Raw genomic sequence first — 140355 nt, forward strand, 5'->3', positions numbered from 1 at the left:
TTCTTGATGCAGAGCTATTAGTTTTTAAACATCATGCTTCTATATTTTTTTCGAATTTTCTAATTTTTCAAAATATTTTAAACAAAATTCAGGCCCTAAATCGAAATTCTGCTTCCAACAGACACTAGAATTTACCTTCCTCTCTTAATGTAACAAATTTCAATAAAAGCGATCCAGGGGTTATCTCAGAAAAGCGTTTCTGCTTTTTACATGTATTTGAATAGGCCGCGTCGGAGTTGGGCCCGTGCTAAAGCTTCCTCTTAAATAGTTTGTCTAGGGATCAAATACATGAATAATAACTGCATTGCCATTGCCAAATATGCTGCAAATGAATTCTTTAACGCTACGCACTGTCAATACAAGTAAAATATGTATTTTTTCATAAAAGAATGTACTCGTATGTGCCAAAAATTGTGCCCAACATAACTGATATCAACGCTTCCATGTTTTTTTGTCGGTTTAATAAGTAAAGAAAATATCACACGATCTTTAGAACTACGTCAATTCGAAACCAGCAAAGCAGTGCATTCCGCTGAAATGGAAAATGTAAAGGCCATGAAATGAACAAGTTGAGGACAAACTTGTTAATGAAACTTTGTCATTCAAGATCTTTGTTTACATTCTTGTACATGTGCAATGGCCAGTGAAAAATCTCAATGACGCTGTCATGTGGTCCAGTGTATTACGCAGGAGAAGCTGTCACCGGTCTTGTATCGTGAGTAATTGCACGGAAATTATAGTCGCAACAGAGAGCACGTATAAAAAGCTAGAGTTCTGCAAAATATACGAGGGCGAGTCAAATGAAAGTGAGCCAATGGGAATATATGACAAAGAGGGTACTTTTTTTAAAGGTAGTCTCCATGTGCATCTATACATTTGTCTCATTGACTAACGAGTCGCGCGATTCCCGTCTCATAAAGCTCCTTGGGTTGCTGCTTCAAAAAGCCTGCAACTGACTATTTCACGTCATCGTCCCTGGTTCCCTTGAGCTGTTTTTCGCTAGCCCCAAAATGTGGAAGTCGCGAGGGGAAAGGTCTGAGCTGTATGGCGGATGTTGCAGCGTTTCCCGCTTGAACTTTGCCAGTTTTGTATTAACCACATTAGTGACGTGGGGACGGGTATTGACGTCCCCACGTCAATATGATGACCCCATTCGACAATTTTCCACGTAGTTTGTTCTTGATTGCGACACGCAGCCGATCCGGCGTTTCACAATATCGAAAACAATTGATTGTCTCTCAAGATTTACCAAATTCTATCAGTAATGACCCCTGACGATCGAAAAAAAAAAAAGTCAACATCTTTCCGGCGGAAATGACGGCCTTTGCTTTCTTTAGGGGTGGTGAATTCGAATGTTTCCACTGTAAGCTTTGCCGTCGTGTTTCAGGCTCGTAATAGTGGCACCATGGTTCGGCCCCGATCACAATTGCAGACAAGAAGGCGTCGCCCTCATTGTCATACCAGATCAGATAAGTCAAGGCAGCGCCGAAATTCTCCGTCTTCTGGCGGTGGTTCAAAATCTTGGGCATCCATTGCGCACACAAGAGCCGATAACCGAGATGTTTATGAATTATGGTGTGAACCGGGCCGTGACTGATGTTCACACGCTCTGCCAGTTCATTGATGCTTATCCTCCGTTCTTGTCTCATCAGCTCATCAACCTTTGCAATTTTGTTAGGGGTGATTGCACGATGGCTTTGGCCTGGTCTTGGACCGTCTTTGTAACTGTCATGTCCTTCTTTGAACCGTTTCCTCCAACGCTTCACAGTGGCCAATGAAATGCAATGTCAATGTACACGGCAGCCATGCGGCGACTGATTTCTTTTTGGGAAACACCTTCAGCTGTCAAAAATCTCACGGCACCATGCTGCTCAACTTCTGGAGCGCCCATTACGTCACGCAACCATGTTCAACCCAGTGTATTAGAGCATTAAAGAACATTTATCCTCACACCTCCGTGTCGCTTTTATAAATGAGAGAGAGAGAGAGAATGAAGAGGAAAGGCAGGGAGGTTGACCAGGTATCAGTCTCCGGTTTGCTACCCTACACTGGGGGTGGGAGATAGGGGTTAGAAAGATGACAGAGAGGAAGACGCTAAAAAACAAAAAGAAACACGCACGCATGGAGACACACACACATAAAAGGCGTTCCAGTTAAAGACGTTCGCAAGGGCCAGTAGATCGCAAGAAGCGCAATAGCGCCTGCACGGCCTTCTTCTGTGACGTTAGGTCCCTTCGATGGTGTAGAATACTTTCTTCCGATAGCGGTTGGTCGTCCAGGTGGTCAAGTTCGTGGCGAAAGCATTCCCTCTGTTAACTGTACTGCAGGCAGGCGCACAAAATATGGTCAATTGATTCTTCATGGCCGCAGTGGTCACAGGTTGGGGTGTCGGTCATCTCTATGCGGAACGCATAGGCTCTGGTAAAGCCAACGCCCAACCACAGTCGATGCAAAAGCGTGGCGTCTCCACGGCGAAGCTGTGATGGCGCTCGAAGCCTTTTAGAATAGAGGCCCCAATATTTTGGGGCCCCAAAGAGCTTTGCGGGTGCTAGCGTTGGGGCACGCAGGAGTGAAGAGTTTTAGAATAGGGCTTTGCGTTTGCAGATAGCGTCTTGCGCTGACAGCGCCACTACGGCGTCTAAGAAAAACGATTAAACATAAGTAAATAAAATATACCATCTTATGATATGAATAGTAATTTTGACTTGCGTGTATTCGCGTTTAATTACAATTTAGAGGTTATTCTTCAAGCAGCAAACAATTAGTTGTGCTTAGTTTGGAGCAACAGAACCAACTTTACGTGCCTTCACCAGCCAAGCTTAGCCGTGTTAGGCCTACGAGCCATAAAATCCACACTCGAATTCGGAATCAGCGGCGTCTAATGAATCAATCTTCATAACACACGCTAGTTGAGAGAAAGCGATAACTGCAGTCACTTCTCCTAGCTTGCGAACTTCACGCATTACCGCGAATCGAACCCAGTTTGGTGCTAGGTTAGAGCCGTCGCTTCGATGGGTGCCGCCATTTTTGTTGACGCAAAGCTTTTGGGAACGCTATTTGAGCTCCCGCTAAATCGGTGAAATAGCGTTCCCAACGCAAAACCCAAACGCAGTTTGCGTCTCGCGCATGCGCAGTGGCCTCGACGCTATTTCTTTGGGGCCCCAAAACGTTTGGGGCCCCTATTCTAAAACTCTCTAATGTTGGATCAAGTGAGTGTGCTAGGCGGATGCCTCGCAGATAACGAACCGAACCATTATTGCGAGGGGTGGGTAGGTTCACTTTTATTTGACTCGCCCTCATACATTAGAAATGCGAAGATACAATGGAATATACCAATGCGAAGATACAGCTTGATAAAGAAAAAAAAAAAACGTGCCACTGGAAGCAGTGGCACGTACCACTGCAGGTATACACAAAAACTCGCAACAAGATATTTAAACATACTTATTAGTCTCCAATAAATCTACGTATCTGAGAAAAAGTCACGGTATATAATGCGTCAAACAAGGCAAATAAACATTTTGCGCAATCACAGATTCACAGAATCCTAGATTTCGCCCCGATTCCATCCACTCCTTCCGATGTATCGCACGTGACGGAAGGCGGCGCGCTTGCTCCTCACTTTTCACCCTTGCGCACACAAGACTGGGTCACCATCGTCGGCTCAGCCATCCCCCCCCCCCCCCCCCCACACACACACACGTTTTCACTGGCACATACAGCCTGCGAAGCGCGGTCACGATGTTATCACCTTTGGACTTTATACGAAACATGAGGGCGATGACAGGAATGCGCTGGAGTGCCCATATAATTGCTATCGCAATAATATAATAAGAGTATCGGGCAAATGAAGCGTTCCATGGCCCATTACTTTCCGCAAAAGAAGTAACAAAATCGAACTTTCACCATGCGACAATTCGCTGCGCCGCAACAATTTTTTTTTTCTTCCCGACAGGACAGCATTCCCGACAGGAAAGTAGCGAGCGCGGCGTTTTCACACTCATTCGCGCGTCGGAGTCGGCGGAACTCTCGCACCACAATGCATTGAGCGCGAAGAAAAAGGCGCCAACACAACTCCGCAGACTGCTTTTGCGGACGGCGCGCGACTTGGCGAACGTTCTGCGCATGCTCCGAAGATAGTAGCCGACGGCGCGCGCGTTGAAGTATAGAGGGGATGGCATCTCGGCTGGCGCAGCGCAACCGACGCAGCGTGACTGACCGCGAACGACGCCCGCCCGCGCACCGATAACGTCGGCCTATAGATGTGCCTTAAGAACAGTTTACACCCTTTGGAGTGCCCCTTCTGCCACACAACGATAATCGTCATCTGCCTTGATGCGTTTCCTTTCAAAACGCTGCGAGCCCGGAAGTACCAGTACCGAACGGCATGCGCGTTATCAGCATGATAGCATTTCCTGTCGGCAATGCTATCATGCTGATAACGCGCGTGCCGTTCGTTACTGGAAAGTACCGGGCTCGCAGCGTTGAAGAAAGGAAACGCTTCAAGGCAGATGACTATCGTTGTGTGGAAGATATACACCCCAAAGAGTGCAAACTTTTTTTAGAGTGCAATAATCGTCATCTGCCTCGCTTGCGTTTCCTTTCTTGAAAACGCCGCGCCCGCTACTTTCCTGTCGGGAATGCTACGTCATGCTGATAACGCGCATGCCGTTCGTTACTGGGAAGTACCAGGCTCGCCGCGTCAAAAAAAAAAAAAAGGGAAATGCGGACAAGGCAGATGACGATTATCGTTGTGTGACAAATATACACCCCAAAGGGTGCAACTGTTTTTAGAGTGTACACTCTCAGAAAAATTTACACCCTTTGGGGCTTATATTAATTGTCCCACAACGATAATCGTCATCTGTCTTGCCCGCGTTTCCTTTCTTTAACGCTGCGAGCCCGGTACTTCCCAGTCACGAACGGCATGCGCGTTATCAGCATGACGTAGCATTCCATACAGGAAAGTAGCGAGCGCCGAGTTTTCAAGAAAGGAAACGCAAGCAACTGCAGATGACGGTTATCGTTGTGGGACAAATATACACCCCAAAGGGTGCAACCGTTTTGAGAGCGTAAGAGTGATAGAAACAAACAAACAGGAAAAGGATGTACATCAGTCGAGTCCTGCTGGTTTTCGCACGGAACGGCCGAATTTTGATGCGTGAAAAAAAAAAAATATTTAGAAGAAAAACTACTGAAAGACCTTCAGAAATATTTTATGCTGCTGTGTGCAGTAAAACAAATCAATTTAAATTATTAAAGCATGCATGCAGCCACTTTCGGTGCGTATTTCCTGCCCCGCCGGTTACCCCGAGGAGTCGTCGCTTGCGTGTAGCCAACGAATGGACGCGAGAGCCATGTCGATCGCGTCGCTTGTCGCCGTTCCGCGCCACATCGCTCACATGGGTTTTACACTTTAATAGAGAGCTTTAGTTTAGGGGACGCAAGCGGCTTGCGTACGCAAGAACTAGGGGCGACGGTACTGCGCATGCTCAGGCTCCTGCGTCTGCGCATGCGCAGTACCGGCGCGCCTAGTTCGTGCGTGCGCAAGCCATTTGCGTCCCCTAAACTGTAGTGTTTCGTTTGAGGAGGCCTAGCGAGCGGTTGGCTGATACTAGCATAAGTCTAGATGGGATGGCGCCATGTTAGATAGGGCAGTAAACGAACACCAATGCATAGGCGTATCCTCCGGAGGGGGATACGCCCCCCCCCCCCCCCCACTTTTGAAAGCGAGCACTGGTACTTTCGGCTGCATGCTGGAAAGTCCATTAAAACTACAGTTGAAGCTAACTTTTCGTTCTTAAGTAGAGCGACCACATAAGTAATGCTTTGCTTGACTGTGCATATCCCTGCTTGGACTACGACGATTGTATTTTGTGCCTTCAGGGGATACCTGTGGCGGACGACGCGTGGGATTCGTCATACACGTACGCTCTGGTTGCGGATGGCGCCTGGCGCTGGGCAGTTCCAGCACTAACAATTCTGTCAGCTTGCGCAACTTGCATCATGCCCAGTTTGTTTTTGTTTTTTTGAGGGGGAGGGGGGGGACCGCTATTTCCGTATTCTAAAACACAATCAGCTTGTTACATTTGATCTGCGGGTGAGGTGCGGATAAAGTATTATATAATCAGCCGCGCCCAACAACGAAATCGTCACATTATCAAATGCTGGAACTATTTCATATCTGTCCGTTGCTGCATTGCACTCTCGGTATCTTATCATGACAAGAATTCTAATGAAGCATCTTACAGGCATAACTGTCGAATTTCATCGTGTAACCACCACTTATCGTATGCTCGTCAATTAAGATGACCTTGGTCAAACTCGCAGCGCCATTTCAAAATCTGGAGGACGCTTAAGCTTCGCCTTTTAAGAGTGGAACGCGATAGCATCCAAAGATCCCTGATTACTTCTCACACTTTCTGGCAACTGCAGCGTACATAAGCGTAATGCTTACCGGAAAACGCTGGCGGCGAACACTATGCACGAAGGCGGGCTTTCTAGTCGAAAAACGGCAGGGGTTCTGTGACGCGGATTCTTGCAGGGGCCACGATGTGGCGGAGGCGAGCGCCATCTGGAAGTCTTTGAAGGAAGCTGGCACGCTGCATCGTGGACTCTAAGATATTTACGTGCCGGCGTGCGCAAATGGCGGACGCCGTCTCCGGTCTGTGTATTGTAGAAACGCTGGAAAAGGGGTTTGTTTGAGTTTTCGCGTAAAAGAATTATGTTTTCTCGTATATTCAGATTGCAATCTGAGAGCTATCATGTCTGCAGGTTGTGTTTAAGTCGTAGTTTACGATTTTTCCACGTATTTTAGCATGAAAAATTCAATTAGTTCAGTGAATTTCTTGTGTCACTTGAATGGCCTGGGTATGTGAGACTCGAAAATAATTTTGGCGACGCGACGTCGGACGCGGGACCGGGACGCCGGATTTTCTGGAACACAATACCAATATCATACTAAATTCATCTTTTCGGGCTGTTTCTAAGTGAGAGCTACACTATTACTTGTTTCCCGGCAGGAGCAAGCACAGGCCACCTTTCGGTGGTGCGTACCGAAAATTTGCACTGTGTAGGTAATTGCTTATGTACTATGGAAACATTAACTGACTGGTCGCTTTATCCCAATATTTATGCGTTATACGCGGCATTTGGTTGTTTTTCTCCGGTATCCTCGCTATAATAGGCGGGGCGTGGTGTTTATATTTATTCGATGTACAAAACAATGTTCCGAGTGACTAGCGATATATGTTTATTCTGTACGTGTAGGTTCATTACAGCCTTCGTAGAAAGTTAGTCATTGAAGCGTTCCAATGTGTCATACTGCCGCTAGTCTAAATGTTTCCTAGATTCCTAAAACCTACGAGATACGGACGTGAAATTCCCTAAAAATAGGGAAATTTTAAGCGCCATGCGTTGTGAAAGTTTCACTTTCCTTCTTTAAATGCAAGTGTCGCGGATAATTACTAAACTATCCTTTTTTCATGTATTTTCGGGAAATGCCTTCAGTCACGAATTACGATCGAATGTCGATAAATGTGTGAAATTTACATAATTTTATCCCAAGCTGCTGGAGGCTCCATATAGAAAACAGGTGGGAGAATGACTCTGTTCATTTTATAGTGACCCATCATAAGTACATAGTAAATTAATATTCATTTATTGTACAGCCAGTCATGCTACGTTTCTTCATTAGAGATATCCAATCACATGCACAGGTTAATTATTGGGCACAAGCATTACAACAAGGGAAGAAATAATCTTTAGCGATTACTAACGAAACTCCCCACTTCAAATGTCCCGTCAAAGGCGGTAGTGCCTTCATGTAAGCGGTCGTGTGAAGCGGTACCAGTAATGGCAAAAATAAGTCGCATTCACAAACGTGTACGCCTTGACTGAAGGAGATATTACGAGATTCATAGTTTGTTTCTCCGGTGTCCTCGGCGAGCTAAACAAGGCATCTGGTTTATATCTGAGAAAAATTACGGCCCTGTTACATGGATAAGGTGTAGGCAATCTTTCAAATGGGTGGGTTAAATGGGCATTTTCCAGTAGAGTACGTATGCAAGTGGTCCATAGCGTTATTAGTCTATTTTACGAGCGATGCAAGACTTAGACGGCTGCGCTGGCATAATTATACAGCAACAACTGAGGTCAAATTTTGCGAACATAAGGAGAACAATACGCCAAGCTTATGTGTGATGGTAAATACGTGTTGATCAAATACAGCGTTGAAAAATGTAAGCAAATGTTCGAAAGTGTCACGCTATGCTGCTATTGGCTTGATTTCGCAATGTCTTAAGAGAACGCTGCGTTTCAGATATTTTATAGTTTGAAGGAATAGGAAGCATTTTAAGTGCAATGTGTCGCGTTGTTTTAACGTTTCTGCCTTATTTAGAAGCGTTACGAATAATAATTGAACCCTCATATTTTTCATTCTAACTTTTTCATGCATGATATATTAGTTTCGCCTACTCTCGATCCTCACTTAACTAACGCAGGCAGCTTTGTTATGTTTGGACTGAAGGACGATTTGTGATGTGGAGCGGAATTTCAAAATATATGGGTAATTGGGGCTTTCGCAATTACGTATGCAAGCACTAGCTCCGGAGTGTTTGAGCGTCTCTAACGAGCGGAGAAGAATTGAGCTCGCTGCCCTGTGTTACGAACGGCCTGCAAAGGTACCGACCTACAAAATTTTCCCAGCCAGCCGCAGCTGCGAGGGTGGCGAGCTTCCCAGAAGCGACATTGGAACACTTCCCCACCTGCTGCGGCGACTCGTTTTGTAGGGACGACGATGTGCCGCATCAACAACCCCTCGGCTCCGCTATGACTAAACGCGGTCGGCGGACCAAGTATTGCTAGTGGATTTGCCGTCGCCGTCACGGGTTGCTTGGAGCGGGGGAATTCCTGGAAAGAGATATTTTGCAGCTGCGGTCTCACGGTCGCAAGGAGTTGTCGGTCAATGGACAGACACGGCGACCACTGACTACGGGGTCAGTTCTTGGATCAAGAGGCGCCTGCTCGGCTCAAGAACCCTGTCTGCAAGAAACCCACACACCTCGGTGTGTTCAGCGAAACCTGTGTGGAAGTGAGTGTGGAAACCCTCCCCTCAAAAGAGGGTCGACGACGATCGATGACTTTGGACGCTCCCCTTGGTCGAAGGTGGAACGGCCGTTTTCCCTCAACTAGGGATCTAGGGAGGACAGAGTGTAATTAAGGAGCCGTTGGCGGCTCCTCAGGGTTCATTCCTCTTTCAGTCATGCTAGGCTGATGAACTGTAACGTTCTCATGTAGATACTGTAAATAAACCCATATTCCTCGTTCTCGATGAGAACAAGTCTCTCCTTCCAACAACGTCCTCGGCGTGGATAAGTTGGACGACGGCATGGGCCAGCTACCATCTATTTCATGCCCGACCCCAACCATTACACCTAGCAGAACTATATAAGCCACCAAGACTAAATTTAGCGAAAATTGGTGTACACTATGGAAACGCACTGTGCGCAGTTAGATGCGGTTGGATCAAACACAGCCTTTGTAAAAAAATATTATTAAAGTGTTAAAGCGTGTGATATGGCCGCTATCAGCTATGCTTCCCACTGTCCCTACATAGCTGTAGTTTACAACAGGTTTATAATTTGTGGAAAGGTGAGGGGGGCATGGTAACTGGCAATATGCGACAAAATTTTCACGTTCTTGGTCCGGTTAGAAGCGTTGCAAATAATTAATGAGCCATCGTTTTTCTTTCCCTATTTCCAGGCGTCATAGTTCCAGGCGTCTTAGTTTCACCGACGTCCTCGGTGAACTTAACAACACATTTTGTTTATATTTGGCGAAAATAAAGGGCGTGTTGAGGGCAATGTGTAGGTAAACTTCGAAGATAGGGGACTAATTATGACATTTGTAATAAACACGCATGTAAGCTATCCGGAGTTTTATGAATGTGTTTTGCGGACAAATAATTTATCCCCATGCCCTGTATGAACTGTGAACTCAACAGATATCAAATCTAGCGGAAATTGAGTGTGTGTGGGGGGGGAGGCGGGGGGGGGGGGGGCGTTATAAAGCAGTAAAGCATTACATACCACACTCAGCAGTTGTAGTGAAGGTTTTCAGCAGATTCGCTGAACACCCACTGTTGCAGAAGCGAGATGGCGAGTGAATTTTTTTTTTGTGTTAATATTGAAAGTAATTTATGTTGATTGTACTTCGTTGCGTATAATTTCGACAACACTATTACCTCGACTAGTGATACATTTATGCAGTATTCTTAAACAGTGAGTACAATTATTTGTTGAATGATTCAAATTCTGTGTAGCAAATGCGTTATCCGGGACCACTGTGGGGTACTCATTGTCTTTTGTCCCTGTATCATCTTGAGATTTTATATAGTTGCAAGAGATACATGCAAATTCAGATCATTTTTTGGGTCCCCTTGGTTCACTATGTGTTATTTATAAATAGGTCGCCGTCTGTTAAATACAACTGACAGAGAAGCATTTCGCAATATATATATATATATATATATATATATATATATATATATATATATATATATATATATATATAGAGAGAGAGAGAGAGAGAGAGAGAGAGAGAGAGAGAGAGAGAGAGGGGTCAGATCGTCTACGCTTGAAATCTGTAATGTGTGTTTGCTTCTCGTTGGGTTACTTGGTAACAAATACCTATTATATAGACGAAGGGCGTAAATTAAGCGCTCAGTTAGGCAACCCAAGCAGCACATGTGCCGAATTGCGGCGGCATGTTTAAACGCTGCCTCAGCGTTTTACTGAAAAGTTTCGCAGAATTGAGCCCGGCCTCCAACAGTTGCACTCGGTGGCTTCAGCGGAGCGCTGTCGCCAACGTCCATCTCGTCACTGCATTCTGCTTGGCCGGCATGTCCATTTGGCGACGATGTCGTCGTTTGCACGCAGTTTCTTCTCCCTTCAAGTTTTTTTTTTTTTATCGCTGCTTGACTGGGCCATCGTCAAGGATCGAATTCATTCGAAGTGGCATGATTTTGCTTTCGATCTGAGCGTGTTTTTCTTCCCTAGCAACCTGCATAAATTTTCGCTAGGACATTCCAGTACGTGCGTTATCGAATTAAGCGAGAAGTCGAATTAATGGAGGTCCAACTAACGGGAGTCGACTGTACTCGATCGGACACGCCTAGGGATGCGCTAGAAAATCCTTAAATTTTCTTTTTTTTCCGTTTCCGTTTTAGCACAGCTTCGGGGAGGCACGTTCCACGGGTGCCCGTGAAGATCGCCACGTGCGTGTCTTGGATAGTCAGCTCCATTCGTTCAGATGCCGAGTGAAAGCAGATGGATTACTGCGACGGCTCGGCGGGGTCGCGCTTCGTGCCCAGAGATGTTCCATGTGTTGTGAAAAGCGCACATACGCGCACTCTCAACAACAATAAGTACACGTCGGACGAACGACGCGCTGCGTTCGTTACATATTTTAAAACACGTTGCTCCAGACGCGGACGTAGATTAAGGCATACCGGAAAGACAAAACGCCGATATCGACATACTCTCGTTTATTTGCAATATGTGACGCGCGTGTCGGCAGGTGTGAACAAAAGCGCTCGAAGCTGCTGCTTTTGCAAATGGGAAAAGGGAATTCTGCCACATCAGACAGTGGACTGATCCCACAGAATAGTGGAACGCAATTAAAGCACAGCTACCCGAAACAAATGCATCGATTTCTGTCAACAGCAGCTAATAAGACTGACGGCGGTTTATTTCGTCCGTTCCTTTTTTTTTCCTCAGTGCTCTTTAGCTTTCCAAGAACAGTCTCTAGCACGCGCGTCAGGCATGACGCCATAAACTCTACGCGTGACGCACTCAATGCGGCAGCTTTCTTATTTTTTTCACTGCGCGAAGCGGAATGGTAAGTCGCGACCCGCGCCTCGCACGGCGGCCGCTAGGGCTGCGCGGGCTAAAAAAAAATTAAAATAAAAAAAACAACCGAGATGTCCATGCGCGCGCCGCGCGCGGCGGTGCGCAGCGGACTCAAAACAAACATGGCGCTCGGTGCTGGCGTGAAGCGTCATTTTCCGATGCGCAAAGTGGACGATGTTGTCGAGTTCTTTCGAGCGCAGCTCGAGAGCGACAACGAGCCGGACCTGGCGTTGCTGTCCATCGTGATCGGGTACATCGAGAACCTGCTGACATTCCACCGCAACGTCGGCGTCGAACCGGCGTCAGGCGGCGATCAGCGGCAGCCGTGCTTCCCCGTCGTCGAGATCGGTCCCATTGAAGCGCTGCATGCCAAGTTCGCCTGTCAGATCAAGGGATCGCTCGACCTGAGCGCCATCGAAACGGACTCTCCGGCCGGTCTGCGTGATCTCATCAAGCGAGTGTCGGACGCGATCTGGTCGTCTCTTACGAGGAGTTACTACAAGGATCGGCCTCACCTCCAGTCTCTCTACAGTTATCTCACCGGTGAGTCGGTTGTGCGTTTTCCCCTCGCCTACTCGCGCGTAATCGATGGAGATTTGGCTGTTTATTTACGGTGGAGTGTCGAGCTCCTCTCTCTCCTACGCTGACGTAAGTGGGAGCACAACGGGGCCGGCGACGTTCCGGGAAAAAACCCCGTCGCACCGTTACGTAACTCTCTGGCGACCGCTCGTGTCGAGAGGGGAGTGCGTGCCCGCTTCTCTTCGCCTCCTTTTTTTCGACGACTGCTGGTAAAGCGTGGTGATCGATTGATTCGTGTATAGCAGTGGCCAGCAAAGCAGTGCGCGATCTTCGCTTTCGTTTTGAAAACAGATGGCGAGGGAGAAGGCGCAGGAGGGCGGGAAAGAAAAAAAAAAAAAAATATCGGCCGAGGTTCATGAGCGTTTGTGAAGATGTCGCCTCGGAGGCACGTTGGCCCAGTGGACAGACACAGCAGGCTACAGTGGCCGGTCGCTTATTGCGTAGTTGACACCTCCAGCCATGAGGCGTCACGCAAGCTAACCACGTCTGACAGCGCGTTTCAGTTCCTGTGAACGTAGCTCGATCCGTCGCCTTCCCGCGCTCATCGCAGCGCCGAGGCGGATTGTCTTCGATTTGGCCTTTCGTAAACCGCCGAGGATCATAGAAACGTCAGCGACGCGGTTGCTCGAAGCGTTTTGAAACGAAGTCAGTTATAGAAAAGACGCGAAATAAATAAATAAACTGCTGAGGCTGCCGGTGAGCACTTGTGTGGAGCTCGGTTGCTTTTGTTCTGCAGATCGTGCCGGGTGTATTACAAGCTCCGACACCCGCACGGCGGTTGGAATGAAACACAGCTACTTCGTAATAAACGGAGTGACATGTTGCGTGTTGTGCTTACGGCTCGGCGCTTGCTTTTGCACGCCGAAGCGGCAATTATAGTCGCTAAAGTAGCAGTCCTCCGTTGGTGAGGACACTGACTTTTTTCGCGTTAAAACGCGCGCGAGGGCACACACAGCCACTTTATTCATGCATTAAGTTTCTGTCTTCAGCGCCGCGTCTTTTGCTTCTCTGCGAGCACGTGTGCGCATTCCGTGTCAGTGACCGAACGCAGACATTCAAAAAATCCGCTTATTATAAAGTCAAGGAGGAATTCTTTTGTGCCGCCAGAACCGTCTGCATCCGTCGTGACAGCTCGTGAACCGCTGTGCAGCTGGGTTGCCGACAAATAGATATATAGCCTTCCTATTGCTGGCACGGTATCACAGCAGTCCATTTAATTTTTTTTTCTTCACAGCTGTTTATGTGCGTGTGTGCTTTATGCTGCCACTGAGCGGTTTGATTAACCTTTAGCAACAGGCCACCGTTACTAAGTCTAGGGCACGTTTGTATTCATTATCTCCCTCTGCCGCGAGTTATGATTGAATGTTCCTGCAAGTTTAGACATTTTTCTAACACGCCGAAACCTCTCGAAATTTTTTTGTCAGGCCAGTCATCATAATTACCAGAAATTATTTGATCAAGTATGATGCGTTATATCACGAAAAGAACCGAAGCCTCAGTTACAAGTAGATGTGCCAATTATTTTTTATTTTGGGGCCTTCTCAAGCAGGACAGAAGAGGGATTAGTGGCAGTGATGCAGAGTACACCTCCTAAAATTCCATTCTACTGCATTACTCCCATATTCATCCTGTGACTGATGACCACACATGTATTTAGTGAATTATGTGTAATCATTTGTAATCAAATTTTACAATAGTTTTGTAATTCAATTACTTCTTTTACTCACACTCACTTAGTAACTTTAACTAGTAACTGTAAATTAGTTACTGTAATCAATTATATTTATGGATGACGTAATTGTAATTGCAGATGGTTTCTTTTTTTTTTTTTCTGTAACGTGTACAAGTCTGTTTGTGACATTTGTTTTTCATGAGCAGATATACGTTTATATTCGGTGCCATGTTGGAGCCTTTTCTTCCTTATAGTCACTAGTCTGAACATTAAAAAGTATTAAGTTGCATTTCAATACAAGGATGCACAATGTGGCTGAAAAGGTTATTCAGGAACAAGTACTTTTTTCTTTTTTTTTTCGCTCTGAACGAGCATCTACAATAGCATGTACCCCCCCCCCCTTCTCTTTTTCCCAGCACCATTCACTTTGTTTTCTTTTCATTATGTGCTGAAGCGCTTGTGTTCCTGATTTTTATCAGAGCAATATTGCCACATTTGTGGGCAATTGAGGAAGTGCTGGTGCGTACAGCATTGTTGGCAAGGGCGAGGACATGCATTAATGCTGGAATTGGGGTCCGGACTTATTCCAGGTTCAAGCTAAATATGAAAGGCCAGAAATTTAAAATTTTTCACAGACTTCATAAATGTGCATTTCTTTTGCAAATAATTGTTTATTTGGGTTGGCCTACGACCGGCCATATTAAATACCTGGGAACTGAAGGTACTACAATGATGAATTTGGCATCTTGTGGCGCAAGGGCCATTTATGGCCAAGAAGCGCCATACTGTAGAAAGCCCTGTTGTTACGAAAATTAATGGGGAAGGCATTGGTGCAGAGAACAGTGTGCATCTCTTGTCATGCTTAACTTTATAGAAGATAGTTTAACATGATACATCTAATAAAGGAGTGCCGATAGTTCTCACATAGCTTAGAGAAGACGTGCATGTGAACTAGAATGAGGAACGAAATATTCGTCTCGCGATTTCGTAATAGTCTTTCAAACATCCATGCAGTGCTCATCAGGCATTCATCCTGAACTTTAGTGCAGTACAGTGAATTGAATGCCTGATGGCCTAGAGGTTAAGCCAGCAACTGGCTATGTACATTAGAACTGATCGGTGCCTCCTTTACTGCATACCTGCTGCATGAGCCGCAAGGAGCTGGTCAAGGCCCCTCACCTCTTTCCTCCTCTCTACCTAGTCTACCTCTCTACCTTCCCTCCTCTCTCTCCTCTCTAGGGTGAAATTGCTGGTTGTGGCGACCGCTGCAAACTTTGAATCACGTAACCCTGCCACCGGGATTGTAGCGGCGTCTGTTGCAATCCCGGAGGCAGGAATTGCAGGCTCTCATCGATCCATTGGCCGAGCGCGCCTGCCTTGTAGTCAATTTCGCAGTGACAGGAAGTGCTGTAGGCCGTGAGTGCCATCTCTCTGTGATTATGCTGAACTAGAGGAACCTCCGCTCCAATGGCAAAATGAGTGACACGGCAAGCATCTAGTAAAGGAAGCATTCTGACTAAGCCGATTTAATACCCATGCTACCCAAGGGAGGTTAAGGCCAATAAACACAGGTGTGTGAATACTTGAAACCTAATAAGAAATCAAATAATGCCTTCTTACCATTAATACCAAATAATTTTCACCTCTCAGTATACCTGACATTAGAAAATTGCTAATGTTATACTGCACATTATAAATCATGCTTTATTCAATGCACAAAGGGAGCATTAGGAACAACTAATCAATTTGTTTGCAAACCCAGGACTCTTCAAAGCATAAGTGGTCATGCGTTATCAGATAAAGCTTAGAACGGCAGCCTTGTTGACCTAGTTGATATCTGGGTATACCTTTGCGACCAAATCACAAATGTGTGCCGTCTGTTGCATCTATAAATAGCACCAAAAAAGAATAGAAGGTTCTCATCAAGCCATTGGCTAGGCATGCCGGCCTTGTAGTGATTTGGTCCTTGAATGAAATGTCAGTTATTTGAAAATCAAAATATTTTTTGTTATAGTTTTTGAAATCCTCACATTGTTGACTGCACATGATCAAGCATGAAATCGTAAAAAAAATGCTACTTTCATCCCATCCACAGTGGATATCACGTACTAGAGCAAGCTGCATGGCTCAAACAGCCAAACTTTTTCGACTTGTCACAATCACTTGCAATAAATGTTGCTTTCAGCAGTATATACTGTTGGTGCTATTTATAGATGCAAAGACCGCACACATTTCTGATGTGGTCGCAAAGGTAGACACAGGTATTAACTAGGTCAACGAGGCTGCCTTTCTAAGCTTTATCTGATAACGCATGGCCACTTAAGCTTTGAAGAGCTCAGAGTTCGCAAACAAATTGGTTAGTTATCCCTAATGGTCCCTTTGTGCTTTGAATAAAGCATGATTTATAATGTGCAGTATAAGGATGGAAACTTTGTAATGTCATGAATACCCAGATGGCAAAATTATTTGGTATTAACGGTGAGAAGGCTTTGAATTACTCAGAAATTGTTAGGAAAAAGTAAAGTGTGTGTGTATATATATATATATATATATATATATATATATATATATATATATATATATATATATATATATATATATATATAAAGGGAAATTCTTCAGGCTATCTTTCCAATGTAAAGAACTTGAGCAATGCTACAGGGTAAACAGAACAAGTACCTAATTTCAACAGTTTCGACCAGTGGACCGATCTTCATCAAGGTTCACTGATGAAAATCAGTCCACCGGTCGAAACTGTTGAAATTATGTACTTGTTCTGTTTACCTTGCAGCATCACTCAAGTTCTACACACACACACACACACACACACACACACATATATATATATATATATATATATATATATATATATATATATATATATATATATATATATATATATATATATATATATATATATATATATATATATATATATATATAGTGGGTAATAGCTTAAGTAACACTAAAAACATAAATAGGCATATTTTATGTACAATTATTTCAATGTACTTCAGAAATGTATCTTTCATGTACAGCTGTAACTGCTAACATTGCTAGTGAGAATGCATTTGACAGCTGAGTGAGTTGTAAAATCACACTACACACCAAAAATAGCGTTAAGGTATGTTGCCACCTATATAGAAATTTTTAGATTTTGCTCCTAAACTGATTCCTTTGTGTTTGCCTTAAGAAGAGCTGTTTAAAAAGACCCTTCAAGTATGTTAGGCAATAAAATCACAATTTAATTACTGAAATTACCCAAAATATGCCCATCATGTTAACAGTCATAAGTACCGATCCTGTGATACAAAACAAAAATAGCTTGGCAGCAATGTAGCTGTACATGCAAGCTGTGCAATGAACTAGAATCTTTGCCCTGTCATCAATATTAAGTATGGTATAGCCTTTTAAAAAACCAAAAATTGCGTAATTTCATGTGGTTGCATTTCTGTAGAAATCTTATAACATCAAAAGTTATTCATGGTTTTCAATTGGTCCTAATTTATTGCGCAGAGTAATGTTCCAGAAAGAAGCATGGGAAGCTTCATCAGAAAATATTGGTTTATTCAAAAGTTATGACCGCCTGTGCAACAAAAAAGAACTGAAAATGAAGTTTTGAAAGAAAAAAAAAGACAGCAAGAAATAGGTATTCCAAACATGTCATATACATCATTGGAAGATCGTGGGAGGCTAAAAGCCACCAAGCTCATAGCTGGGCCCTTCCTTAACTGCCACGAGTTCACCGTGAGATCGTTTAGCAGCTCGTCATTTTTTTCGGGCTTGTTTTTGGTCCACTGTTGACTGGCGCTTGGCATTCTTCAAGCGTCTTCGGTCCCAGCTGTGGCGAGCTATTGTGGTGTACTAGCCGGGATCGACACCAGCCCGCCTCGAGATGTCCAGCATGCCACTATTTCCATTGTTGAAGTGACATATACAATCGTATTTCGCAAACCAAACAGTACACAGGCCTACATAGACATCTTTAGGAAGACGCTGCCAGAGCATCCCATTGAAGCATTCATTCACTTTCTGCGTTTTTCCATGAAGACATTTCATCAAAGTTCATCAGAACAGAGGTCTGCATACACAGGTTTCACTTTGTTCAGGATATCGTTGAAAAAACCCCCCCTGTGCTTCTAGCGTCCTGTGCCCAGAGCTTTCACTCGGTTGTAGGCACACCAACTTTTCACACTCAAAGGACACAGGCCACGTCTAGGAGTTCCATCGGTCGAACATCAGTGAAACAGACTTGCTAGTGTGGCCTGCTTCATAGCTTGTAGGTTCCCCACATTTGCTCTTATTGTGATACCGTAATAATTTTGCAATTTATCGATCATAACATCCGTCAACTTCCCTTTACCTCCAAGTCCACGAGTTGTCCTTGAATAAAAAAAAATATCGCAATCACCATTGCTCAATGTTATCAACCTTTAAAATACTTCACCACAAACTAATCTAAATGTATCCTGCGTATTGGAGCACAAACAAAAGTTTGTCTTAATGATTGAAGTGTAGGTTTCGTTTTCACAACATGTCAGTTTCGGTTTCAGAGAGGTCTGCCGGTAGTTGTATAAAACATCATAACTTTTGAACATAACCATATAGAGACATAATTTTTGCAGCAGCACAATTCTGAATGTCTGTAGATTCTTAAAATATATATATATAAAAATGAAAGTTGCTATTTTTGAAAAAAACGTCGTTTCCAATAGTGGCAACATACCTTAAGCTTTAATGCCATTGCTGCAGTATCTGTAAATAAATTAATGGCAATAACCTTTAAGGCATAAAGCAGATAATGTCAAATTGTTTGTGTCCAGCTGGCTTGTTTGTGTCCAGCTGGCATGAGTGTAAAAACAACTATATGCTGGCAGCTAATCTTGCTTTTCTGCATATTAGCATATGAGGATCATTTCTTTATTTATTTGTTTATTGAAGAGAAGCTTTCTTTGCGACACCTCCCAAACTTTCCTGGCCATAGCTCGGAAAGAGACATTTAACAGATTTAAGCTGAACAGATCAAATCAACAGAGGTCAGCAATCTGCGATAGTGACGTGACAGGAGAAATTAAAACTGAGACATCTCAAAAGCTGCTAACAGAAATAAACATACTGCAATAAGTCTGTATTGCACACAAACAACAGTCTGAAGAACATTCCAGAAGTAAAATGTCCACGAGCACAAACAAAAGTATCAAAGACGGTGAAGAAAGAAAGCCGTCGTGGCCACGGAAATGGTGCGAAATACACAAGTCTGACTAATATAACAGCAGAGGCTTGAGTGTTTCTAATTACCACAAAGCGTGTTGGCCAACGCCGAAGGAACTCTTCCTGCTGGAGGGCCACAAGTTTGCGTTCAAATATATATATATATATATATATGTATATATATATATATATATATATATATATATATATATAATCTGTTCATATAATGGCAAATTATATGTATGAACTCTTTCAATGCCATCAGAAATGTGCTCATTTTCGATGCTTTTATGTTTTAACATTTTATTTAGAGAAGTAGTAGTTGCAATGTATACTGCGACACATAATTATAGCCTCATCACTGGCATTTTGAATAGATTTAAAGCAGTAACAATTGCTCAGACAGTTCTTATGAATTGTTACATAAGAAAGTTCAAAGAAGCACATCAAGGAACATGAAAGAATAATAATTTGCTATTTTTAGTATGAGTACTGAGAGTAAAAAAATCTCAGATATACAAAATATGTGCCTGGCTCCTAGTCGCCAACTTTTGAAAGTCAGATCACGAAAAAAAAAAAAAAATAAGAATATTACGCACATTTATTCGCATCAATACTAGCCGTAGTGTTGCCCGTGCTAGGTGGGGAAGCAGTAGCTTCGCAAACATGAATACGAGCAAGTTCCTATTCTACAGGGAGCATTTGTTTTTACTCATTGTAGCAGACACCTAGTTCGTCTTTTACTGCATTCTAAAAGCTCTCGATGCATCGGTTGTCGGATCAGGGAGCATGTGAAATCCTTCTCGGGCATAATTATTGCATTCAATCAGTTTTGTGTGCGAGGAAGGCGAGCTTGTGTGTGTCAACTGGTGCTGATATTGCCACATGCTTTGTTCAATTCCTGTACAGTGCCATGCAGTAATGAATAAAGGTACTTACACATTTGGTGTTCAAAATGTAAGATATTAGACTGCTAGTCAAACTTTGGACCAAGGTCGGTCTGAAATTGACTATGTGCTTTCATGTAAGCGAAAACCCAACATGATGGGTAGGATTGCTCGTAATATTTTGTACAAGTGCTGTCGAAACGTTCACGGACAAAAGCAATCCTGCAAACCTCGGTGGGTAAAATAAAGATGCACTTGATATTAGTCGGAACACAATTATCAAAGTATGTACCGTTATTTGATACGTCGTTGAAACGACCTAGACGTCAGATCAGGAAATCGGACAACCTGATAGGAGCTTCTTTGTCTTCAGTGCTGCTGTCATTTAAAAATTATGTTGCCTAGTCGACCAAAGCGCAAATTTCGCTTTGTTGGGTTGGGGAAGTGCTAAGAGCACTGGAGGCTAGTTTCGATGATACCTGCAGTCAAAGTTTTATGTTTCCAGACTCCACCATCTGCCAAAAATTGTCAGATGTGACAAATTGTTAAAGTTCAGTCATCATTTCAGATGGTGCATGGCATTGTTGGTAGAAGAATTCCAGTGAAAATGCTTAACAGTGCATAGAAGAACTGTCAATCAAGTTGATGGATTTCTGTAGACGCCATAACAAGAGTGAATGGATTCTTTGATTTAACGTCTCAGTATTTCTTGCCGGGTTTTTGACCACTCCTCCAGAATGGGCATGTCTCACTTCATACGATTCCTACCTAAAACATGAAGATACAATGTCGGCTCACAGATACATCTAGAGCATACTGATCTGTTAATAGAATGGTTAATTATATTGCATGAATTCTTTGATTTACTTTCTTTGATTTCGCCATTCGGTATTTGCCATGGCGGTGTACCCATTCTTGATCAATCCTCCATCATGGGTATGTCCCACTTGTACAAGAGGTACAGAAACCCTTTATGTTGCTTGATATGTGTCATACTTTTCTGTGAAATCAACCAATTAGTCAATCAATTGATGAATCGATCAGTCAATTTATTTATTTCAGTATCAAAGATGCTTGGCAGCTACAGGCTAAAAGTCTGATGGCTTTTAGCCTGTACCTGCCAGACCCTGTCAAGCCTGATGGCTTGACAGGGTCTGCACCCTTGAGCATTGGCAAACGAGGCACATGATAAATACTGAACTCGAACAGAATAAACCGAAAAGTGTACAGAAGCCAGGTGTATTAATTGAAAGGTCCTAAATCAGTTTCTAATATCATAAATACCAGCAAAGAAAATGAACGTAAAATAACAAGTTATTGTGTAAAGAAATGCTTGTACACAGAAACAGGTTCACATGAATATGTGAATACAACATGAAATTTCATGGGGTCTTGCCAAGGGAAAATGTTTAGAAAATAGGAGCATCACAGAAAAGCACATAAGATGAATAAGTGTGTTATTGTATAACATGTGGAGCTCTGAATTATTAAGCAGCATAGGTATCTGATATTTTAACATTTGAGTGCGTAGTTAAGTATTCTAGACAAGTTCTAGAGCTCGTGTATCCTCAGTGTACGGACATGCTCAATCTGGCTTAATCGAGACAATTCAGTAAGAAATGAATTGTTTTGCAATTCCAATTTGTAGCATTCATTTAACATTGAATGGCAGAGTTCGTTTGCTGTTGATGCATTTAGAGCCTGAAAGATAGTTTCCATGTGTGGTTGTTTGCAGCATTAACGATGTTGCGAAGGGCTTTCTTTTGAATTTTCTGTTGGCTGAAATACACTTGTTATCACCAAATTGTATGCATCTCTGTTGCCTGCGAAGCAATTAATTAACCACTTTACTTAAGCACAGATTCCAACATGTGCATTGAATAAGCATGAGTTTTTAATTTATTTATTATACATACTTACATTGCCTATAAAGCATTATTGTAAGAGGGTTTAGTTACAACATAAAATTGCCATATTATTTATATAGTAATACAAACAACAATATAACCATCAAATAAACATTCAACCTTCGTAAATAAAATGAAATATATGATCACTCCTAAAAGGAAACATTTGTTGCATAAAGGTTTGTTTGCTACAAGCAACAGCAAATGGTGCGCAGTCAAGAAAAATGTAGTGTCCAAACCTGAAAACAAAGCTTGTGAATTTTTTTACTTAAGCACCCATATCTCACATAATGAGCAGTTTTATTGTTGTTTTCACCAAACCTTAGTTTTTTTTTTTTTTTCAACTGTATTTCTTAGATCTTAAAGCTAGCTGGCAGTTCTGGCATTACTAAGCACTACGTCTAAATCAACACTGGATCCTGCAGGAAACAAGCTGGACTGCTTTGGTGTGGCCTTTGCTGTAGTAGCTGCTTGCCAGGCAATGGGGTTCCCGGATGTCCACCTGGCCCTGTCGGAGGACCACGCATGGGTCATATTTGAAGAGCGTGAAGAGACAGCTGAGGTCACTTGGCACGGTATGTGTGTTGAGCCGCTTCTCACAAGTTTGGAAGAAGCTGTCACTGTACTCTCCGTTTAACACTTAGCAGAAAAGGTTGCAGAAGCTGCACGGGTGGTGGGGTCATAGAAGTCGCCCTCCTTGCACCTCGCAGTGAAGTTGTTTCTTAATATGCTGCGCTTTCTAGGGAATAGTTACCCCATATGTTGCAACTAGAACTCATGGACTTAAAACTGCATCAACTCGAGTACTAGCTGTGTGTCTTCGTGCTTTCACTGTGCGAATTACTACGTTTTCATCAAAAGCGGTACACTGTGGCCACTGTTCATAGAAACACGTCAGTCTGCTCATTTGGGGGTGAGTGGGTTCCGTGTAATTATTACGTGATAATTTATTTTGATTGTAATTATCAGATGGTACTAGCCTTGAAAAAAATTGCACCGTCTGTCATTGTAGCGATGCAACTATGACAAGAACTCCCATGATCACTTGCATGACATATGCGGAGGCCGAATATCAGGGCACCTGAGAGTTATGCATCTCCAGTACTCGAAAAAAAATTTCCTCTGTGCCTCTCACAAACACAGAGACAAGTCTCAGATGTGAATTTTCATCAGTAAACACCCCGGCCACGGTCAGACGTACAAAGTCGTGACAGGTTGGAAGAAAAGCAACGGGCAAGCATGGATGCTAAGAAGACCTGTTGTACAGATACATGCATAAAGCATAAAGAATTGTTGTAGTGGCAAGTAGAGTGCACAAAGATGTGTGAGCCAGGACAGGGTGCCAGAACAGTGCAGGTATTTAGCATGGGGTGACAAGCAAAATTGGGTGCATTTAGGAGCAAACTGCACGCTCGAAACGTGGCATGGTCCTGCGTGCTATGCTTTATATGTGTGCCACCAAGAAAAGGGCAACCGAGTCAATGTCGCAACAAGGGAGTCAGGCTGTGTACAGTGCTCACGGAATGAAACGCGTCAATTTAGGGCTAACTAATGCCCATACTTTCGTTTCCACCGGCCGCAGTTCGTGTCACATCGACGTAATTTCGGTGCGTACACTTAGAGCGGAGTCCGAGTCACCTTTAGTGACCAGATTCCTAGCGACATGACATGGTACTCTCGAGTTCTCCGCACATATGCAGGGTTCTACCAAATACTCGCTGTCGCGTTTCATTCCATGAGCACTGTACACATGCTAGGAGGTAGACAGTGAGTGACTGTGACCTTCTGGCATGTCACTGCAAGTCACTGCGTCAGTGTAATTGCATGTCACTGCACCAATGTGACAAGCAAGCGCAAACTTACACAATTTACGGGAGAATGAATAAAGAATGGTTTTCTGGTGAAGGAATACCATTTATGTTTCAAGGGGCTCTGCAACACTTGTTTAGCATGGTAAGAAAATTTTCATAATCTGTAGACAATGCTGTCAGAATATGCAAGCCAGATATTGGAAACTTTAGCTTGTATGCAAGCTTCTTACCGTTTAATGATTACTGGATTATCGGAGCAATGGCAGTAGCAAGGCTGGTGGCCACATCTTGTGACACCAGCTACAATGTCCAGCTACAATGGGCCTGAAAAAAATTTGTGTAGCGTCAGTGTTATTATCAAAGGGAAATCATGAATGGACCACTTGTCAGCACTTACGTCAGCGCAAATGCTTTGCGCCAGGAGTTAAGTAGAATATCATAAGTCAATGCAATATTATCTCGGTGTGCTTTCCGGTTGAACTCTGTGCCAGAATATGTCACTACCAGTGTTGCGCGCGACCGCATACCTATCTGGTAACCTGGTATTCCACAAGTGCCAAAACTGCGGACACTAAAACAGAAACTCAGTCAAGTTAAAACACTCTATTCCCCTACATGCAGCAGGGAGCCCACAATCTCACATAAAATATGGCTTGATCTCTGCCACGGCTTTTGAGGACTCCTCTATTATGCCTTGTCCCTGATGTCATAGACACACGTGACAGCCCACAGACAATTGGACAATTGTTCGTGGCCATGAGCTACTCCAGTGTTAAAATGTGTGCATACGTGAACACCTCTCCAGCCTTCCAGCAAATGGGGATGCACTGGTTGTTGGAGGGGACTGACTGTACTGTTGCCGTCCTTTTGTCGCTCTTTGGCACCTCTGTCACACACCGACCTTCTGAGGTTAGGTGGCCATAAGTGTACTGCAGAAAGAATAAAAATTGTGACAGAAACCACCGAAGATGATGGTTAATGTCAATGATAGCTTTCTTTTGGGACCTGCTGCATATCCCCATGCCATCTGTGAATCACGAAACCTTGTGCGCACATCAGCAGGAACATCAAGTGGCACTCTTGCTGCCAACCACAATGCCTAATGATACCACGACTTGGTATATCAGCATCCCAGTTGAAACTTCGTATCAGTCCCCACTGTCCCTAGTATCCCTGCTACAAGTTCTTTGCAATCGCTATCAACCAAGACTGCTCTTGACTCCTGATGTCTGTTGTGGACCGGGCGTTTGCAGCTGGCGGGCATCGTCCTCACCTCCTCCTTCCCTTGTGCATGACATCACCCATGCACGTGCCAATAAATCAGGAGCCCTGCTTTCCTCTTCCTCTACACCTGCGCTTGCTCTCTCCACTGTTTAAGTTCAAAACCCATAAGAGTGATCTTGTGCTGCAGTGATGAGTGATGGCTACAAGTGACTAAACAGGCCGTCACGTGAACGGATTGTTCGTTCTCGTTGCTCGATCGCACAGTTTTGGGAATCTAAAATTAATCGCTAGTCGCGCGGAAGTGTTAGGAGCTACTAGTCAATTGCACAAAGCCATAAAAAGATGTACAACAGTGATACTACTGCTTGTCACGTGAAACGATCAAATGACTGAGTTTTGATACCTGCAAGGATAAAAGCACATGCTGCACTACCTTCAGAAGTACATTATGCTGGTTTGTACAGCAAAACCAATCAACTTAGATTATTAGAGCATGCATCACAACTGTTCCTGTGTGTATTTGCTGCCCTCATGCCGACAGCACCGGGGGGATGTCGCTCAACGTCGTTGCTCGGGTGGGGTTCGACTCGTAGGCGACGAGCGGACGGAACAGCCATCTCCGTCGCATTGCTTGTTGCCGTCATGCGCAAGATCGCTTGCATGGAGTTTATACCTTATTCTCCAATTTTTTTATTGTTTGAGATTGGCCGATGTCCATCCAAAGTGGGCTGTTAGTTTAACTGTATGAAGTGAGCAATAGGCAGGGCATTGCTATCGGCTGCCCCTGCTGCAAGAAACTGTGTCAAGCGGAGGTGTTGGGAAAGTAAACATTGTACTTTCTGTATCTGCATTATTATTATATGCTTCTCAAAATTCTTGTTTGGAAATATATTCACTGAAAGGCATCGCACTCGCTCCAGTGTGCTCTCACTTTCGAAGAAAAAGGTGTTATGGAGCCCCAATAAAAGCCATAGTACAGTCAGCTATCGATTATTTGGGCGCCAATAATTTGAGCATGCTTGACTATTCAGACAGCCCCACTGCCCTGCCACTAGCCCTAGACTTGATATATAAGGATGACTGAAGTTTCGTACACATTGTAGTGCATCATGCGGTAATTTGGACTCCGACTGCATGACCGTGTGCTAATATGGCCACCCAGTCCAGTAGAAATAGCGATATTTTAACACGACAGCGTTAAGGAGCTCGTGTCGCAGAAAAGCCGGTGTCGTCGGTGGCGTTGGCCGTGAGCAAAAAATTCTGGAAGGCAATTCATAAATAAAGAAAATTGCAGGATGGGCTGGGTGGGAATCGAACCAGGGTCTCCAGAGTGTGAGACGGAGACTCTACCACTCAGCCATGAGTTCGATGGTTCAAAGCGGGACAAAAGCGCCTCTAGTGAATGCGGTGTTGCCTTAGAAACATGCCGTAGAAAGTTATACTGCGGTGTATATCGCTAATTATGAGCACGTAAATTGCAGAAGTCGCAGTTAAACGAGTAGCGAAGTACGTTTCCGCTACATTTCTTCTTCGCTTGGCGCACATGCAGAACCATTTTGCGGCGAGCATAGAAGACCCCTCCTTGCAATGTACGGCGCTGCTCCGACAGGTGGCGCGCCACACGCCCGCTTCTCCCCTTTGTCTCGTCAAGAGCATGCCGAGCGAATGAGTGGGCGGTGCGAACGGGGTGTGATAACGCTATCACGTTCCACTCTTGAAGGCGAAGCTTAGGCGTCCTCCAATTTTTTTGTTTTGTCTGGTGCTCCACGAAACTGAAACTAGTGAAGCCTGCTCCATCTAGTATTTGCTGAAAAGAATTCGGTGCATGCATTGACTTTACTTTAGTCTATCTGTAGCAACAGCATGACAGTACTTTCATTTTCGTGACGATACTTCGCTTGGCTAGCACTGGACGCTTTGGCGAGCAGCAGTGTTTCCGCACAGTGATAAGATAGTGTCTTTGGCGTTCTGCTAAGAATGACATCACTCATGGACACCGACACATCTCGAGCTATAGTCACCGAAAGATAGCGTGCTTTGTACTGTGCCAAGAATGCTGTTGCTTCTAATATTGATGTGTCTTGAGCAGCAGTCACGCAAAATCGGAGGTATCTCGAAAGTGACGATTCGAGAATACAGCACACCTTTCTTGGCTACTTGTGGAATTAAGTCTCTTATCTTCAGTGAGTTGTCACTTCTCAGAGTCTGCGGCTCCCATTAGTGTTGCATGTCACTTGTTTTGTTTGCTATCACCGACTGATAATCAATACTCAATGAGGAACACCAAAACGTTAGAATAATCGGGAGTCCGAAATAATGGATTCGGCCATAAATAAGTGACTGTATTCCACAAATGCCCAAACAATGGTGTGCCTTATTCTCTCGAATCGTCACTTTCGGAGACACCTTGAACTTCGCATGACTCTAGTGCGAGACGCATTGGTGTCTGTGAGCGATGGAATTCGTGGCAGACTCGCGCAAGATGCATCAATGTCAAAGAGTGATGTTACTTTTGGCACGCTTTCTGATCACGATGCAGAAACGCCGCTGCCCATTGACATGTCCGGTGCTAGTCACGCGAAATGTCACGAAAATGAAAGTATCTTTTGAAGTGACCGTCCAAGAATATGGCCCAAGTTTGTCCATGCATGTGGCTGCGTGTATGTATGCTTCCCCTTGGCCTAGGCACCCTGTGGCCGGGATTTTCTAGCCAGGCCTGTTATACTATTTCTTTTCATATTTTGTCAGTGGTCATAGCAACGTTCAGCAGGTGTTACCAATGAGATCAGCTGGCCATGAACAGTGGACGATAAGAGTTGCATAGAATTGAGCGAAAAACAACGCTACAAAATTGCGGCCTATATCTTGACCCTTGTGATGTTGTCGCTACAGATAGACGAGCGTACAATCAATGCATGCATTGAATTTTTATTGGCGACTATTAGATCGGCTGGACTTCACTAGTTTTGGTTCCATGGAATGCCAATGACATGGCCAACCACCATGCTGTTGATGCCTCAAAACAAAAGTATTGCTATTTTGCTTGACACTCTGACAATATTAGCACATGGCTATGCAGTCGGAGTCCTTATTATTGCACGACTTGCTGTGATGTGTTCGAAATTTTGGTTATCTATGGTCGGTCACTCTATGGGGCTAGTGGTGGCACGTGGGGCTGTCCAAATAGTCAAGCATGTCTGAATAATCAATGTCTGAATAATCGGTTGTTGACTGTACACAGAGTAATGCGATGTCAGATTCCAACAAAACAAAAACGGAAAGGCTCAAGACAAGTTCCCATTAACGAAAACAAAACAAAGATCAAATGACCAAATGCGGCCACAAAAGTTAACTGTATGGTGATAAAAAACATCTATGCAAGAACCATCGAAGTTGATTGTCAAAGCAAGCGAAAAGCTTTCTAAATGCGCTTAGTTACCTGCGAAAGTCATTGGTGCTTCCTTTTTTTTCTTTTTTCTTGGTTGTCATGGCGACCTCCCATTGACACTGAGCCTCGCGTCGCTTTTCCAGCTTCTGTTCCTTTACCGCCATAGTCATCGCGCCAGCACGCTAAGATGCTGCTTCGCTGAACCACAACGTTCACCAACCTCTTTTGTGATGTCACAGCCTCTCCTTGGCCTTGTAACATTTAATTTCGTTCCATATCTCGACTACTGCTAAACCCTTCTCAAAACTTCTAGTAGAATTCTTTCTGAAGGGCAGTTTCTATAATAGCCCAAATTTCCGGTGCGTGGTGATGCACCCTTTAATGGCAGTAGCATCGGTGACTATGTTGAAATTGCCTGTGCGACACCAGTATTGGCCCTGCATTACAACAACCAGCACTTGAAAAACAATACTCTTAAATGCCACATTAAATTCTGAAACGTTGGCGAGAGAGATAAACATGTGGTTTCGTTTATTCGCTGTCTTTGAATTAGTGAAAGAAGAAAAAAAGTTCTTGTGGCAGAAAGGAGCAAAATGTGCCTTATTCATGGCGGTGCCGACTTTGGGATCATAAACGGCTTGCCAAGTAGTCCTTTTGGTTGGATGCATTGACTCCCTGTGGTTTTCATTGGATTGCAGATTACCCTCCTCTGAGATCGCTCACAGCAGGACGAGGAAGCGTTTCGTGCTTAAAGGCACTGCCGCATGAGTGTGGTCCCGCAACTGGAAAAGGATGCATGTCCTTGTGCAGGCAAAGGCAACGAGGACAGGCGAGGCCAGCCCATACCGCAGGACAAGAGCTGGTTGTACCTCAATGGCCACGCCATTCCGTGCACGCGGGCGACCGAGGTGGCCGCGCTCGTCTCCGCCATCAACCCCACCATCACGCCCACCACAGACAGCACCGAGCTTGTCAACCTCCAACAGGTGAAAAATGAAGTGTGAACGAGAATGCAGATTGAGAGCAATCGTTTTTTTTTTTTTTCCGTATTTGACACTCGGATTCCGGCTTCGATACTTATGTTGTCGTTCACGTTGTCTTTGCTGGCTGAATGTGTAGCGGTGGGAAATCACTCTCTTTAGTTATATAAACTGTAAGGTAGGCTTTGCTTTATGCTTTGCTGTTCATTTGTACACAATTGTACATAGGTTTCAAGCATGTCGAGAGTAGTATGCTGCTTGGGCTCTCTTGTCTTGTTGCATGCTTACTACCACAATGGCTCATTGGAGTTGTTTTGATTAGCACTATGCCATGGTTTTGATTTCTGCCCCCTGCAGCCGCTCACTGATGAGGGGAATGCAAAAATGCTCTTGTACCGAGCCTTGAGCTCATATCAAAGGGGACATCCAAGGAGGACTATTATGTTGAGCTATATTAGTAGATCATGCCTTTGCAAAAACGAAATGGCCACTCTTGCCACCGGAGGAGGCTTGGTAAGCTAGAGAAAAACATGAAAATAACAGACGGATGGCGACACCACTCTACAATTCCAACACCAGCTTAAATACTGTCTACTCAGAACTAGTTCACTTTCTTATAAGTGAAAGACAAAAGGATTACATTGCTTCGAAAAGAACAAAAGATGCTACTAGTTCTGGCAACATCTTCTGTGAAAAAGAAGTCATAGTACAAGAAAATACTTTGAAATCCTTGACATCACAGTGTCATAATGGTGCTGAGTTTGCTGCAAACTACTGAAAAATGGTTAACCTCTTTATGCCAAATGAACGAGAATAGAGTTTTGAAAGAATAGTACTTCAATAGTCTATACTGATTTACCTGCCGTGGTGGCTGCTTTTTGTTGGGCATGAAATGCAACAACGCTTGTTTGCCAAGATTTAGGTGCACATTATAGAACCCCAGGTTGTCATACTGGAACCCCTCCGCTACAGTGTAGTTCATATAGCCCCAGAGTGGCTTTGGGCCGTTGAGCACCATGAATGGAACCGTCGATCTAAACTGATTTAGCATTGCTTTTGGACTCCCTGTGGTGGTCAGAATTGACATTAAACCTATCACTCAATGCATCTCTTAATGCGCTTTATGCTGCTTTGGGGGCAGCATTGAACTGTGCATCGAGTCACTAATCCACACCTGCCAACTCTCCCGAATATTTTGCAAGGTTTACTAATTTGGGCCCTTTCTACAATTTCGCAGATGTTGCGTCGTTTTATGGAAAATTCTGTTCACGAAGTTTGCGACTTGTGAAGTTTTCCGATGCTGAAAAGACGCCAGAGCGGCACTCGCTTTGAGCAAGTTTCTTGTCTGTCAAGCAGCCAAGTTCTTGTGACTTGCAAAATCAGCAGGAGGAGGAATATCGCAGAGATTCCCTGTGATCTATAAACTACTTGTTGCATGTGGCTATCCAGACTTGCTGTGGCTTGGGTGCTTCGTCCGCGTCAAAGTCAATAAAGTGCACGTGCCCCACACAGGCGTGTGCTCAAGGCAGAACTTTAAAAAAAAAAAAGTAATTGTGCCATTCCTTTCCTCCTTGGTCCACTGGTGTTGTGTTGTGGGATTGCGCCAACCTTAATGTTGACAGCAGGTATGGTAACCCGCTTTTGGCATTTCTGCAGCAACTGCTATGGCTCCTGTACGACAAGGGCCACCTCCGGAATTACCCGATGGCGCTGGGGAACCTCGGAGAGCTGGAAGGTCTGTTTCCAACACCGGGTCGGCCTCCGCCACAGGACCTGTTTGCAGAAGCCGTTCATGCGTCGCGCACATACTACCAGAACCACCATGTTTACCCCTACACCTACCTGGGCGGCTTCCTGTTCCGCAGCGGGCGCCTCAAAGAGGCGTTGCGTGCGTGGGCAGATGCGGCTGATGTTATTCGAAAGTGAGTCGTCACCCACAGTTTCAGTTTGTCGCCTTGGCAGATGAAACACTTATTTCTCTTTGTGTGGATTACTTGAACAGGCAGATGTTATCTGTGGAGGCTCATTTGATGCGTAGCGAAGTTAGGCTAATTGTCTGTAACGAAGTTAGGTGAATTATCTGATTTATCACTTTAGAGCACGAAAGGAGAGATTGGCACCCACCTGGAAGTGCCACAAAGAAACGCCTAGTCTGGCATTCAGCAACTGTCGTAGCTAAAGAACTGTCGTCTGGCTGTGGTCAGGGATGCTGGATCCACCCCTGGATCGATTAGGTTTCACTGCTTTCGTTTTCAGGGAGGCTCCATATCCTAACAGGAACATCAATTTTCCCTATTTTCTCATTTCAGTGGCCAAATTAGCATGCGGTTGTGCATACACAGTCTCACAGTCATAGGCATTGTCATAGGCATAGTCGTCTTCATACATTACGTCTATAAGGCCAGTAGTAGTGCCACGAAGGTGTCCGACTAATTGAGCGTGTCTGAGTTATTGGTGCCTAAATTATTGACCTGTGACTTTATGTAAGTTTGTTAATTGCCTGAAGAACCTTTTGTTCAGTGCCTAAACAAACCTGTCTCTCCAATGTATCTGCAGGTTCAACTACGGCCGTGAGGACGAGGAAATCTACAAGGAGTTCATGGAGATTGCCAATGAGCTGGTGCCGCAGCTGGTCAAGCTCAGCAGCACGGGGGACGGCTCGCTTCTGCAGGATCCGAGCTGCTTCGCACACTTGCTGCGCTTCTACGACGGCCTGTGCGCCTGGGAAGAAGGTGTGTAGGCACAAATCCATTGTGTGGCCGGCTTGTCCGGTCAGAAGCAGTCTGACCTGCTCTGGCCAAATGTCCCGATTTTTATGCGAAGCATATTACGAGAGCTCAACCCAGCTCCTCAGGCGCGGCGGTGTCGCCTTCAATACCACGTGACACCGTGACGTCACGACAGAGGAGAAACGGGGCTCCAACTCGCGCCGTCGCTCGCGGCGTCGCGGCGGTATATAAGCAGCTGCGCTTGCCTCTGCTAGACACTCACGAGGTGAGATGCCTCCTGGAGACAGAGCTGCTCGTTGGAATGAGAAGCGAAGGTTGCGGCGTGCTGCAGAGACTGATTTTCTAGGTGGCTTTGGCTCAACTCTTGCAAGATGGTCTGGGTGGGAATCGAACCAGGGTCTCCGGAGTGTGAGACGGAGACGCTACCACTGAGCCACGAGTACGATGCTTCAAAGCGGTACAAAAGCGCCTCTAGTGAATGCGGTGTTGTCTAAGGCTCAGGCATGCGTCGCTTGCTCAGGCGCACATTTCGTTGCCGCGCCAAACGCTGCGTTGCTCAACGCTCACCGCGTCCAATGCTGGGCGCGTAGTCGCTGCGCCGTAGCCCATTGTCTTACACCCCTTGGCGGGTCGACGGGAACGCTGTCGCGTTCCACTCTTGAAGGCGAAGCAGAGTAACGCATGAGTTGTTTCTTCATCTAGCCGAACCAAATATGGCCAAGCAACAGCAGTTCACCAGGCTAAACAGTGGTTCAACAACTAAAATAAAGGCTAGTATGCTTCGCATCCTGGGCTTAACCTTAGCTAAGCCACAGCCATTTTTGAAGTACGAATTGCTAGCTCCTAAATTACGACTGGGATGCTTAGCCCTCACACTGCAACCCCAGAGATAACTGGATCACCCACCCTTGCTTTATGTTTGCTGCATACATCTTTCCTCTCCCAAAGCAACTCTGGCAAAAAGGAACATTGTGTAACCCTTACGGCATCTACGGACAGGTCATCTAAACACACAATGTTACCATAAAAACCCGCATACAATATGGACCCTAATATAAATACGAGGTCACATTTTTGGGCTGTGAAACAGGAAAAATGAGTTTTGTTCTAGTATAGTGAAACCTCGTTAAACCGTAGTTGGCCGGAGCTCGGGAAAGGTACGTACTAAATGGTAGTACTGTTTAACCAAATAGCATGAGATCGCCCACTTACCTGTCGAAAACAGAACTCAGAGAGTGTGCGATGAAAGGAGAAAAATATAAAGCACAATAAATATTGCCACAGAAAAGTATGAAGCCATTAGCACAAAGATTAGACAAATATATATTTACACTGCCGATTGTTCCTACGGCAGTTGAATAACCGCAGTGTCCAAGTTCCCTTAGTAACTTTTCTGGGAGCTCTATGCATTCAGCAGTCAACGTCAGTTGACCACAACAAACATTCACTTGTATGGGGCTCACAGAGTAATCTTATGCTTACAGTGCAAGAAAAAGGCATGAGAAATAAGGGGTTGCATCGACATTCTACTCTGCTCAGTAGAACAGGTAATCTTTATCGGAACAGTGAACCAAGTGCATAAGGTACAACCTGATGTAAGCTATCGAACAAAAAAAAAAGAACTTAAGGAAAAATTGCTTTGTGCGCTTGGTTCCTGCTCAGGTTCAGCCACGCCCGTGCTCCACATTGGCTGGGCGCGACCACTTGTCGGGACCATCGCCAAGTTTCCAGCGTCGGTGAGGGCAGCGGTGTCGGTGCACGCCTCGACAGGAGACGAGGGCGAGGAAGTGGAACACAAGAACCACAAGGATGCGCCGCCCTCGGTCTCTAAGGAAGACTCCAAAAAAGGCAGCGAGACGTCATCACAAGACAGCCTCGTGAGTGAGACCCTGTGTACTGCCTTGCTCCTGCTTTTGCTTGCACTAGTGTTGGCTGTCATACTCCCCTTTGCAAATGACAAGAAAAGAATTCGCAGATCTATGCCGATCAAAGGCACTCAAGCTGTGTAAGGGAGCTCTCACACTTCTCCGAAATACTGGAGGCCTGTTTGGCCACTGCCCGTAACCGGTGCGGCAATTCGCAAACAACATCATTATCTGGTGCAATTCCTTCGCTATACCCGAGCCTTCTCAAATGCTTCACTGTAACTGAACGTTGTACCTGTGTGTTTCTTTGAAATCATTAACAAATAGGTGATACTGTACGGCGTGAACATGCCTGCTAAAATTCATTTCAGCCAAAAGGCCGAGACGCGATTTGGGCCCCTCCTAGGTGACCTACAATGTGAAGCCAGTAAAATGCGATGTGAGCAACAGAAATTACGAATTACTGACTGAAACAAACCATGCAAATAAGTTGCGCATTCGAATGAGGATGTGACAGAGGCAGTAAAATCAGCGTTTTACTGCGCTATATCAAAATTTAGTTGCATTGAAATTCGATCTACGTGTAACCTGTCCTTTTAAACACGTTCCTTCCTTTGGAAACAAGGACGGGTGGATGGTCGGCTGCTTGGTTCGCTCGCAGATGGCTGATGGCAAGGAGCCGAAGGAGGAGGACTTCCTCAAGAGCCTGGAGAACCAGCTGGGACAGAGCAACGGCCCGCCTCACCCCGATATCGTCGCCCTGGCTGCGGCATGCGCCGAGAACATCCTCAACCCCGACTACCTCTTGGGCTGCGGGGAGCCCTTCTCAACCAAAAACGGCAACAACGGGGTGAGTGGTTGCAGTGCTTCATAGTCTCGAATTCCTGTGTGCATATATTTAAGCCCATTGGCTTCAGCAACGGTTATTTTTTTAACCTTAAAGTTCGAGATTGCTCTTTGAGCACAAGTTCTCGATAAATTGGCGGTAACGGGTGTGCCTGTGCCTACGAAGAACAGCAAGCATCTCCCTTCAAGCTTTATATTCAGTTGGTTATCAGCTGTGAATTTTGTTGTTGCTTATTTTTAGTGGGGTTCTTCTGGAGTGAAGTTGCACAATAGATGGAAGGAAACAATAACGTTACGGTGGCAGTTCAAGTGGGCAGGCCCTTACACCTGCAAGCTTAGGTTTTCCATGTATCAAAGGAGTTTGTCTTAGCCACTGTACAGTGAAATCTAGTTAATGTAGATTTCACAGGAGTGAAAAGAAATTGTCTGATTCATCTGAATGTTGGATTACTGAATGGTCCAAGAAAAGAGAAGTAATTATTATTATTATTTATTATTTATTTCATACTGCAGACCTAGTTCAGGTCCAAGCAGGGTGGTAAAACACAACAATAATACAATGCATAAATCAGTCAAGCAGGGTGATAAGACAGCAGTAATACCATGCATCAATCAATTGCAACCGGCAACAACGAGTTATTCCAGTCTGTAATAGTTCGGGGAAAAAAAGAATCCTTGAATACATCCATCCGTGCAAAATGAGGTGTTAGTGAATTCGGATGATGGTGTCGAGTAAGCCTAGACGTTGAACTAGAGAGATAGGATGCAGGATTAATTGATAAATCTCCATTAAAAAGCATAGAGAGAAACCAAATTCTTAAGTTTTCCCTTCGCTGCTCAAGGATTTCGATGCCATTATCACCCATTATTTGTGAGGGGGAGTCATATAGAGAGAATTTTGAATATACGAATTGCACTGCTTTCTTCTCTACCCTTTCACCGCATATTCACTGCATCAACATTACTTCGTTGAGTGAAAAAAAAAAAAAAAGAAATCGCTCCCTCAATTTCGATGCATTATAAGAAATGTCCAAACTGAAATTGCAAATGTCTTGTGTAAACGATAACCACTCTTGGTGGCAAGGCCCCTGTCACTTTCTTTGAAGTGTGGCAGGGATGCAGAATGTGCATTATTACCTTTCACTACTGCTTGCATCCCTTGGTTGTTTTGTTGCCAGTGAGCTAATCTCCCATTACGATCGAACTGGCGAGTCTTACACAAAAGGTAGTCACAGGTAGAAGTGCGTTTCAACCTTGGTGGACTCTGACATGCCCGTCACGTCGAATGGTTTCCTGCCGTATCAAAACGAGACTACCGCTTGCCACACGCGCCATCGCAACCGTGATGGATGAATCCACGGTCGCTATGATAGTGTACGTGGATAGCAGTTGGGGTGCCACACAAGGTGCCAGATGCAAGAAAGCCATCGTTGTGGTGACGCGTACGTTGCCACTCGGCGCCAGTCGGGCAACAGTGCCGCTTTTGTGCTGCAAATTTGCGGCATTCCAGGCCTTGTCTGAGTTGACCCGTGAATAGTCAAATACCACCAATGTAATAAGTGTTTGATGCCATATAATGATGTGTACATTTGCCACAACCAGGCGGTGGGTCCAAGTTCACGAGAGTCGAATTAACGTGTTGCTCGTTAATTCGTATTTTACGGTGCCGAAACAAATGTCCGGATTAACCGAATGTCGAATTATCGAGTGCATCGAGCCAGCAACAAACAAATGCTACAATGTCAAGACTTTTTTATTTACTGAAGGATTTGGCAAATCTTGTTTCTATTTTGTCCAAAAGCAGTGCAGAAGCTGCGATTCTCATTGTCTCGTGGCTGATTAGCCTTCGCAGCAGTGAAGCCCTCGCGACTTCATACACAGTGGGGTGCGACGTGCACCTTCATCCAAGATGCTTTTCACTCACGTGCACATCCGCATTATTTTTTTCATTAGTGAACTGGTTGCCAACAAATTGTCCGTCCATCGCGATATAGCCGGTGCTCTTCATCCTCGACAGCTTCGCCGTTTCACTCAGCCAAAGCAAAACTACCGTTTGCCGCAACCTCTCCGAACGAAACCGTGTTTGCTATCGACGCAATCATGAATGGCATCCTTGCAGTTCAGAATGCACGTGGCACTCGCATGCAGCGAGTCAAAACGAAACTACAGTAGACAATCGATTTTTCGGACCTTGCGTGGACTGAAAAATAGTCCGAAAAATTGAACAGTCCGAGAAATTGAACGGTCAGAAAGATGAAATTTATAAGGCTTAGAGCGGCTTAAAGAAATCTCTAATCATGCCCTGCCTCCGAGGGCAGGGCATCGCATGGAGGCGATCAGATTTGATTAGATTGACGAGATTGACGATTGACGATTTGATTAGATTGAAGAGTGACGTTGTCTCCTTATACAGTCGACAAGAGCGTTACCGCGTTGGTGATCTCCGTTGACGGAGATTGCCATGGAGGTCGAAGAAACGAGCCATGTTTCTTTGCACCACTTGGCTCTTGCGAAGGCACAGGAGGTGGTGCTGATCACACAAACGTGAGGCCGCACAAACACGCACAAAGGTGCGACAACGTGTATGAGACACGAAGAAACGAACCACGTTTCTTCGCGCCACTTGGTTCTAGCGAAGGCACAGGAGGTGGTGCCGATCACACAAATGCGAAGCCGCACAAACACGCGTGCCGGTAACACAGATGCAAAGCCGCACAAACACGCACAAAGATGCAATGTCTCAGAGACACACTGGTTCTCTAGACACCATGTGGAAAATAGCAACCGAAACTTAAAGAAGAAAGAAAGAAAGAAAAAACTGATCCCACATTAAGTGACTATGACAATAGTGCTGACCAGAAAAAAAAAAAAAAAATGTGGCATCCCCTGGGGTGTTTGTCTGCCGAGGAAGAGCGGTCATGGCCTCCGAGATGTGGGGATTGCATGTGCGTCCCAATCTTGAAGGCTGTAGAGCGGGCCACTCGAAGCCATGTCTGACCAAGCCAGCGTAAAATCCAACATGGCAGTCTCCAAGATCAGGATGAGACATTCATTTGAGGGGTCGGCCAGAAAATCTAGGGACTTTTGCTCCTTGAGTATATGACTCTGCCTAGGCACTGCAGAGGAGGTTTCTTTGCGTGTGTCGTAGGCGTATGTCCCTAGGCGTGCTGACATTGCGGAGTGGGGTCAAGTTTGTTTATGCTCGGACGCTGCTGAAAGGCCGTTGGTAACGATGACTGACTGAGCACCAGCGCCACAGGTGCGAGAAAGTCTGTGCGATGTACCTTCAGAGGCAAAGTTCTGACTTGTGTTGCAGAAGTCGCGGGGCATGGTAGTGCTGAACTTGCGTCACAAGTTGGTGGCTTGACGTAATTATATTTATTCAATCGTGTTTTTTACTAATTGAAACAACGTGTCATTATTTCACAATATTGGTGGTGCCTCCAGGACACCAAAGCGGCAACGGGGACACCAAAGCTAGAATCCGGACTGGTCCGTGGGTTGGGGCTCGCCGAGGCCTGCGCAGCCCCTACCCACGGACCAGTCCGGATTCTAGCTTTGATCCCCCTGCTGTTTCTTGGATGCCCTGGAGATCCTGCACTGCCTGCTTTACTATAACCTCAGGTGCTCTCCTGAGGCCCTCATTTGCTGGTTGCATGGGCCCTCCTGGAGCAGTGCTTGTAAAATATCAATAATCTATCGTCGTGATGAAAAAAAGCGACCCGCAACTTATGCAGCACCAGTCAGAACCTTGTCCCTTCAACACATAAGATTACCAAATGGGGCATTTGTGCCCACTGCCTCAACGCGAGGGCAGCCAGTGGCGGATCGTAAACAGACTCGACCGCACTCTGCAATGCCAGCATGTCTTAAACCTCCTCCGTTGTGCCTAGGCAGAGTCATGTATTGAAGGAGCAAAAGCCCCCACATTTTCTCTCTCGCGCCTGCTCTTACTCACTCCTGTGCACAAATGGCTGGCGATCCCTCGAACGAACATCTCGTCAAGATCAGGTAGCATGGCTTGGAACAAGCAATTTAGTCCGGAAAATCGAACTTCGGCTCCCAAATTCATCTGAAAAATCAGTTGCGAAGATGCATTAGCTCTATGGGAACCCTCACAGTGCATTCATAAAGCCCGGAGTATCCAACAAGTCTGCATTTTTGGAGTCAGAAAAATCCGCCGGTTACTTTATTGTTTACTGCAACTGCTGCAGACGAAACCATGGTTGCTATTGACGCGATCACGGATGGCAACTACACATTTATGAAAGAATGCGGCCAACGCGGTGTTATGCATGACGGTAAACGCAAGAATAAGGGCTGTAAAGGCACAAATAGGCATGACGTGTTCTGGCATCTTTATCGTTCACATACGACGTCTGCTGATGACTATGGCGACGCGGACTCCGCCATTTTGTTTTGGTTGCATGCTAGCAGCATTTGTGGCACTTGCCAGGCTCAGAGAGTTGTCCGAGTTAGCCGGTGTGCGCCTGAATATGTTCGAATTAATGAGAGGTTGATTCCATTAGATAATGCATACGCCTGCGAGGGTCAGAGGACGAGTCCGAATTATCCGATTTTCTGTTTAAAAAGGGTTGAATCAATGAGGCTTTTCTGTACTTTGCTGCTACTTCATCACTTTCATTCCCAGGGAAAGATGTATATTGCTTTTTAATAATTAAGCTTACTACAGTTAAACCTCAATATAGTAGTGAAGTGTTTAACTTTTCGTAACTTCTTGTCCTTAGAACACCTAGCATTTTGAACATCAATATAACAAAGCCTGTTTACACACAATTTCAGTATAACGAAATTGCACTACAGCCACGGAGGAAGGAAGCGAGGGGCAGGCTTCGTACTTTGTGCGACGCTTTGTTACCGAAATTTTATAGTTTGTTTTAGTTCGTTTTATGGGAACAGCGGTCTTGCATTTCGGCGAGTACACTCTATGACATGGCTCTATGACATGACTACACTATGACCTCAGAATTCATAATTAACTTATTGAGAAAAATAATACTATGTTTTTATTGTTACATTGCTTCGAAAATTTTTGCATGCAAACCAAAACCTTTATGAATCCTTACGAATCTTTTTTTTTTTTTGTTCCGGAGCAGAATCATGACGGAACATTTTTCAGTGGAACAAAACTAAAACCAAAATGAAAAACATTTAGTTCTTGAACTCTGGTTAAAGCATTCCTTTGAGATATTAGAAGCTTAGCATTTTTATTCAAGCACGGTTCCGAACTCTCATTTCCTGCTGAAATTTTTTCTGGGATGGTGACTGTTTTGTAATTTGGTTTAATTGCTGTAGAACAAGAGGTAGTGTTTGAACACAACCCATCCCCGAGCACAAACTGATGCCTGTGCGCACATGTGAGTTGCTGTACTAGCGGGCAGTTGCATTGGCCTACGTGTGCCGCTAATTCTGTGACACATGGGTGTACGAAGCCAGTAATTCGCAGTTAATTAGTTCGTTCTGACAGATTGCACCTGGGTCATAGTCGCTCTCCTGCTTGTTATGGATGGCTTTGTTACGTCAGTGTAGGACTTTGTCAATGTTGCCGCGAGCCAGCGTGCCAACATGATTTAGTTTTAGTTTAAGAGCAGCAGCCAGGCCTGTAGAATTCCTTTGAACAGAGTCTAAGATGCACATACCAGTGCGATGATACCTTACCTCTGTGTCACCTAGCAGTGCCGGTCGAAGGTGCGCGATTTCTGGTGCCTGTTTCCTTACTGTGCATGAAAAGCATGAGGTACCAAGGTTGATCAGCGCACACACATGGTGGTACCATACCATTGGTAGCAGTGCTACCCGAAGGCTGCAGCCTTTGGCTAGTGTGAGCACCCCGCTGTACTTTTTACACCACTAAGCCTCGGAGGCACAGAGTAGCTGGACCGATGACTGAACTTATCTCTCTAGAGAACCTGTTAAGAATATTGCAGCAAGGAGATGGAGAAATATGAGCCAAACAGATGCAGGTGTGGAGGCCTGGCAGAAGACAGGGCCCTTTGTGCCTGTTTCAGCTATGTGGTGGTGGCCGTCTGCGACTGCTTATAGGCCAACTGTCGCGTAACCAAGATTGCCAGGCGTAAATGACTCTTCCAGTGAAACCGCTGGTTTATTTGCACTCACATTTCACAATAGAGGTGACATTTTGCGGTGAATGGAGTTGAATGCCTTCCTTGGTTGCTTTGCCGGCCTGTTTCATATAGCAAAAACCAGAAGTATGCATTGCTTGTGGCAATGCCAGACAAGATATGTGCTATGTAAGCAACGGAACAATGGTGTCATCGGTCATTGTTTGGGCATACAGTGTTTAGTTGTTATGGTGAAGGATAAAGCCGCCATTTTGCTCCTGCAATAGTTACTGGTGTTACCACAGCTGATATGTACTTCGGGTTAATTCTGGACGAAGCATGCATGCAATGGCATGCAAATGTTTAACTATATTAACCTTTATTCACTGTAAAATGCAATCTCTGTGGGAAAATATATGCTTTATGCACTAGTTATTTGATCTTGTTATTCCCTGATTTTTGTAAACATTGTATTGCTTTTTTTTATTTTCTATATTCATGTAATTTTGCCCCTCCTGTTAGGCGCCTGTTTTGGGCCTGCACTATTGAATAAATAAATAAATAAATAAATAAATAAATAAATAAATAAATAAACAAATAATTGAATGAATGAATGAATGAATGAATGAAATATAAGTACAAACATGCCATTCAGCTAGAAGAGTCAAGTATATCTGGTCCTCCTATTTATGCATTGCATCATGCAGTATATGGATGACGTCTATTGCCCTATAGCTTTTTCAGAGCTACAAATCACACAACTTGAATCTTTCACTTTAACAGTTGTATCTGTTTAACATATTGCGTAGTAATTGGTAATGCCTGGGCCTTAGTTCTCTGGCGCACACTGGGTGAGGCACAGTGTCGGGTAGGTTAACCACTTTAATCGAAGTCCGAGAGAGGAGATTACATTGAGGTTGATCTGCTTTCAAGATAGAGATGCACCCTCTGTTCTTCTTCTCACATCCTTTGTCTGTTCCATAATGAACTGCAGTCTTGCACACTCTCTAATGTGTGCTGCTTCTTTTCCACTCTGTTTAACTGTGCCTTTTTTTTTTCTCTCTTTTTCTCTCTCTCGCATCCCATCTACCTGCCTCTTCCCTGAAATGTCACTTTCATCACAAACCAACCTTCTGTCCACATTGTGGCCCTGTCATCTGTAATGATCTGTCTTCCCCCTGCACACATTTCATTGACTGGGGACACATCCTGCTTGTCATGGTTTTGCTTTCACTCTTACCGTCACTCATTGCTCCATTATTACTTCTGTACTTGCGATCGGCTTGTTTCATTTCTCCTTTGGTCTTTGCCTATACTGTGCTTCTCATCGTGTGCTTGCTCATTCCTTTTCACATCTTCACTTGCCATTTCCATCTGTCCTTGTGGCCTATTGCATCCATCATTGACTTCTGGCTTTGTCGCCTGTTCTTGTTACGGATTGCATATGTCTTTGCATTCTGATTATGCATATTTATATTTTCATGTATCTTAACTCTCACATGCTTTTGCGCTTCTCAACTCTTTGCTGTTGCGATTCGTATCTGCCATTACATTATCTTCACTGCTTCCTGGTTGGCATCTTTCATTTGCATAAAATTCGCTCCTCCTGTTCACTTTGTGCGGCTGGCATTGGCACACTTTGTTATGTGGACTTCCTGGCATTGTCCTGTTACTGCTTCATCTTTCCTTCTTCCTCACCTTCTGCCTGTGCTTGCGAATCGCTTGCCTTTTCTTGTTGTGCCATTATGTTGACCTTCTTGTATTGCACTTTTGCCTGCTTTTTGGCATTGCCGCATTAACGCCTTTTTTCTCTCTCGTTTTGTTATTGCCTGGATTTTTATCTTATTTGAATGCCATATCTGTCTTCTGTTTACCTTTTTGTCCCTTCTTTTTCTACTATCACACGCTTTCCTGCACTCTCATTTGAATTTCCCTGTCCTCCTCATCCTTCTGACTTATTGTGACATCTTCCCTTTCTTTTCTCGATCTGTTATGATATACCTTTCCTCTGAACATTCGTGTTCTCGCTCTGCCATCCATGTTTTGTGTTTTGACACATTTCTCATTGTTGACCTACGTATTTCTGTGCTGATCTGCTTTCCTTTTTGATACCTCTTCTATTCTCACCTTTCGAAATATCTTTTTATCTTGCTCTTTTTCGCTTGTTTCTCATTTACTAATCTCTGCAATTTTTTGTTATGTATCTGTAATTGTCTGTGCATGTCTTTTCTCCACTTATACTTTTAAAACCTTATTTTATCTTGTAATGTTTCCTGTTCTTTTTGCGCACTTCACGTTCACTCATTTCTGCAACCCTTCATGCCATCCCTGGTACTATCTTCGGTTTGCGACCTCTACTTTACTTGCCTATGCTTGTGTGTCTCTGTCTTCTTGTCTTGCACTTGCAAACATTCTTTTGTGAATGTTCTTTGCCCACTCGTCTCTGCTGCATCCTGTGGCATGCCTCTCCCTTTCGTCCTTGTTTGTTTCACCCTCATTCGACCTTCACCCTACGTTCACTTCCTCCCATCTTGTCCTCGTCCACTCTCCCGACCTTGACCTCATCCCGACTACCTTCCCTGCCGGACACTCCGCTGTTGGCCTTGCCGCTCACCACATAACAGCTTTCCGCCCTGAAAGCCTCAGAGTCGGACTTTATGGTCGGCGACCTCTTTGACCCCAAGGTCAATGGCCACACGAGCACCGATGACCTCATTCGGGCTGTTCAGCAGGAGGCCAACAACAACAACAGCTTCAGCTTCGACGATGACGACCTAGATCTGGATGAGGCAAAGGCAGCGCTGACTGCGAAGCCGGAGGTATGCAGATGCTCCCTCACCACATCGCAAACTCCAAACAGGGCTGCCATAGTTGGTGTAGTCGGGACGGCGACCTTGCTGTCTCATATTGTTGCTTTACTTTTCTTGCATGTGTAAGGGCACATTCGCACAACATTCTCATATAGAATCTGGCTTGATTAAAATTTTGACATTACTTGAAAGGGCCTTAGGTTGTAACACTGCATTTCATTTTGTCTGTAACAGCACACTCAATGATAGTACTCTATTGGTTTGTTACTAATTACACTTAACTATTTGAAGTGTGAGTACTTATGATGTTCTGCAAGGCAGCTATGAACTGGGCTGCTAATCTCATAGTGCATAAATATCATTTTTTTAAAGTGAAAGCGTCCAGTGGCTCATTGAGTGACAAAGCCGGTGGTGTCTGTAACATTGAAAGTTCCCATTGGCTGCGACGCCACGTCACTCGCGGTCTCGTCACACTGGCTCGCACTTACTGGCTCGGGCCTTGACGGAGCAGAGTGAGCGAAAGGGTGCACCTGCATGGGGGGGGGGGGCACGGTATTGCGTGAGGGGAGAGGAAATCGCTGCGACGCCCCATCGCTCTCACTGTCGGAAGCCTGTCTTATCAGTGTGTCCCTTGCCTGCGCAAGCTCTTGCCTGTGTTTTAGCTGCGCCTCAGTCAGGCCAATTGAAAACCCACCAAGAGTTTCAGCGCACTTGCTTGCCCGCAAGGAGTTCATAGCTTGAAGGACCGCTCAGTGGCGTTCAATCGGACATTAATGCTTTTGCATGCACAACTCGTAAGAAGTGCTTAGATTCTTTCTTTTTAAGAAAACATTTTAATTGCACATAAAGGGGCTATCACATGGTCATTGAACTATTCTCTGTTATTGTAACTATGAATAGATGAGTTATACTGCTTATGAAGAAAAAAATGGCTTTCAGTGCAATTTTAACCGAAATCTTCAATTTGAGATTGCTGCCTCTAAGCTCATCCCACTGACAGCAACCGCCATTTTGGCATTGCTTGTGTGGAGCCATAAAGTGCTGGGCCACTGCTGTGTCGTCAGCTCCGAAAGATTCCGTAACCACATGTGTGCTTTGCCAGACTCTCTTTGCTCCGTACGCTTTGGCACCAAATGAAAGCAAGGGCGTCACTATTGCATTGTGCCTTCAATTGTTTTGCTGGTGCGATAAAACTGCACAAACCATAGAACACCTGCAGAAGCTCTTGGGCTGATCATTGAGACAATATGCGAAAATGATCTTGTATACTCACCCATTGACCATGCAGAACGCTCTTCATGGGCTCAGTGCAGTATAAAAAAATTGGACACTGAATTTCTGTTGCACCGAATGCACTCAAATTCTTCCAACTTGTGGGACACGTACAGTTTAACATGCAATGCATGATTCAAGATCAGTAGTTTGCTGTCATGGCCCTTTAATGCACTTAATATCACCTGTGTGTGAGATTAGAACCTACGAAATTGATTTGACATAGTTTGATACCTCTGACGTGAAATTTGGAGGCTTGCTATGAAAAATGGAAGTCAGTGTTTTGTGTAAAAGAATACCACTGTACGCCCTTCGACTTCAAAGCCGAACTGCCTTGCACGTTATGGCAGCCTGTGAAAAGGGAGGCATTACAGAGGCGACGGCCAAGTTGTACATCTGAATGGATGCAAATGGCCGGCTCTTTGGAACATTCAGCCTTGTTGGAAAACTTTGTGCAGAACATTGTTTATCAGAGAGGGAGGCAGGCCTACACGTCACTGCAGGACAGCTACATCTGGTGTCAGGATTTCATGTTTCCTCACTTAAGCATTTCATTCCGATATGTTGGACAGTAGCGACAACTGGCTTGGAGAGGCTAACAGAGAGTCATTTGCAGTTGACCCAAAGCATCCTGACAGACAAGTGATGAGTCGGTCTGGACTTCTTTAAGTTTGTTCTCATTTTCAGTGTCCGAGTATGCCAGTGACTCGTTGCTTCGTAGTGCTAACATCGCAGTGCCATACGTACAGTCAAACCCGGATGTATTGAACCCACATATAAATAATTGCTGTGTATAACAAACATCAGTAAAATCCCCTTGAAAATATTTGTATAAAGTTTAAATTTTATATATTGAATTACCTATATATCAAATCTGAAAGTGATCACAAAAAAGTATGGTATATAGGTAATTCGGATAAACTATTAATTGTATATATTGAACTACCTATATATCGAACCTTTTTTCTGATCCCTTTCAGATTCAACATATACGGGTTCGACTATACCACCATAATGTAATATGATCTATGCAGTGGTCCGTGCCAGAATTCTTCAATCATGCGTTTTGTGAAACCACATACTCCGAATATCAAGCTACAGGTATTAATTAACTGACGTGCCACAAGCAAGCAACAGAATGAAACTTTGCTTGAACGAGTTGTTGCCTATTGCCTGCTAAAATGTGCTCGTAATGGTAAACTGCAATTTTTCACAAGTTTCACAATTTATTTCAGAATTGCGTACATTATACAATAATGGGGACACAAGCAAAAAGCTGAAAATGACTTGACTAGATCTGTACTGGCTGAAAAAAAGATGGTGTGGATAAGAAATGCTGTTTATTTGGCTTTTGTTACTGGGCACTCTTTGTTTCTTCTTCAGGTGCATGTTTTATAAATTATAGTGATGTAACAATTAAGTCATGCAACAATCAGCAGACCTCCCACACTTTTTGTTGATTATCATGTCTAGATTCTGAAACACGGGACATTTGGGGAGTTTCGCAGTTGGAAGGGTAAGAAAGCTTTGGTTTGTCAATCAGTCCAAGAATGTTAGATGAATAAGTCTGGTGTATTTTAGCGTTTTGCCTGAAGGCTAAGAAGATCTAGAGTGCATTAGGAACTGTGATTGCAGCTAAAGAAGGGAAAGAAAATTGCAATGTTTTTTTTGCACTTTTGTAATACTGTGTCAGTTCCTGTGATGTCTTACACCATGTTGCAAAATGCACGTACGTGTATCTGTGGGTGGGTGGTGTATTCAATGAATGACTAAGTATTTTTTTTTAGTAGTTACGGTATTAAAGCAGTCCTGTCATGTGTGGCTTTAATGAATGCTTTTAGCCAAGCTCTGCTCAGGCTTATTCACATCTCGTTCCATGAGATGCTGTATTTACTTGTGCAAAGCCTGTACTTTAGTTTTTCTCGAAGGGGCCCTGAAACATGTTTTTCTAATTAATCGTAGCATGGCCTCGCTATTAAAGGATGTCGTCTCACAAATCTCATGCTGCGAAAATGTTTTGAATGCTTCAACGAGTTGTCCCATCGATATGCGGTTTTTTCTCTCATTTCGTCTCTGCTAGCGCCCTGGAAGCTATACAGCAGAGAATCCAAAAAGTCAAAGCCCCGCTCGAAAGTTGAGTGTCGCAGCAGCATGAGAGCTCGTCCCAACACCCTGTGGCAGCTGCAATAGCGTACGCTACACAACACGCCACTGCTGCCTCAGTGGCCACACACGGCAGACGCAGCTACATGCAATTGTGCGTAGACCGGCGGTGCAAATATGAAATGATTTTTCTGTCTTCTTGAGATTGCAGACTCACTTATTTAACTCAAAATTACCAATTATGTATTACTGAGAGGGCTTTCACAATCACGAAATCAGCCAATAGAGTTCGCGGTGCGAAAGCGAGAGCAAGCAATATTTCGCTGTTTTGATGCGAAAGTATCAAATGGCCCCATGAGCGAAAAAGCCGGTGTCTGTCATCTGTAGCAGTGAAACGACGCCTAAATAAAGGCAACTTAGAAGAAGCACTATATCAGCTGTTGCTGTGCTAGTCCATGGGCAAATTTCAAGATACTTTTTTCTTTGTTTCTTCTTTTATTATATTTTTGTGCAGAAGTCAGGAAGCCGGAGTAGTGGCGATGGTGGTGCGGCGACAGTCACGCTGTCGAGTCAAAAGATGGCAGGCCTCAAGGATCTCCTTCTTGCAGAGAAGCTGAACACCTCAGCGATCCAACTGCAGCTGACGGCTCAGTCACAGGTCCAAGTCGTCAAACGAGGCCAATCCAATCCAGCTGGCGGGCCCCACGAAGCCACAACACGACACTCCAAGAGGATGCGCCGGGAATAGAAAGCAGGGCCATCAAACTTCACCATCGCTGTTGAAACCCCGCTGTGCCGGTTCTGCACTGCTAAGTGATCGCTTGTCGTCTGCTTGCACTTAGCATCATTTGCAGACGTACGCAATCTCTGTTGGTTTTTAACGGCAGATTGCTATCCCCGAAATTGTAAAAATTCTTTGGCTTGGCGCTTTGTGCTGCGGCTTGCAGGTGGCCTTTGCTTGAAATGCTGCGAGTCTGTTTGAGTGCAGGGCGGAGTGCACCATTTTGTGAAAAGTGTTGTCGCGGCAATGTGTGAAATGTTTTAGATCGATTTGTTAGGTCAGAAAAGGTGTAGTTGTCGCTTCTTCATTTTCTTCTTTATTTTCTTCATTTCTTTTTCCTTTATTTTTTTTTGCCGGTGTTGACGCAGCCTTGAGTCACACTGCAAAGTTGTGTTATTGTTCGTCAGACCATCACTTTTTTTTATTGGTCAGTGTTGTTTAGAGGCTGGAGGGAGAAGTGTTTTCATTTACCTTCCGCCTTCCCCACCCCTCTTTCTTTTTTTGCATGTACAGACCACAGGTTCAACCAAAGTTGAACTTTGTCAGGGGCACCTTAAACGGCGTTGACGTGGCCATTAATTTATGCACTTTGATGCCCGGTCGAGGTTCACTTTATCACTGTCGTAGACATGTCCTTCTGTTGAACCAGGGCTGGGATGTCATTTAAGTGCTCTTGTGTAAATCGTGAATGCCCGGTATGAAGCTTTAAGACTTTTTTTTTATTACGTTTTTTTGTGTTGTGCGAATGTAGTCACCTGCATTTAAGAGAGCACTGCAGCAGCAGTGCTGCTCGGCGGCATTTGTTTCTCGCACATTACTTAGACATCCTTGGTCTCGCATTGTTTTGAATGTGGGACGCACAAGACTGGGGGGACCACACTTTCCATTATTCAGTGGCGCACAGCTTGTGTAACGCTTAGTCCAGTGTAATGCCTGTGCCAGATTGAAGTTCTTGATAGCGCAGAATGCTTATAGAGCGTTCAATGCTTTTATCTATGCCGTGTGGCTTGGGTTGATAGAAGCTTTATTACCTATCTAAAATTGAATGGCAAGCCCTAAGGTCGTACGGTGATGTGTGTTTTTATTCTTGCAACCTCAAAACAAGGTTTCGCACTTGCCACTACCTTGTGCTCACTGAAATTTTCAACAATGTTGCATTTCTTGATCCTCATCGATCAGTCACACCTTGTATCCTTGTTTGCTTCGTGCAAACTCTTAGCTGCTGACGCTTAGCAAAACCAATTAAAATCTCTGCAGCAGTTCGCTATTCTCATGGCGGAAAGCGTATACAACAGTGTTTTTCACTAATGCCACATAAACAAGATAAGCTAAGATGCCAAGTGCATATTATTGAACGATGCGTACCAAAGAAATGCAGTGTTGTCACAAAACTTGAGGTAGAACTAAGTAGCGATAACGCCCAAGTCTTTTTTTAAAGCTGTTCTAATGAATACACAGGTCACTGTAGCTACGCTTGTAGTTGAGATAGGGATGGTACTCACAGTAGGCACGCTTTTGGTGTGGTGGAATTGCCTTTGAGGAAAGAGATGGCTGTTTGCAACTTTATTCCTCATTAACCTTGCGGAGCTTAACTTTACGACAACATGCGCAGCGACAAGTCAAATGTCACAGTATACTTGTGAGGTTTATATGTGTATATATGTGTACATAACTTATGGTCTTATCTTTGGTTGACGTCTAGTCGAGCATGGTCATTTTGTGTACTTTAGTGTGGGTAATATAATTTCATTTTCTTCTTTCGGGAGCAAAAAAAAAAAAAAAAAAACATGAATTTCAGAATTTTACGCCTTGGAAAGTGGGTACAAAAAATCTTTTTCAAATTTCTGAATATGTTTGGCTTTGCTGGTCTGTCCAAGCATGGGGGCGTTTGTTTCATTGAGTTTTCGTTAATTCCTTAAGTTAATCGTAGCATTTCTGTTTTCTTTATTTGCATGGTTATGCAGGCACCCGTGGTACCTTTGGGGTTGGGAGCACTTTGACGCCATCTCTTTGATGTAGTTATATTGTGATTTTGCGCCAACACTCCACATATTTGCATGGCGTGGTATCTTTTAGAAGTGTTGATTCTCATTTTTCCAGTCTGTAATACCACAGTGCTAACTTATCTCTGTAGCTACCTCCCACGTTGGTGCATGATCTTCAGTGCACAGGTAATGCTCATGTTGCAGTTTATTTTCTGTCAGACAATGGTCATCAAGCCTTAGGAAGTCTGCAGCGCTTGTGGTGAAAAAGGCAAAGTGCACCGACCTGGTGTGTTCTTCTATATTTAAGTTCCAGTCACACAGGCACTTTAAGCATTTAGAGGATTTATATTGTTTCATTTCGCACACACAAGATGGAGGAAAAACGACACTAATGAATTCAGCAAAGCACGAGCCACCAACTAACTGTCTGTCTTGTTCTTTTTCAATATGTGCTTACTATAGGCGATAATTGAGCTTAAGCTTAAGTAAAAGGTTAAAAAAAGAAAGAAGATTTTTAAATGTGACAATTGAAGGAAAACTTAGGCCAGCAGAGCTGCCTTTCTTTTTACTAGGTTCTTGTCCAAATTGCACAGGAAGTAGTGGAACGTTATGAATGCACCTAAACCAAGTGATGGAAGGTGAACTTCGTGTGGGTGAGGGATAAACACTTGCTTTGTAGGAACGTTCGGGTCGATACAGGTAACTCAGGTTTGCAAACCCCTAAATTAGGGTTTCCACTTCTGTCACCACAGAAGTGTTGCTGCAAAAATCTGGCAGGCGACGGTGCTAGGCACCGCAATGCGAAAAGCAGATTCAAATGAAGCGATGAAGTTGTGAGTAACCTTATGCAGCTTCGAAGCCCGATAATGTAGGTGGCAATTATTTTATAATGACGAAGCAAAATAATCGTAGTACACCATATTCAGCATGCACCGCAGTTAAATACATTGGCCATGAAGAACGGTTAGCATAAGTGACCGGTGACCGGAGCGGCAGAGTCTCAAATCGTGCTGCTACTGCGAAGGAATAGACACACAGTGAGAGTACTGGGCCCTTCCTTGTATGTGAAGCGTGGGGAAGGTTGCCAGTTACCTACATCAGCATTCGAGCGACTGTGCATATATATATATATATGACAATCTTTTCATCTCACATTTGTTTGATGGCCAGCCATTATTTTTCCCAAACAGCATCAGGAGCAACTGCCTACCAAAATAGCCTTGTGCATGAGGAATGGGAATGGCCTGGTACTCTTCTTGCTCTATCCACGTGCCGTCATGCGGCATTCAGTATTGTAGTTTTGCCACGCCGATCGTCAGTCACTTGAGCGAATAATTTTTCGAGAAAGCATTGTGCGCCTTCACCGAAATTTCAGCCTAGAAGCTTGGAAATCAATACACTCAGTTTTCTAATTCACTCCATCTAGTTGGCAGGAGTTCTCTTGACACAATTTTTTCAATTGTTTATCCACCAAAGGCCAGAATGCTGTTAAATAGATGCCGCTGAAAAGGTTGAACCAGTAGCTGTCAACATCTGCAATAAACTGTCGCTTGCAAAACTCTACAGGTGGCAACCCTAACTGCGCTAGAAGTGGCGCAAAATGTGCACCCTGGCATAGTGGCGTTAGAGAGCCAGAAGAGTGTTGACTCATTTGAATTGGGAGATGCACACTCGAAGTGTCGAAGTTTATGGTACCGTGTGGAAGTACTCGGAAGTACTAACCTAAGCTTCCGGCCGACTTTTGCATTAATAGGGGCCAAGCACACTAACCAGTGCTACACCAAAGAGCTTACTTTCCTCCTTAGGGCCGATTTTTGTTTCATATCACTGTCTCTTGGAGAGCACTAAATGGATACATTAGGGCAAGCTAATTTCACTCCAAGGTATCTGCTGCCCCCCTTTTTTTCAGATGAATTATACACGCAAAGGGCATGGGGACTCGGGATATTACAGTACTTGTGTCCTCTCTATGGAGTAACATAGACAGGAATGCCGACTCTGCTTGTCTGGAAGGGACAGATCCTGAAGCGCTGGTTGCCTGTTCACAGCGCATTTGCCAGATGGCGCTACACGTGAGAGAAAAATGTGGAGGTGGGCGTGAGGGGGGGGGGGGGCTGCTCCAATCAACCAACGGAGTGGGTAGAGTGTGGGTGCGCGGCTGTGGCAAGCTCAGGCTACTCGGCCATTGCTATAGAAACGGCGTTAGGCCATGCTTAACCATGCTCCCGATCCTCTTTGCATATTCGTTGTGTCGTCTGCTCAGCGAATGCTGTAGCACCAGTAGCACGCATACGTATTGCAGTTCACGGAGAGGCGTTCGCAGGCGAAACATTCCTTCACTTTAATTAATTTACTCGAATTATACCTTACAGGCCCCATGTTGTGCCTTGATTAAATGGAATTGTGTTAGGTGCAGAAACAAAAATCATGGAAAAATGAAATATGAAGGCTATGCAAGAAAAAAGAAAGTAGAAAATGAGGGAGCGGCGGATACAACGGCCGTCTGTGGGGTGTCGAGCTATGTCAGGAGACAGTGTAAATAAACTTTTAGGGCAATGGTGCCTTTTATTACTGTTCTTGTTTTAGTGTTGTTCAAGTAGACAGATGCATCGCTTGCGTCTTTTCCTACGATGCTTTTTGTGTTGCCCGGTTCTCTCCGTATCTTGTGGTGGTTCATGAAGGCAGAAGCTTGACTCTTTCTGTATGCAGAAATTGCTCCGGCAAAAGTCAATATTGAGTTGCGCTTGAAGAGTTGGTGCTGTCGTCATTTCGTGCTGTGGGGCTGCTGGGGCCGCTTTCTTCAGCAAAAATCGTCGTTGCAAGGCATATTGAAACCATGCTCTTCACTGAACAGATCCCTGTAAACTCCGGGATGCAAATCTGAGAATTACCATTATGGCATGTGCCCGGATGGGAGAACGAACCTACAGTGTGTGCACTTGTAGACAAAGTGTTGTCCTTCTGCCTTTCTGCATTGATGTCTTGTGGTAGCTTTTGGCATTCAGCATCAGTGAGTTGCGCCTCGCTTTCTTCGAAAATTGTAGAAACTGCTTCCTTTCGAAGTTGACCAAAGGACTTTCTTTTCGTTGCCGCACTTGTAAAAAATAATGTGCTACTCGAAATTTGGCGCACGTTTTGTATTTTGCTTTAGGCAGTCGCATACTTCCAGGAATTTTCTGTCACCACTGCTGCAGCAGCTGCGGATCAGATGGTGCTGTGAAGAGAGAAAGCTTCTCTTGTTCCTTGCCATATCCGGATTTATAGCGGGGGCACAAAGCACTTTATCGGTTACTATTCTGTTGTTTTGCCTTTTCAAGGACGAGTATCAACACACCTTGTTCCATTGGACATGATTAAACATACTGCATGCATAGTAAACAAAGTGCTGAACACGAAAAGTATGTAGCAGACAACCTTCACTTCTGCACAGGTGTTCGGACGTAAAAAACGTGTACATCTGCTGCGCCTTTTCAAACAACTCTACTTTAGCGCTCACGTCTTAGGTGTCCGTTCCTGCGGTGAGCATTGGCGTAACCGAGCAGGCGAGCATAGCAAAAGAGCGAATGCGGATCACTGCGTGGCATGAAAGACAAGGAGGAAAGTGGAGGAGGAGGCTGCGGCGAAACCAGGAGGCGGAAAGCAGAGGAAGGAGGCATGGCGAAAGGGGGACAAGAAAAGCGTAGTGGGGCAACAATGGCTACGAGATGGCACCAGAGCAGCGAGCATCCCCACGCGCTGGCCCTCGCGATCTCCAGGTTAGCGAGGCAGTCACACTATGCTTCACTCCATTTGGAACCTGCTGCTCCGTTCGCAACGTGCTGCACGAGACAGATTGTCCATGCCAGCCAATATATAGAGAAATGAAAACATGCATAGAGCTGCGCTCAAATTTCGCATTATGGAGTATCGTATTCGTCGGTGAATTCCTTTAGTCTGCTTTCTGCAGGGACATGTACAAATGCTTTCTATATGTGCACAAAGAGCAGGGGGCATGTGTACATTTGCATCCTTTTTATTTGTGTGCACATAATCTTGAGTTTCATCGCTGTTGAATTGAGATGGCCAAAGGTCCGATTGTGCGGTGGTGGAGTCGGCACTACTGTCTGTCTTACTCCATAGTCCAGTCTTAAGGAAAAGGGCATTCAACCTGTACACTTCTGCTGCCTTATTGCAGTAGGAGGGCCTAAATCAGTGAAAGGAATAACAAATTTTGCATTGAAATCATAGTGTTGCTAAACCATTGTGTATTTTTAACTAACACCTGCTGAGACAGCTTTAAAAGAACAGTGTAGCAGTATAGCCTAATCTAGTGCTTGCCTTTAGTGTCGCTTAAAGCAGTACTGACACAACATTTTGGACTTGTAATTTTTCCACGTTTTCCATGCACACAAAACAAACTGGCAAGTGTCAAAGCACCCTGTATAACTTAAGCTTACTGTAATGCTTGTTTCTATAAACCAGTTTCAATTTGGGGACGCAGGAGGTGGTTGCGTCATGATGTGCTAGCCAGCTTCATTTCTGCAATTGCTGTAGCTGCCACACGCATGCGCAACCATCTTGTTCATTTGTTTTATGAGCAAAGCCATCACACCTTTATTTCTAAGTGATGTCAGCAATCTTTCTCTGCGCCCTGACATCACGATAATGTTGACGACGCTGGGTACAGAATTTTGAGACCAACGTTGATGGGAAATTCTAAAACGGGCAGAACTCATCAACAATGACTGCCCAGGCAGTGCAAATAGCAGTATATTGGGATAAAAATATATTTATTTTAAACAATCAGTGAGCGCAATGTATGTCCCCAGAACGTTCTGGGAGGAACCTGAACAGAATGGGACTGCACTAGAGTGGACCTTCGCTTCGACTAGTCTAGATATTTTTCTCCACATAAATAATCACTTCTGCATTCTGAAATTAAGTCCTACTTCAGCCAACTGACAGAAGTTTACAAGTTCGTTATTCAGAACTTGGATGCTATCGCATAGTTTTTGCAAAGCACCAGTGCTTCCGGCAGTTCTATGTGCTTTGTGAGAACGGCTTTTTGTGTGAGCAACGCATGGTAGAGTGCCCACGACTTCAAGGGTATGCGTTGGTACTCCTCTAAATGCTTCCCATGCAGGCAGACATTGCTAGCTGCAAAGTACTAGCAAGCTGTGCCAGGTTTCTTGAGCATGCCGTTGTTCCATACTGCGCTTGATTTTGATTTTTTTTAAACATGGTATTTCGACATCGCAGATGCGGTAGTACTAGCATTGAGCAGCATTAGCGTGCGTAGAAAAAAAAAAAGCATTTTGTACTGTTCGTGCCTGCCTGCTGCACAATTCAAAGCACCTGTTAACAGGCCACAGTTTTTTCACTTTGAAACACGTAGTTAGCACTACTCATGTATGAAGAAAACAAAACACTTTTTTTTCTTCATCACTACCATACCCGGATGTGGAATTTGTCATAAGACAAGTCACGAAGGCAGTAATGGCACTAGTGGCAAGTAATGTGAGAGCAGCAGTGACAGGATTTTCTGAGGTCACAGTAGCATGCTTACGAAGTAGTTATTAATAGGTTTTAGTTTATTGTTAAGCCTGCCTTTATGTTGGAAGAAAATTTATCATTGCTCATCAATTTTAATTGAGTTAATTGAAGATGAATTCATCAAATTGAATGGAACTAAGGCCTAGGACGTGAAATAAAGAAAGGGAAAAAATGCTACCCGATCAGCTTATGATAAAACATTCAGTTTAGCTATATTTATGTGTTTTATGTCTAAAACAACTTTTGTGCGATATCTATTGTCAGTGCTGCTTCATCACACTAGCTCTGGATGTGGGAGTAAGCACTAGACATGATGATTCAGTAAAGAAATGCTACAAGACGCGCATATTTAGAGAAACAGGGCGGCAGACCAGCTCACGAGCTCATGCGACTCGTAAGCTTGTGTCGTTTACTTACTTTTGTAATGACCATCTGTTGTTCTATTTCATTCTACTATGGGTATGCCTCTCGGCATTTCTTTGCAGAACCATTGTGTGCAGAGTGAACTCCCAAAACTGCAGCTTGTACAGCGCATGACACAAGCATTCGTGTCACCTGGCACTTGTGTGGAATGAAAAACACATGTTGTGTAGAGCCGTGAATTTCAGAGGTATTTCTGTCGGTCGTCAGTCTCTACAAGCAACAAATACTGACAAAACTAACGCAATCCTTCATACATGTATCGGTTTCACCACTTAACCAAGTTGTATCAGGCACTGTGTTGTTTTGGTTTTATCCTTTATGTACAGCAGATTCACCTTAAAACAAACTTTGTTATGATGTATTCTGTGATAACCTGGACCTATATTTGCGAAACTTATCTAAGAGTGTTTTCTCATTGGCTGTTGCTCGGTTGCCTGTCATTCATGGTAGGGATTTATGAAATACTGGAATGATCCTTATAGTAAGGGCCAATCTTGGGAGCCACAAAAGTAATGTTTTTGTGAGTATGGAGCCAGAACTGTTTGAGGATCTTTCCTCACTTTCTTTTAAATTCATTGTTAAGATGAACGTTTGATAAGGCGAGTAGATTTCTGAGGTCCTTTCATATTGTCCTTCAAGGGACTCTGCTGAACTATGGATCAAACAGAAGACTGGAATTTAGATTGCCCAACAGAAAGCTTGCACCTTGGTAGTCCAAGTGTAAGTTGCGTTAATTAAGAGTAGTTTCATTGACCTGCTACTTGAAAGGAAAAAAAAAATGCAGTTTCACATCTTATAGCACGTGCGTTGGATAAGTCATAACTGCTTCCATATTATTGCCAGCAGACAACACAGAGACACATGACTGTAATTCTCAGTGAGGCAGGTGTAACCACTTGTGCTTAACATCTTTCTTTACATTGCTGTGTGTAGATGTGATAGCAACTTGTGTGTTTGGAGTATTTACACCTGCTGACTACAACTGACAACTTTATGTGCTGCAATGCACCCAGCACATTCATTTATGTTTATTGCATGCAAAAATCTCCTTATGTGAGCCGTTACTGAAGTCTCCAGAGATTGCTGTAAAATTTGCTGTAATCTTGCTGTAAAATTTTCTGCACTGTCATTTGCCCACAGTATTTCCGAAAACCTTGGATCCTGTAAAACACTGACTGGCCATTCGAAAATGCTTTTATGGAATGGCTCGCTTACTTCCACTAATCCAGCATTGGTTGATTTGAGCTTGTGTAGACGTTCTGAAAGGCACTCATGTTTGTTCAATGTCTTTTTAATTAACACATACAATTTAATTGTATTTTTGCATCTACTGTCAGGGTTGAATTAACGTGTCATCTTCTCTTTCCCAAAGAACTCGAGCGAAGGAGGCTATACAAGCATCATAACCAGTATCGCGCATGTCTTATGCAATTTCATGTTTGAACTGCTGTTTTATTAATTGCACGAAGCAGTTACTGTCAAGTTCCTGATAGCAGGGAGGCTTGCAGTTAGCGTTCACCCTGTCTCAAATTCTTTAATGTGCTTGAAGCTGGGAGCATGAAAAAGCTTACGTATTTAATACGGCAAAGCATCTCTCGATCAAGACAGCTGATTTTCTGGCATGAACTCAAACATCTTGCACAATTGGAAATAGCCCACTTAAGCATTTGCAGCCATGGCTCAGTGGAATGCTGGTCATTAGTGTGAATTGGCTTAATGATTGAGCACCTCATTTCCTTTCTGAATGTAGGGCACATTTTCAGTTCTCATGCTGCCGCCACAATGGAGAGTGAATGTGATAGAGCACAGTTTCGAGCGAATCAGACTCTTAATTGGAACGAGGCCCCTTTAAATGATCCATAAATTGGCATGGAGGTTTTGAATTTTTCGCTCGCCCCTTGTTTTGCTGGCAACAGAATCAACCCCCCCCTTGTCTTGCTGCACACTGGGGCTCAATCTCGTAGCGGTTCAGAAAGCGAACTGTTCGCTTGCCTTTGCGTGATTGGTCAGAATCGTGCTGTTGTCAGCACAAAAGCGCCATTCTGACTAATCGCATGAGGACAAGCAAACGGCTTGCTTTTCGAACAGTTGCACGATTGCACCCCTGATCTCCCCACATGGTCGCGACAGCTTCCGCAGAAGCACTCCTGTTGGTTGCAAGAAAGTTTGTGGCATCCGGTGGATGAAACTGTCATTGTTAGGACTAGTGAAAGCAAAAGGAGAGAAATGTATGGCCATGATGTTAGTGCGCCTGACCATTTCTCGCGTTCTTGTAAGGGGTTGCCAAGTGGATGCCTCCAGAAAGTTGGGACTAGTGCGTAATGAGGTAGGCATGTGGAAACATGAGCTTTTCACTTGTGCGAGAATGTGCAAGGAATTCAGGTCCCTCATCTGACCACTGCGTGTGATGCAAATGCAATTAGGGCCCCCCTGAAAAAATGCACCAGAGAACGGACAAAGCCATGACTATTGGACCTGGATATCTCTAGTTTGTACGGCGCATGTAACGTTGAAGCACTGAATAGTGAGCAAGGCTTGAGATCTGTCATTGGCAGAGCTGTACATTTCAGTACTAGAGCAGCATATATACCAGATAGTTGATTGTTTTTTTAATTATAATCCTTTACAACTGGCTTTGCAAGTGAATAAACGTGCAGACTGCGCCTTTATGCAAGAGCTTTTGGCTGTGCAAATGTGAACTTTTTCTTGGGCTTACAACAATTATTACAGATGCATCCGTTAAGACGTTCCGTGAATTGCAGGCAGATCAAAATGTGCACTTTTGGTGACTTAACAGAATCGAAAGGGGCGTTGCCACTGTTTACCGTCAATGCGAAAGTGGTTCCTCTCGTAGCACAATTCTGTGCAGGAGTAACCAAATGCAAAAGTGTGATTATATTGCCGCATGCAACACGTGAAAAGTGTTTTTGAAAGCCTAACGTCACGGAACTGGCAGTGTCTATATTGACTATGGAAGATGGTTTTTAAGAATGCAGTTGACGCCACTGAGGTGCTTGAAACAAGTTCCTGGAAAAGAATCCCAATATTGGGAGCTGTTGCTGATGTTGTCAAAGTGTTGGTTTTAAATGGTACTGCTGGAATAACAATTGTTGCATCCATTTGTCGATGGTGATAGCTGGTTTGGCCATAAAGCGCATATGCTGCTGTTAAGAGAAGGGTGTTTGTTGCATGCAGTCGAAAGTCTATTCTGCGTGAAAGAGGAAGGGTCGATCTTGTTGTTGAGGTGGCGTTTGTGCTGCCACTGTGATTGACGAGTTCCCAGGTTTATCCTGCAGTTGATGCAAGCATTGATGCACAGTATGCTGTACAGAATCATGACATGTGCCCATATTTTTGTTAGAAAGCGAGCATTTGTGGCCGTTTTCATTTGTTGCATCTGCCTGGTTTGTGTTTCGCCAGTGCTGGAGTCCTCACTCGAACGGAATTGCAGAGGTTGTGACTGCTTGCTTCATGTTATCCTTTAGCTCACTTAATGGCAAAAGAAAAGAAGCCTGCATAATTCAAATGAGTGAACTGTATGGGTTGCAAGAAATGGAAGGAATTTGTCTACTAATACACTGTCTTCATGGCGTAGTTTATTTTAAGTAATAGCATTGAAATAAAAGTGACAGCCAGCTGGAAACAATGAGGTTGCTCAGGGGTGGTATTCTCAGTCTGTCACTTTGGTGAACGAATTCACTTTTGTGTGAATAGCTTTGGACGTGTCACCTTGTATAAATTACAGCATTCCTGCTACCCATAGTCGTCAGCGACCCACAAGGTGGTGTTCACCCGAAAATGAAAATGCCATCCCAGGAATCGAAACATTAATGCTTGACAAGGTGAGCGAGGGTACTAGGCTAACGATTCTTTGCACTTTAAGTTACGACAACTTTCACTCCAAGCAAAGGAACCTGCCTTTGATAGTTTTCTTTTGAGCGAAGACAACAGCACTGAGCGTTACAAGGGCATCTGGGTATGTTTGAAAAGATCTCTATTTGTAGAGAAGATGGTTAGCCCAGCAGAGCCTGCCACCAAAGTACCACTGTACATAGCATGCTAGAGAGTAGGTTATCTGTTGAATGTTTAGTGGCATGTATATTTTTTGCTTGTTATTTGTTTCTTGCAAGGGGGCCTGGCTCCAAGCTGTGCGCTCCGTAAGAAGACGTTGGTTCCTGTGAGCTGTACATTGCGTCTGTTGTGGTCACGGTGTAGTCAGATATGTATACCAGCATGTATAAGAAAGTGGTTTCAAGTTGCATTTCACAGTGTTTTCGAGCATTTATGCAGAGCAGAGCATTACATTGCTTGGCCTGACCCTACTTCACACGAAAAAGATATGCATGTGTGTGTTTTTCATCCGGACAGTGTGGTTCAAGCCTTTGTGGACTCAAATGTGAGTCGACCTGCGTTTTTGGACTCTGCTTCACTGCAATATGGAATACAAGATGGTGTGAAGAAAAGGCCAATTTGCATATTTTATTCTGCAATGTTCCGAGCTTTCTTTTTGTGCACTTTACAGGCAGTACGAAGGACTTAGAAAAACATGCACTATCATTTGCAAAGAAGAAAAAGAAAGTGATGCAGCCCTGTTGTCAGCATCCGGGTGTTTAAATGTAATGCTGCAGTCTGGTTTCAGTAACAGTGCTACACATTCGTCATTGCATTTTAGCTGCGTCTGATGTTTATTGCAGATTCTCTGGGAGCAGGAAACACTTAACACTGCAGATACCGGCAGCATTCTCTTGTGCTTGTAGTAAAACTGGATCAATTACTTTTATCACAGAATTGTGCGAGATCGGTACCAAACGTCTGTCAATTCACCAGCTTCGTCACAAAAATCCTGGGCATGCGTGGAGGTTAGACAAAGAGCAACTGTCTGCCTCTTGCACAGACGCTTTCTCGAGAACGGTAATGAATAGCATGTTGAAACGAATGAGGTTTTCTGAAAAGAATTTGATCGCCACGACATCTCACGTACCCTGTCGCCTCACAGCCTCTAGCTTGTTCGTGCCCAAATTTGTGCAAGAGAGTTTCACATTCTTAATTTTTATTGTGTGGCACAGCAGTTGTCACTGTCTATTAAGAAGAGGAACATAGCAAAATTTCAGTGTTTGTTTAAATGACTCCACACGTTGCTGTTTTCTAGGTGAAGTCGGGGTTTGTGCCAAGGTTTGTGCCTCTGCTTTCTGCTCCAGGAGGGCTCTAAGTAGCTTTTCCAAGTTTTACAGGTTACGCACGACCAAAAAAAAAAAAAAACACGGAAGAGAGAGATATGGCATTGGACCTTTTTGTCGTGGTATGTGATCCGAGTCATTTGCTTGGCTTGCTTTTGCCACGCGGGTTTTCGGTGGTGTCCTCTCTGTTAGCGTTGGCTCTCGAGTGAAGCTGTACGCGTAGACGTAGCGGTTGTTGGCTTGTGCATATCGCTTGTTTGGTGTGTGTCTAACTCACATGTCAGAGCTATGCAAGTCCACAAACCGCGCACACACACACACACTGTCTTTTTTTGGGGGGTGGGGGAAGCTGTGCATACTTGGCCTTCCTGATCTCTTCCCCCTACTTCCCCCACTTTTACCTTCGAGGTCAGTTCCCACGTAGAGAGAGAAACTGTGATGTTTTTACCTCCTGTTTTGATCAGCAGAAAACATTTTTGTTTTTGTTTTCTAGTGCACAAAGCATGGTTGTAAATACTGTCGAACCTTGTTACAACAGAGTTGCATCCAACATGAGAATACCTTCGTTATAACTGATTTTATTAGTCAAACTCGGTATAACAAACATGGATATATAACAAATTATCAGTTATAACGAAATAAGTCTAAAATGTTTCTTCCTGATGCCAGCATGTAATGAATACATGCTTGTAATGAATATTTGATGTAATGCTATTTTTCTGTCAGATGCAACTTTGTTATGAGGTTTGATTTAGAGGCACATATTCGTTACACTTTGATATCGGCGATAAGCATTTTACATCTACTTTTTGATCCACATCCTTTGTACCAATCTTCGACTGTACTGTAGTCAGTGCCAGTTATCTGTTACTATTTTCTTTCTTACACATGTGCAGTGTAATCCTAGTACTATCTCTCTACCTGCTGTTGACATCTTGGATAACCCAAGTATCAGCCCAACGTTGTATCTTGCATAAGCACAGTTCAATTCTTGCCTCGTTCTCTGAGGCTTGGGTTGATTTCTCAATCACCGGTTCTGCATTTAATGCAGTTTGTCTGATGGGAACACTTGTGTAAAGGCGTTTGTGGAACGGGCCCAGATTCCAACTGGCATCAGAAAACTTGTCATGCACTTTTCTTTTCTACACACACATTTAGTGCAGAGGATATCATTACATTGCACATACAGCTAACCCGTTGTTTCCTTTGAAAAACAAAAGAAAACAAAATAAATGCGAATTGGAATACTCACGATTACATTTTGATGACCTTGATCTTGCATTGACCTCAAACAAGCTTATATTTCATGTCGGCAGGTCATTTTTGGTGCTTTGAAATGATTGTTAATTCTCCTAACAAGTCACTTCGCGATTGCAACATACAGAGTGGTCCCAGCACCACTTTTCTAGCATTTTATCCTTGCATTGTGATGCAAAACAGGTTTTGCTTTTTCCCGAGTTAACACGGTTTGCACTGTGTGTTGAATGTCGGTCAAACTGATCTCCTCGGGTTCAAAACAATCGACACTGAAAGATTGACTCTGCGAACAGCTCTAGAAGTCACCCAGGTTTTTCTTTTTTCCAAATGGAAAACAGACCAATGTTGTCAAAGTCGATGTGTTTCTTTCTTCTTTGATGCACATAGTGTGTTCTCTCAATGAATGTGCACCTAATGTTCATTTATTTTGTACATAGACCATGTGGGTAGTTAGTGTATCTTTGGTTCACCATTTCCAGCTGTCATTTATCATGTATGCATGTAATGAGTGCAAAGTGCAAGTCATGTTGGCTCCACTTTCGTGTGTGTGTTTTTTCTCTTACTGGCAGAATTTGGTGGTTTGTTGCCATTGTCTTCTTTTTTTTTTACAGAGATATTATCTATTAGCTTTCTTTCCCCCTTTCTATACAGCAACATTTATTTTGATTTCAGATATATACATAATTATTCACGCACACCAGCACAACACTCAAAAGGTAGTTTCTTCGGTTAACACAGTTCCTTTTTTTTTACATGTGGTAACAACGTTGGTGTCGATCAACTACTCATTGGACTTGCCACTGGAAAAAAAGAAAAGCAAAACAAATAAAATGTCTGGTCAGTATTTGAAACCGGCGTCTTCATTCATTTGCACTCGATGAGAGCATCTGCAACTCACAAATTTTGCTCACACACACAGACACGCCTATCGGTGTGTTATTCTGTACAGTAACACATCAAAATTGCGTTAAAGGCTCACACACTACTGAAAACCAGCTTCCATTTACGGTGAAAAAGAACGTCATCACAATAAGTTGTTCAGTAAGTTGCTCCCTGCATGTACTTCTCAATTTTGAAAGAAAATCTATTCGCACGTCTGAGCAACGCATTTCGTACAGACATCGAGAGTGGTACCAATTGCTGCCGAATACCAGCGCAGCCTCGGAAGGTATTTACCCGCAAATTCGCCTCGCCCGGCCCACCGGCCGCAAGCTGTTGTTCAAGCTCTTCTCGCTTTTGCTGTTGCCTCTTTAATTTTTCGGGATCTTTGATTCCCCTGTGCTCCTGCTCCTTGAGTCTCCGCTCCGCGGCTTCGGCCATTTGTTGCCGCTTCACGGTCTGCACAGCAACGATCGACGTATTACCGCGAGCAAGGCATACGGTAAAATAAAGCGATTACTACAGCCGAGCCGCATGCGGGCCCGTTCACGGCCACTGGAAGAACGCGTTCTGCGCGGCGAAAAGGTGAGTTGTCGTACCACATCAAGTCTCGGCGATGGAGTTACGTCAGCGCCGGAGCCTTTGAAGCAGCTCATGCAAATCCCCATGATCGGCTTGGGAAGCGCAGTTTAGCTGGTTAGCAAGGTTCGCCACCCCACCGAAGTATGTAAACAACTCCGCGCGACAGCTGAGGGGACAGTGTTGCCCGACTGAGTGTGACGGAGTCTTGAATGCCTCTAGTTTCGGTTCTGTTGGAGCACAAACCGGCGTCTGGCTACGCTGCGTGCGCAGTTTTACACACTAGTGTCAACACTCCGTGCCACAAGATTGTCGGTCGTTCCTTCGCACCAAGTTTGGGTCGCTCGCCGACTTTCGCGTCACCTGCAGTAAAATAAAGTAAGTGTTTATAAATAATATGTTGTTAGTTGTAACAATAACTTAGTTTAGTATTTTTTTAAGAGGTGACACTACATTTATTAAGTTACTATTTTTAATTCAGCAAACGTGGCGTTCCTTGATTACCTTTTTCCACTGGAGCGATCGAAAACCTCTCATGCGCAGCACTGTTTACGTAGCGCGAGTCGCACTCATTTTATTTTTGTTTCTACACGCTTGAGCGTATGACGCATCGGCGGCGCGCTTTGATTTTGCTGTTTTATTGTTTCCGCGGCTCATGCTGCGGCGACGAGCTGCGTTGTGAAATAAAGGAAAGTCGTTCCGCGTAACATATTCGGGAAAAAAAAGAAAAATGGTACGTCCTCTGGAGCAACGTCGAAACGTTCAGGTGGCCCTAAGTGCGCGATTGAGGCGAACGCGCGGAGGTGTGCGCGCTGCCTTATATGGAAGGGATGCCCACGTTACCATTGTCACAATTCTTGCTAGTATTTTACGTCACTTTGTCGCGGCATTATTTGAACGAAATAAATAAAAGCGCTACCGTGCGCTTCGACGAGCGGTGAATAAAGGTACTGCCTCAAGCTGTTGCAGTGTAATATAAACGGAAATAATAAAACCGCAAGATGATATGAGTGTTCCTAATTGTTTGCAAAAGTTCAGCGCTAACAGTGCGGCTGTTGCCTAGCTAACTTGCGTTAAGGGACACTTTAAGAGGTGAGAAAAGCCGGAACGAATCTCGGCGTTGTCAAGAAACTGCAATGTGCCGCCCGAGAATGGAAATTTTTCCACGGGGAAAGAAGTCTCCGGTTCTCGGCGACGATAACGAACTCGCCAAATCCAGTTGCAAAGGGTCGCTCCGCGCGCAGATCGACCGCCTCTTAGAGAAAGTGTCGATCTATCTATTCGCATATCATTAAAGCCGGAACAACACAAATTCTCGCTGTAAGGACGTAAAAATTGACCCATTCGCAGCAGACCACGTTTCCACGCGTACGAGGCATGGCAGCTTCGCCACAAGTCCTAGCGGCGCAGCGGACGACGGAATTTTCCAATGGTACCAATTCCTAGCAAAAACGCTTTTCAACAACAATACGGCACTAATTCAGATTCAATAATTATTATTTTAATCTCTTAATTATTATTTTATTGCATATAATGTAATATTGTGACAAAAAATCCTTTGTGTACATCGGTTCGGAGCCGAAGATCGCCGAGCGCGGCGAACGTGGAACCAGTTCCAACCGGTTAGGGGAGGTACAATAATTGTGCGTGGTTGGTCGTCTACGGTGCTGTGAATAGTGGTGTGCCTGCGAAGGAGCACATCGCTGCGTGAAGAAAACTGTGGTGTGTGTTGTCTTCTTCGTGTGCACAGGGAACCCGTGCCTGATCGTCGAGTGTGCGTGAAATATTTTTCGGGGGGCTTCACCGCGGCGCTGGATAAAACGTAAGTCGGTCGGGGTATGTGCTGTGCGACCGCGCTGACTACCAAAGCGTGGCATGTAACTCAGGCCGCTCGCAAAGCGTGACTGTGTTCGAGTGCCGCACATCAATGCTAGACTTTTGAATTTAACGCCAATGACACTATTACGGTGGCGCCGGGCGTAAAATCTTGTGCCCGGCGCGCCGAGAACGTGGAGCGCTTGAGCGGATTCGCGCTTTTTTGAAAGCGACGGTTGAGAGATACGGAGAGAGCGGTTCCTTTATGCGGCGAGACCGCATGGGAAAATTTCGACGACGCTGTGCACGCCGTGTTGAGACCCAGGTGGCTTCGTTTTCTTTAGAGATAGCGAGCGTCCAGCGGTCCCTTGAACCCCATTTCGACCACAACGCCGCGCCGCTTGAATCAGCACCGCGTCTGAACACTGCAGCGGTTGTGATGCGACCCATCTCTACGGAGTCGCGGGAGCATTTCGTTGCTGGGATATCCCACCGTGTCGTTGACCGTGCAGCTCAATTGCGTGGGCACCGTATTACGTACTTGCGCGCATAGACTCGCGACTGTGGTGCATGGGGGCAAGATTTCAAGAAGTCGCCGGCTACATTGTGCTTTGTCCGCAATGAACCCAACCACCGTGGCGAGAACTTCTCCTGAAATGTTAAGGTCGTGCGAAAGGCGCTGCGCTTTCGCATTGCGTACGGACGGGAGCACGCCAGCTTTTCACGCTCCACATTGAAGTCGTGGACCGTCGGATTTTTACTAGCTATAGGTGCGCCGTGCGTTTCTCCGACCTGGCAAGCGCTTGCATAATGCCCACACGCTGATCGCGCTTTCAGTTACATAATGCTGACGGGACCACAGTGTGTTACGGCGAAAAGGAGCTTAACCAACATCCTCTGACCCGTACGTTCACTCTCGACCGCGATAGCCGCTCCTAATCTGACGCGACCGGACTTTCTCCATTCATTTTCTCAAGAGGAACAATAGAGTATTTGGGTCCCTCGTATCCCGTCGAAACGAAAAGAACACCAAAGAGAGAATCAGCACCGAGAGTCTTTGTTTCATTTGTTCAGGTAATGTGCTTCGGAACAGCTTGCAGAGTGAGAACATGCTGGTGGCAGTGTAAACAAAGCGGCGTGTAAAGACGGTTTTGAATCAGCGCTTGAACTGCGTCACATCCTTGTCGCATGTTGATCGCGCAGTAGAGGCGTCTGAGCGTTTCCCACTCCATTTACGCGCTTCGTAGTCTTTTCAGGGCCCGAAAAGTCTAATCTGCAATGAGCTCGTTCTTTTTTCTTTTTTTGCCTGTGTCGTGCCATGCCTTCGGCATTTCGAGGCATTTATGCCAGAACACATGAGTTTGGGACGTAGCGTCTGTTCTAACGAAACATGTGACGCCAAGATACGTGGTGATCAGCCCTTATTGTTCAGCTCATGGCGTGACTTTTGCTTGCCGAGCTTGTATTCTTAGGGCGCGTGTTTTGGTGCACTTAACGTATTTGACAGTGGCGTACTTCGATTCGTGTCTGCCGACAGGGGTTTAGCACTCGCAAGGATCGTGCATGCGCTACGCGAATTTCGTAGAATCGCGCAGTACTTAAAACATCCTGGAAATTTGCTGCGATAGTTTCCGTGCAACGTTTGAGCACATCCTTAGCTTGACTTTCGCTCCGGCCAGCGTTATTTGACATGTAGAAATACCATGGATCTAAGCCTGAACAATGCAATTGCTACATTGACTTAAAAAAAAAAGAAAGTATAGTTATCATCTATTTTTATTTGTCTAACATGGCCAGGTGCTGCCTTGCAAGTGGTGCGTTCAGCTCTGTATGTTTGGACCAAAGTGGGGTTACAATTTATTGACCATAGTGTGGAGTGACTAGCACAGTCATGAGATGCCGTTTGGTGTTGCCATGCGCCACTGGTGTTGCGAAGCAGCAAATCGGTCTGGTTGGTTGTTGTTGAGTCAAAATGTAACAGTATGACTTTGGACGAAGACAAAGGCTCTCGCTTTATGTCCACGCCTAGAGTAACGCTGTTGCATATTTAATTAGTCTCACAGGCAGTGAGCAGTGCTGGGAAGGGACAGAAATGAAGGCAAGACAGACACAAGAGCTGCTAATGTTGCAATGCAAGTCTCATAAAAAAAAAAAATGCAGCATCTTTTTTTCTTTAGGTGTGTCTTTGGCTTTAATGAAGCACAGAGGAGCTCTGGTATTGAGAGAAAGCCCTCTGGATGTTTGACATTTTGTGTCATTATGTTGGAGAGCTGTGTTAATGCTCTTCCCAGCGTCTTGTAACACAAATTGGAGTGCTGTGCGACTTCACTCATGTAGTTGCAGCGACCAGCTTAGTACTGGGAAAGAAAGCTGCAAGGACTGCCGAGAACGATAGTGTCCTTCTGTATCTTTTGTCACAGTCAGAGGTGTGCACTGACTAAATATGGCTGGTGACCGTTCTTTTGATAGCTAGGCTTTCAGTGATGGTATGCCTGCCATGAAGGTTGGCTATGCAGTGTTCTCTGAGAGGTTTTCGTCTTGGCTGTACAGTGATGCGATGAGAAAGCGAACTGCGGAATCTTTGGCAAAGGAAGGAAATAAGGTCGTTTAAACCTGATCTAGATTGCGTGCCTGCTAGCAGAGATAAAGGTTGCTTATGTTATGCGCGAGCACAAGTTGTGCACTGTGTAACCAGTCTGCAGACATATCTGTAGTGCGTACTGGTTATGGTGATTATCTCAGTCAGCGTCTGAACATGTGGTTGCACTTTGCTTCTCTGAACTTGAAAAGACACCCATTAGGTCAGGATTAATCAGGCACATAGATGCAGGGTTATCAAAAAAAGTGCTCTAAATAGCAGGCCGGCTAACACATTTTGCATGCATTTACCTAGTGCCAGAACCTAAAAGTTATTTCCACGTGTTGTTATTCTTTTTACCCAAATTGAAATCTGTGGCTTTAGGGTGTGTGTGTGTAGTCACACCTTGTTTAACACTATCCAATTTTCATTTCAGGAGGAAAATAGCCTGATTTCTTTGATGTCGGTGCAAGTTGATGGGATGAAGCAGCCGCTTACACCATTTGGGACGCCAGGTATGCAGCTGAGCAGTCTGCTCACAAGGCCACTGTGCTGTCCTAGCATTTGTGCTCCTAAAAAAGGTTATGCGCATTTTAGAGGGTCATTTTTCTTCACACCGATACATACTGCCAGTCATCTGTACATTTGTATTGTATTTAACGCAGTGCGCTCCATACTTTCCTGTCAGGAAGGCTACGGGATACCGTGACGCACAACGTGTTCCTGACCGGAAAGTGTCTTTGTGCAGGATCAAACAAAGGAAGCTCACGCAAGATTTATGATGCTTATTGTCATGTGGCAAAATTGCACCTTAAAAGGGAGGGTGCACAGGTTTCAAGAGTTTGGAATTGCTTGTTTGTAGTGGCTGTAGCTGTTCAGTCTCACTGTAGCCTCTTCAGGGCCTGTATTCGCAAACTTCTCTTATGCAAGTGATGTCCATGATTTGCTGCTGCGGCAATCGTCTTGTTATGCCAATCTCTCGCATGACGAGCGTGCCCAAATGCCAACCAATGGGGAAGCACTTTTACGTAAGAGAATCATTGTGAACATGGCCCAAGGCTTGCCGAAATTATTGCCTCTTGAGTATTGCAAACGCTGCTTGAATTGTGCTTGAATCTGTAGGGAATGGACAGCTGGATGCGTGCGTGCTCAGTTCCAGGGCTAACGGCATTGCGGCCAGTGCAAGCATACATTGCCCTGTAGCCGTGTTTGCTGGAATTGGGCTGTTTTTGCTCCGAGGCAGCTTGTTATGCGATCCTAAACGGAACTGCAAATCTCACAGGAAACGCACAAGTTGTGGGCACAACTCTTCACTCACACGGTTATGCGCAGCTGCTATCGTCCTCAGCTGTCACTGTTTGCAATACAGCACTAAATATAGGGATGTAACTTGTAGGCAGGAAAAATCTAATAATGTCTGTATTTTCCCACACATTTGATAGACTAGCTGTGGGGTCAAATTGCGCTAGCTTTTTGTTTTTATCTCTCGGAAAATAGCAGGCTCTTTTAAGCCTCTTGCTTGTTGGTCTTTGTGGAATAGTGGTGTCCATACAGGAGCGTGTGAGCCATGCACAGCTGTTTGCTATAGCTTATAGCCGGCTGCATGGTCGGGTGGTAATCTTCAGCTGCAATCCAGTTTGTGGAATGCTTCAGCTGCATTTTCTAAGCTAGATACCGTTCATCAATTTGTGTTGTGGCAATTTTGGACTTGGAAGTGAGAGGAAGCAAGTGAACTTTTTCTGGGATGATGGTGCCGTTTGCATTGCTCGCGCCCTGACCTTGCAACCTTGTTATGGTCTGCGCAGTCAACGGCAGCATGAATGCGCTGTCGGAGCAGGCGGCACGTCTGCTCGATTTCTCCCAGAAGCTCGACATCAATCTGCTGGACAGCGTCGTCTGCTGTATGTACACAGGGGAAGGGCCGCAGGTGAGTGATTGTAAAGCGGTTCTTTTTTTTATAATGAGTAATGTGCCAATGTGGGCTACTGTTAAATCTCCTACTCCTTTTGCCTGTACAGTAAAACCTCTTTATTCGACACTCGTTAATTCGGAAAATTGGATAATTCCAACTCATTCGCTGGTCCCGGCAGGCATATGCTTTATTTAATGCAATGAAACTCTCGGTAATTTGTACGTATCATTTAATTTGGACAACTCTCTGAGCACGGCGAGTGCCGCAAATGTGCAACGCAAATGGGCAAAAATGGTGTTAGCATCCACCGAAACGAAGCGGCGAAGTCCACATTGCCATAGTCATCAGTGGAAATTGTATGTGAATGACAGCACCACCAGAAAAGTTTATGCCTAGTTGTTCCTCTAAAGCCTTTACTCTTATGTGTACTGCCGCACATAGCACTGTGTTGGCGGCGTGCCTTCATGGCTACGTAGTTGCCATCCATGGCCATGTTGATAGCGGCCACGGTTTCATCTGCAGTGGTTGCAATACACAGTACTTTTGTTCTGACAAGCTTTCGAGGATGAAGAGCACCGGCTACATTGTGGTGGGTGGCGACCATCTCACTGGTGAAAAAAAAAAATAATCGGGATGTGTGCGTGGTAGTAAAGAGACCATGTCGGGTGAATACACGTGCTGCAGCTGCGCTGTGAATGAAGTCGCAAGGCCTTTGCCATGGCGAGGGCTAATCGGCCACAAGATGACGAGAATGGCAGCTTCCGAACTGCTTTTGTACAATATAGAGACAGGATTGGCTCATTCATTCAGTAAATAAAAGCATGTTGATGTAGTAAGCATTTGTTTGTTTTCTTGATACCCTCGATAATTCGACACATGGTTAATTCAGACATTTTTTTTTCCTGTGAAATCCTAATTAAAGAGGTTTGACTGTACTATGCATGTTTACAAACATACAGCTTGTCTGCAGAGTGACCTATGTTTTTACCCTAACGACTTTTATGGAACATTATCACCATGATCAGGTTTAAGAAGTCAGTGGCCATATGTTTGTTATGCCAGTGAATCAAACAGTGAATGCAAGGGCTGTACTACTTATTGACATTTCTAGCTTCCTTCAAACAAAAAAATTATAGCTGGAGTTCTAAAGGGGCACACCAGCACCTGATATAACTTTTAACCTAGTGTAATATGCACTACATGGCGTATTACACATGGCATATTACGTTGCTGCGATTCAGAATGTTTCATTTCTTTTTCATGAACATAAATTAGACAAAAAGTAAAATAAAAGTTAGACTGTATAGATATGCAGATTGTCTCAGCTAACTTGTGCTATGACTTAAAAAAAAATAAGTGCACTTCAAAAGCTTTATCAAGTTTCTTCTACGAAAACTTTTTTTCTTAGGTAAAGGTGAGGTGTTTTGAGACGTGCAGAAAATCGACAGTATTAGTGCCGAGTCGGGTGAAGATGCCGATCTCTCATAAAAATTGTGTTCTCCTCACTTTCTACCAAACTTTCACTGTGTGGGGTCTGTGGAAAACAATCTTAATTTTCTCGACGCCTGGCCACGTAGCCTGGAAGTGTAAGTTGCAGGAGTGCATATGACCCACGTAGTGTTCATGTAGACCTGTCGTGGCCAAAATGAACAGTACTAATCGAGCTTTCTCGCACAACCCGTTCCCTGTAAGGTCTCCGACGACAGCAGAACAATAACTGCTCACTCGATAAGGGCATGTCCAACGCTCATCTCGTCTGTATTGGGCTCAGTCTGTGTTTTCTGCGTTGGCGAGATGTTTCTGAAGCCTGGGTGTGTCTGTTCTGCACTTTTGAATTCGGTGTTTTATATCTTGCGTGCATTCTAGTTGCGTGGGGAATGAATTCAATGTCAAGCTCACACTATTCAAAACATCAGCACCGATGTATAATGCATGTGTTAATTACATCAGTTCTTTTTTCCATTCGCTCTTACAAGGTAGCAAAGTGTGAGTGATGATCATTTGATGCATTGTTTTGGTGCTTGTTATTACAACTGTGCCTTCTGTGCTGAAGCATTGTTTCATTATGCAAAAAAGAAGTGAGGCGTGCAGACAGGACGCAAGAGTAGAGAAGTGAACAACATTAACGCCGCTTCTCTACTCTTGTGTCCTGTCTGCACGCCTCACTTCTTTTTTGCATAATGAATCCTTATCAACTAGCTCACCCTTCTGTCATTCAAAGCATTGTTTCTTTTACAATAATTTTCATTTGACTATGCTGGGATGTATTCATCACTAGGGGAATATGTTAATATCTTAGGTGTCGACAGCTTATGAATGTATAATGTTGGATGCTGGTTACATTGCTATAACTGCGTGTGCACGTGGTACCTGGCAGTCTTCATTACACTGAAGAACAATGATGCTTCGATTCTACGAAAAAATATGGTAGCAAAAGTGCACTGTGTCACGTTGTGGCCGCTTTCAGAGCTGTCAGTATTGCAGGTGTGCAAAGAGAGATTATGATCACATCACCCGTCATGTCTTTGACGCCTTTGTGTGATAGTTTGCATTTCACTTAATGCTTTTAAAGGGCAACTATGGGGATCTTCTAGCGGCAGCAGATCTCAGTGAGATTTGTTTCGCATGTTTTCTGAGCGCATTGGTCATGTGGGCAAAACCGTTGGACAGGAAGCTGTGGAGTCCTTTTTTCGGGGAATTAAATTTAAAGGTCGACAGGCATAGTAGTCCCGCTCTCTGCCCTCGCAGAGGTTGTTTCATACTGGGCACTGTGTGCTGCTGATTTTGCAACACGAGGACATAACATTCAGGAATGCTAGCATAAAGGTTCTTGCAGAAAGATAACCAGTAGAAGAAAATAGGTGCCTCCTTGTCGCCACAGAGGCAATTGCAAGAGGGTGAAATTTGGTAATACTCGTAATGGTCTATCTTGGCTGTGCTATGACTAGATGTGTAAATACATCTAGCAGATAGCTTTGTTACCAAGTTGATTTGATTAATTGATTTGTTTATTGATGCAGCTTAATGTCCCAATGCAGCACTGCGGCTATGAGAGAAATAGTGGAAGGCTCCGGATAAGTTATGACCCTGTGGAGGTCTTTTAATGTGCACCGAAATCTCAGTAGATGAGTGTTTTCGCATTTCGTCCCTGTGTAATCGTGTCCGCCACAGCTAGCAATCAAACCTGCAACCTTCCGTTCACCAGCGGAATGCCGTAGTCATTCAGTCACTTCAGTGGATACAAGTTAATTTATGTGCAACAGCATTTCAGGCAGTGCATGAGAGAGCCTCAACATTCTGAGGTCTCTGCCCTGTTTGTGTAATGAGTCTATGTTCATGGTTTTTTTATCTTTCCGCGCCCAGCAACGGTTGGCCCAAGAAGTGCTGACGACTCTGAAGGAGCACCCAGAGGCGTGGACGCGGGTGGACACCATCCTCGAGTTCTCCAAGAACCAGCAGACCAAGTACTATGCGCTGCAGATCCTTGAGAACGTTATCAAGACACGGTGGCGGGTTCTGCCGCGCAACCAGTGTGAGGGCATCAAGAAGTACATCGTGGGCCTCATCATCAAGACTTCATCGGACCCTGAGAGCATAGACCGCGAGCGTGTGTACCTCAACAAGCTCAACATGATCCTTGTGCAGGTGCGCTGTGTGCTTGTGCTGTTCTCGCAGGTGTTGACTCTGTGCGTGTAAATGTGCATTATAGGAAGCTTGAAGTTCAGCAAAGCAACATTGTGGCTTAGTAAGCTCTGTGTATACATGCACGCATTTGCGTTACAGCAGTGTGGAAGCAACATTAACTATTGCTCCTACTTTGAGCATTGGCAGCTTTGATGAAGAGCTTGGTGTGTGGAAGAAGTTTGGAAGTGATCGCATCTGAGGCCATATTGTTTATTGATTATTATTATTATTATATATATATATTTTTCACTTTCTGTTATGTTTGTTCTTCGTCAATGACTGCTGTGATGCCAGGTCATCGAGACTGCCAGTATCGAAATTGGAAGAAGTTATAGAAGCAGTCTTTTTGCATTTGTGGAAGCCACTGCATTCTGAAAAGTTCAGGCCCTCTAGGTTGCTTCGAGCAAAGAATGAAATGTTCCTTAGTTGACTGAAGCTGTAGCTATAGCAGACAGGCTTCCTTGTTAATTTGTGCGCAAGGTCTTGTGTGAGTTGGAGAAATATGATAGCTGTTGTGTAGACTCTGTAATCAAGGAGACATATTTGGTAAGCTTAGATAAAAATTCTGCTACATGTTTCTTCAGTGCAGCAGTACATTCATCTATAATTGTTACTCGCTAGTTTTGTGATCTGCAATTCTGCACCGTACCCAAGACAGCCAAAGAAGAGGTGCTTCCCCTGTGGCAGTGCATAAATATTTCGTAGTAATAATTATAGCCGATTAGATTAGTTAAGGTAGTCTTTCACCTTTGTTGATATATAGTTGTTGGGGAAATTCACTGCTTCTGGGTCATCTAGATGCAGCACTAACAAACAGAAAGAGAAAGTCAAGGACCATTGCACGCCCTTAGTTTATGCAGATGCTTTCTCTCTTTATTTGGAATTTGGTTGCATTCTGGGAGGGAAAACAGCACAAAGTGTCGAAATGTTTCTGCAGATTAGACGACAATGGCCGGTGTATGTCAAGCAGACTGCATGCTTTGCTTCTTTGCTGCAGATTCTCAAGCGTGAATGGCCGAAGAACTGGCCGTCGTTCATCAGCGACATTGTGGGGGCCAGCAAGACCAATGAGAGCCTCTGTCAGAACAACATGATCATCCTCAAGCTCCTTAGGCGAGTTTGTGCCTCTTTCTTTTTTTTGTCTCGTTCTAGTGACTGTGGTGGATACCAGTAACATTTGTTTAGTGTTTCGTAAATGGGAGCATGAGGTGTACATCTAAACCATTGGCTTATTTGCCCTCAGCTTTCACACATTGTCTGTGTTAACTTGCCTGTTTTCATTCACAATAAATTTGTAGGGCACATCGTTTGTGGCAACACCGCTAAAAAAATTGACGCAGATTCAATGCAATGTTGGATTCTAAATTACGCAAACTTTGTTTGGGTTAGCAAGGTAGCTGCCTCTAGCTGAAGGCTGTCACTAGGATGAAGGGGATGTACGATCCTTGTCAAAGGAGAAAAATTGATAAGGGGCGTACCGTATTCACTCGATTCTAACGTGCCCTCGATTGTAACGCGCACCCGTTTGCCGCAACGTAAAAAAAAAAAGTCCTTTACAGTACCGTGCACCTCATTCTTTCATGCAGAAATGCAACTTTCCCTCATATGGAAAAACAAAAATTCACTCCCAATATGCTAAATTGCAATAAATAAAAAAAAAGTCGCAGTTTCGCCCGAAAGGTGAAGCTTTGATTATAATAGCAAATTAATAGACAGCTATGCGAAAAGTAAGAATAGTAGTTTTATCGGCTGTATAAACATTTAAACATTTGCTTACTGACTAAATTAACAAGCATGGTGTCGCGCGCACCCAGGCAAACATGAACACGTCTCACGCGATGACTGTGGAAACTCTTATCAAAACGCTGGAGTGGGGAAGTGTGGTAACTGGACCGAGCGAATTGACCTTTGTGCGGCCCCTCGCTTTAACGCACACTAAGTCACGAGAACACAGTGTGGTGTGCCTAGATGCGTAGACTTTGTCTCTATCGCGGCAATGTTGAGGCTAAGGATTCCGGGAAAAAAACCTCTCCCTATATTCGATATTTGAATAATACAGCATACACCTGCCCCAGTTACTGTATTGGAAGGCCTTCTGAATTGTCTTCTACGTCTGTACCTTATGGCAGGCTAATGTGTTTGCAATGTCTCAGTTGCACGTCATGCAAAAGGCTTTACGCTTCCCTGTCAATGTCATCCCAAAATAGAGTAAAGATAAATGTGGTAGTTTTGCAGTTAACCCTTCCGAGTCAGCGTTTTTTTTTTTTTTTTTTTCACTGGAGTGAAATATTTATGTTTCGTGTACCTGAATAAGAGAAGACAGGCAAAAAAAAAAAAAATTCTCAGTGCAGTTCTTGCAACTGATCAAAGGCTTTTCTTATGAAGCCGACAAGTCAAAGCATTGGAGCAGCATATGGGCCTTTGAATTTCTTCGTTCACAATCACAACGGTGCAAAGTATATCGCTCGCTTTGGGTAACTTTGGTACACAACTTAGGCATGTGTGTGGTAACTTTGACATGAAAGTGAAAGGCCTGAGGTGTATCACTTAGGTCTCAGAGCTACCACACACAGGCCTGAACTCTGCTTGATGCAATGCATCACTTGTGAAATATCAGAGAGAACCCTGTTTATCTGCGGCATCAAATAGAAAAGTTATCTAATTATAGAATTACTCATCACATTTCTAAGATTGGCCTTGCTTTTTGTTTTCTCCATGTTGGATATTTGTTCCAAAGCGTTATGATTCCTGCAGGAATCATTAGACCAGTAAGTTGATCACTGTGCTGGATTTTTCTGACATCATCTTAGCTTGTCATTTTTGTTTCCTACCTACCGTGTTGGCTCACCGATTACAATGTTTTGCTGCCGAGAACAATATTGCGTATTCAAAATCCTGGCTGCCGTGGCCGCATTTTGATGGGGGCAGGATCCAATAACTTGCACACTTAGATTTAGGGGCACATTATTTATTAATTGGGCTGTGACACCAAATGTTAGAGCTTGAATTATGCATTGAGTGTTAAAACCTTATGCATCCCACAACAAGCTGGCCAAACTTGAGCACATGTGAGGTCTTTATTATTATTATTATTATTATTATTATTATTATTATTATTATTATTATTATTATTATTATTATTGCTGTTAAATCTTACAGCAGTTTTGCAACACTGACAGGTGATAAAGTGAACTGCGTCCTGCTTGGTCAATGTGGACGTTACACTCATGTTTTTGTTCTTGCGAATGTGTCTCTGCAGTCAGCTGAGGATAGTTTCTGCGGGTGTTCTCTGGCTTGTGCTGTTCTTATGAGAGTTGCAGGCATAATGCAAGTCGCACAAGCTGTGCGAGAGTGACAGTACTACCTGTCAGTGGGAGACACTTAGAGGCAACGACCTCAAATTGAAATTTTCAGTTAAAGTGTACGCCCAGAACCCAGTTTTTCTGCATGTATAGCCATATTGGGCCCTCTAGTCTCGGTTAGAATGATAAACTGAGAATGGATGGAACCGTATTGCGGCCCCTTTTAAAGAACACAATGGGGTCTAAATTGATCCAGAGCCCCACCCCCATTATGGCAGCTCTCATGTCTTGTATGTTGTTCTTGGGTAGGGGTGCGTGAATATCAAATCGAACGTTGAATAATTATATTCACATGCATTTATTAGCAAGTTTGCTTATTTAAATATGTTGGAACATCGCAATCATATTGTCAGTGCTAAAATATTCTAGTGCGTTGCTGCACTAAAAAATTATGTAATTGCTGGAAAATTAAGTAATTCCCACTAGCCGTCGGTGTACACCAAACTGCCTTATTATACATAGACTTCCCGTAAACTCAGAGGCATTTGACCCCTTGCCAGCCGTCACTCATCGCATTTGCTGTAAAGTAATAAGCTGAGACTGTGAGTAAGGTGTCCGCAAACCCGTGTCTTTTTTACTGAGGCTGGCTTTCCCGCGAAGCTTATACGTACAGTGGCTAAGCGTGCTTTACAGGCGAAATTTCGCCAGCTGCACGAAATTGTCACCGAATTCGGCACAACATCAGAGACATATTCTCAGATTAGATAGAAGCAAACACTGGGAACCATGTTTACTCCCGCACAACCTGCAATATGTTCGATTTGTTTCCAATATTTGTATCCAACCGAATGTTTGCATACCCGACTTCTGGCCATTGAACCTCATTGGTTGCCCTTACCTGCCGTGATAGCCCAGTGGCTATGGCGCTACATTGCTGAGCTCGATGTTTCTGGTTCGATCCCGGTCACGGTGGCTGCATTTTGATGGGGTGGTATGCAAGAATGCTGGTGCGCTTCTGCATTGGGTGCACGTTAAAACAACCAAGGGGGTCAAAACTGTTCCGGAGACCTCCACTATGGCATGCCTCATAATTAGATTATGGTTTTGGCACAAAAAACTCCTGAATTTTCAATAATTTGATCTTGATCTTTGTTCCCTTGGCCTTTTTTCTCGATTGCAGTGAGGAGGTGTTTGACTTCTCGAGTGGCCAGATGACGCAGGCCAAGGCAAAGCATCTCAAGGACACCATGTGCAACGAGTTCTCGCACATATTCCAGCTATGCCAGTTTGTCATGGTCAGTTGGGCCCAGTGCACTTTCCAGTTTGCACATTGTGTGGAGTGGCTCTATTTGTAATCGGTAGTTGAATATGCAAAGCCCTCAAGTCCTCTTCTCCACACACTTTGTTCAAACTAACGAAGATGGCGGCTCTCTCAACGTTTTAACCCATTGGCTACCCAATGATATGCAAGCCATGGGGCCCTCCATACTGATTCTTTTTGCTGCGTAAAAGCAATACGAACATTCTGCGAAATACCACAAATTGAAATCTAACCTCTGCTCCAGTGTACAAGTAGTTCCATCTATTGACAGCACTTTTAAGGAAGTATAAGTGTATATTGCCAGTTTCACCATCCATGAATAAGTAGCCTTTTAAGGGGGGATGAGGGGATCGGAACTAACTTTTTCATTTTTTATCTTAGAGTGATGAAATTTGGCATACAGGTTCGAAATAGCATCAAACAGACAGCTGCAAAGTTTCACAATCATATCTTCAGTAGTTTTTATTTTATCATTATTTATATATTGCTCACATGTTGCTTGCTCGTGGAAAGCCTATCGTGACAGCAAAATGGGTTATGGGTCTGTAAATGTTTTTAATAGTTACTAAGAAGTATAGTCTAAGTCAAGATTCTCTTAATTTCTTTTTAAATTTCTCTGCTCTTCTTCTAAACGATATAGTATGCACCTTCTCTTTATGTTTAGAATGTATCATGCTCCAATTATTGTGTAATAAAAAAATGGTGAGCCTAAATGGTAAATCTGAGACTGTCTTGACATAAGGCACACTTCACCAATTGCAGCAAAACAAACAGGATTAAAATCCGTGCTCCCATTGCCGTGCTATGCTTTCCACGAGCGAGGTGATAAGCTCAAAACAAACTTTTGAGAAAACAAGCCTCAAAGTTCCATACTGGCACACACTGTCTAGAATGCTCCTGCATTGTAGAATTTGGTGTCCTTGGCAGCAGGTGACTTCTTAGCCCTCTGTCCTTTCAGGAGATGGACTTTGTGTGCCTTCTTCATTCGCTGGGAGTCTTTCTCGACAGCCCGCTGAAGAGAGAGGGCACCAGGGCGCAGGCCCAATGTTGTGCACAGGTCTGAATAAGCTTTCAGACTGCCCGAGTTGTACTTTGAAATTGCCTCGTGCACTGCTGTTTCCACAGCAAACAGTGAGGCATGCTGGTCTTTTGATACTAGTGACCATATCACTGAATGGAGACTCTCAGCCGCGTTTTGAGTTTTGCCTCCTCTGCACCGGGCCAGCAACTGAGGGTCTGAGAGGCGCTGGTACACAGGCAGGAGTGCTTCAGCAACTTTAGCTGAAAGCTTGTACTTGTGAGCTGGTGCTGGCTGCCCTTCTGCCTCAGCTGACCGGTGGTTGCACCAGCTAAGGGGGCCAGGGGGACACAGCTCATGATGGGGCTCATCATCTGTTGATGTGATGTGGTAGTACGTTGCCATTACTGCCCTTTGCATTTCCTCGACTTCCGAGTGGTTCCGCAGAGCAAGGCCATAGTAGTTTGTCAGTTTTTTGATGAGCTGCTGTGTCAGGCCCCCCTTTCCACCTAGTGGCTCTCCTTTCTTTGCCTTGGCCACCAAAGAGCGAAGTGCAGCCCCCATTCGTTTTTTAACATGATTTATGCAGTCCTCTTTAGATAGCTGCACAAAACCATAAACTTCTTCATCACATAGAGTGCGAAACATGCGGCTGTCCCCGTCACAAACTATGTTTGTGTAACGTAGATCATTTCTGCTCAAGGAGCGCCTGAAGAGCTGTAGTGCAGCCTCAACCTCCATTCTTCCAGAATTCACATCAGTGTTTTTCTGGCACTGGTGTTGCTGCTTCCATTCAGCATAGTTGGGGTCACTTTCTGCTGGCTGTCGGCTGCACCCAAGGCAGAAGTTGGACAGAACTATGCAGTCCAACACAAGCCCTGTATGGAAATCAATTATACAGCCTACGCCGGTATGGGAGCTGTGGCCGCGTGTCAACCATGTGCCATCATACACTACTGTAATGTTCTTTGAAAATGTTGTCTCCATTTCAGTGTACACCTTTTTCACTGCCTCTACAGCATCTGTGAAGATGTTGTGTGCAGCTGCCGCTGCGGCAGGCTTGAAAGTCTTTTTGAGGTGCCCATCATATGTTTTGTGGTGTAACCCACGATGCGAGACATTCATGGTGGCCCAGAAGTCATTAAGAGCAGTTGGTCCTTTCCCAATGCTCTTTATTGCTTGCATAGCTCTGATGTTGACCTCGAAAGCTCTAGAGCCGCTCTTCCTTTGTGAGGACCACTCAGACTGTAGGGTACTACCACAGGAAATGCATGAAAGTACCATCTTCACAGCTAGTCCCAGTTCAGTCTCGCGGTGCACTGCTAGGCCGGGCTGCTGACAAGTTGGGCAAAGCGGGGAACCAATCAGCGAGTTCAAAGCAGCAACTTGAACAAGCATAAACTCCTCTTCTGGAGGTGCGGGAATGGCATTTTCCTGTGAGCCAGTCAGCCCGAACTTGCGCTCCGTTGCTGAAACCGCGCGAAGCGATTCGCGAACTCTCGACGCTTGCAGTTCTGCAGTTTCCGCGGACACAAATCGTGTTTCCAGGTGAGCTTGAATAGTGCGACGTTCACTGGGCGAACAGTCAACACTGCGATGAGCGGCAAGGTCGGCCGCCGGCGCATCCGCGGCAGCGAGCGTGCGCCCGCGTTGCAGCTCCGTCGAAGCGCCGGAACTCGTCGATGGCATGGGACTGCCTTCACTGGCGGTTGTTGGCTGCGGAGACATCTCGGCGTTGAACGACACACCGCGGAAGCGCGTCTCCGATGCTCTGCAGTCGGGCGGCGATGACCGCTGCAAGCTCACTCCGTAATCTGTGCTGGACGAACTTGCGACGGGACGCTCGCGTACGGCGAGACTCACTGGCATGTCGATCGTCACCGGTGAAGTAACACTGCGCCCGCGCTTCGACGGCAAAAGATCATGGTTCGTCTCACTATCGCTGGCTGGTGCTCGACTCGGCGCAAGATCCCGCAGCACGTTGGGCGAGAGATCGCACAGCACGTTGGGCGCGTACTCCGCCGATTCTGAACGGACGCTCGGCTCGGCCGAACCACCTGCTGACAATCGCCGCTTCTTCCTTGCTGTGACGGGCTTGCGTTTCCGCTTCCCGTAGGCATGCTTCGTCCGGTACTTCTTTTCGAACGTGCGCGGATCCATTGCACGTGGCCGACGTCCTCGAAACACAAGAGAAGGAAAGTCCAGAAAGGCTTCCCAGCAGCGGACAAAAGCAGACGCTCCTTGCGCTCCTTGCCTCGGCCGCCATTATGGCGCGGCGTCGACCAATGAGGAGGCGCCTTACAACGAGCCGCGGCGCAGAGCCAATCGGGGCGCGGCAGCCATTGGCTGCTCCGTGCTGCCACTCTCCTGTTTTTCTTTTTTTGTGCGCTTGCTGGCTGGCAGGGAAGGAAGGGAAGGGCTGGGACAAAGAGTCAAAGAGTCGGGCTTTCCAACGATACCAAAATGGCGGCGCTCCGTGGCGGGAAAGCCGAGCAGTCGCGCGTTGAACTTCGCGGCTTTTTCGCGATTTCGGGCGGATTTGTGGACGCCGGCACCGACAAATATATTTATTTTAAGTGCTTAGAGTTTGTTTTTCGGTGAAATATTTCAGTACAAGATAGAAATGATGCTGTAGATTCTGAAAAGCGTACTTTTCAAAAATCGATTTTTTTCGCGAAAATCGCGATCTGATCCCCGCTTCCCCCCTTAAGGGGGGACACGGCTCTTTGCGGCGAAAAAATTGAGAAAAAATCGATTTTTTGAAAACGACATTTTCGACATCTACAGCTAATATTCCTTTAATTCACCAAGTTTCGAATCTCGGGGAAGAGTATTTCGTCCGCAATATCAATTTATAACATCACTGTGAGCTGAATTCCGCGCAAAAACAGCCCTTTTTATCGCGGCGCGTAGCTCTTTTTTTACGCGCGCGATCGCAGCCATCTTGGTCTCGTTGGAAAGAGGAGCCTTCCTTCTTTAATTTCCTGCCAAAAGTGACTACGTCGGTACGCCAGTGACGTTGAATTCCGGGGAGAAAAAAAAGCCCGAACGCGCGATCCGATTCGTTGACTAGCGCACGTGACCAAAAACGCGCGCTGTGGTTGGCTGCGCGAGGTTCCCATCGTCTGCTCCACTCCGCAGGCGACGCGACTGCGCGTCTCGTAGGTTTGTTGGCACCATGCCCAACGATGTCCGATCCACCGGGAAAGTTCGCCACGAGGCACAAGTTCGGCAAAAAGAAGAAGCGATCAGCTTATAACTTTCAAAAGCGCTCCATTCCTTCTGAAAGCATTGAGAGTAGCTCGCCGCCAACCGCAAATGATGCCGAAACCGCGGACGATGCCGAAGTAGGCCTAGCCAGCTCACAAATGAGTGAAGTCGTTACGGACAGCGGCCGCGTTCGGCGTGACACTGCAATGTTGCAGCGTGCGGATTTGTTGCAGAGGGAGATGAATGCTCAAAAAAAACTTCGAGTTCTTGCGTCAACGCCAGCAAAAAAGCGGGTGTTGGATTTGCTCACTCGCGCCGACGGCGTTGCAGCCGCGCCAGTCGACGCCGAGGCAGGCTTCGCTTTCCTTAGTAGCACTCCGTGAGCGGACTGATGTCAAGTGCAAGGTGTGCGGCGGCAGCGTCGCAGTAGGCAAAAGCGAACGGTAATCTGGCCTCGCCATAAAGATCGTTATCACGTGCGCGTGTTGCGGCGATATCGCATCGGCATGGAGCTCGCCCCTCGTGAACAACCTTGCCGCGCGCGCGATGCTAGTCACCGGGAATCGGCGAACGGCGCTAAACGATGTTTTTGTCGCATTTGGGTGGCCGTGGTCAGAGCGACTACATTCCTGGTGGCTTTTAGCCAATTTCACTGCAAAGTAATGCAAAATTATTTCTGCACTTTTGATTAAAAGTGAATGTATTCCTTTTTTCTCGTTTTCTCAAAACACCGACTTTTCACTTGTACACAATGTAGGGTCAGATTTTGGAATTTATGCTTTAAAAATTTTCAATTCTGCTTTAGATAAGACAGTAGGGTAGCCACAATTCGAACAGTAAAGATTGAATTGCTATAAAATTACTAATATTTGATATATCAAAATAGTATTTCTACCATTATGTTCCTTATGTTTTCTAGTACCCAGGCATGTGCCAATACGAATTTCGTAGCGCATTTCCCCCCCCTATTGTTTCTGCAAATTATGAATAATGAATTTCATTTATCTTCAGAACTAAATGGCCTATTGGAAAAATAATTACATATTTGAAATCAGCACAAAAGTCTTAACAAGAATGGAAAGTTTCATGAATATTGATGGAAAACATCATGAACATTATTTGAATTAGTGTCCCCCTTAAAGAAGCGAAAGTTTCATTCTTGCCTGGTTGGACCCCTGTATCATCCTTGATCAATTCAGTATTCAAGCATTTGCCGTAATCACTATGAACATGTCCTGAAATGTTTTTCTCGTTTTCTCAAAACGACATTTTTGATGGTAGTGTAGTTTTGGAGTGACGATATCTCTGGTTCTACTCATCTTATTGCAATAATTCTTTTTTCATCAGAAAGGTGGACAAATTGGGAGTGCAGTAGGCCTAAAATGTGAACAAATATCATTACAGAAATTTTGAAAAAGTAATAATTTCTCCAGGGTTTCACTAATGCCTTCTGCTTACAAAAGTTTGACATGCTGTAACTTCGGCATAAATCAGTTTAGAACATTCAGTCTTGTAGCACTGCAACCTCTGATCATTCAACATTATTTTGATGTGCCAGTCTCCTTCATTAACAGCCAGCATTGTAGAGAGAACTTGCCTCCAAATTAGTCCACACAAAAAAACATGAATTGCTTATATTTTGAAAAGTACTTGTTGCATGGGAAAACCAATCGAATATTTGAAATCAGCATGTCAAAATACATAAGTGATGGAAGTTTTATCAAATTGTGGCCACAAATAAAAAATAAAAATTTAAGTGGGGTGTCCCCCCTTAAACCAACATACAAGCCACAGGCGAATTGCCAGCTTTGGCAATATGGCCCCCGTCTTTGCCCCCTGACATTGGTAGCGAATGGGTTACCATAAAAACCCGCATATGTTACGGACCCACACGTATGAGATGAGATTTGAGATGGAAAAAAAGAAATATGAACAGGCCGAGACAGTCTTTGCCAATTGAATGTGCCTTTTCACATGCTAATCTTGTTGGCAAGCAAATGTTGAGAGCAAGAAGCCCTGTTACCCTGTGCATGTTTTCTTCAGTTATCATTGCTCTCTTATTGGTTAGCGTCACAAGAGAAGGCCAGGCAAATCAGCTGTTTTATTGGCCAGTCTCCTTGCGAAAGAGAGGCAATTTTGAGCTTTCTCAACATCATAATAATGTTTCAGAAGACTGGATAAGGCTTTACAAACGCAGCAGGCACAGAACTTTCAACTGGTGTCCACTGTGCTTTGTCCTTGGTACAACATTGAAGCCAAACCAAAATAGCCCAGGTTCATACGCTTGTGCAAAGAAAGTGTGTGTGATCCATTTCATACCTGGAAGACAATGCTGCAAAAACTAGTGTGGTCACAGAAGTCTCACATTGTGAGTTTCGCAGGGCAGTTGTTTTCGATCTGCAGCACTTCATACAGCATAGCTATACTTTGTTTTACAAGTACAACTTGTAGATGTAAGGTTACATCAAATTACGTACCGTATTTACTTAAATCTAAGGCGGCCCCGACTCTAAGCCGACCCAGAATGTCCGAAGCCAGAAAAAAGAAAAAAAACTTTACTCGAATGTAGGCTGAACAAAAAAGTGAGGGCAGCGTTCACAAAATGAAAACGGCATTTATTTAATATGAACATGCCGAGCTCACTCTGCGTTATCATCGCTGCTAGCCTTGTTGCTATAGCCCAGACCACACGCGCAAGCTCGCACCCGCGCACCCATGCATGCGCAGACAGTGGGGCACGGCTCGCATGCATCGAAACTCAATGCGATCTCGATGGACAGCTCCTCACTGTTATTGTGCGCTTATTTTCCTTATCGCTGTCATCTCCTCGTTGTGGCACACGCAAAAAGCGTCCTGTTGGCCCCTCCAACGCTGGGCGACACTGAAGTCCCGCCTGGCTTGAACGTTTGATGATGCCTCTGTGGCTAGCACAACTTTTCGTTTGAAAGCAGCACTGCAGTGGCATCGCCTGGTGCCATTATGAAAACGCCATGCTATGGGCCACGCCGCATGTCGATACAACACAGGTCAGGACAGTGACCTCGCTTGTGTATTTCAGCTGGCTACTGGCGCCGGTAATAGCGGCTGCTATACCGACTTTTCTAGATGGCGCTAGCTATGCAGCATATCATTTTAAATTACAACCTGGCGCATTTCTTAAAATCCTCGAATCTAAGCGCCGACGCTGTAGTTTGGCATATGATTATTTGAGGAAAAAAAACTATCGGCCTAGATTTGAATAAATACGGTATTATTTGTGCACCTTTGTGGTTTCTGTAGGTGACATGCGAACTGTGTTTCAGTCGCAAGTGTAAATTGTGCACTTTAGCTGCTGGTCGCAGAAACATATCGCCTTACCCATTTGGTTCAGCTAGAAATAGGATCAGATCTTTGAAGCTTACCATGCAATAAATGTGCCATATTTAACATATGATAGCTAGTGTTACATTGAAATACATGACACAGCCTGTATATAGTCGCAAATGCAAGCAGTAAGAGAAGTGTTGTCTACTGTGTATGAAACGGAATATAGGTGAGAAATGTGGTGGCAACAGGAATGGTGCTGCCTTCAATTTCTGCAGGGACCCCAGAGTGGAATCCACTACTGTGGCACTGGCCATTGCAATTGCAACACATAAAGGTGAAGCACCTCAGTAAAATGAAGGAGGGAAATACTACATAAGGGAGCTTCCCAGCCAAAATTTGAAGCCCACATTTCTGAAAAAAAAAAATATAACAAGCTGACAGGGTAAAAGTGAAAATCCTTTACTGTCTCGGCAGCTGGTGATGTTGCCTGTACTTGCAGTCGTTTGTGGCAATGTGAAGAGGATCGCAAACTTTCCCTTAGTGCTTTGTTCTCAAACTTGTTTCCCTCTCTCTCTCTGCAGGAGAACTCTCAAAATGCTCTTCTCGTCCACGCCACGCTTGAAACACTTCTTCGGTTTCTCAACTGGATTCCACTGGGTTACATCTTTGAAACAAAGCTCATCAGCACACTCATCTACAAGGTGAGCTTGAGCGTGCACTGATTTTTGACGATGAGCCAGTCATTCACGATAGTTGAGGTTGATGAATTTGTTAACTTCTCTCATGTCTAACGCGTCTGTCACCTTCATGCCCTCCTTGCAGTTCCTGAACGTTCCACTTTTCCGGAATGTGACATTGAAGTGTTTGACGGAAATCAGCGGTGTCAATGCGTCACACTATGACGAAATGTTTGTCTTGCTCTTCACTCAGACCATGGCACAGTTAGAACAGGTGAGTCTTCATTCTTCCATTCCATTACGGTGAGCGGTTGTGATGGACATTGACATTTAGGTGAAAGCATGCCCAGTAACAGTTGTGGACCATTAGCTCTCTTGAAGTCACATGCAGTGTGTTGCCAATTAGATGCGCGGGAGACAGCAAAGTCTCACGAGTCGGAGACTGCTGAGCATAACCATACCTGCCAACTCTCCCAATTTTTCAGTAATGTTGGTGAATTTGGGCTCTTTTTATGATTTTACAAATGTTGCGTTAAGTTTTACGGAAAAATAAATTCATGAAAAAGTGTCGCTCATCTCCTAGTGACAATGATGACGTCCTATAGATATCCTGTGGACATCCACTGCCAGGACATAGACATGCTGGTGATGCATTGCATACGTCTGGCGGACATCCCTCACACGATCATTTGGCCGCGCTTTTTGTGTCCCATTGACATTCCTTGCATGTCCGCGAGGGACATTATGGGGACATGAAGTGTACATTTTACGGGTGTACATTTTACGGATGTATGACAGTGGCATTTGCGCATCATTTGCTGTAACAGGTACTTTGCTCGCAGCACATGTGATGTACAAATGCAAGGGGTAGAACGGCCACGCATCAAGAACAGATGATTAATTGTGCGCGCACGTTACGTGCGCATGCGCGAGTGCAGCAGAGCAGTATACTCACTCATTCATTTAGGCCTTCTGCCAAGCTGGAATGGCTTATTCATTTAATTAAAGTTTCCGAAGTAAGTTACATCAGAAAATTCGTCAAGTACAATGTACACACTAGCTGCCCACATGATAACTTCAGGTTGTAATTCAAACATGCGAGAAAATGTAATTCTGTTACGCAGAAATTCAAAGAGAAAGTCTCAATTGGCAGACAAATGTATGCCGAAAAAGGTCTATAACCTTGGGGCATCTGTGGTGTAGGATATCCAAAATGTGGATGTCTTGTGGATATTCCATTTGTCTTCGAAATAGTGCATGGACATTGGGACACGATTTGAATGTCCTATGGGTGAAGTGTTTTCACTGGGCTTTCTCTGCCGTACCCTTGGAACCAAAGCACCAGAGCCTACCAGAAAGGTACCAGAGTGTTTCTTGCTTTGAGCAAACATATTCAGACAGGTTATCGAAGCAGGCGAAATCGGCAACAGCAAGATGCTGCAAAGTTGCTGTGATCTAAAAATGGTCTGTTGCTTGTCAATTTTAACCTCTTGTTGCCAAGTTGCTGCTGGTAGTGGGCTGCATTGTTAATAAAGTATCTGCATAACCCACAACAGGCATGTGCTCTGGACAAACTTGTAAAATACAATGCTTGCTATTTGCTGCTCTCTCCTTCCGGTATTGCCTCTGCAGGGTTCTTGTGGATGTTAAATTTCACAGCTTGGCAGGTATGCTGAGCTGCCTTGCATTGCATTATCGTCGTTAATGCAATATTTTTCGTCCTTTGCAGATGTTGCCACCGGCAACGGTCATCAAGGAGGCCTACTCCAACGGCCAGGACGACGAGCAGAAGTTCATCCAGAACCTGAGCTTGTTCCTGTGTACCTATCTCAAAGAACATGGTGCGCTCATTGAGAAGCGTGCCGACCTTCTCGAAGTTCTACATGCTGTACGTAGGCATTTCCTTTTTGCCGTGTCTGGGCATTGAACTAGAAATAATGAATCGAGAGATTTGTTGTTAGAGGGCTTTGTGTACCCTTACCTGTTTGTCTTGTGCTAACCCTTTGTGGTAATCATGGAACCATTCTGTGCTCAATCAATTTTTTTTTGTCATCTTGTTATGCTGGAAAAAATGCATAATCTGTGCCAGATGTGCCCTGTTACTTAATCCTTTTGATGTCATGCCAGCAGGGCATGCCTCATGCTGAGATTTTGCACAGGGAAGCAGAAGACTAGTGCCTTGCCACAGGTATCTGCGGAAGCCCATCCGCAATGGCTAGGTGTACATGCAATTCCATTTATGCTGCATGCATTGCAGGCGCTGCATTACCTGCTGCTCATCTCGGAAGTGGAGGAAGTGGAGATCTTCAAGATCTGCCTGGAGTACTGGAACGCGTTGGCCTCCGACCTGTACCGGGAGATCCCTTATGGCCTCGGGACGGGCGCTCCGCTCTACGTGGGTGGGGAGCCTGCCAGGCGAAGCCCCGGTTCACCCCAGTCTGCCCGGCGCCTTCTTTACGGGCCCGTCCTCACCAAGGTACATAAGTGCCAACTCTCCCGCATTTTTACGGATTTGGGCTACTTTTGGGGATTTTATTACTGCTGCATAAAGTTTTGTGAAATACCAATTCTGGTACTGTAAAAGATTTGCGTGTTGGTTTCCGAACCTTTCGTTGGAGGTTTTGCGAGTCATAGTAGTCCTTGAAGTCACTAAAAAAAATGAGTGTAAATCTGCTTTTTTCAAGACCTTGACAGCCCTTAATTTTGAAAGAGTGCTTAAAAATTGTTGAACTTTGCATTTGGTTAACCTTACCATATTTTACGGGCCCATCCTTAGCAAGGTACATAAGTGCCAACTCCTTAATTTTTACGGATTTGGGCTAATTTTTTTTATTTTATTGCTGCTGCATAAAGGTTTGTGAAACACAAACTGTGTTCTTGGAAAAGATTTGCTCGTTGATTTCTGAACCTTTTGTATTCACAGTAGTCCTTGAAATCACTGAAAAAAAAAAATCTGCGCTTTTCAAGACCTTGACAGCCCTTAATTTTTGAAGAGTGTGTTCATTTGTGTGTCTCAACATGAGATTTATGCAAGCCACGATTCAAGCCAATTCAATCCAGTTAGCATCATTGTGGTAAGGAGCCGTCTTGTTGAGGGTGATTCGTGATGGTTTGTCCGTTCTGTGTGCCGTTAAAAAATGTTGTTGTTTAAGACGGTGTTTCATTTTCAAGCTGTCGGACTTCATGGTTCTTCAGTCCTGGAAAATGCTGTGTCAGGGCCTTGAAAGTAATTGAAAACGCTAGAATTTTTTATTAGGGGTGTGCAAATATTAGAAAATTTCATATATTATTTAATATTATATTTTTTAACATTCCTATTTGGTTTGAAAACTAGGTATTGAAAAAGTTTTTGAATATTCGATGGGATGCGAATATTCAAAACAAATTGAATATATTGTTGGATGTGTGGGAGCAAACCTGGTTCTTAGTGTTTATTTCTATTTAAGAAAATGTGTCGGATTCTGTATATGTCTGATTTTGTGCTGAATTTTGCTATAATTTCATGCTGCTGGCGAGATTTCACCTGTAAAATATGCTTAGCCACTGGATTTCTAAGCTTTGCAGGAAAGCCAGCCTTTCAGTAGTGAGGGGCTGTGGTTTGTGAATAGCAAGCATGCACTCTTTTGCAAGTTTCACCTGGACACCTTTGCTTATTGCTTGACAGCAAATGCTGCGTGTGACAGAGGCTCAAATGCCTCGGAGTTTACGGGAAGTTGATGTGGTATAATAAGGCACAGGTTTGCATGAACAGACAACTAGTGGAAATTACTCCATCTACCAAAGCTAACATGAGCCAAATACACAGGTTTTTAGTATAATAGCTTACTAGTTTTAGTTTTTACCATTGACCATGTAATTGCAATGTTCCAACATCACATTTAAATAAACCAACTTGCTAATGAATCCATGTGCATACCATTATTTGATATTCAATGCTAAGTATTCGTAAGTGGGAACGCCACATGATGAGCTTCAATTCGTATTTGAAAATTTTGATATTTGCACACCCCTATTTTTTATGCAGAAACTGCTACCAGCACTATTTGGGCTCAGTTTTGCTCCGATGCTGATGAAAAGTTCTTTGTTTTTCCTCTCCAGTTGCGGTACATCATGATTGGTCGTATGGCAAAACCTGAAGAGGTCATCGTCGTCGAGAACGAGCAAGGTGAAGTGGTGCGAGAGTTCATGAAGGACACGGATGCCATCCAGTTGTACAAGAACATGCGTGAAACACTTGGTGAGCACGGTTCTGCCTCTTTCAGAGCACACTGTTGATTTTGTCTTGGTGTCAAATCCGCGGGCAGCATCAACATGCATGGACTACAAAGTATCCTCCATTTGTGTTACTGCGTTTGCTGTGAAATGAGGTCACTGATAAATTTTTAGCAGGAAAAAAACCGAAGGCATTTCACAGCTAAAGTTCCTCCCCCTGCCCATGTTCGTGTGAGGGGGGGGTGAATCATGATAGTATTGCATCCAATTATCTCAGTGTTTTGGATAGCCTGTTTAACAGTTTATTGCAATGGTGTAGGCCAAAGTCGCACTAAAGCGGCATATCATAAGGCGCCAGCAAAAACACTGAGGACAACATAGGGCGAATTAATTGTACTTGCTAATTGAATGACCGTATTAACTAGACTCTAGCGCGCACTTTATTTCTGATAGAATGGGCCCAAAAATTTCGTGGGAGTTAGAATCAAGTCTGACCCTAAATCTGTTACCATATCGCCATCGGCAATTCAAAATGGCCGCCTCATACGCACTTCGAGCCTAGCTGCTGTAAGGTCCTCCATGCGCACCGTCTGTCCTCCCGTTTTCTGCCTTTGCTTTATCGGCATGGAAGTGCCGACTGGAAGGACATGCCGAGTTCATTACGATGCCGTAATTATAAGAAAAGTGATCACATGTCCAGAGACACGGAATTTGGGCCCCATCACGGGCGTTCGGAGTTCCCGAAACTTGCATGCGGGTCTGGCGCAAACAGGAGAGGCGTTCTCTCTGGCTGCTGCTATGTATGGCACGGCCTCCATCTTGAAAGCGATCTGCGATGGAGACAGAATCTGTGCATCTAGGTGCATCGTGCTGTGTTCTCGTCACTTAGTTCGCGATGAAGCGAGAGGCCGCACAAAGATCAATTAGTTCGTTCCTGCTATCACACTTCTTCCCTCCAGCGTTTTGATGAAGAGTTTCTGCAGTCATTGCATGAGGCCTGTTCATGTTTGCTTGGGCACGCATAATGCCATGCTTGTTAATTTAGTTGGCGAATGTCTAAAAAAAAATTTTTACAGCTAATAAAACTACTGTTCTTACTTTTCGTATAGCTGTCTACTAATTTGTTATCCTAATCAATGCTTCACCCCTTGGGCGACACCGCGACTTTTTTATTTTTTGCAACCTTAGTGCATTGGGAGTAAATCTTTGTTTCTCCACATTAAAGAAAGTTGTATTTCTGTATGAAAGAATGAGGTGCGCAGTACTGTCAAGGACTTTTATTTTTTTTTTTTTAGGTCACAGCAAACGTTTGCACATTACAATTGAGGGCGGATTAGAATTGGGTAAATGCGGTATAGAAGATGATAAATTAATGGAAATGAAAGTGGATAAAAAACAGCTGGCTGCAGGTGGGATACGAACCCACGTTTTTGCATTACGCGTGCGATGCTCTTTGCCAATTGAGATCTACCGTGGCGCCGTTTTCACACTTCAGGGGTATTCACGTTTTACAATTACAACAAACCCTGGGGAGTGTTAGCCAGCGCCACCACTCGCAAACCTCGGTGGCAGGTGCGGGCTCCAGCCGTAGCTGACATCCACATAATGCGAGGTGTTGCGCAAATCGTTGCCAAACTTGCCGCTCTCATCGCACCGCCCGCCGCAGAGAATGGCAGTGTGCTTGGGTTATCGCCTACTAAAAGCGTGCAGTATGCCTCTAATGGCACCACGCCCCACATCCTGTAAAACAGATAGGTGAAGATCCATATTGCAACAGGGTTGGCGGAGATAGCTGTGATTGCAGCGTGCGATGACCTAGCAGGAGATTTGCTGTTGCCAAGATAACAAACTTGAGTGTGCACCAGTGTGTTCATGTGAGACAGGTGGGTGAGTGTTGCCGGGAAGCCGATGTGGCGGGCAGCTACAGTTCTTGGTTGCGCCACCCTTTCTTGTTGTCACGAAAAGGATTTCCAAAGAACTAGTGTACTGACTGCTTTGTTCAGGGCATCCAAATGTCAGTTTGCTAAAATTTATGCAGCTGTGTTGGTGGTACAGCACTGGTCCTGTGTGCCCATGTGTCTTGCATTCGTATTTTGGACTGTTCAACTTGATGAAGTGCTTTTCGTCCTTTTTTTTTCCTTGGCAGTATATCTGACTCACTTGGACTACCTTGACACGGAACGGATCATGACGGAGAAGCTGCACTTCCAGGTCAATGGCACAGAGTGGTCTTGGAAGAACCTCAACACTGTACGTAATAGCACTGCTATTATTTGCAGAGACAGCCAGCAATCACACATTCTAAAACATTGTAGAAATTCCACCCTACACTTCTTGGATGTGGAGAGATGAGGCTTAGTGTGAAGCTTAGTTCATCCCTTGCAAGATGTCTTAATTTGGTATTTAACTTCTCTGGCAGTATAAACCCACTTTGTGTTTAATAGTGGAGTTATTAATAGTGATGTGTGAATATTCGAATGTTCGATTCGAATCGTTTAGTATTCAGTTCGATACGAAATACATTTTTACTGTTCAAAGTATACTCACCTCCGAAAATTGCTGTCTGTTCTTCAAGTCAGCTTCGCCTCCATACAACTGTGTTACGCGGTGAAGCTTATCAAAAGTAAGAAAGGGGCATGGGACGGGCCTCTGCTAATGCTTGTGGCTGTATCAGCTCAAGCACCCACACTGTGCTGATGCTTCGTGAATCTGGACCACAGCAGTCGCCAGGTAGACAACTCTGTGTCAAGCTACCAATCTAGTTTCCAAAGTACAAATTTGACTAAGTATCAAGCTTGGCAAGGCTTTTAGACTTTTGTTCCAAAGTGTTTGAATACCACCCTGATGCTTCAATGGAAAACTGTATTGAAAACCTGGCTTTAGAAGAAGCAATGAAAAATTCAACGCCAAGGAAGCCAGATATGCACTTAGCAGCGAAAGCTTCTGCAGTAGCTCCTTTCACGTCAGCACTGCGATAAGACTTTCATAAGGTCCTCTACCAGCAGCACTTGTCACTTGCTTGTAGCAGGAATTTTCAATGCGACAAGCACAGGTTGAAAGATTGTGCATCATGAAATATGGGCCGGAAAGATCGATGCAACTGGTGGTGTAAGCATGGTGCTCGCCTCACTCTTGGCTCGACTTTTCTAAGCTCTCCCATCCCCTGTCTACCTCTACCACGTGACTGGCTTCGCACACACACAAGCACATGCACTTCTTTCTACTTTGCATTCCTAATGCAAACAAATTAATAATCAGTTTGTTCTTGGTTTGCGTTATTCGAAATTGAAAAATCGATATTTGCATGCCCCTTGTTATTATTATTAACCATTGAAAGAAAAGTTTGCGACTGCTGCTGCTAGTCGTTGCTTGCCTTCCAAGCCTGATGGCATCCTTGGCCTTGTGCGCAGCTGTGCTGGGCCATCGGCTCTATCAGTGGCGCCATGCACGAGGAAGACGAGAAGCGGTTCCTGGTGACGGTCATCAAGGACCTGCTCGGCCTGTGCGAGCAGAAGCGTGGCAAGGACAACAAGGCCATCATTGCCTCCAACATCATGTACGTAGTGGGGCAGTACCCGCGCTTCCTCCGTGCCCACTGGAAGTTCCTCAAGACGGTCGTCAACAAGCTCTTTGAGTTCATGCACGGTGAGTCGGCCAGCAGTTTTCACGCTCTCCTTCCCCTGCTCTGTTGCTTCCTCCCATTCTTTCTACGTTGTGCAGTGAATCATGCTGCAACAGCAAGGCCAAGTAGAGTCGAAGTGAGATCTAATCGGCAGGCTTATGTGCTAAAATAGTTCCGACATGTCAAGTAATTTCATTTGAACAAACTCGCGTATAACAAGGTAACTTTTGTGATTAGTTATTTATATACTCTCTAGTGAAGAAAAGAAGCACGGAGGAATTAGTTTTTTTTTTTTTAGAATGATACTATGCAAAGTAGGCGGTAATTTTTGCCTGTGCCTTGGAACTGTTTCTGAGCGTCGCTAAGAATGGCAGCTACATGGGATCTCTCTTCGATACAGTTCTGATACCATTTTGGTGTGCTTCCGAGCATTCTCGCATGCGTGCTTGAAGAGGGCAACTACAAAAACAAAAAATGCACACAACCTAAAATAGCTTCGCTGAACGCTGCTGCATTTAGACATGCAAGCATTGTTATGGCGCTGGCAGCAGGCTCCCCCCCCTCCCCCCCCCCCAATTTCGGTGTATTCAATACCAGGTTCTTTATGAGCTAATTACATGAGTATGGATAAGTAAGATTTGGCTTTGGTGCCAGTTGGTTGTTAAGACCAGCGAGCAACGTGAGACAGAGCCCACAAGTAGACCAGGACTGTCCTCGTTGCCTTATGTATACTGTATTGCGTTGCACGCTCGTTGTAATAATAAGTATTGGTAAGTTTCGCATGTTCGATGTAGGGAATAATTCACTTTATCTGGGTTCGGTATGTTTGGGTGTGGCTGTTGTGTGTACCCTTGTGCTACGCTTTCTGTAAACTATCTCACTTATCTGTGCAGTCTCTCCCTTCTGCTTGCATCTGATCAACACCTCTTCCTTTAGCTGCCTCAGAGGCTGTGTCATTGTGCAAGGTACTATGGGTATTGTAATTTCCATGTGGGCCACATGTTAATGCAGCACTGGTAGCAACATTCTCTGACACTTTCTTCAACTACCACCCCTGAGAAAGGTTTGTCTTGCATCATTGTTCTTGAAGAATGGGGGAAAAAAGAAAATGAATCCACTGTAAACTAATGACTGTTGCGGCCGTTGCCTTTGCACCAATAGGTAGAATATGTTCCTGGCAGTTAGAGTTCTGTGGGCTCTAGTTGTCGGGGTCACCAGATGGCGTCACCTTTGCAGTGGTGCACGTCTATGTCTTCAGTGTTTCTGTTATCAGTAACTTGTAATGTGCTTACTGGCAGGTTAGAACTTTTTAACTAGTTTCTCTTGCCTGATGGAATTGTAACACAAGGTCCTTAAAGTGAGGCGCTGTGTGTGTCCAATACGTTGACACTTTCTTTAAAGCGTCTGAATGGCTACCTAGCCTGACTTGATGCATTGTGAAGAGCTCGCCTTGTTTAAACTGTTGATTAGTGCGCCTAGTGTCAGTTGTAGATGTCTTATACTTATGTTGGTCACAGCTGAGATCTTTTTGTAACTCTAAAAAGCGTAAGAAAAGATGCTTTTGTTTAAAACGTCTTGAGTAAAACCTAATTAATTCGGATTTCACAGGACTGGAAAAGATGTCAACTTATCGAGGATATTAAGAAAACACTAAGCAAGTGCTTACTAAGTCAACGCACTTTTATTTACTGAATGAATCGGCATATCCTGTTTCTACATTGCATGAAAGCGGGTTCTGATGACTCTGGCATTGCGGACTCCGCCACTTCATTTCGGATGGCTGCGAGCGCCGCTTTAGCTCTTTCACGTCGCACGCTTGCAGCAGGCTGCGATCGTCGAGCTCCGAGAGCTGTCCGAATTTACCGGCATGTGGCCAAATACGCCCGAATTATTGACAGTTTGATTCCATTAAAGAATGCATACGCATGCTGGGACCAGAGTACGAGGCAGAGTTATCCGATTTTTCGAGTAAACGAGCATCAGATTAATGAGGTTTTGCTTGTACGTGCACGGTATTAACACATATAGCAGCATAACTTGTGGATGTTTGATACAGCTGCTGGCACAGAAACTGATCCCTGGAGCAAACCAAAATGCTAAAGGAACATTAAAGAGAAAAATAATTTCACCTGTATTAGTAAATTACCTTTCTACAATGCCAAAAAAATCTGCAGAAATGGGACATCATAAATTTTGACGGCTTCTGCTAAAGCCTAGTTAGTTGTTAATCGGCAAAAATGGACTACATATTATACAGGAGGCAAAGATTGCACTTGGCCATTTCGCTAACATTTACTGAGCCAATGGGGCCCCATTTAAAAGAAGGGTACTTTGAAATCTATGATGTTACTCTGATGAGTGCGCAAGCTGGTGTACTTGCACGAAATTGATAAAGTTCAACTTTGCAGTTTGTTTTAGCAGAACCTTGTGTCTTTGTTGGTTACGATTCTAAGCACCTCGTATTACCTCGTATTTGTTACCATGTTTCTTGAGCCTACCTCCCCCTTACTTAATCCCTTCAGGCTCATAACGAGAAAATGAATTAAATTTAAGAGAACATTTCAATTAATTTATTTTCTCTTGTAATAACCTACCTGTTATTGCAAGATTAATAAAAATAAAGTTTTCAAAGAATACATTGTCACTCTGAGGTGATTTAGTGTTCCTCTTTAGTGTCCTTTAACATGCTATGATCTCGATGCTTTCATTGTCGCTGAGGCATTGTTAGGTCATATCGGAAACAGATGTGGAGTAAAAAAAAAAAAGACGCGTAAATTGCATCGCAGGACCTTGTAACAGCCCCAGGAGGTCGAAATTAATCCAGAGCAACGTTAGCATCTCTCATCGGGCCCACCTGTTGCCTTGGGACATTAAACCTCATTGTTTGATTCGATTTGACCTCTTTTTTTTTTTTTTTAAGAACAATGCACCCATGTCAGGGTAATGGGTTATGGGTAATGGGTATGGGTAATAGGTAATCGTAATGGGTTAAGACTGCTGCAAACAACTTCTTTTAACAGAAGTTTTGCATGCCTTGGATAAGGGCATCGAAGCTGCTGTATAGCGAGCTTAATATTTCGGTGCTACTGGCAATTGCTCAAAAAGGAGAGAGAAAACTCCAATAAAGTGGATTTGTGCATAACTTTGTCGTCAGGTAAGGACAGCTCAATAAAGCTGCTGAACAATAATAGCGTAAGCCAATGCTAGCGCTCCATAAGCTTCCTAAGCTCCAACACTACAAGTTGGGCTATGTAGTAAAGCTAGTAGTGCTAGCTGGGTTTCAGACTGCATTTGACGTGGCTTGGCGCCCATCGGTAGAGTATACAATGGCCCAGTGCACATTGGTGTATCTTCTTCTTCTTTTCTTTTTCTTTTCCAATGCTCTTTTATGGTTGGAACCACTTGGAAATGAGGTGGGTAATATTCAGACCGGTGAAGATAGAGATGATCATGGGATAAGTTGGGTACGTATTCATTGCTTTTGCAACTTCTCTGGCCAACATCGTTGCGCATCAACGCAGCTTTAATACTTCGTTCTCCGTAACCGATCTTTGAATTATGGATTTTCCATAGAAATAGAATCCATAGAATCTCTGTTTGAAATATAAAAAGGCTTCTTTTTTCAGTAGCCTTTTCAATAAGTTACAAGTATACTACATGCACTGTGGTACCTGACAAAACACTTGATACAGCAAATGTTTTCGACACAGGTGAGTTTTACACCATTATTGCGCAGCTTACTGTATTGATGGTTTGCGAGTAACTTTTATAAAAGGGAGCAGGAAGCATTGATGTCGGAAGGGAATGTCAGGCACTATTCTTGGTGCTGTAAACGCACGCATTATTTCGTGCTGCCAGGTGTCAAGGTGAGTTTTTGGCCACGTGCGATGAGGTGCACAAGGTCACAGGATTGCTGAATTTCCTGTTGCCTGTGAAGAAGGCACATGTGTTAGAGGTATTTTTCCACCTGCGCCTTTCTCGAATCAAAATAAGCATTGTGTGCGTGTCGGATACATGGGACTCAGTCAGCTCTGTGGTTTGGCTTTCCTGCATTGACTCTTGTGGTATAACCACCAGTGGGCACATGGCAGCATTGCATTGGCTCTCTCATGCGGGTGCGGCCTGGTGCGGGCCCACCGTTGAATGGAAGAGGGGGCTCCAAGAATGCAATAGCCTTCTTTGATTGCGCTGTTCTTGGCACCTTGCTTTCTTTTACCAAACTTGGGTTGCAGAAATCATGTTATCTTGGATCCATTGCTGTGCGACACGTTTGTTGAAGTGTTGAATTGGAGCTGACAAACTTGGGTGTGTGCATTTAGAGGCAGCTTTCGTGCCGCCAGCTGCCCTTTCTGTGTGTTGCTGCTGAAGGCTGCGTTCATTGGCTGATAATGGAAGTCCTACTTCACTGCAAATTCCAGGCACATCGCCCATCTCACTGAGATACATCAAACATTTTCTTAAGTTTGTTCTTGCTTGAGAACATTTTCTTTCTTTCCATCGTTGTAGGCTTTGTGTGGGAACATTTTGGCCTTGTTTTGTATGCGTGAAAGTGTATGCGTGAAGTGTGTGCGTGAAAGTGGCTGTAACGAGTGCTAGATGGTGCCGTAGTGGACGTTGAAGAGCGTTAATTAGCTTAGCAATGCTTTGGGGCCTTTTGAGGAATGGTGATGTGATTTTTTGTTGGTGAAATTTCTAAATTTCAAGCTCTACCACAGGCTGCTTCCAAGACGTAGAATCGTGTGACGTTGGGCTGGTTGGTCAAACATATAAAAAAAAAAATGTTTTGCGCTGCTAAGTGCAAGGACAGTAAACACAGATATGAATAACACAAGCGATTATATGTGTAATTCGCATCTGTGTGTGTTGTGTATCCTTCGTGAAATTCCTGTTTGTGCTGGAATCTTAAGTAAGGCTTCCACAGACCAGTGACCTCTGACCTTTGCTGATACTTTGTGTACATGTTTTTCGCTTGGTATAGTGAATCGATGAAGTGTATGTGACTTTCTTTCCTTCCTTTTTTTTCTTTTCGTAATTTATTGACTGGTTATTGACCTCTCTCTTTCATGACTGTTCTGGTCTGTGTGTAAATGAGCTGCGCGTGCAATTTGTGGTGAATGTGTGTGCGTGCTATGTGTGAATGACCGGTGTGGGTCAGAGTGTGCAAGGCATGGGCCGAATCGGCGATGTATTCACAAAGTTGTCTATATGATGCGGCCATGATGATTGCAATAAAGTATGGGGCGTGATTTTGGCTAAGGTGGCTTGTATTACCTTGGAAAGAAAGCCAGCTGTTTGGTGCATGAAGTCGCCTGAATTGTTCGTAAATTGTTGCAACGTGAGCTATCACCATCAGGCGCGCATGGTGACGGACTTTGTGAGACTGCTTGTGAACTGCTGTACCTAGTCTGCGCTGAATATTACGGGTGTACCAAAAATTGTGTTACGTGTGCAAATGTTCACAACTTGTCACGCCTTCACATTTTGCATCAGAATGGATATTGTATGAATGGAGTGAAATGGAGCTATATGAATGGAGTTGGGGCTTACCCAAGTTTTTCTTTATTTTTCTTCTTTTTCTTTCTTTTTACATCGGCCTTAGAGTATATCATATGTTTATGCTCTATAAGCAGTTGGGACCTCATTCTTGAGCGTCTCTTGTTTTATAGGTGTAGCTGCTCCTAAACTCTGTTGCCAACTTGATGATTAGTAACATCACTTCTATTTCGACACTGCACTTTGTGTGTCCTCCTTGCGAGGTATTGTGTGGCGTAGTACATGTTCTAGCAATGAATTAATAATTAAAGCAGTTTGGATGTCAACTTTTGTAATGAAAAAAAAAGTGTTGCCAAACGTGTGGGTGCGTGGAGGAGTGCCTGGAAGCATTGTGAATGGCCTTGTCACTTGTGAACTGCGCGGGGCTTTGTAGACACCCCGCATTTTTTTTTTTTTTCATTTTGTTTCTCTTCAAAATGTCGCAAATGTGTGGCTGTTGTGTGAATGTTCTGGATGCGTGGACCTCGAATGTTTGAGTTGCAATAAAGAGGGAAGAACTGTTTACCTCGCATTTTGTCTGACTTGAAATTGCTTTGCACTGCACTCTTCTTTTTTTACTCTCAAAAGTTGAGCAGTACGCTTGCAAAGCATCTTAGTCAATTTCTTAAAAGCCATTAAATCTTCATCTGCCAACAACCGTATGTTTCTTTTGTTCATTTGTGTAGATGGAATTCTGCAACAATTTTTATCAGTTGTTGCTTTATTGCAGTACGAGATATCCCCCCCCCCCTTTTCTTTTTCTAAGTCGCCCAGGTGTTCTGCGTATCTTGAATTTTTTTGCAAGGTACTATATCACTATAAATAAGAGGGCTGTTTTTGGATACATCATGCAAATAAGCACTTCACAAAACGAGTGATGAACGAATCAGTCAAGCCATAAGGAGACCATCTGTTTGCTTGTAATGGCCACCGTATGAATTCAACAATGATGCCAAGGAAAGCCTAGAGAAATAGCTCTTTTTTTTTTTTTTTCATTACACTATAGAATTGTGATAAGTTTTGCAGTAAGCTCCATGCATTCTTACTAAAGAAAACTGAAAATAGCAGAAGCGACTACTTTGCCACCACTGGGAGCCAAACACTCGGCCTTTGAGGAGAACTTATGAATGCGTTGTTGCACTAACAGGGAAATTAAGACTCGGGAGGGCAAGTAGGAAACGATAGGTCGAACGCTGAACTTCAGCGGATTTTATTCTTGCAGCAGAGCAGGGAGAATCGACAAATGCGCATGCACACGTCAGTGGCGTCGAGCGATTACAGTGACTTTTTTTAACAGCTGCATCTCGTGAAACAAAAACTTGGCCCTTGAATGACTTGCATCACACTCCGCCGACACGAGCTACGATGGCGGCTGTCGCCTTGTTCAATTTCTTGGGTGTTTGTATACCTCTAGTATTCATAGCAGTTGGATTGTTAGCCAGTGCATCTCGCAACTGTTGTGGCGAATGTTGAACAACTTTTCAACTGCAGGCATTTAACTGCAGTTAAATGAACTGCCTATATTTGAGAGGATGTTGAAAGGATCCTTTGCAGTGCCGAAGCAGTGGATGTGTAATACATGCGTCTTCTAAATTGACATGCTTTTGACTGCTACGTGCATTCGGCAGTCATTCCGTCACCGGTCTGATGGAGCAGCGATGTAGCCAACAAGTATCGTGCTGGCACGTGAGCCTTGGTTGAAGTGCCTCACATTGCAATTTGCCGATGGCTTCCTCGACGTTCGCCACGTTGTGCGCTTTGCACCGAATCAAAACGAGACAACTGCTTGGCATAATCGCAGTAAGAAAAATCCACTGTGTAAAGTGCAAAAAAATGAGGGAAAAGGGAACGGAACGAAGTTCGAAGCATGGATGTTGCCTGCTGTTCCTTTTGGAACAATAATTATGACAATGTATACTCTGCCACTGTGTTGTGGTTTTACACTTGCAAAGCATTTTTCTTTGCTCTTTGGACTTGCACTAGAATAACAAGCTGTCAGTGTGAAAATTGCTTGATCTGTATAGTTATTTATCAGTAGCCTTGTCAGCGGAAGATATATTTGGGGCTGCTGGTAATGAGCCGATTTCATCTAACTCCTTAATTCAAGTAAGACGTGCCTGTGACAGTCCATTAAGCAACAGACTCGCTGCTTTTCTTTCTCTCTAACCTCGTATCCATTTTCTTTTCTCAATTGACATCATGATTGAGCATTTCGTGACTTCACCTTCCAGCTTTCAACTCTTGCTCTTGCTTTCTTTCTAGGCACTAGTGAGCATTTTGCGAGGTGAATGCTCATTTCCACTTTCTCCTGACCAAATTAAAGCAGACTATACCTCCATGCGTAGTGTTTTGTCGTGTTGCCTTGCTTCTGCCGCTGCACTTCTTGGAAAGACAGTCGACGCGAGTTAGGCCTGGACCTCACTAAAGCAGCACATAAGGTTATGGCACCGTGTAAGAACGCCAACTTACACATTTTTAATGAAACAGTCGCTTCGAAATTGGTGTCCACCTTATGCAATCGGGTGGGTGAATATTAAAAATATTGAATACATATTGTATACTCTTTGCTATTCAATTCATATTTTATTCAAGAATTGGTCGTGTGTTTCTGTTCATATGCTAAGGCATAACACTTCATGTGGCCAAGGGAAGAAAAGTCCCTAGGAAGAAGGTACCAGTATGGTGGCTACTGCTGACTGGAGTTGGATGTGGCAACACAAGCCTTGCACATTCTTTTTATTCATTTATTTTTTCCTCATTTGGCCTCCTCTCTCTCTCCTTGTGGTTGCTTTGCAGAGACGCACGAGGGCGTGCAGGACATGGCGTGCGACACGTTCATCAAGATAGCGCAGAAGTGCCGCCGCCACTTTGTCCAGGTGCAGGTGGGCGAGGCTGTGCCCTTCATCGAGGAGATCCTGGCCAACATGAGCTCCATCATCTACGACCTGCAGCCCCAGCAGGTGCACACCTTCTGCGAGGCTGTCGGCTACATGATCTCTGCGCAGGCCGACCAGTCGCAGCAGGAGCGCCTCGTCGACCGGTACATGCTCCTCCCCAACCAGGTGTGGGACGACATCATCAAGCAGGCCAGCAAGGTGTGTGCACCCCCCCCCCCCTCGCTGTTGCCTCTGTTTTGTCTCCTGCTGTTCCTTAATGCTCTCCCTTCGTTCTGCTCTTCATGTCCCCTTCCCCCTGGGGGCTGAGAGGTGTTCTCTAAAGGGATGCAGAAAATAGCGCCCCTTTCTCCTTACAGCCACGCTCTCTTTGTTTGCTCTCGCGGTGAAATCCTGTTATGAATTTTCTGGTGCTTAAAAAAAAAAGAAAAAAAGAACTTCCTGGCATCTAAATTTTGTATGATTCATAACAAGCAACAATCATATCACCAAACTGAACCTAAGGCGTTCTTGTTATTTATAAGAATTGTTTTTGCTTAAAGAAGTTCTTGGTGCATTTTTGGGCCATTACATTACATTACATTCTCATTACATTAGTTCTTCACTCAGCATAAGAAGGAAAAGAGGCTAGTCAAAGATCAAAGTAATACTCTAACTTCTGAAGGATTTCCACCAGGGACCAATGGTGTGAACCTGTATGTCCTGCAATTTCAAAATCTATTGGTTGAACTGTATGGTGGCCCGCACAGTGAAGGTGGCAGTGATGTCCTGTGGGAGCACCACGACACATCTGCAGCTTGGACTTTGTATGGAATGTCACAGCAACGACAACGGCAATACGCCTGGAGTGTCCATATAATTGCTGTCGCAATTAAAGGAATGGGTGCTTGCAAGGCATGCCGAATAAGGCCTTTGCAAGTAGCTGATGCCTCTCTGAAATGGCCCGCTGTTGTAGCTCAGTGGCAAAAATGCTTGTGTACACAGATTTTGGGGCACATTAATGAACTCCACGGGGTTAAGATCAATTCCGAGTCCTCGCCTTATGGTGTGCCTCATAAGCATATCGTAGTTTTTGCATGTAAAACTCCAGAATTCTTATTTTTCTCTTCAGAAGTCTTCATTAGTGTAAGCCCACCCAGTCTGAACGGGCGACATAACAGCTGCACTCACTGGAATCGTGAGGTGCGAGACCTTTGTTACTCGTGGTGTGTCTACAATTTGCGAGTCCTGAACTCGAGCAGCCTACCAACTTGTGCTGAGTGAATGCCTTGCGCGTGCGTGCAGAACGTCGACGTGCTGAAGGACCCGGACGCCGTGCGGCAACTCGGCAACATCCTCAAGACCAACGTGAGGGCGTGCAAGGCCCTGGGCCACCCGTACGTGACGCAGCTGGGCCGCATCTACCTGGACATGCTGAACGTGTACAAGGTGATGAGCGAGAACATCAGTGCTGCGGTGGCCTTGAACGGCGAGGGGGTCACCAAGCAGCCGCTGATCCGCTCCATGCGCACCGTCAAGAAGGAGACCCTGAAGCTCATCGCCGGGTGGGTCTCGCGCACCAGCGACCCCAAGATGGTGCTGGAGAACTTCATCCCGCCGCTGCTGGATGCGGTGCTCCTGGACTACCAGCGGTGCACGGTGCCCGCGGCAAGAGAACCCGAGGTGCTCTCGGCGATGTCGATGATCGTCCACCGGTTAGAGGTGAGCGGGCGGCTCTTATTGGGGCAGACGATCGTGACGCCGTACCTGCAAGCTCTCGCGAATTTTTCGTAGTTTGTGGGTTTGCGCTCGTTCTACAATTTTACTAGGGTTTTGTCAAGTTTTCCCAGAAGTGGATGCTGTAGCCAGAACGTTCTGAGGGTGTCGGAAAATTGGGCAGTGCAAAGTTGTAAAAAGAAAGGACACCAAAAAGAAATTGTGAAAGTACATGTGCTATCCTTTCGTAACGACATTAGGAGTCGTGTGTAAGACAAGGGTACTTGTTTAGAGCTATAGTTTATATGGATAAGTTCCTTAATGGGACACTAAAGGCAAATATTAAGTCATGCTAAAGTGACAGATTAATGATAGAGAACATCTAAGGCATGAATATTATCCCGAACAGAGATTTAATAATTGAGAAATGGAGGTAAATGCAGCATGTGATTTGCAACTCCCCCGCGAAGGCGCTATTCATTATAATTCTGTCACTAATACCCAACCATACGTAATAAAAAGATAATTGCATCGCATAATGATGGAAGAAAATGCTACTTGTCCAGTTATATTCAATTTGTAGAAAGAAAAAAAAAAGAAGTCATTGACCTTGCCCTTGACAACGACGCAGGCAGTGAAAAGGTTTTGTTTTCACTTAACACCGGTGCTGCCCGCACTTTCGCGTTTCAGTAGTTTCGCTGCCGAATAGTGTTGTGCTGGTTTTGCTAGCTGAAACAGAAGGTTTGAGTATGGAGGTTAGCAGGTGTGTAGCTCTCATGATGCTTCAATTGATTTAAGATAGTAAAGCCTTGTTATGTTTTTGACTGGTCATAAAGCATGCAAGGGTTGAGTAAAATGTAATTACAGTAGAACTTCTTTATTTATATCTTTTTCAATGTACCACATAAGAATAATGCGTGGTCTGGGGCAACGTAACTTCCAATAACACTTGCGGGAGCACTGCGGATTATGCAGGAAGCTAACCTTATACACAAGTTCATTCTAAAGTTGAATAGAAAGACATTACAACTGTGAAGCGAAATGTAAAGAACAGGAACGTAATACACGGGACATTATGGCAACTAAATTGGACCAATGTTTCAAAGCGTAAGAGCTGGAACAAAATGGAACATAACAGGGAAGTATCCGTGAGGTTGTGCTGTAATTCTCAGAGAGCTACCAGACTTTGGAGGAGGGTGGGATGGAAATTGGGACTGCTGAGACATGACAGCAGCCAGAAAAACATAACAGTGGCAACTGGAAGGCAGAGTTCTGTGAGAAAAATGGGTGGAACTGTCCCCTTACATTTCTCACGGGGACTACAAGAATGTAATGCAAAATGATGGGAATGTAAATGTTATCATGGGGAGAAAAATACTAGTGAGGTGCTACTGTGTTCCGATTTCATCAAAGTATGGAAACTTGTTAGCTGCCATCTTTCGTCAGGGAATGATATAGCACAAAATCCAAAGTTTAACTGTTCGTTGCATACATGCTTGTGGGCCTGATGGGTTGCTTGTTTGATCAGCCTTTACCAGGGATTAGCTGTGCCTATGTATTCAATGTTGGCGTTCGCTGACCATAGTGTGTTCGTGCAGGGCTTCATCACATGCGAGATTCCAAAGATCTTCGATGCGGTGTTTGAGTGCACATTGAGCATGATCAACAAGGTAAGGCCACCTTTTACCACTGCCATAGTTATGCTTGCTCCATCCCTTCATCTGGTGTGACATTGTGCAGTGCGATATCGGGATGCTGGCATTTCATGCACAGCGAACTGGCTCATTTAATGGCACTCTCGTTCACACAACTCAGCGTCGCTTTTCTTTTTCTGCTTGCCGTTTCTGTTATGAGCTGTTAGGGGAAAAAAAAAAAAGAATTATGTGCATAGAAATTATGTAACAGTTCTTGTTGCCGTTTGTGAAGCTGACTCAGAAGCACATTGACGTGCGCAGCATTTCTTGCTCAGATTTGCTGCTTGGCATGATCGCATATGACATCTTGTGCATTGTCATGGGCTGTTCTCAGCAGGATCAATCGCTCTGTGTGTGGGATGGAAAGAACAGGACCGAAAGAGAAAGGCCTGTTAAAAAATTCATAGTGGCTTTGTAAGTCTGGCAGTCAAAACGCAAAACCATTTGCTAGGCTCCTGGTGACTCAGTGGTTATGGTTAATACAGAAAGTTGTGCTAGTTGAAACTGGGACGTTATTTAAAAAATTATCGCACTTTCGCCATAAGGGCAAACCAATTAATGCAATAGCCATGTTAGAATGTTGCATGAAGTGTGAGACTCGTAGCTGTAGTGGCAGTAAGAATTCAAGTAAATGTAAGCTGACTCAGTAAGAACGTGCTGTTGTGCTAGGGGTCCTCTGTTTGAATCCTGCCATCAGATAATTTCATTTATGTTTAATAATTAGACGCACAGTCTTTCTTGGCAACTTTATTACCACCTTTCCGTATCGGGCGTGTTTCAAGCCTCTTTCCTGGGCCAATCACTTAAGTGTAGTGCACAGCTGCGTCAGCAAAATGGCATCATTTTCAGGTTTGATCTGTGCTGTTGTTTCGCACTTCTAATATTTAAGTCTCAGAAGATTTAAGGTAAAAGGCATGTGCTGTGGGTGTTTTGATTCATGACATTTGTTTGTGGGCTGACATTCTCAAAATTGTGAGGGATAATTTTGTCAAGAATGTAAGACCTGGTATGAACAACTTTAGTGATATAGTGCTGATAGAAGATAGAATACTTCATCGCGATGGCGACAGCGACGCCGATGGCAATAGTTCGCTTGGAGTGTTCATGTAATTGCTGTCGTAATAAAAAATTTGCAGCACTTAGTGGGAAAAGAGGAAGGCAAACAACCAAATTCTTTATTTGACAGCGCGATTAACACTGTACTCGCACAGCTTTCACCACCTTCTTTAATGTAGAATGCACATTGATATGGGAAGTCTTCCACATTAAAAAAAAATTTTATCATCGAAATCTGCATCTAGTGTGGCTCTTTTTTGCAGAACTTAACTGCAACATTGTTTTGAAGGGCACGGTCACCTTATGGTTGCGTCTTTCCACAGCTGGTTGGCTGCGTGAACGTAAATTTGAATTAACCTAGTCCAGCTGCAAGGAGAAATTCTGAGACGTGGAAGGGTGGCGTTGGTTCATTACAAGAAAAATTGCTGAGGAGAGGCTGGACTCGAGTGTTTTGTGTCAGGGCAAATTCCAGTATTACAGGCAATGTGTGTGTGTGTGTGTGTGTGTGTGTGTGTGTGTTTCTTTCATGCCTGATTGAAATGTGTGCCTCTTTGCAGGATTTTGAAGAATTTCCCGAGCATAGGACAAACTTCTTCCTTCTACTCCAAGCTGTTGTTACTCACTGCTTCCCCGGTAAGTGCATATTCCTGACTGCTGTGAGAGAAGAGGGGTGTTGTGTCCACATTGCAAGTCATTGTCTCCAGGTTAACCCGTTCGGGTCCAGTGATTGCTGTAGGAATCGTGATGTTTTGCTCAAAATATGCAACATGGAGAAAAACAAACAAAGCTGTTTTTTTAGAAATGTGATTTTCGGCAATGGTAATTACATAGTTTGACAAATTCATGCTAGAGAGAAATATGGCTCTCTCTGAAATTTCGCAAATGCCAATGCCCTGTGTTAGACCACTCTATTGGCGAGTGTCTGCATGAGCCACCAAAACGGACTGTATCTGGCAACTCCAGCTGAAATTTGTTGGAATGCATGTCCTGTGACTGCAGGCTTTGTCCTTCATAAAATTGGCACCGGTAAATAATGTTCCACCGTAAGGAATACATAAAGCTATTGTGAAAGTCACGGTAATGCCCTGTTGTCACCAGCATTGCTGATTGAGCATGAAATTCCAAAGGGAAAAGTGCACTTTTCATTTCTAGAATAATACCTAAATCGGTTCTGCCAAGTAAATGAAAATGGATGTCTGACAAAATATCCATCTGGCATGGTCTTTGTGCCCATCAAAGGTTGACTAGGTGGATGGGATAATGCGGTTAATATCGTATTTACTTGATTCGAAGTCAAGCTTCTTTGCAGAAAAGCTTACTGAACGATTATCTGTGCATTAGAATCGAGTACAAAACAAAAACTTCAATAGGGACAAGTTATTGTCATTGGAATTCAGGATTGTTCTAATCCGAACCAATGGACATGTCACGTGCAGTTTTAAGAGATGTGGTATTGTTTGAGCCTGCTTTGGAACTTCGCTAGGCTGCCATAGTCGCAGTGCATTTGAACAAATGCAGCTTATGAATGCCGTGGATGGCATTGAAGATCTTATGAGCTATTGATATATTGATAGGGAGGCTTGCGAGAGTGATTATCTGTGAAAGCCGTGGAATGCAACAAATTTTTTTCTCCATAGTGAGAACAAATTTCCGTTACTTTCTTACGTTAAAGAACTTCAGGGGGTTAAAATTAATCTGGAGTCTCCCACTACGGCGTGTCTCATAATCATATCATATGGTTTTGACATGTAAAACTCCAGAATTTAGGAGAACAACCAGCAAACAGACCCCTACTGTACTTCCACAGAGTGCTATAACTCGCTTGTACAGCTTTGCTGTCTTTGAATGTATCAGACGTTCAGATTGGCATACATCTGCGAAGGTTTTTTAATTTCTGGCTCTGAAAGCTAGATGCATGTTACTATCGAGGGCGAGTTGAAATTGAGTAAAATACGGTATTTGTGGGTTGTCTTTGTGCAGAAAAAGGAGGTAGGTACTGCGTGTTACTTATTTGTTATCTTGTTTGGCTTGTCTGTTTCCTGACTTTTGCTGCTCCTTCGCCATTTTGCAGCACTTCTGAGCATCCCCCCGGCACAGTTCAAGCTCGTCTTAGACTCTATCATCTGGGCTTTCAAGCACACCATGAGGAATGTGGCCGACGTCGGTAAGCATACCTGAGCATAACAGATTGCAGGGCACTCTTGTGACGCACATTATTGTTGAAGCTTACTGCAAACAACCTCATTTGTGAGGTCTGGATGTTTTAGATATGAGAGTGCCTGTCATGCACCAGCCCGAGGATACTGCTTTTGACACAGATGTGCAGTTTGGATCTATACTCCGTTTCACACATAGCAGGCAACGTTGCAATGTGTGCATTGTACGCTACTTTTGCACTTGTGACCAGAAAATAGTGCATAACGAATTTTAAAGTTGGCAGGTTGACAGCTATGCTAAGGAGACATGCCGAGACTCATTTCGAGCTTGTATATATATACCGGGGTTTGAGACACTGGGTGTCAACTTTCTATCCACGTCCGACTCGTAGCCTCCCGGGACGGCTGCTTGAATGATCACTGGGTTGATTGGCCCTGAACTTTGCCCGCTACGCTTGTGCAGGTCTGCAGATCCTGTACCAGCTGCTTCAAAACATTGGCCAAGAAGAAGTGGCATCACAAAGCTTCTACCAGACGTACTACACAGACATCATGCAGCACCTGTTCTCTGTGGTGACGGACACATCTCACACAGCTGGTGCGTATGTCTTCCTGGTGGAAGAATTGCGTTCGGTGAAAAATGTTTCGAAGTCTTACTTGTGGACCGCTGGGAGCATTAGGATAGCTGTTTGAATGAGACCAGAGAAATCTTGTGTAGGTAATGCGTCGTTGTCGCCTGGCATGTACGGAGTTTGATGGGCCCTTGTTTGTTTGTTTGGTCAATTGTGGTATGCTCGAATCAGGTTTGTTATGTGCACGCCTGCTAGCGGCAAATTTATCGGTGAAGGCAGTTTGCGGTCGTGCTGTTCTAGTTCAGTGTTGCCCGATCTGGTGGCACGAAACTCAGTGAATGACTGTATCAGTTGTCTGTATGGTGCATAATGCAGTTTCAGAAAAATGGAATCGAATCTAGCCTGTTGACAAACTGGACTCTCGACGTAGCTCGCTGCTCTAGTTATGTGTGCATCTTTGTGTGCGAGTGGCACTTTCAGGCAGCTGGCTGTTGAGGAGTGTTGGTCCCACGTGCGCTGTTTTATACAACAGAGCTAATCTTTAGGCGAGTTGATTCATGTTGATCATTGGAAGGCAATACTGCAGGCGCGTCCTTGCACCGTCTACAGTGAACACCACTGAACGTGGTGAACACCGTCATACACGAATGGTGAGCACGGTTATACGCTTGATGATTCCTAGTGAGTAGTAATGAAAGAATGGTGGGAGAAGGTGCAGTGTCAGTGTCATCTTTGTTGATATGGAATGCTGATGCAAGCGTGGCTGGTTATTGTCTGTGGTGCAGGTTGCTTGCAGGGCACGCGTGATTTTGGATTGGCTGTTAGCGGCACTCTTGATATCTTCGAAGCACGGTTTCGTGCCGTAGCCTCGTTCGCCCATCTTTCTTTTTCTCCTCGTGCAGGCCTGTCGATGCAGGCATCCATCCTGGCCTACATGTTCAGCATAGTGGAGGCAAACAAGGTCACGGTGCCGCTCAACCCAACAATGCAAGCCAACGGGATCACCAACGTGGTCTACGTGCAGGACTTTGTGGCCAACCTTTTGAAGACGGCGTTCAGCCACCTCTCCGAGTGAGTTGTCTCTGCTCTTTTAGTCTAACGAACAGAGAAATGGTTATTACATGTCTTAAGCGGATGCAAGGGCTCTTCCTGTGTATCTTGTGCCATGCTCTTTGTGTTGCGTAAGCAGCACCCCTCTCCATGTCCCTGCGTTGCTCTAATCATATCCGCGAGTCCGAACTGTTTCCGGTTGGGAGGATTGGACCTGGAAAAGCTTGTTTGCACTTAGCATTCGCGCACTTTCATGGCATTGTAGTAGCCACACACATGTTCACTCATCAGGGTGGTCCCCCCCACAACGCATAGCAGTGGCATTGTCACCTCCCCATTCTCGTTGCCTGTGCACAACCTGATTGTGTCCTTGGAGTGTGCAAAGTAGGGTGGCAGCGTGGGCCGAGAAACTGCTATAGGCATGAAACATTTATGTTGACAGCTTAGGTGTTGGGGGAGTAATCGTCTCTCCACTGCATTTGAGAGCAGTCATCTTTCACTTGTCGTTAGTGGCACGCCCGGCACAGATAGACTGGCCGGGCGTGCCAGTCTATCTGAAAAATGAAACATGTCTTTGTGTACGAGAGACGTGGCTGCAGTCAGCCAGGGCGGCACCACTTTTGTGTGAAAGGCCTAAGTGAAAAGCAAGCATCTAACGGGGGTTCGCATCATTCAATGTAAGGACTGTGTAATGGATGCAGCTCGATATAGGTCCACAACACTTGTGATATTTTGCGTGGAGTTTGCTAGAGGGTATCACCACCGTGTGGTATAAGCAGCATATCAGTATACTCAGCTTTGGTACAAATAGCATGACTGTATTGTTTTACTAGAATGTGCGATTGTTAAGAATCCGCATTCCTCGAGATCCACTTCCAGTCACAGATGTCTTGAACCTTGCCGATGACCCACTTGCTAGTGTTCACACTTCATGATGGTGTCACTGTCGTGACGAGCAGCAGTTTTGAAAGGTGCGTTCATGCATTGTGTACTGTGTTACGGCAGTTGCCTTTGCATGACTGGAGCTCTGGTGACTGTAACTTTTGGTGAGTGCAGTGCTGACCCCGAAACTGTAATATTTGAGCTCAGTTAGTGTTGAATGGCATCCCTTTAGAAACTGTTACAGGCTGAACTTGTCGACTATCTCGCCATTGTCTGCAGCACGTACAACTGCCATTTTCAGATAGCCATCTATGCATAAAGTAAAGGAAGTATGTGTACTAAATGTCTTTGACTGGTGTGTTGTGAGCGTCCCAGAATTATTGATAGCTTCTGTGCTACAAGATGAAAAATTCCAACAGACTCCAATGTAAATTCAGGTGTATGACTTTTAAGCCATCCACCATCATTGGCCAATCTCCCACTAAAAAACAGCCTCACAGGCACCTCTGAGAGTCTGATTGCACCAGGGTGCTTTATTCTCACATCACTCGCAAAGAGTAGGGTAGCTTACACGTAAAAAAAAAAAAATTGGTTGTAGTTGAAGTTCATTGTATCGTGATGTTTCCATGCTGCAGTGCACAAGTGAAGATTACTGTTCAAGGTTTCTTCAACCTCAACCAGGACATCCAGGCTTTCAAGGAGCACCTGAGGGACTTCCTCGTCCAAATAAGGGTGAGTCTGTGGCGGATTGCAAGGTCATCTCACCACTGTGTCGTGGGAGCACGTAGGAACTAACAGTACCCACTAGCCCAATGTGTCCGATTCCCTTAGCGACTGCCCACCATTGGTGCTAGCCCATGAACCGCATTAGTTGTGTACAAGCGAGCAAGCACGTGCACTGTAGCGTTTTTCTTGTGACAACAGCGGAATGTGACAACTGGCCTTGTGCCCTCCACAAACTTAAGCACGAATGTGCCGCAGATCCTTCGCGCCGCCTGTACGTTGCCTTAACCGCCTCCTGTGTTGCGTCATTGTCACCATCATTAGAATTTAGGGATGAGCCATAATATGTGCTCAGCCTCGTGATGAGCTCATTTGTTAGCCGGCCTTTCCCACCAGGGTATCAGTTCCCCTCACCTTTCTCCTTTTGCACTCGATTCCTCAGCGTTGTCCCTGTGCCTCTTTTGAACGTGGTTCACGCAGTCCTCTTTTTTTTGGACATCAGCAAACCCTATGTGTGAGGAATGACCATAGGTCGTCAAGTGCCATCATAGCGTACTGTGGTACTGCCTCTGACTAAATATACCGTATCTATTCAAATCTAGGCCAATAGTTTTTTTCAAATGATCATATACCAAACTCAAGGGTCGACTGAAATTCGAGGATTTTAAAAAGCCCGCCAGTTTGTAATTGAAAATGATAAATATGGTGCATAGCTCGCGCCATCCAGAAAAGTCAGTATTGCAGCTGCTATAGCTGCGCCAGTAGCCAACTGAAGTACACGAGCGTCATCGCCATTTTTACCTGTGCCCTATCAGCATGCAGCATGGCATTATTGTAATGGTTTTCAAACAAAAAGTTGTGCTAGCCGCAAAGGCATCGGCAAACGTTCAAACCGGGCAGGACTTCAGCATTAATGAGAAAAACGTCCATGGTTGGAGGGGCAATGGGAGATGCTTTTTGCGCGAGCCGCAACGAGGAAATGACAGCGATGAGGAAGATAAGCGCGCGATAACAGAGGGGAGCTGTTCACAGAGATCGCTCCGTGTTTCAACGCCTACGAGCTGTGCCACACTGTCTGCGCATGTGTGGGCACACGTCCGCAAGCGTACGAGGCTGGCAGCAATGATGACGTAGAGTGAGCTCGGCGTGTTCATATTGAATAAATGCTACAAATACAGTGCAGTCACTTTTTGCGTGCACTGGCTTATAACCACCTCGGCTGCTCACTTGGCAGCCAGAGTGCGCTTCGAGTGCTGCTGGAAAGTGCAATGATGCATCCCACGACGGGACAATCCTATTGAAGCAAATAAATTGTTCATGACTGTCTGCCTGTCAACACCCCATCACCCATGCAGCCTGAAGGTTAACGTCAAATGTGGATTGGAAGTTCTTGAATCCTCAGCTCTAGGAGAGCTTCATTTGGCTGTGGTCTCTCCATAGGTGCCACGCACAACAGTCCGTTTCACTGCGGAGCTGTAGACATGATTGCCCCGCACAAGTTTCACTGCCCCGCGGCACGTTACATATCGCAGAACTCAAAAGAAGCATGTTGATCGAGTCGAGGGTTGTGGTCGCGTACAGAGGGGCACGTATTTGGACACCAGCAGTGTTGCCGCACTGCTTGTCTCTCTGAAAGATTTCCATGCCACTGCCGGCATAAAAAGGAAGCCGGTCAGGCATTGCTTCTTTGCAGGTGCATGCGTTGCTTGCATCACTTTCAACAGCGGTACCAGTATTCATCTTTGTGCGGCCAGAGCCAACACCGTGCAGACAGTCTGAGGAAGCGTCCTTGGTCATGGCAGCGTTATCTGGCAACGCCAGAGCCCTGACGCTTTGCTGCTCATTGTCAATCACATGCTGCAGCGTAGATTATCAGTTGCATGCTTCCTGCCCCTGTCTTTTTTCTGTTGCCAACCAAAAGGATGCAGAGATCAAGACTTTCTCGCATTGCTGGCCGTGGTGAAAGGCATGACCACGTTAGGGCTGTCACAATATTCTGAGCACGACGCCTCTCCAGTGGTGGCAGGCACAGACCATGTTATGAAGCAAACTTCCGCTGACCAATTTGAAGCTGCCATTTTGATCGCGTGCTTCTAGTAACCAGTAGTAGTGCTAGCCACGCGTAATTTTTGTCAGTTCTTTTCTTTGCTCTGCGTGGCACTCATAATTGCTTACCTAAAAGGAAAAAAAAAAGCTAGAAGTTGCTGGCTTTTGAATGATACCAAAATGGCACCGGACAAGCATGCAGGTCCTGAGGAGCAGGCAGCTGAAATGAGGAGAGTTCAAACCTCAGTTTAAAGGTTTGCGCCTGGAGTTGTTAATTGTTGCAATATGAGAAATAAACAGGATTTCACAACCAATTTGTAGATAGGTGCGAGAGGGTTTCGGGAATGCAATAATTTTTGGGCCCACTTTCGGTTTTCAATTACCGCGCCCCCTTTAAACGTGCCGTCGCTTAGTGAATAGCACTCAGATCGAACCTTCCAGTGTTTCAATCCATGAGGCTATGTTTCCAATTGGTGAAGCTGCACTGAAAGAGAGTGTGATACTAAGGTGCTTGTGTTCTAACTTTGTTTCCACCAAGACGTACAAACAAAATGTGCTAGACATGTGCTAGAGTACATCAGAAATGTCAACCAAAACACGACTGCAACTCAAAAAGCCTTTGGCTTGGGAGAGACGAGACAGTGGATTGAAATGATGCTGTGTCCAGAAGTACTCAGAAAGTGGGGGGGGGGGGGGGGGGGGGTGTTCTGTAACTGTCCACCTAATGGGCATGTCCATTTCATCTGCTGCTGGAGTTCTGATTGGCTGGGCTGAGGGACGCGTCAGAAGGAAACAGGCACCTTCAGCCAATCAGCACTTCAGGAGCAGATGAAATGGACATGTCCGATAGGTGAACTCTTACAAAATAGCCCCCCAGGTGCACGAACTTGGTAGGGTAGGTGTATGATAGGGTAGGGTATGATAGGGTGATAGGGTATGATAGGGTAGGTGTAGGATAGGGTATGTAGAGAGGGCTTTGTTCTCTGGTGGATTTCTAGTAGTTGACAGTGCTGATGTGAATGTGATTGCAACAGAATGGGCCAACTTGGTTCTGTCTTTTGCAGGAGTACACTGGCGAGGACGACAGCGACCTGTTCCTCGAAGAGCGGGAAGCAGCACTGCGGCAGGCAGAGGAAGAGAAGCGCAAGATCCGCATGCTCGTCCCCGGAATCCTCAACCCCCACGAGATTCCCGAAGAGATGCAGGACTGAGCCACCATTGTATTTATATAGAGCTCTCGTTCTTTCCCCTCCTCTCCTTTCTGCACCGTCCCCCTCCTCGGCTCACAAGTTCCTGTTTCTGCTTCCTCTCCTCTTATTACCCCAAGCATCAGCCTACAGGGGGCAGCACCGTTCCTTCCTCGCCATCCTCCCATGTTCCCCCGCTCTTTCACTGCAAAGCTGTCGCACATGCCGAACATCATTGTTTCGTTCGTTTTTATTTTTTGGCATTTGCACACAGACTCTTTCCCTTTTGGCGCAGTACTCACTTTGGTTGAGGCTCTTTGTGGTTCACTAGGCACTTTGCTTCCTAAATTATATGTGTCCTCCTTTGTGTGTCAGACTGTGTGTGTGCGTCGTCGTTCCCCCATCATACCATTTGCAGGCACGCACACAGACAAAGAAGATGCATTGTTTGAACTGTTGTGTGCTGTGTACGGTCGTGGCAACTGCAAGTGTTGAGAGTAGAACATGCCGCGAATTTGGGAGCGAGCCCCTGACGCCTATCAAGCTTGACGTCCGCAGTCAAGCAGGCACTGTTCCCTCTGCCAATACCTGTGGGCGCCCATGATTGCTTGCGTTTTTGCCCAGGCAAAACCTTCTTTCGCATGCGTCCCTCTCACTTTCTCGGTATGTTCTCTCAAAACACATGCAAGGGTTTTAGCCTGTCTTCTTTAGAAGCTTGATGCAAAGGACAGTTGGAACATTGTGTCTGTTTATAGCGTTGCAAACTGTGGGACTCTGAGGTCTGTAGGCAGTTCTAGAGAATGTCGTCGTAGGAACCAAGTGGAGAAAAGAGCAGTCTCTCACCCTTTTAGGGTGGTTGTGGCCAGCGGAAGACGATGCTGCCTTCGTTCCTTCCTTTTTTTTTTAAACCGTCGGAAGTGCGGCCGCCACATTCGTCTGGCAAGGACGTCTGGCCTTTGTGTGTGGCTGTGTGTGCGTGTGGGTGCTGTGTGCGAGTGGTGGCGGTGTGTGGTTTGCGTGAGTGGAGTCCTCGACGTTTCGGCCACGAAGACTTTGAGGGATCATCACCGCCGACGGCACCCACAGCCATCCAAGCGCGCGCGACCACATTTGCCTGGGAGGAGGAGGCGTGCGTCGTCGACCATGGGGTGTGATACAAGCCTGAAGCTTGCTTCTTTGTACCTCTCTCTCTCTCTCTCCCTCTTGTTCTTTGTCTCTATCAGTCTCCATCTTTTATTTTTTTTTCAAGAGTACCGGTTTCGCCACCTATCTAACGTTGCCGGTACTGATGTGCATTTTTACAATATTGCCCTTGTGGGGCAGCGATCTATATACTGACGTCTTTCTCTTGTCGTTTCCTTTCGTCCTAAAAGTGCTAGGTTGGCTGCAAGTCTTTCGCTGTTGTTCGTGCATCCCCACCCCCCTCTCTTCACTTGTCGGGCATTTCAGAAGGTTTATCGTGCGTCTCACTTTCTGTTCCTTTCTTCTCTCAGTTCTCTCTTCTGTCGTGCAGGTTTCACCTATTTATTTTGGAACAACTTTTCGTTAAGTCTGTCGTTAAGAGTCAGCTGAAGTCAGTCACACAGCTCCGATATCTTTTCTTTTTTCTTTTGATCGCGTATCTGTAAAAAAAAAAAGACTTTTTTTTTTGTCTTGTATCCTTCAAGCACACTACAGTCTGTGTCCGAATTTATATATATATATATTTTTTTGCTTTAAGTTTTTATACAGCGACACCATGGTTGTGCTGGTTTTACTAGTTATGACTTCAGTGTGTTTCTCTGGTGGGAAGAACTTTGCGAAGCTCGAGGGAAACCTCGCAAGGCGTGGAGAAGCTTTGCTATCGCCATCAAGACCTTTCTTTTGTTGGAAGAGCGCCATTGAAGTGGCGACACATTGAAGAGCCCGGGTGCCAAGGACCCTTCAGCGGACGCTGCTTCAAGAGGACAGACTTGAGACAACGGAGCGAGCTTTACATGTTGGTCACCCGTCATGCGAAGCGGATGAGAGAGAACGCCCGTGTGAATGTGCGTGTAAACGAGGCGGCATTGGGCGGATTTTTTGCACATGCCATGCGTGTGTGTGCGTGTGCGTGCTTCACATTATTTCCCCCCATATTTTTCCCCCTTCCCCTTCCGACGATGACGGAACCTGTTTCAAAAAAGCAAAAGGAAAAAAAACTGCTGATGTGTGTGCGTGTTTCAAATCCTCGAAGCGTGGTTGGTGTTGTGCATTGGTGTGCTTGATTGGACAGATAACGATCATTTGTGAGATTAAGCGTGGATGTATGTGTTGAAACAGTTTGTATCTTATGTTCTGTCGAAGGATGCATTTTCTTTTTCATTTCGCTATTGTAGATGATTGGAGAGCAAAGATAAAAGGAAACAGTTGTTTTCTGAAGGAATAAATGAGTGTTTTTACATAGTTCCCACAGTGTGAAGTGTACTGTTCATGCATGTGTCTGGAAAATGGTTGCTTCCATCGCAGACGTCGACCAGAAAGTTAGGGGTGATCACGCCGTAAACTGCTTCTACTATCTGCTCTGTGGTGTAGACCTGAGAACAAAAGCTGTTCGATAAGAGCCAAGGTCCAGAACCTTTGAGTGGTTACCTGCTGGTTGGGTGAACAGATATGAACGGACCTAGCAGTTGGTTTTCTTTGCTGCAGGCTTTTCTGTGTGTTTCAAGGACAGCCTGGCTTCATTGAAAGTGACTGTCTCGCATTAGTTTGAGTGTTTGGGAATCTTTTAAGATGAGAGTTTGGGGAAGATAGCCTGCATTCGTTAATATTCAAGTCAGACTGGCAAATTAAGCGTTGCTTTGAGCACTTCGCCGATCTGAGTGTCACTTCGGTGGCATGCTGCTACAGGGAAAAGGAAATCGCTCCAAATTGATGCCAATGTCAGTGGGTGAATCTGGATACCCTACGTGTCTGTCATTGTGACAATATTTGCAAAACAACACTGTTGTTAAAGGCAGTGTACTAGATAGCATGACATTGAACCTGAACATAAACTCTTTCCAAGCGCATGAGGTGTGACGAGCTAGACAAGACTGCATTGCACGTGACATGGGGACACTTTATGAAATTTGAAATTGCACAAAAAGTGCCTCAAGTGAGTTTCGACTTTGCGATGAGTGTTTAGTTTCGAATCACCTGATGCCACAAAGAAAGTTCACCGAATGCTCACCCTGGCAAATATCTTTTACCGTGAAAGTCGCTTTCTCGTGCGACATCCTGCGAATGACAGATGGTGAAGAGGCACCAGCCTACGTGAGAGCGGTATGACCCTTTGCAGTAGTGTCTGGAATTGAATGAGCGAGTCATAACTCGGGTTTACTAGTACTAATAAAAACAATACTTAAAATGCAGTGAGCGTGTCTAATCACGCTTCATATTAGAGCTCTGTGTTATAACATGGGTAACATGCGCTGATAATACCAGAAAGATGTTCTGGAAGATGGATGTCCTGGTAGCTGCCGGGTGGTCACATATACGACCATTTAGCAGGTTATCATTTTATTCTTTTTGACAGTGAAGATAAAAAAATTTCCAGGCTGGCTATGTGACTTGTGATAACACTGCATGCAAAAATGTTAGTATTGTTTACGCACAAAAGTATATTTTGGCATTCTGCTGTGGAGTTTGCATGCATAGACGCCAAGAAAACAAATTCGAAAAATTTTGTCTACTCTCGCTTTGTATTTAATGTTGTCTAGGGATGGTAAAAAATTCCATGAAACTAGGTGCAGTTTATTGATAAATGTACAATGGTGTTGGATACAAGTACCAAGCAAGTAGGATGTCCCAAGGTCAAACAGCTGCCTGTGGGACCTCCGTCCAGGTGTTGAGTAGGCTTAATTTGTGTACGAAAGGGGTCAAGGAAATGCTTGCACCGGCAATACGCTCCAGGGTAACCGTTCTAAAGCGTCTGTTTAGTGCTTGCTTGAAAAATGGTACACTCTGTACTGTGAAGAGGAAGCTTTATTTCGAGGGTCACCTACAGTCTCCTTATTCAACTACATGCGAAATGTAGGAAGGCTCGCAGTAAACGATGACTCAGCCAAATTGAACAAGGTTTACTGCATTCAGAGAATACTGACAGTAGGAAATGGATGTTGAATTCTTAATTTTGCTATTTTTGAAAAAGAAAGGTGCTGATGGCTTAAATTAAACATCTGCTTCCTACAGTCCCTATATTTCAACTCTCATATGCACCAAGTCTCGTCGAAATCTGTGTAGTGAGTGCCAAGAAAAATCATTTCTCTGTTCCCATGCATTCCAATGGGAGCAACCGAGGTAGAACTTCCTTTTTAATCAGATTTACTTTTGAAACACTATGCCGTTGCCATATCAAGCTGAAGTAACAGCTTGGCTCTCTACGGTGTCCACGCCATAATGTTTTGTTGCTGGAATGTGGCATTCATAAGTGAGAAGATGGTGCGAGGCAGGACTGGCACTGCTGCCATGAAAATACCAACTTCAAATTATTTAACATGCTCCTTTGTAATGGGTGAATGGTTGTCGACCATAGGTTGGCTAATGATGTTGCATTTCAACATGAAGATGCAAGTGTAGCATGACCGGTTAGACTGGAGTTCCGTGCTGAAAAGCTCACCAAATTTACCTCTTTAAGAGGGTCTGAGCTTGTTGATATGGCTTCATCACAGGGAAACGGCGTGAAAGAAACAAGACAAGACTGACTGACAGGACAGGCTTTTTTTTTAAAAAGCATTTTGAGAGCAAGGCCTCTAACAACGCTGCTGCTGCTTCAGCTCAAGTTTATTCAAATCGGGCCGTGATGTACGTTCGTATCGGAATATGCAGGAAGAGGTCCCGAGGGTAGAGCCGTATGGGGACCTCTTGGTCTGTAAAATGGTGGTGTAGTGTATATTAAATGCAGCGAACAAAACAATAAAAACTTTGAGTACAGACCAACGTTGGAAGTCTTATTGTTACATTACCAAACAAAAGAATTCCAGCAGAACCAACCTTGGGTTGCTGTCTTGGTAGGTGATATCTTGCGCACAGCGGCGAGATACGCGAATGTGCAAACAGAAGGTACGACTCTGCCCCCACGACCACCATGGTGGACTTTGCAGAGAAATAATTAACCGTGCTAGTAAAAGCACCAAAAAAAATGTGTTCAATTACATGACATGAAATGCTTCGGATACATGCAAAGTAGAGCACAAGCAAAGTTGATGTATTAAAATAGCATTGGGCCTCAAGTAATATTCTGATGCCATGAGCAACCTTAGGTCTTAAATTAGTAATATGCTTGCATATTTGAAGTTTGTGTCCAAAGTTACTCCCCGAAATCGGCACTCGGAAGCAGCATGGAGCTGCTGAGCATGAGGTCGCGGGATCGAATGCCGGCCATGGCGGCCACATTTCGATGGGGACGAAATGAGAAAACACCCGTGTACTTAGATTTAGGTGCACGTTAAAGAACCTCAGGTGGTCGAAATTTCCGGAGTCCTCCACTACAGCGTGCCTCATAATCAGAAAGTAGCTTTGGCACGTAAAACCCCATAATTTAATTTCTTTAGAAACAGTATGAATGGCATAGTGGTTGAAATGAATTGATGGATGGGATGGTGGAAATTTTTTACTGGAATGGAACAACATGAATGACATTTTAGAGGAGTAAATGTTGGGAGTGTTATGTCAGTACCAGTTTAAGATATTTTGTAGATCAGTGTTTAATTTGATAGTCAAAAGATATATAGACCAGTTGGAAGCAAAGGTTGTAGTGTCATCTGCATGTAAGAAAGCTTCAGTTTCAGCATAAGAGTATGAGTTACAGTACAAGAGCGGGGTTGAAGATTAATATGCAGAAGACAAAGATAATGATCAATAGCCGGGCAAGGGAACAAGAGTTCAGGACCGCCAGTCAGCCTCTAGAGCCTGTGAAGGAGTATGTTTATCTAGGTCAATTACTCGCAGGGGACCCTGATCATGAGAAGGAAATTCGTAGAATAAAAATGGGTTGGACTGCATATTGTCAGCTCCTGACTGGTAGCCTACCATTATCATTGAAAAGGAACGTGTACAATCAGTGCATTTTACCAGTGCTGACATATGGGGCGGTGACTTGAAGACTAACGAAACTTGAGAACAAGGACCGCACAAAGAGCGATGGAACGAAGAATGTTAGGCATAACATTAAGAGACAGGAAAAGAGTGGTGTGGATCGGAGAGCAAACGGGGATAGCCGATATTCTGATTGACATTGAGAGAAAGAAATGGAGCTGGGCAGGTCATGTAATGCGTAGGTTAGATAACCGGTGGACCATTAGGGTTACAGAATGGGTGCCAAAAAAAGGGAAGCGCCGTCGAGGACGGCATAAGACTAGGTGGGGTGATGAAATTAAGAAATTCGCAGGCGCTCGCTGGAATTGGTTGGCGCAAGACAGGGGTAATTGGAGATCGCAGGGAGAGTTCTTCGTCCTGCAGTGGACATAAAATAGGCTGATGATGATGATGACGACATGGGACGCCCTATATAAAGCATAGAAGTGCTAATGTGCGATAATTTGCAATACTGCTAGCTGCCCTTGTTAAATGCCAAAATAACTTCAGCTGTTGTGTCAACAATATTTTAGTCTGAAACATTGTATTTGTTATGCAAGGCAGAGGGTACAGTGATGTGATAAGCCATTTGTTTTATATTGACGGAATGGATGTTATTGAGACCGTGGCTGGATACCCTCAAATGCTATGCGATATCAATAATTTCAGGATGGAACACAGAATGGGCGCAAAGTGTAAGCAAGACGTAGTTATGGACAGCAGGGGAGGGACAGGTGATGGGATAGAAATTGCAGGCATGGATCAATTTAGCTGATGCTGGATAGAGATAATTGGAATGGTTGAAAGAGGTCATTGTCCCACAGTTTACATAGAATACACTGATGATGACAATGTTTAACAGATTTCAAGCAGGAGACATTAAGAGCTTAGCTGTTTGGGAAAATTGGGAATGGAACATTTTGTTTAAGTAGCGCACAATGAGAGCAAAGAATTTGGAGGACGCTTAAGCTTCACCTAAGAGGGGAATGTGATAGCATTCAAAGATCCCTGACAGCTTCTCGTACTTCCTGGAAGCTGTAGCTTGTGTAACCGTAATGTTTTCCTAGGAATGCTGGTGGGCGAATGCTATGCTCGAAGGCAAGCTTTGTGGTTCTTCCTTTTCTTTCCCCCCACGGCGGGTGCCGTGCATACACTGAGGCGAGTGCCATTTGGATGATTTTGCAAGGAATCAAGCGAGGCATGCTGCTCCTACCGAGACGGACCTTGTACGGCAGCTGCAAAAGGGGTTTGCGTCCGAGTTTCCACGTAACAGAATTATATTTTCCTGTACATTTAAATTACAATCCGACGCTATCATGTCTAGAGGTTGCGTGTAGGTCGTAATTTACTAATTTTCCAACGCATTTTACTTTGAGAAATTCAATTAATTCAGTAATGACTATGTGTCACGCCGAGGGCCTGCATGGATCGGGATGTGTGCTCCAAGATGATTTTTCTCATGCGGATAACGTCGCCGATGCTGCCACCGGATTTTCTGCTACAGGGGGCCCTTAACGCTGTCGCGTTAAGAAGAGATGCCAGGACAAGCATAGTGCTACCTTTGTGCCGTTTCCTTTTGTTCGTATTTACCACGAGCTACGTACATAGCAGGAGGAAGGGCCCTAGGACTTTGAACCTGAATTAAATATCCCTTGCCATTCGATTTAATTTGAGAATTTATTAGTGTAGCCTCGTTGTCAACGAAGTTGCACCTGACACAATAATAACTTCGTTGTACCCAATATTCATTATAACCATATATCTCTGTTCCACTACAATAGTGGTAAGGCAATTTATTTACTTCTTTATATCTGATAATTCGTTATATCTGTGTTCGTTGAATCGAGGTTTTTCTGCGTTCGGAGTTTTCAAATGTTTGTTCCATCCTAATACTAAGCAATAACAGCTTTTGCAGTTTGCAGGGAGAAAAATTGATGCAAGTCGAGAGCCTTCCGAATGACTCAGATACAAGCTGCAGTTGTTGCGCAGGCAAACCAGTTCTTGAGCAAACACGTGGAGGAAATCACTTACGCCCAATAGTTTCCAGTTGTTAAATAAGGATGTCTCAACAATTAGGCTGCCTAAGAATTTGCTGTCTCAGTTTAGACAAAGCAATTTGTTACTTGACCAATTTCACTGCCTTTTGGTTTCCTTTGAAATGTTTCACAGTGCTGACAGTATTGCATTTAGCTCCTCAACGAGCACTATGCTGTGAAGTTACTGTCATTGTCAATTACTGTCATTGTGCAGCAGGTACAACTGTCTTTCCTTTGTTTCTCAACTGCAAGCTTCTCAGTTGAGCTGAAATCCAATTTATAAAGGTACCATGTGTAGACAGTGGACACTTTAACAGGCAAAGCAGTCATGCAAGGCATATATAGGCATCATAACTGTCTTTTAGGCATGTATAGGCTAAATTAATAACTTCAGCTATGCATCTGAGGATAAATCGTGATTTTCTGATAAACACAGACCCCATAACTCCTGTTTTGTGAAATTCACTTTATTTGCTCAGTTGAACGGAATGATGCAAGTTGCATAGGTTACAAAAGAGTTGCCTAGAGTTAAGTCTGAATAGACACCATGAGAAAAGTTTGAGTAATCTGTGACAAACAAGCGTCATCTCAAAGTTTTTGGGTTTCATGTTGTTTCTTTTTACCCTGAGTATTAGTTTGTATGCAGAAAAGGAATGCTCAACAAGCACCCAAGTTTGTGGTAGATACTTGTACTTTGAAAAGTTCGACGATCCAATGCCATTAGGAATTTCAGAATGTTTGTTGGTCAGAACCATTGACAACCATTTACACTGGCCAAGTGTTTGTAGGGAGAATCGCCTTCCTTAAGCCAGGTTCCCTGGTGGGTTGTAACATTATAAACAAAATGAGGCTAGGACAAAACATAAAAAAAGGCATTTTTAGGTTCTGAAATTCCAATATAGGCACCAATATCAGAATAGGCAAGATAAAGGCGCCAACAAAATGTTTGTACACCTATAAGCTTGTGCTTGTATGTTAAATGGGCACCGTAAGGACGTAAGGTAAAAAATAGGCATTTTACCTTAAGTTCCATTCTCTAGTTACGTGTATCAAACAAAACAAATAAGCCTTTTGTTGCCAGACTTCACCGAGCCTTCATTTTTTATTTTGTTTAGAAATTCTAAACATACAGTTTTCAATTTGATACATAAAGGTAATTTCTCTCAAATATTCGTATTCGAGAGAAGGAGACTCGCCGCCGGCTGGCCCTCCCATTCCTCACAACCGCCAGCTGCCAGATCCACTTGTCATCATTTAATAGGGCTTGTAATTTCTATCAATTCAGCTGCAAAATGTTTGGCTGCTAGCAAGATGCAATGCACGCACTGGGATCTATGTTAAAGGGTAATTAAGTGCTGTACAACCAAATGCAATGCGTATAAGTGTCTTCATTGTAATCCACAGCAATGTGGGATGTCATGTGATGTTTGCGCACTGCTCAGGCCACCACTTTAACGTCATTCAATGCTTATGCACTGACTGTACCATTCGGACTGCGAATACAAGCAGTGAGGGAAGTCTAGTCTTTAGCCTTCATAGCTTTGCCTGTTAAGAACAATTGATCGTCATCATCTAGAAAAAAGTAAAACAAGGTTGAAAGCCTGGGTGAAAATCACGATGCAATGATGTGAAACTTATACCAGCTGTATGGGTGACAACATTTGCCAGCCTGTTATAAAGGAGAAGCCACGTATTCAGATCTGTTGATTTGCAGGCGTCCTTACGTTAAGTGATGTTACACTTGGTGCAATTTGATGCCTTGGAAGCACTGGCTGCAAGCGAGTCTATATGTACCACTTGTCTACGGCTAGCTTACAAAGCTATGCAAATGGGATGCAGAAATGATTGCTGGGTACCTCATTCATACAATGTTTATTACTAAACATGAGAGCGGGGTGGCACTCGCACAACTAAAGGTATTCGAAAAGTGAGGCAGGACAGAAACGGATGACAAGATGGCAAAACACAAATATATTAGGTCACCAAAAGTTAGAACATCGAGGTCAGCACCTGGCCGTTCTCCCAGAGAAAACTTGTTTGGGCAATGTTGCCATTTCTAACATAACAGTGGACACGCAAACAACAGCTAAATTCCGACTGATCAGAGACCACAGCGTCACACTAACTGAAGTCGTTTGCTTCTGTGGTTATTCTGTGCAAGGCTCCAAAAACACTTCCATAGGGTCCGCGGCTTCTTGTTCGGACACTTGATCACGTTTTGCACTTGCCACGCTCACCTCCACATGCCATCGCACATCACTGGTTCTGGTCATGACCACTTCGTAGCCTTTCCTCCTCCTGGACATCTGATTTTGGATTAGTTTCCTCTGATATTTACAGTGATCGCACGCGCCCAGTCCTTTCGAATCTGCAGCGAAGAGGGTGCAGTCTTTGGAAAAGAACTTCCCATTGTAGGACGGGCAACTGCCAGCCAAAGGCTGTAGTCCTACTCCGGAGCACAATGCGAGCTTGCTAACGCTGTCAATGAATGCCTCGGCATACTTGCGCGTCGGGATTGGCTCTTCACGCCACTTTTTCCCCCGCAGGTGCGCTTCTGCCGTCGCAGCACCTCCGCCGTTTTGCTGCACTTGAATTCTGACCAACTTGGTCATCACTACGCTGCTGTTGGGTTCGGCGGCGTCCACTTCGCACTCAGCGTAAAGAAAGGAATCTTTGGCATCCGCCAGGCTTATTTCCGACCATCCTCTTGGAATCTCGAGCTTCGAAAACGACAAACTCTCAGCCGTTTTGACGTGTTCGTTCAGTGAGCTACCTCCGTCACAATTGCGGGCCTCTGACGACGTTGTCGTTGCGTCAGAACATCCATTTTCCACTGTAATTTCCTGTTCTCGTCGCTTCGGCTTGGGCAGTACCTGACTGCAAAGGTTTCGCTCCTTTCGCTTCTTCGGTAGCGTCTTCGTATAGTATTTCGGCGCCTCGGGAAAAATGGTAGGGATGGCATCTTTTGTCAGCTGCGGTCGGTCGCGGGGGATCTCGACGATTTCGCCGTTGATTTTCGTCCGAAATGTGCGCTCTATGAAACGGGGGTCGAAGTGACGATCGCAAACGACGCTTCTGTGGTCGAGGGCCCTGTCTGTTCGCCGGATGTTGCGCGACCACGCTTTGAGGCGTTCGGGCTCGAGCGGAGCGCGGAAGATGGACCGAGCTTCTTTGCAAGAACGGTAGCCGCTTTTGCAGCCCGGTACAAAACAGGTTCGCTCTCGATTGTCCCGCCGCCTTTCCGTCATCTTGGTCGTTTCATCTCCGCTGCCTTCTGTGATATGACATGACACGAGCACGTGGACGAGTAAACACTGCAAGTCTTGTTTTGTTTCTTTTTCAACTGTCGCACAACTGAGTTTCCGCACTGACACCGCAGCACCACGGCACACTGAATGTTGAGCGTCGATCTAGTATCTCCCACTCGAACCCGCTGCTCGGCTGCTCACGCTTCCTCGCAGAACGCGCCAACAGTTCTGGGGCACAACATAGAATCAAGAAGCAACTGGCGCCAAGGGGTTGCGATGGCTCACAGCTATGGTGGCTAGAAGGGGGCAGTGCGACAGGCGGGAGCCGGCGGAGCGCACAGAGGAGCGATTAACGCTGTAGATGGCGCTATTTGTAGCTGGCGTGCAGCTTCCGCAGCTTTTAGGGGGGGGGGGGGGGGGGGGGGGCAGCGCACGGCCGCTAGCACGCGCGTTCACTTCGCCTCGCGTTTGAATTTTTCATATGTAATGCGCGTTCGAAACATTACAAAATGTTTGCAGCTCAGAGATGCATTATTAATAATGGTAACTCTTCTTCGTAGAGCAGACAATGCAAAGATCTGTTATTTGCAACACCGAAACACGCAGCAGATGTTTAGCCATGCGATTTAACAAAGGAGGAAGATCGCATCTGAAGGTCACTCTGGACGAGTTGGTTTTTACTAAAAGGCTTGATGTTAGCGCAAGCTAACGTGGACCGTGAACACACACAAAAAAAGAGCCCGAAACGCCGACTTTCAACTTTTGTCATTCGGTCATCTAGCTGTCGCAAATATAGCCAGTAGGCGCAGAGAAAATTGCATACGCTAACAGACAATAACAACGCTGGGGCTGCGCACATCACCACGTCGTTCAGTTCACTCTCCTCGTCCGCATGGGCCAGCAACATGCCCTTTAAGAAGCTTTAGCTTTGTAAAAAAAAAAAAAAAAAGTACATATGTGGGCGCATTGGCGAACCTCAACATATGCACTATTTTCAATCACTGCTTTCGTTGTCCAGGTCCACAAGACGAGAGGAAACACTTTATTACATAGTACAGTAATCCATATGCACACATCAGATCGAGTTTAGCGGTAGGCTCTACTTCACTCTGCTTAATTTCAAAGATATATTTGGCGCTCCATTTAAAGAGTCTTGTCCTAGTTCAAAGATTTTGTGAAAAAGTGCAGCCTAGCTAGCACCACAAGCTCGCATATCCCACTTGGCGGAGTGTTAAACTGCATAAAATCACGCACACTGAAAGCATAAAGCCTCTCTGTTGAAAAAAAAAGAATAATAACATGAATGCAACCTCTAGCACTTTAATGAGCGTGGCTTGGTTGCACAGGTTCTTCTTCCGTTTGACAAGCGCTTTCTTGGTGAATTATTTGGGGGCATCCGGAAAGACAGTAGAAATAGCGTCGTCAGTCACCTGCAGACGATCACGTGGAACTTCTACTACTTCCCCATTTATTACATCTGTACTTCAATTCAAAGTGCTGTCCGCAAACGACACACTCTGCATGGTGTCAACTCCTTGTCAGCATGTTTGATGTTTCGCGGCCACAATTCACGCCGAGCTGCGTCTGAGAATGGATGTCTGAAATGGGAAGCCTTGGATTGGCACGCTCTGTACCCGCTTCTGCACCCGGATACGAAACATGTTTGCGCTTTCGACGCCATGAGTCATCATCATCATCAGCCTATTTTATGTCCACTGCAGGACGAAGGCCTCTCCCTGCGATCTCCAATTAGCCCTGTCTTGTGCAAACCGATTCCAACAAGCGCACGCGAATTTCCTAATTTCATCGCTCCACCTAGTCTTCTGCAGTCCTCGACTGCGTTTCCCTTCTCTTGTTATCTATTCTGTAACCCTAAGGGTCCAGCGGTTGTCTAACCTGCGCATTACAGGACCTGCCAAGCTCCATTTTTTCTCTTAATGTCAATTAGAATATCGGACCCGTTTTCTCTCTGTCTCTTGACGTTACGCGTTGCATTCTTCGTTCCATCGCTCTGCGCGGTCCTTAACTTGTTCTCAAGCTTCTTTGTCAGTCTCCAAGTCTCTGCTCCATATGTTAGCACCGGTAAAATGCACTGATTGTACACTTTTCTTTTGAATGATAATGGCAAGCTTCCAGTCAGGAGCTGACGATGTCTGTCGTATGCGATCCAACCCATTTTTATTCTGTGAATTTCCTCCTTATGGTCATGGTTGCCTGTGATTAGTTGACCTAGGTAAACGTACTCCTTCACAGACTCTAGAGGCTGACTGGCGATCCTGAATTCTTGTTCTCTTGCCCGGCTATTCATATTATCTTTGTCTTCTGCATATTAATCTTCAACCCCACTCTTACGCTCGCTCTGTTAAGGCCCTCTATCATTTGTTGCAACTCGTCTGCATGTGTTGCTGGATAGAACACTGTCATGAGCAAATCGAAGGTTGCTGAGATATTCGCCGTCGATCGACGTCCATGAGTACACACCGCGTTATCTAATGCACAACACATAAAACAGGAACAGCACAATATCCCGTGCCAGGCACCTCAAAATAATCACAGTGGCACATGTGCGACACTTCCCAGCTTCCAAGTGATCACGATCGACGTACAAACAAGCGCGGTCTACACTTGCCCGCCAAACCTCGCTGACCCTACGTACACTGGCAAGGGCAGCGCCGTGGCTTGTACTTGCACACCAGCGCGCTTCAGCGCCCCTAGCGGCGCCGAGAATTTCATCGCTCATCGCGCCTCTCCTTCGCACGGCGTAGATCCGTCGGCCGGCACACTGCCCACTTATAGCTACTGTATCACAGCCGACCGTAGATGGCCATACCTGGCTCCCAGAGCGCCTACATGCTCCTAACGACTGCGCTTGTTTTCGTTTTGAATAGGTAGGGTGGTGTACAAAACACGTCTATGACGTGTTTCCGGCTTCCAAAATCGCTTCCGCCGCATTATAATAGCAAAAGCTTAGCCTTTAAATCAGCATGATAAATCTAGAGGACGCCATCCTATGGCGCGTGAATTTGTACACCACCACTTGGTTAGGTAGGTGTCGTGAGCTAAAGATCCACGCGTCACGAACGGCGGAAACGTGTATGGAGGAGTCTTATTATGAGCTATGCGGGACACAAAACGAGTATACGCCAATTTAGTTGGTTGTAGCCTCCGAGATAACCCCAAGCTTCGGAAGTCATAAGTTGGTGAGTGCGGTGTCGATTAGAGGCACTAGGGGGCAAGCAACCACATCGGTGCATTTGCTTGTTGTGATCACTGAAAACAGCGATCAGACAGTGTCAATACAGGGCCAGGAAATACCTCGCGTAAAATAATATAAATATGCCGGTATATGGACAAACGAAAGCAACAGATATATGGAAATACAGAAAAAAAATCAATAACAGTAAAGGGGAAGAGAAATGCGGCCATAATGAAACACTATGGGGATACAATAGGTACGAAGCGCTCCGGGATATGTGGAAAGGTTTAATGGTTCCATAGCTTACATTTGGAAGTACGGTTGTTTGCTTGAAATCAGGGGTGCAATCAGGTCTCGCTGGTTACCAAAGCTCAGTTGGACGCCTCGCATTGGGCGCTCACGGGAAGACCACAAATGAAGCTGTGCAGGGTGATATGGGCTGGACAAGTTTTGAAGTGAGGGAAGGTCACAATAAATTTGAGTATGAAGAACGACTGAGGAATATGGAAGAGAGTAAATGGGCTGTGTGAGTATTCAGGTATTAGTACTGGAAAAACATTGATTCACAGTGGAGGAAAAGAACTAGGAAGCTTAATTACCAGTATGTAAGCGACCTGTATTGTGAATAACACGGCAACAAAGAACGTCAAGCGGAAAATCAGAGAGGCTGAGATAACCTTATGGGTGGCGCCAATAGAAAACAAACCTGACATGAGTAATTAAGAGGAAAAAAAAAACAAAACCAGGAAAGAAACAATTTATGATAACTCAAAGGGAAGCTCATTACTTTTCGAAGCCAGATCAGGATGCCTTAGAAAACGCACTTATAAAGCGAGATACAGCGAGGTTTGTTACTTCATCTACCTTACACAAGACCGTCCTCAATTCCTGAGGCGTCAGCAATTGCCTGGCTGACAATCTTTCGGAGGCTGGACTTGGCACTTCTTAGCGTACGTTATCGGCCAAAAGCATCCTTACCGGCATTTTCTGTAATAAACTTGCACTTGAACTTTCTTCGAGAGCAGTAGTCTTGAAGTTTACTTCTGAAGAATGCACTTGTTAAAGAAGCAATTTCATTTGGAGTCTTGAAGATTTGTGCATTGTCGATGTATATAACTTCAGACCAAATGGTTTTGATATGTAGAACTTGCACGACGCTCAAACTTTTATATCTGTTTCACTACATAGTGGATCCAGTACATTTGTCAGCCATGTTCTTTGACTTTTTCTCAGCCAGGGTGGACCTTCTCACCATAGTTCTTCTTCTCTGAGCAGCTGTAACTTAATGTCCCTTTTGTAATGTAATCAGAGTAGTTATCAGTCCCAACACACTGTCGCCATTTAGTTTTGTCAAGAGTTGTGCTGAATTTCAGACATTGCTGCCCATGAACTGCTGCCATTGGATGGTGATCCTCTGATGCAATGCAGCTTGAATGTAGAATTGCTTCAGAAAAGGTCGCATCTATTTTACGTGCAAACGCCTTGAGGGAGCTAACCATAAACTTCTCCAACCTAACTCCGAACAATGTGCCATGAATGTTTCGGTCTCGGTAGCATGGTCTTCTTTATAGGTGCTACTCTTGATTTAGCCTATTGAAGCGCCGTGGACACTGTCCAAAATACCTAGATAATACGCAGGCTCCATGAGCTTTCCAGCTGGCATTCGAAACATGCACATTTGCACAGTTTGATTTTCTGGCTCAGCATTCACCAAACAAGGGACCGCCTGAGCAGGAATATAATGTAGCTCTAAGCACAAGTTTCCCCAGCCTACAGTTCTCGTAGCTCGTCGTTTCAGTCAATCTTTCGTTGCCACAGCTCTTGAAAAAATTACTTCGCTTGAATACTGAAAGGTGCAGTCATTCCAAGGGGGTCAAATATTCTTGACACAGTGTGCAGGAGAAACCTCTTACATTGTCTGCGTTCTGTCTGCAGAAACCCAAGCGCAGATTTTGAGACAACTGTCAAAATGTTTGTCATGGGGTCCTTTATGAGTCCGAGCCGGAATGGCGGTTCCCTCGGCTGCAGCAATGAGCTTATGCTGAGAATTCGATGGCCATTTTCTCAGCAGCATACCCGTCAACTCAATTGGGACGTTAGCTCCTCTGTACAGTTGTCGTGCTTCTTTGTTGCAGATCTAACGAGGAGGTCACTACATAGAAAGATTCAGCTTGTAACTTGGCTATCGCTTGTAGGTGACTTTGCAGAAACATCAGGTGTTGCTAAAGAGTGACATTTAGCATGAATGGACTCGTTGCTGTCCCAAAGAGCACTCTGGTTATTCTCTGCTCACCGGAAAGCATCCCTGTCTTCTTTCGTGATACGCATCTGTAGAAAGGCTTTCAAAGGAATAGCTTTCCTTGCCTCTCCCCTCGCGCACTTCATGGTTTGTCAGTTTCTGGCAATTTAGGGTCAGCTTGGGAGGCTAAATGTCACTAGCTAAAAATAAATAAAATGTATAAGGATGTATTTTTTTTTAATGCGAGGGTAAATGCCTCAGGGCATACAGGGGTATGGGGTGGAAGTGAATAAGGAGGATTAAATGAATGAATAAATGATTTGCTGATCTAATGAAGTCCAAGAGGGATCGATAATGTGGTCCCTGCGTCCAGGATGTATTTAAGATGGATAGCTGGGCGTGTCGGTTGAGCATGATCTGATGTGAAAGGCACAACGACGACGACGACGGACAAAGCGAGACAAGAGAACGCCCCGTGTTGTGTGTGTTTCTCTCTTTGTACGTCCTCTTCTTCGCGCCTTTCACATCAAATAAAAATGTCCATTGGTTGGTTTTAAACCTTGGCCCCCCGCCTTAGAAGCTCGATGCTCCAAACATTAGACCATGTACACACGTTTGAAAAAGGGGTACTAAACACGTGCAAGTTGCCGCTTGACGCATTGCACAGCAACAATTTAAGTATAAAACGTAAGTGCACGTACCTTCTAGACGGTGATGAAGAAAGTTACAGGACACATTCATACGTGAAATTATGCTCTGATATACTATGTTTTATTTCGCGTACACTCCTAATATGAACACTTGTACAATCGCCTGCTTATTGGCCACTCTCTCGGAGTGGGTATGGGCCCATTCTTTGGCAACAAGAAATTCTCTGCATTTCTCTCACTATACTGTTGTGCTGTGGCGGGTTTCTGCGAGATTATGCACATTGTGTCTTGTGATTGGAGAAGTGTTAATGCTGACTAAATGTATCACTTTCACTGTGTTACGGTGGTTTAGTGGCACGTTCGCCACTGAAATCTGCAGCGCGTCTCTTGTAATGCACAAGCTATCACTTACAAAGACATCAACCTAAGGTTCGATCTGCTCGAATTTTTTTTTAAATATCGGCTGTGAATGCAGTTTGATTAATCCCAAAATGTATAACATGAGTAACAAAGTCGGTCATAAGATTAGGACCTTTTTCTAAGCATTTCTTCAGTGACAGAATCAGGTCTGGGTGCTGACTGATCGAGAACGATCCGTACTCTTGCAGTTACAGTGTCATGTGGAATTGTGATTTTTCTTGCGAAAACATGTCATGTGGAATTGTGATTTCGTTGCGAAAACATTTTCGCCCTTATATCTGACAACAAATGACAGTGGCAAATGACAGTGACAATGACAGCAATGACAGCGAAACTGCAGCTGGACAGCTGGATCTAATACACCGTCAGGTCATACGTATAAGTATGTTTATTGTGCTGTTTCTACAATATGTTTATCCTCCGTTTTTACATGTGCTCTTTAGCTCATGTGATAATGCAATATTTCCTGTTGTCTTGCCTTGCAGATGCAGAGAGAGAGAGAGAGAAGGGAAGACGGAAAGGCAGGGAGGTTAACCAGACTGAGTCCAGTTTGCTACCCTACACGTGGGTAGGGGAATGGGGAGTGAAAGAGGGAGAGAGAGAACTTAGATGTAGGATGTCTATAGTCGGGCACTCAAGTCTGTTGCCCTCAGGTAGTGAAAAAGTGCTCGAACTGCTTTCTGGGCCAATGAACTGTGAGGCCAGGCTCCCAAGATCTTCGCTTCCGTAAATGGCCTGTCATCCAGTCTATTTAAGGCACACTGGAGAGTCTCGCGTTGATTATCGAAGCGAGAACAGTGGCACAGAAGGTGACTGATGGTCTCTTCACACGTGCACTTAGCGCACATTGGTGAATCCGCCATTCCAATGCGATAGCTGTAGGAGTTGGTGAATGCTACTCCTACCCACAGCCGACACAGCAGCGTTGCGTCACGTCGTGGAAGGTTCGCTGGTAATGTAAGTTTCAGTGATGGGTCGAGGCTGTGTAAACGACACTTAGAGTTCTGAGGTGTATGCCAGCAACCTAACGTGATTGTACGAGCGAGACTGCGAAGCTCTCTTGCAGCGCCGACTCTGGATAAAGGTATAAGGAGTGTCGGTGAGTCAGCCTGGGCACGTCGGGCAGCGTCATCGGCGAGGTGATTACCAACGATGCCACAATGTCCCGGCAGCCACTGAAATATGATATCATGTCCTCTTTCAGAAGCGCAATGGCAGGTTTCGTTGATTTGTGACACCAGCTGTTCATAATTGCCACGTCGTAAACTTCTCAAGCTCTGGAGGGCTGCTTTCGAGTCACAGAATATTGCCCATTTGTTGGGCGGTTCTTTTTCAATGTATTCGACAGCAGCGCGAAGAGCGGCCAGTTCAGAGCCTGTAGATGTCGTTACGTGTGATGTCTTAAACTTGATGACGATCGATTGAGACGGTAGAACAACGGCGCCCGTAGAATTTTCCGAAACGGAACCATCCGTGTAAACATGAATTCGGTTAGCGTATGAACAATGCAGAAGTTCCAATTTGATCTGCTTGAGAGCCGCGGTGGTGAGGCTAGCTTTCTTCACTATTCCTGGAACAGCAAGGTACACAGGAGGCTTCTTCAAGCACCACATAGGGGATGGCGTTCTTGTTGCGGGTGAGTGCCTCAAAGACAAAGAGACAAATTGCGGTTAGCCGCAATTGATATGGAGAACGCTGCCCTGGGTCTTTTCTCAGGCAGTCGAGCGAGATGGTGGTCAGGGACTCTGGATATATGGCGAGCATGCACCCGGAGTGCGTCGATATCTATATAGGTCCTTATTGGGTGGTCTCTCGCGGTGGCAATTGTTGCCATGGTTGAAGCATTTCGAGGTAGCCCCAGACATGTTCGAAGGGCTTGGCCTTGAATGCTCTGTAGGACATGGATGTTAGTTTTGTTAGCATTGGACAGCACTGGTGTGCTGTATCGCAAGTATCCTAGGAAGAGCGTCCTGTATAGTTGAAGCATAGATGCCACGGATGTGCCCCACGTTTTGCCGGCAAGAAACCTTAGTATATGGGAGATAGAAGTAAGCCTCTTCTTCAAATATGTGATGCGGGGGCTCCATGAAAGGTCTCTGTCTATAATAACGCCTAGGAATCGGTGAGTTTTTGCGTAGGAAATTGGTTGGTGGTCAATAGAAATGGGGTACCAGGTCATGGGCTTGTGGGTAAAGGCGACTAAGGCGCACTTCTCGGTCGAAATGCTGAGGCCTTGCGCACGCAGGTACGATGATGTTAGGGTCACTGCTTTTTGGAGCCGTGCACGCACCTGGAGACGTGTAACTGCCGAGGCCCATATGCATATGTCGTCAGCATATATGGAAAGGTTTACTGTATGTGGTAGAACGTCGGCAAGGCCAAGGATTGCAAGGTTGAACAAAGTGGGGCTAAGAACCCCACCCTGAGGGACGCCACGGTAAGTGTAATGGTCAGCAGTTCGGCCATCTGCACTGTGCACAAAGAAGGATCTTTTGAATAGATAGCTCCGGATCCACCGAAACATGCGTCCACCTATTCCATTATTTTCCAGGGCATCAAGGATGGCTTCATGCGTTACATTATCATAGGCGCTTTTCACGTCGAGGAATAGTGCAACCGATATACGCTTGTGGTGTTTTTCCTGTTGTACAGACAAGACTAGGTCGATGACGTTGTCAATAGAGGAACGGCCTCTTCTAAAACCAGTCATGGCATCGGGGTATACGTTGTGGCGCTCAAGATACCATTCTAGGCGGGTGAGAATCATTCTTTCCATGACCTTCCCGACACAGCTGGACAGCGCAATGGGTCGGTAGGACGCTAGGTCAAGTGGCGACTTTCCAGGCTTCAGGAGTGGTATCAAGCGGCTGGACTTCCACCGCTCAGGAACGACGCCATCATTCCATGACTGGTTATAACATTCCAGCAGTCTGCTTCGGCCATCTTCACCTAGGTGGCATAAAGCAGCGTAGGTGATGCCGTCTGGTCCTGGCGACGATGAGCGCCTGCATGAGGCCAGAGCAGCGTCCAATTCCTCAAGTGAGAAGGACACATTCAGTTCTTGGAAGCGTGTCGCAGGAACCTCACCCAAAATTTCACTATTGATGGTGACCACACTGCCCGCAATCTTCACACAGAAATCTTCGGCTATATCGACCTGTGAGCGGCCTTGATGGAGGGCTAGGGCTGAGAATGGGTGTCGTTGCTGTGGAGACGAGCCAAGGCCGCGCACCGTCCTCCATATGATAGACAGTGGCTTGCGGGGGTCAAGTGATTCGCAGAACGTCTTCCACCGTTGTTCCTCCAACCTGTCCATACGACGTTGGATTTTCTTCTGTATACGTCGAGCGACTCTAAGGTCATGAATTGACTTCGTGCGCCTGTATCGCCTCTCGGCTCTTCTGCGAATCGTTCGAAGTCGCTCAAGTTCCATGTCAAAATCCGTACGTTTTTTAGCAGATGTAAATGTGTACTTAGACGATTCCAGTACACTTGTAATAAGGTTTTCAATGGTTCCGGTAAATTCTTCTTTGCATGCCTCTTCCACCTTTGTCTTATACGTTGTCCACCTTATATATGCTTGTCGGGAAGTACAAGAGGAGAAGCTTCCAAATCCAGTGATACTTAAGTAGGTGGGAATATGGTCACTACCATGAGTCTCGATGTCAGAGAACCATCGAACATTTTGACCAAGTTGCCGTGACACCAAAGTCAAGTCTAAGCAACTGCTATAGTTCGCACCACGCAAGTACGTCGGACTGCCATCGTTCATAATGCTAAGTTCATGGTCGGAAGCAAATTCCACAAGCTTCCGGCCCCTGGAATCTATTCTGGAGCTTCCCCAAGCCAAGTGATGAGCATTAAAGTCTCCCGTGATAATCCAGGGTCCAGTAGTCGCCGTCAGGATGTCTCGCAATCGGTCGCCGTCGAACCGACTATATGGGGATATGTAGGCGCCGATAAGGGTGAAGGCCACTTTATTCTTTGTAATGCGGAGACACACGTATTGGTTTCCATCATGAGGCTGCACTGAGTGGGGGATGTAAGTCAGTTCTGTACGGATGTAAACAATTACTTTGCTGGATTGCCCGCACGTCGACGCCATAAAGGCTTCGTATCCAGAGAGTCTTAGCGCTTTCGACACGTTTGGTTCACATATCACCAACACAGGAAATCGGTTCGTGAAAACGTATTGGCGGAAACATGAAATCCGTGATTTAAGTCCTCTGGCATTCCACTGGAAAATCGTCGCGCTACGCACTTCATCACGGAGTCAAGGCAGTGGAAGAGCCATTGTGCTTATGCAAGATTTGCAAGCACTGGGCTCAGGGCATCCAACACTTGAACTGCGTTTCGAGCTGTTGGCGTATTCGAGTTGCCCACAAGCGTGCGAATCGCATTTATCAAAGACCTGAGCATTGTTAAAATTCGGCGGTCATGCTCTGTCAGCTCATCTGGGTGAGGGGTGGAGCATTGCGGTGCCTTTCCTTGTTGGGGTTTTTCCACAGGGCTTATCCTTGGCAGTGGTGGCCATTCCTCATCCACGGCAGTCTTTTTAGATGCTCCGTTATCTATACACGGTTTGGAAACATTCTGCACTGAGGTTGGAGCAGATTCAACAGCAAGAGGCTGTGCGGCACGCGTATTCTTTGTGCGGAGAGCAGAATTCCTTGATGAGCGTCTGCGACGAGAACGACGTCGCCTGACGTCAGCAGCTGCTTCACGATGAGTCGACCGGTCCCTCACCATTTTCTTCAAGATGGAGAGTTCTCGCTTAACTCTAGGACAATCCTTTGATGAGGCATCGTGGGGCCCTTGACAGTTCGGACACTTATAAGTTTTTGCCTGGCATTTGCCTGCAGAGTGTTGTGCTGCACAGCGGGAACATATAGCAGACTTTCCACAGACGGCGCTCACGTGGCCGAATTTCTGACAGTTTCTGCACTGAAGCGGCTTGGGAACAAAGGGCCGGACAGCATGTCGAAAATGACCTACCTTCACATGCGATGGAAGGCAGTCACCTTTAAGGACGATTTTCACGCATCTGGAAGTTCCGAGACGGGCCACCTGTAGTATGTGGGTCCCATGATTGGCAGGCTTTATCAAAAGTGGTAAATCCTCGCCTGAGATGGCCGCATCAATGTCATATATGACGCCTGTAGTAGTCTCTTTTCCCATCGGGATGATGGTACGGACGTTCATGCCACCGAGAACAGTGACAGCTCGCAGAGAATCTTACGCCGACGCTTGTGCGACGTCTACCGCGACAATATTCTTCCGAGGGTTGACTCGTACGTCCTCAATGCCATTTGGCAACAGTCTCTCGAGTTCAACCGATGCAACTTGCCTGTTGAGGAACCTCATGTTGTCGGAAGGTAGCACAGGTAAGAAAAGGATGGTGTACTTCGGCGAACTCTGCGGAGTCCTCATAGTAGATGTGTCCACAGAGCCCCCAAGCATCCGCCGCTTTGCTTTCTTACTCAGGACAGTCACGTAGTCGTCGTCGGAGCTGTCGTCGCTCTCGGTCGAGTCTATCAGGGTAGCCTCGCTGTCGCTCGAGAGGCTGTTCCGCTTCCTTGAGGCTGCCGACGCGGGCGCCGCTACATCAGGTGGGAGTGCGGGTGGCTCCACTTCCATTCCCGTCGGGCAGGGAACAGTGTTCCCCGGAAGAAAGCGAGAATTACCACAAAATACTGGTGACGGAGAACAAACACTCAGCAATAGGATCACTTCGTCGTCGTCATCCCCTTGCAGATGCAAGTGTTGACAAGGCTTTCGCCGTGCACGTCAGGCAAACTACCGCAGAACAACAAAACAAACAAAGTTGTGAGTTGGTTTCCAACTCGGGTGCCAAGCGTAACAACCGGAGATCTTGACACAACTCTAACAAAACGGCCGACTTGCGATAGCTCCTGTACTTGTAATATTAAGTACTGACTTTAAACTGTTCAACTTTCTGCCGCCAGATTTTTGTTGACTTCACAGTTTCTACATACCAATTCTCGCGCGCTTCAGAGACTTTTCAATCTATAATGCATTGAACAAAAACAGGCACTGTATGTTTTATTTATTTATTTCATACTGCCAGCCTGGATGTCAGGCTTTAGGCAGGAGTGGGGTACATAACAATACAGCATGTAGGAATACAATGTACATTTGGTCGAGCAAGTACGGCATGAGAAGAACCCACATAAGCTATACAAAGCGGAGTACAAACACTATGCCACGACAATGTGAACTATCGTTAGCTATTGTGGAATGCACTTAAGAAAGAAGACACCGTCGAACACTCAACCACATTGGCAGGTAGGTTATTCCATGTGCGAATTGCGCTCGGGAAAAATGAGGCTTTGAACATATTTGTTCTGCACAAGAACTCGCTCACCTTCTTTGAATGGAAAGAACGGGTGTGTGGCTGGGTAATTAAATGAAAATATGCATTTTTATTTATTCCAAGT

General features: G+C 44.9%; 3 protein-coding genes across 5 annotated transcripts; 2 read left to right on the top strand and 1 right to left on the bottom strand.

Moving 5' to 3' along the window:
* The first annotated feature begins 11511 nt into the window (after nt 1-11511).
* Nucleotides 11512-63282, top strand: Mnn1 (menin 1). 2 transcript variants are annotated; one of them, XM_050190882.3, is made up of 9 exons: nt 11512-12452; nt 22591-22740; nt 29399-29574; nt 31225-31490; nt 32125-32300; nt 33960-34174; nt 34824-35012; nt 43716-43910; nt 47791-63282. In XM_050190882.3, exons 1-9 carry the CDS (start codon nt 11981-11983, stop codon nt 48022-48024), a joined length of 2073 nt encoding a protein of 690 aa, XP_050046839.2. In that variant the 5' UTR covers nt 11512-11980; the 3' UTR covers nt 48025-63282. The 2 variants fall into 2 exon arrangements, with proteins under 2 accessions (XP_050046839.2, XP_050046840.2); XM_050190883.3 differs by lacking the exon at nt 43716-43910.
* Svip (small VCP interacting protein) lies at nt 63072-64092 on the bottom strand. Its single transcript, XM_050190886.3, has 3 exons — nt 63910-64092; nt 63608-63769; nt 63072-63231 (listed from the first exon to the last, which is right to left on the bottom strand). The coding sequence occupies exons 1-3, from the start codon at nt 63976-63978 to the stop codon at nt 63217-63219; spliced, it is 246 nt and encodes an 81-aa protein (XP_050046843.1). The 5' UTR covers nt 63979-64092; the 3' UTR covers nt 63072-63216.
* A 1424-nt stretch (nt 64093-65516) lies between these two features.
* emb (exportin-1 emb) lies at nt 65517-118460 on the top strand. 2 transcript variants are annotated; one of them, XM_050190880.3, is made up of 22 exons: nt 65517-65711; nt 68719-68797; nt 70088-70209; nt 73558-73839; nt 74876-74991; nt 78361-78475; nt 86617-86736; nt 86858-86986; nt 88442-88600; nt 88970-89188; nt 90811-90949; nt 93071-93174; nt 94335-94569; nt 102875-103173; nt 104257-104673; nt 106266-106337; nt 107975-108050; nt 109489-109581; nt 110037-110171; nt 111048-111216; nt 112713-112809; nt 115911-118460. In XM_050190880.3, the coding sequence occupies exons 2-22, from the start codon at nt 68743-68745 to the stop codon at nt 116055-116057; spliced, it is 3300 nt and encodes a 1099-aa protein (XP_050046837.1). In that variant the 5' UTR covers nt 65517-65711; nt 68719-68742; the 3' UTR covers nt 116058-118460. The 2 variants fall into 2 exon arrangements, with proteins under 2 accessions (XP_050046837.1, XP_050046838.1); XM_050190881.3 differs by lacking the exons at nt 65517-65711; nt 68719-68797 and adding an exon at nt 68857-69310.
* Nucleotides 118461-140355: the final 21895 nt, after the last annotated feature.

Source organism: Dermacentor andersoni, chromosome 10, assembly GCF_023375885.2.
Source record: "Dermacentor andersoni chromosome 10, qqDerAnde1_hic_scaffold, whole genome shotgun sequence".
NCBI classification, from domain to species: domain Eukaryota; kingdom Metazoa; phylum Arthropoda; class Arachnida; order Ixodida; family Ixodidae; genus Dermacentor; species Dermacentor andersoni.

Coding starts and splice junctions, on each gene's coding strand:
- Mnn1 (XM_050190882.3), top strand. CDS start 11,981: ATGTCCATGCGCGCGCCGCGCGCGGCGGTGCGCAGCGGACTCAAAACA. Junction 29,575..31,224: donor AGCTTGTCAACCTCCAACAG/GTGAAAAATGAA, acceptor GCATTTCTGCAG/CAACTGCTATGGCTCCTGTA. Junction 31,491..32,124: donor GCGGCTGATGTTATTCGAAA/GTGAGTCGTCAC, acceptor ATGTATCTGCAG/GTTCAACTACGGCCGTGAGG.
- Svip (XM_050190886.3), bottom strand. CDS start 63,978: ATGGGGATTTGCATGAGCTGCTTCAAAGGCTCCGGCGCTGACGTAACT. Junction 63,770..63,909: donor CATCGCCGAGACTTGATGTG/GTACGACAACTC, acceptor GTTGCTGTGCAG/ACCGTGAAGCGGCAACAAAT.
- emb (XM_050190880.3), top strand. CDS start 68,743: ATGTCGGTGCAAGTTGATGGGATGAAGCAGCCGCTTACACCATTTGGG. Junction 88,601..88,969: donor TTCTCGAAGTTCTACATGCT/GTACGTAGGCAT, acceptor CATGCATTGCAG/GCGCTGCATTACCTGCTGCT. Junction 104,674..106,265: donor TGATCGTCCACCGGTTAGAG/GTGAGCGGGCGG, acceptor GTGTTCGTGCAG/GGCTTCATCACATGCGAGAT.